This window comes from Mus caroli, unplaced genomic scaffold (assembly GCF_978045245.1).
Source record: "Mus caroli unplaced genomic scaffold, Mus_caroli_1 scaffold_12, whole genome shotgun sequence".
NCBI lineage: Eukaryota > Metazoa > Chordata > Mammalia > Rodentia > Muridae > Mus > Mus caroli.
In genome coordinates, this window is record NW_028227267.1 from 54,197,755 (window position 1) to 54,341,933 (window position 144,179).

Consider the following 144,179-nt stretch of genomic DNA (forward strand, 5'->3'; position numbering starts at 1 on the left):
CATCAAATGATGAGACAAGGATGTTCGTTCAGTCTATCAACAGATCCTCAGGAGTGCTTAACATGGACCAAGTCCCCTTCTGGAGACTTAGATGCATCGGTGAGCAGGACAAAGGTCCGTCTTGGCAGCATGACAGTCGGCCATGTTGGGAAGCATCCCGCTGAGTGTAAATGTTACAGGAAAGCTACAGCACAGTTAAGCTTGAAAGGTGGAAGAAATTGAAGTGCAGTAAGGAGACCTGTCTCTCTGCTTGCAATGAGACCCATTGGTGACACTCACATAATTGAGGGGTTCCCACTCATGCACAGAAAGCACAGGGTTAATGCTTTCATCTTTACTCTTCTCATGGCCATGGCAAAACACATGACAAACACAGCTTAAGGAGAGAAGGGTTTGTTTCAGCTCTCACTTAGACGGTACCGACCACCACGGAAGAACAGTCATGGTAGCAGGTGGTCATGTGGTATCCTCAGAGAGCAATGGACACCGGTGCTGGATTGCTTTTTCCTGTGTATGGTCGACTGCATAAGATTTAATGTTCTATCTTTCAACCTTAACTGTCCTGTAGATTTCTTGTGACGCTACACCAGCAGGATGTTCCCCAGCATGACTGAAGTGTAACGTTGCCAGTGAGCTTTGTCCGGCTCACTGATACATCCACTTAGGATGGATCTTCCCATTGCCACTGACTGAACCAACACCATCCCTCGCTGACATTTCCAGAAGCCTGCCTTCTTGGTGGTAAATCCTGCCAAGCCAACAATCAATATTGACCATCAATGTGCTTTATACCTGAAATTCTGGAAGGCAGAAATGTTATGGATTTTTTAGTATTTTCTTCTATATAAGTGTGTGTGTGTGTGTGTGTATTATCTCTCTCCCCCCTCACACACACAGTAAGATATCTTGGCACTAGTATAAACACTAAAAACATATATGTTTCATCTATCTATCTATCTATCTATCTATCTATCTATCTATCTATCTACCTGTATATTGCACAAATATCTTGCAGTTAATTTAAAAACTGCATTTAAAATAATTTTATGCAGAAAATAATGTTTCATAGGATTTTCTACTTTGACATCATACTGAGAGTCAGAAAATTTCAGATTTTGGAACACCTTGGCTTTTAGATTTTAGATTAGGGATGCTCACCGCTCTCCATCCATTAACATACTATTTACTATATAACACTGTCTTGTGTGATTATGGAGTTTGAGGAGTCTGAAGATTTGCATGGGGGCGGGGTAGTGGCTCAAGGGAGCTAATGTCACAGTTCCAGCAGGGGCTGTGAGATGGAGGCCCAGGAGGACTAGGGTTTTCAGATCTGAGTCCCAAGGCTGAGACTAGTGCCAACTCAGACTGGCAGCAGAGCTCTTCCTTTCTCAGCTTTCTGTCCTGTCTAGGCCTTCCTTCCTTCCTTCCTTCCTTCCTTCCTTCCTTCCTTCCTTCCTTCCTTCCTTCCTTCCATCGATGAAGCCCACCCACGTTAGGGAGGACAATCTGTTTTCTTCTGGGCACCAATTAAAATGTCAATCGTATCCAGAAACAGCCTTAGACACACGCAGGCCAAGGGTCTGACCAAATAGCTGGGCACTTCACGGCTCAGTCAAATTAATCGTCATAGTCATGGAGAGTGTCTTTTCAACGTGAAGCAGCTGTAAACATACTTAACATACGTAAGTGGTAAATCATTGTCTTGGCGAGACACATGTAGAGGAGCACAGAGCCTTGGGTATCTAGAAAGCGAACGTGTTGACCTAACTTGCTGTGGGCCTTATACAGAAGTACGTTTTTGTTGTCTGATGTTAATTGATTTAACACTCATTCATGATGCTGCCTCATAACTTCTGGGTATGTTGCCCATGCATACGTGCACTCACACAGTGTGTGCGCATGCTGACAATATTTCTCAAATAGATAGCCAATGTATTTTTCCAGAAGACATGCTCTTGAATGTTTAAAGTTATTTTATTTCTTAAGTTAGGCAGGTATTGAGAGAGCAGCCAAGTTGGGTAGGGACAAAGCTGGTGAAGGTGACAGTGTAGCCTCATACCAGGGCTTATTGAAGCCATTCCACCCACCTGAATCCACACTTTTCACTTTTGCTGAAAGATTGAGACTTGCCTTATAATGTTAGGATGAGCAAGAGAAGTCTCCTCATGTGGAATGATGTCACGATCAGTCTTCCTTGTCAAGTTGACTGATTTAGAATCACCATGGCTGGTGTGTCTATGAGGGTGTTTCTGGAAAGGTTCAGTTGAGTGTCGAAGACATGAATGTGAGCATCACTATCCCATAAGCTGGGTTCCAGAATGAACAAAAAGAAGAATGTGAACTGGGTAGCAGAATTCATCATTCTGTCCTGGTTGTGGCCTCAGTGTGACTGACCAGCTGCCTCATGCTCCTGCTACCGTGCCTTACCTGCTGTGAAGAACCATATCTTCAGACTGTGAGCCCAAGCAAACCCTTCCTGTCTTAAGTTGCCTTCTCCAGGTCTTTGGTCCCCAAACTAGCAGCCAGGATAATCACTAACAAATGACAGTTGCCCCAGCTCTGTGAAAAGTACAATCACTTTCTACCCTCAGACCTTTGAGCTCAATTGCAGGTTGTATTTTTTTCCCTTCTCTGAGCTCTGTGCAAAGAAAGTACTGACTAGGGAAGGGACTACGGGAAGGACTGTGTTGAGTGAAAGGCCGTTCATTGTAGTTTTGTTTAGAACAGTGAAAAGCAGTTGATAATTGAGGAGAAAACTGAGAAAATATGGCACATTTGTAGTATGGGCAACGAAATGGTCTTACAAAGAGTGAGGTATGACATCTTGGATAGAGGAGAGTCTCCAGGCTGCTATACATATATGAATAATATATATTATGATATATGATATATATGCTCAGATATGGAGGGACAGGAATATGAATGGGATTGAGATTGGGATACATGATGATCTATCTATCTATCTATCTATCTATCTATCTATCTATCTACCTATCCCAATCCCACTCACCTCCCAGTATATGTGTATGTATATGTGTAAGTGTATGTAAATGATGTATATGTATATATGATGTATATGTCTATCTATCTATCTATCTATCTATCTATCTATCTATCTATCTATCTATCTATCTCTATCATCATGTAACACAATGCCACTCATCTCCCAGTTCCTCCATATCTGCCCTCTGCCATTCCAACTTCCTCCTACCACAGAGAAAACAAAACAAAACAAACAAACAAATACATACATACACACATAAACAAACAAAACAACAAAAAAGCCAATATTTTTTTTTGTTTGTTTTTTGCCATGGACACTGTGGTGTGTCACAATGTGTCATATAGTATATATCCTTTGGCCCAAACAGGAAATGTTCACTGTAATGAGCCATTGGTCTGATTTGAGTCCTCTAGCTTTTGCTATACCATCAATACTTGATCCTCACGAAGACTCCTCTTAGATATCCTGTTGTTGGTCTGTGTCCTGGAGATCCTGCAGCTTTGGATCTGCAAAACTGGCCACTTCATGTGCTCCAGCAGATCATAGGTGGAGTAGATGTTGGGTTGGGGCAACTCAAAGGCCTGGGCCTGGGCCTAGGTGGTAGCTGAGTTGGTCAGTGTGGCAGCTCTCTAGTGCCCAAGCCATGGGGCAGCTCTTTCAAGTGTTGCATCAGGCAGAGGGTGGGGGAGGTGGGGTGAGGGGGTAGGGGAGCAGCTCTCCTGAGCTTATGCCATTGAGGGGTGGGGCCATGGAATGCTGGCTTTTAAAAACTATATGTCATTCCCCTTTCAAGAAATAGTCGTGTGTGTGTGTGTGTGTGTGTGTGTGTGTGTGTGTACATTTCTTTGTCTTAGAAAAAGACAGGAGTGAAGCCTGGCATAGGTGAAATAGTGCTTTTACGTTTTGTCCTTCTGATTGTTGGAATGTTGTACAATAAGTTTGTGTTGATTTTAGAAAGTATTTCTTGTGTGTATGTGTGTGTGTGTAATAAAGGGGAGCCTCTTTCTATTGTAAGAACTATTCTGGTTCAAGTAGCCAAGAGAAAATGGTAAATATAAATAAAAAAGCATCTGAAACATTTGTTGTGCTTTCACTATTTAATTCGCTGCATAGGCTCATGTGTTTGAACACTTGGACGAGGAGGTGGAGCCACGATGGAGGAAGTGGGCCACTGAAAACAGGCATTGAAGTTGTACAGAGTGGCCCCACTTCCTGTCTGCTCCCTGATTCTGTCCTGACAAGGTGTGGGAAAGTTAAGAGGCCCAGCCGCACACTCCCACCATCTGCTTCTATGCCTTTTCTTCCATGATGACCTATAGCCTCTCAAAGAATGAACTGAGATAAACCCTTCTCCTTTTATGTTGCTTCTTTGTTCCCTATACATTGCAGGTATTTGGTCATAGCGAAAAGAAAAAAAGTAACTAATCCAGACAAGTAACACAGGAATGGGGCCATTGCTGTGATAAACCTGGTCATGTGGTTCAGAGACCTTTGGACCCCTTTTGCCAGAGGAATGCAGAAGAGTTTGTGCTGCAAGTTTAAGTTCTAGAATGGCATAAACAGAGCCTGTGGTTACTCTGGTGGGAATTTAGAGGACGATAATGCTGAGTGAAATATGGATAATAGTTTGTGATTGTTTGAATATGTACTGTTAGGAGATGTGGCCTTGTTGGAGGAAGTGTGTCACTTGGGGGTGAGCTTTGAGATCCTTCTCCTAGCTGCCTGGAAGCCAGTCTTCTCCTGTTGGCCTTCAGAACAAGATGTAGAATTCTCAGCTCCTCCATCCTCATGCCTGTCTTGAATGTTGCTGAAGGGGGAATCCCCCTTGATGAAAACACCCAGAGAAGTATTTCTCTAGGATCAACTTCAAAGGCACACAGGGTCTTTTGCAGCTGTTCCACAGGGCTCACAAGAGTCTCAAGCTGTCAGGCAAACCTTGTTTTTCAGTCATGAAAGATGCAAGGATGAAGGGATCGTGGAGATTTGCACCAAAGTTTCAGAGAGATCTAGAAGACAATGTCTGGCAACACCAGATTTCCCCAAAAGAGGACACCACACATCATTTCTAGAAGACGGGAATGTAAAGTGTAAGTTGTGATGGAAGTTTGGAGATGCCTGGATTGCTAAGGCATTTACTAAAGAAAGCTGCAGGCTACAGAGTAGAGCTATCCCAAGAGCAAGTCTACTTCTGTTGCAACGGGAAGAAGCAGTGGATTCAGGTTATCTAACGCTGTGGAGCCCAGACGATTCCACAGATGCTTCGGATGCTGAACTTAGAACTATAGGGCTTGGTATGTGCGCTGCTGGGTTCTAGTCTTCCTTTGGCCCAGTATTTCCTTGCTAGGTCTTCATTCTTCTCTTTTGGGATAGAAATGTTTATTTTGCAACATTGTATACTTCAAGCTTATAACTAGGGTTTGCTTTTTATGTATTTATGTATTATTTATTTAACTTTAGTCAGAGATTCATGGCTAAGAAATTGCCTTGAACTTTAGAAGAGACTTTGGACTTTTTAACAGTGTTGGAACTGGTAAAAGCCATGAGAACTTTTGAAATTGGATTGAGTACAGTTTGTACTATAAGGTGCTGGTGAACCTATGGTAACTGGGAATGGAATGCTGTCCTTTGAGTGTGAAATGTCCTCTACAGAATCATGTGTTTAAACATGGGTTTCCTACAGCCCAGTGCTACTTTGTGTCCACTTTCTGGTTCAAGAATATAGCTACAATATGACCAGCCACTTAATGCTCTGTCACCAAGTCTTTCCTACCACAGTGAACTATATTTACTTGTAAACAGTGAGCGAAAATAAACACTTCCTTAAAGACATTTTGTCACATCAGAAGAAAAGTAACAAGTACATTAGAACCTATAAACTTATTTACTATTTATGCAATGTTGACTTGCTAAAGCAAAGCATTTCTCATTAGTGAGCCAGGCTTTTCTTACTGGGAAAAATCACATGTTCTGTGACTGAAAGCTCTTTATTATATTCAGCTTGTATTATGACTATGACAGACAGCAAACAGGCAGATGTAGTGCTAGAGAGGTAGCTGAGAGTTCTATATCTGGATCTGGAGGCAGCAGGAAGTGACAGTGACGTATTGGCCAGGCTTGAGCTTCTGAAACCTCAAAGCTCACCCCCAAGTAACACACCTCCTCCAACAAAGCCACACCCACTTCAACAAGACCACACTTACTCCAACAAGGCCACTCCCTATGGGCCTATGTGGCCATTTTTATTCAAACCACTACAGGGAGTAAGGGACAGTTTCTCCAAAGAGTTTCTCTGGGACTATGTCCAGGATGACGATGCTTCAGTTCAGAAAGAATTCCCTTTGCTTAGCATCAAAGTTCTTAATCTATATGACCTCATTGTCCTCTGGAGTTGGGGTTCTGGCTATGTGTTCCAAAGGTGGTGGTGAAGTAGCTGAGTGAATGGGAAGGCACCTACAGTTGACTTAAACCAATGGTCACTTGGGAAGGTAGGTTGGCCCTGTGCCAGTCTACACAGTATCTTTGAGAATGGGGTCTGGTTACCAGATAACTCAAGCTCAGCCAAATGTGCAAATCCCTGGGTTAAGATAGCAAGATTTTGCTGAAAGGACCCAAATATAGCTGTCTCTTGTGAGACTATGCAGGGGCCTAGCAAACACAGGAGTGGATGTTCACAGTCAGCTATTGGATGTATCACAGGGCTCCCAATGGAGAAGCTAGAGAAAGTACCCAAGGAGCTAAAGGGATCTGCAACCCTATTGTTGGAACAACATGATGTACTAACCAGAACCCCGGAGCTCTTGTCTCTAGCTGCATATGTATCGAAAGATGGCCTAGTCGGCCATCAATGGGAAGAGAGGCCCATTGGGCTTGCAAACTTTATATGCCCCAATATAGGGGAATGCCAGGGCCAAAAGAATGGGAATGGGTGGGTAGGGAAGTGGGGGGGGGCGCTATGGGGGACTTTTGGGATAGCATTGGAAATGTAATTGAGGAAAATATGTAATAAAAAATATTAAAAAAAAAGAAGAGAAGATAAAGCCTGCTTGCACAGTGAAACAATGACATAATTTGTATAAACATCACCCCAAACATCACTAATAAACAAAAAAATAAGGCGACACTTTCAGAGACAATGTTTCCCTGACTATTTTCTCTGGTCTGACTTAAAATTAAGTTTTGGATCAAATAAAGTCTTACCCATGCTGGTTTTTTTTCCCAAGTTAATTACCTTGCAAAAACATGCAGTATTAATTTAAATTTGATTAATATCAAGTAGACATTGTCTATAATGCCAACTAGAGAAAGTATTAGGAACCTTTTCTAGTTCTTTATAAATTATACAAGTTATTGTGAGCTGTGGTCACCCCACTGCACTGGGGAATGCTTGCATATATGTCTGCACACCATGTGTGTGCCTGATACCCACAGAAGCCAGGAGAGGTTGTTGGATCCCTTGGAACTGGAGTTAGAGATGCTTGTTAACCACCATGTGGGTACTGGGAACTGAATCTGGGCCCTCTTCAAGAGCAGACAGTTGACCATGGAGCTTTCTCTCTAGCTCTAGAATGTTCATTTTAAATAAGGATGACAAGTGGAGCTCAGTGGATAGTCAGCCTTTCTTGCCATGGGCAAATGGTTCAGGAGTAACAGCACATTTACCTGCTAGCTAGATATGGGGGTTGCCTGTGGTAGGAAGGATGGTCTTTTGGTAACTGACTTTGCAAAACTAAAAACAAAACAAAACAAAACAAAAAAACAATTACACCCGTATTAATCCCCTGTAGCTCTTGAAATGCACTGTCTTCAGTGTTTGTGTTTTTTCAGTTTCTTTCATTTTTGCATAGTGGTGAGTTGAGACAGAGTCTCATAATCTGGTCCCAGGATAGTCTTGAACTCCTGGTATTTCTCCTGCCTCAGGGTCTCAAAAGCTAGGATTATTAGTGGTTTCTTCTGTCTAAGAATTGTAATATTATTTTACAGGTGCTCTTACATTAGCTATTGTATTAGAAGCATTCAGAAGGTTAGCAAAACAGCTGCAACCTTTCTTTGTTTTGCAATTACAGAGTGGTATTCAGTTAACAGAACAACAATTATCTTTGTATAAACTGCATCAGAGACAACTGAAGATGAAAAAAACCCCCAAAAATAAAACCAAAAGAAAAAAAGAAAAACAAACAAAAACCAAACTACTGTCCCCATATATAGCTAATTTGTGCTGTGCACCAACAAGAACCTGCTTTAAATTTCCATGCCAATTTACAACCCCCAGACTGCACCAGGCAAGGTTAGTGGCTATTGAAAATATCACTAGGACAGGGCTATCTAAAGACACATTCGGTAGTGTGTTAACTATACAAAAAAAAAAAGACACTGTACAGTTCAAAGACAAATCTTACACAGCCTTACATTTCAATTTTTTCTTTAAAAGGAGTCTGTTGTGTACAGGGGGGTTAAATGCTTTATAGACAAGGGAAAAAACTGTGCTAGAACTAACTTATTCATTATCATCATCTTCTTCATCTTCCTCTTCTCCCTCCTCCTCATCTTCCTCTCCCTTCTTTTTCTTGCTCTTTTCAGCCTTGACCACACCCTTTTTCGATGCATCAGGTTTTCCTTTAGCTCTGTAGGCAGCAATATCCTTCTCGTACTTCTCCTTCAGCTTGGCAGCCTTCTTCTCACAGGGCTGCTTGTCATCTGCTGCAGTGTTGTTCCACATCTCTCCTAGTTTCTTTGCAACATCACCAATGGATAAGCCAGGATGCTTGCCTTTGATTCTGGGGCAGTACTCAGAACAGAACAAGAAGGCTGAAGGGGGCCTCTTGGGTGCATTGGGGTCCTTGAGTTTCTTTTCGGTCTCCCCTTTGGGAGGTGGATATAGATTTTCATTTATCTTTCATAGCAAGCCTTCTCAGTCTTTGCCATATCTTCAAATTTCCCCTTTTCTTTAGCAGACATGGCCTTCCACCTCTCTGAGCACTTTTTGGAGAACTCTGAGAAGTTGACAGAAGCATCCGGGTGCTGCTGCTGCTTCTTCTTCTTCTTCTTCTTCTTCTTCTTCTTCTTCTTCTTCTTCTTCTTCTTCTTCTTCTTCTTCTTCTTCTTCTTCTTCTTCTTTTCTGAGACAGGGGTTTCTCTGTGTAGCCCTGGCTGTCCTGGAACTCACTTTGTAGACCAGGCTGGCCTCGAACTCAGAAATCCACCTGCCTCTGCCTCCCAAGTGCTGGGATAAAAGGCGTGCACCACCACTTCTTGTGCTCCTCCCACGGCAGTTTGCACAAAGAATGCATATGAGGACATTTTGCCTCTCAGCTTCTTAGGATCTCCTTTGCCCGTGTTTAGTTGATTTTCCTCCTCGAGGCACAGAGTCGCCCAGTACCCGTCCGGCTCTTGCTTGCCCGGGTGCTCTCTCTCCAGTAGCTATTCCTCACCGCCCCCCCCCCCCCGCCCTCCCTACAGTAGCTATTCTTAAAGCTTGTACTGGTCTAGGAACAGGAGCAGCTTCAAAGTCAAAGCTCATATCCTCTAAATATTCCTTACGTCTATAGAGGTTGTAGCAGGTCACACGCCACATATGGTACACACACACACACGTGTGTGTGTGTGTGTATAAATAATCTGTATACATGTATATAAAGTCTATGACAAATGTCATTAATATCAGAAAGCTAAGCTCTAATGAAGTAGCATTTAGGAATGTTAAAGTGTCATTAGCAGAGAGATGAATTGTAAATGTATAGTCCAAGTTCTGAACAATTTCTCCTCGACATTGGTCAAATTAAAATGAATGCTACATGGTTTTGCTTGGTGATTAACTTGAAAAATAACATGAGTAAGACGTTGTCTGATCCAAATCTTTCTTTCAAATCAGATTAGAGAAAATAGTTATGGAGAAATTGTAGCTCTGAAATTGTAGCCTTAGCGTTTGTTTATTAATCGCACTTTACATGTCTAGTACTGTCATGTTTTATTGTTTACCTTGGAGCTGTCAAAGTCCAGGCCAGGAGATCAAGCAAGCCAAAAGTTTGAAAAGTTCTGGGTCAGCATTATCCATCTTAATTTCTCATTTGAGAATTTCATGCACGTGTTTAGAACGAATCCAGCCTCTCTTCCTTCCCTTCCAACTCTTCTGGTACTCTCCACCACCTCGGCCTAACTTGCACTTTTTTATTGTCCTACTGACCCCATTTAATGATGCCTGTGTGTTTATGGGTATAAGGTCATTCACTGGAGCATGAGACACCTACTAGGGGCACCTCCCTAGAGAAAATTGATTTTCCCCTCCACTATAGCCTTTAACTTCCAATAGCTCATCAGATACAGACGGCACATCATGAGACCTTCCCCCATTCATGCTGGAATTTTTCCTGGCTTAATTGTACGCAGGTCTTGTGCAGTCAACCATAACAGGATGAGTTTGTGTACAATGGCGTTATTATATCTGGGTCACACTCATTTGTGGAAGTCTTCTGCAAACTCTGGCTCTTAATTTTTTTTTTTTTGTCCTTCTCTTCTGAAATAATCCCTGCACCTTGAGAAGAAATAGTTACAGAAATGAATAGTTATCTTTCCCTGGGAGGAAATGGGAGGGGTAATCAACTACTCTCTGATTGGACTTAAGGTCTGCTCCAGAATACAGAGCTCATGCCCAGTACTGTTAACTAGGTCAAGAACCCATGGATGGGCAGGTAAAAGGCCCTAGAGAAGAACCTACTACTATTTTCTAATCAGGCATGATATCAAACTGACCTCTAAATACTTACCCTTATACTCATAGACTAGTACTCTTCAGAAAAGCTGTTTTTGTAGCAGATGGAGATTTACGACAGAGAATAAGAGACTGTGAAGTCCTTAGCCCTAAATGGGACAGCTGGATTCACATTTTTAACCAAAAGGGAAGGAAATTCCAGCACTAAGTCTGCAATCCTAGGCAACTGCGTTATATCAGTCTACATATAATCCTGATGCATGTCCAGGACCACGCCCTTGCCCTGGGGCTCCATTTGATGGTAACAATAAAAAAAAAACCAGTCAATAGTCTTTCCTAAGCATGCTTGGCTCTTAGTAAACAAAACCTATGTGGAACATCGTTTTATTAACACAGGTTTGTACGTTTTCCATTCACCTTAGCAGTTAACATGAAGTCCTAGTTTGCCATTTAGTTGCTTAGTATTTTGAATGTCTAAATAAAATAAAGATTTCTGTAATAATTTCAGACAACTCTAGATATTGCTCTATTTTTCCTAGATGACATATTAATTGGGATTGTGAATTTCACCAATTGATTTTTTTCCCTCGAGTGGTGAAGCTCAAATCCATAGGCATATGCATGCTAGGCAAATATTCTGCCAGGAGCTCCACACCCAGCCTAAGATTTCCGTCCTAGCGTCTTTAGTTGTAACGGTCATGAAGTGGAATCCAACTGTTGATTAGTCTTTATGGTTCTGGCAAGGAAGGACTGAGATCTCCAGGGGTTCTGAATTCTGGTGTAAAGTGTGTTATAGTTCAAGGTTCTGAAAGAAAGACTTCATGCATATGATTCCAGAGCTGGGGCCAGAAACCTTCCTGTATCAGTAATTGATCTTCTATGATAAAAATGTTAACTGATAATATATTAGTGAGTATCAGTCTATCAATCCCTTACCCATTAAACATTTAAAGGAACTGAGGGTCATGCTCTACAGTCCTGTCTGACCTGAGCTATGTAGCTCAGGCAGGCCTTGAGCTCTGCCTCTCAACTGCTGGGATTACAGGCATTTGTCACCATTCCCAGGTTAAACATTCACCCCTGATCTTCCTGGCATTTCCAACTGTCCTCGGAGTTGTGATGCTTAATTTCAGGTTCAACTTGACTGTTCCAAGATGTGCCCAGATATTTGGTCAAATATTACTCTGAGTATTTCTGAGAGAATATTTTGGATGAAATGAACATTTAGATCTACAGACTGAGTACGGTAGATTGTTTTCCTGAATGCGAGTGAGCTTTGTCCAATAAACTGAAAAGAATAAAAGGTAGCCTGGCTCACGGGTTCCCACAGTTGTCTTTTCTAGTGACCCTCTAGCATGGCTTCCTTTATTAAAAATTGAAAATAAAAGGCTGATCTGAGGTATAAGCAAATTTTCTTGCCTGGTGTGGGACTTTGGAGTGGGACTCAGACTCTTCCTGGCTCTAAGGCTTCTGGCCTTAGCCTTGATCTGGGGCCGTGGTTCTGCAGATTTTAAATTTATCAGCCTCCATGATTGTAAGCCTGTTTCTTAAAGTAAATCCTTCTCTTCATAGTTTTGGGTATCTATATATCTGTATCTATATCTATCTATATCTCCTATTGATTCTGTTCATGTAAAGAACTAATGAATGATAGCTAACAACCCCATGATGTTCATTATACCTTCAGCCTTTCTGTTATTACTTCCTTCACAGATCAAGATTTTAAGGAAGTAGATTGACACTTGTGACAGATGTCACAGTAGCATGATCCACACCAGAGTGTCTCAGGATCAGCACTACTGACATTTTAGGGAGCAAGAGCTTGTCCCATGCACTGGAGATTGTTTGCTACCACCCTTGGTCTCTATCCTCAGGATGTCCCAGTTGTGATGACCAAATGTGCCTTCTAGACAGTGGCTGAGTTTTCCTGGCAATAAAATGGCCCTGGTTAAGAATGCTGCTAAACTGCCTATGGCACAAACGAGGTCAGTTCTGTTAACTAGGAGGGGTTGTAGATAAAATAACTTTAAACAAGAAATTGACCAATAAAACCAAGGGTTGACATAGGGCATCAGTCACAAAGTATTTGGAATCCATAGTGTGAAAGTCAAGGTCTCTTTCTCCACTTTCCCTCTGCATTTGGTGTTACAGCCAATAGGATGCACAGTTTGTCTCCATCACCACCTTTTGCAACATCTTTATTATGGATTCTATCTTTCTAGAACCAGGATTAAAGCAAAAAGCCTGCTCAAATAAAAAATACTGGCCACATTTAAGGTCTTCTCTACAGATAGAAGTGCTCTTCTTGTTGTTTGGTTTTTAATGATAGAGCATCGTGTCAGGCTGACCTTAGGAAAAAAGAATGAATAAGTGTGCCCTGTTTCCTGAGAGGACCATATTCAGTGGAGTCTGAATTGAAATGAGGTATCAGGGGCTTTTACGGATGCTTTCTGACCTTCTGAATTAACAGTCTTGCTATGTAGCCCTGGTTGGTCTCCAATTCACCACACTTTTGCCTCAGTCTCAGCCTCAGCCTCCTGAGTTCTAGGCTTAGTGGTCTATGCTGTCACTTCGGATTTTAGATAAGCCAGGAAACAGGGGATAATAGAGAAGTGATATGTTGAGTGACTGTGAGGATCTATTTGATGTGTCATCCGGCAAAGCAGCAGACAGCCCCAGTGATCCAATCAAACTCAAGCTTAGATGGATGCAATTAATATGGATAACCAATTGGCTTTAAGTAACGCAGATCATTCTAGATCAGAGGTTCTTAACTTCCCTCATCTTTAATACAACTCCTCATGTTTTTGTTGCTACTTCATAACTGTAATTTTGCTACTGTTATGAATCATAATGTAAACACCTGTATTTTCCGATGGTCTTAGGTGACCCCCGTGAAATGTTCACTCAACCTCCAAAGGGGATGCAACCCACAGATTGAGAACTGCTGTTCTAGATAATTTTTTCGGGCATCACCCATTCAGTTGAAAGGTATGTTTGGTTAGTTTTACTTTATACAAAATTCCCAAGAAAAAGAGCTTCAAGTAACAAATACTTCTGTTCGGCTCATGGCGTCAGGGTTTTCAGTGCATGGTTACTGGGTTAGCTTGTTTCTGAGCCGGTGGTGAGGCAGAACCTCATGGCAGAGAGCTAGTAGCCAAGCCAAGCTGATTCTCTCACGACCAGGGAAAAGGTGAGGCTGTAACCCTGATGGAGTGGAACTCCCTTTCAAAGGCATGTCTTCAGTGACCACTTTTTCCAACTAGACTTCTGTGCTGCTTAAATAAGAATGTCCCCCACAGGCTCAGACATTTGATTGTATTGTCCCAGTTTGTAATGCTGTTTGGTGAGGCTTAGGTGGCATGGCCTTGCTGGAGGAGTTATGTCACTAGGAGTGGGCTTTGAGAGTTTAAACCTAGGGACAAACTTCCAGTTCTTTCTGCTTGCCATCCCTGGTTGAGATGTGAGATGTAAGCTCTTGGCTTCCTGCTCTCATTGCTATGCCTCTTGCTTGATTCTGTGCTTTCTTTCCACGATGGACTCTGAGCCCTCTGGAGCCTTGAGAATAAACTCCTTTTTCTATAACTCCTTGGTTAGTAGTTGTCTTGATCTTGGCATTTTGTTACAGGAAGAGAAAGCTAACAAATTCAACTTCCATAACCTGAATAGTGTCACTGGCTGAGGGACGGGCCTTCAATTTATAAACTGTTGGAGGGGTTTTCTGTATGCAAATGGTAAAAAAAAGGCTTTAAAAAGAGAATGTGTTTTTCCGAGGAAGGAGAAATTCCTCTGTGGATGGCAGGATGGGCTTCTGTCTCCAGTTGCCAATCTGCAGGCTGACCCTATGGATGCCAGGTTTACCCAGCCAGGACTTAAGCAAATCTCTCTCACTTGCCCTTCCCTTGTCCTCTACCCCTGTTAGCCCAGTAGAAGTCCTGGTACAGTCACCCTGAATATTCACAGGGACTTACAATGGGAGTGCCTTTGCCATTGTTATTGTCAGAGGCCATAATGAGGGCAGACCCTTCTCCTTTATTTTGTTTCCTTCAGGATGGCACATGGCTCTCCATAAATGATGAGTTGAATAAAATCATTGTTTGTGATCACTGCAAACAGCTCTGCAGGATATGAAACTGTCTTTCTGCTAGGAAGGGAGCGAGTTGTTAGGATAAAGGATAACACTTAGCTCCAGAAACATCATCATTACCTAGAAGAGAGGGGGCAAAACTATCAATAAATTCAGGACCCGACGTCAGCACTTTGATGTCTCTCCTGGGTTTGTATCCTGAGCTGCATCCCACACTTCAGTGGGATGTATATGGTTCTGTTTGTGCTGCATTTAAATGACTTCTCCATTTCCTTTCCTGTCATTATTTCATTATCATAAACATCTACTTTTCTATCGAAAGTAGTTTACTGTTTTGGTAAAATCAATATTTGCTTATGATAAGCTGTTTTTCACAAAGCTTTTTTTTTTTTTTTTAATTGGAACTATACATTTTATTTTATATTTATCTTTTTTTTTTTAAATCCTGGCAACAACCCATTGTACAGGAGGGGAAGTAGTTTGGGGACTGTTTCCATTTATTTAAACTTTTTGCACAGCTGGGGGAGGAGCTCAGGCTCTGAACAGATCTCCACCCCAGCCCTGCCTTCCACAGGAGCTGGCTCAGTCTGCCTGGTAGGAGGCTTTCTGAGAAATACAATCCAGCTTGCTAACCCCTTTTTACTTATGTCCCCCCATTATCTATCTCTCCCTCCTTTTCCTCATCCTCTCCCCCCCCCCCCCTTTTTAGACAGATTTTCACCATGAAGCCCAGGCTGGTCTCAAACTCTGTCCTGTCCCTGCCTCCCAAATGTTGGAATGACAGGTGTGCACCAGCAAGACTGGCTACAAGATCTTTGCTTTCTTGGTGAGAAAAAAAAAAAAAATCTATGGACTATGGAAACCCATTCCATTCCATCTTGTTTTACAGAAAAAAAAAAAAGAAAAAAGAAAAAACAAAAAATAGGAGCAAAGATTTCACTGGAGCTCCAAAATGCTTTGCCGTCATGTTTTTCTTGAACTCAGCCCGGCGACCTGTGCCTTTTTGTCCTTCCTCGGTCGACTCCAACTGACACTGCAGTCCTGTGTATGTCTTTACATTTGTTTCAGATGGCAATGATTTTTGTTGAGGAAAAGGTCACAGATTAGGGGGCTTTGGTTTGTCCACTGGCTACTGTAGTATTTGAAATCCACATAAGAAAGCACTTGAAATAAGCAGAAAAGTGACCCAGGTCATTTCATCTAAGAGCAAAATGTAAGGTGAAATGTATGAGCAAATACATACCAGTATGTGGCTGAGTCATCATTAGGAAATAGTCACGGATTAATAATGGACATCGCCTCTTGGATTGCCTAACTTTTGAGGGGAGAAATGACTCAAAATGTACACTCCTCTTCCCATGTGGACAGACTCAGAAGCACCAAGAACGTCTTGTCTCTTCATGATGTAGTCTACATATTGAAGCAAACAATATCACACTAATGTAAATAAAATGGGTGGCCCATTTAAATCCTACATGAGCAGACTTCAGCTCTGTGGAGAACAGTGGAGAAGGAAGGGTCATCACTGTTGGCATTCTAAAACCTATTCCACTTCCTTAGCCTTCAAGTGGTTTCTGTGTACTGCAAATAGCAACATCCCTGGGTTACCTATGTATAGTATAATGGGCATGGCCATATATTCTTATTTGTCTTTGAGCCCATGCTATTCAATAACTCCTAACCGAATGCCTGTAAAGGATTGATATGTACCTCTTGGGTCTGGCTAGCTCATGAAGAGACTCTATCTCCTGACTTTCTCCTTCTCCTCCTTCTCCTCCTTCTCCTCCTTCTCCTCCTTCTCCTCCTTCTCCTCCTTCTCCTCCTTCTCCTCCTTCTCCTCCTCCTCCTCCTCCTCTTCCTCCTCCTCCTCCTCCTCCTTCTCCTCCTCCTCCTCCTCCTCCTCCTCCTCCTCCTCCTCCTCCTCCTCCTCCTCCTCTCTTCTTCTTCTTCTTCTTCTTCTTCTTCTTCTTCTTCTTCTTCTTCTTCTTCTTCTTCTTCTTCTTCTTCTTCTTCTTCTTCTTCTTCTCTTCTTCTTCTTCTTCTTCTTCTTCTTCTTCTTCTTCTTCTTCTTCTTCTTCTTCTTCTTCTTCTTCTTCTTCTTCTTTTCTTCTTCTTCTTCTTCCATTGTAGTCAAGCTGGGGGACTTTGGAGGATAAATGCTCTCTAGATCTTTTTTCATGGCTACCACATATATTTTGCTGACTGCTGTAATAAAGACCAAGTGGGCCAAATATCAACTACCTTTCTCTAGCCAAAAGGGATTTGTTTAGCATTCTTAGTGGGGTGTGGTGCATTCGTGAAATCCATACCTCCCAGTAATCAGGATGTAGAGGCGGACAGTTTCAAGAAAGATTTCCAGATGACCCTTAGCTGCATAGGAAGATCCTGTGTCAAAAAAACCCAACTCAACCTAGACAACAAACTGTTGTATAGTCTCTTCTTTGAAAGGGCACCTTGGTAAAGCTGTGTAAGAGTTCTGCAACACTGAGAAGCTGGGGTAGTTGTTGAATTAGGTTTCCATGATAGCATAATTCATAGAATTAATGTGTTCTTTTTTGTTGCAATATATAACCTAGGAAAATTTGAAATGCTAATTCTGATTACCTATTTTCTCTAAGCAGCCATCCAGTACAAAGTGGTGCCAGAGGTATTGTAAATTTATCTTTATCAAAATCTAAGGTGGGATTCCACCCTGACTTTAAATCTCACTGTGGGTCCACATCCATGCATTTCTGTAAGCCAAGTGCACATGCGCTGTATTAACTGGTCTGATGAGAAAATTTCTGTTCGTTTTATGTCTTTAAATTAGAGGGTATGTAGAGCTATACCAGGCCCTTGGAGAACTTGGGAGGGCCCCCTCCCACCTCTCTGGTGCACACATGCTTAAATGACTTGGTGTCAGGGATTCTCTGCGATTTAGGTGCCTCAGTTTACCCCAGCCACAGGCAGAGCATGGAGCAAATTAATGGAGAACAAAGTACAAGACTTTAAACACCATAGTAACACTGTGAAATGCACAGTAAGCTATGGAGAACAAGAATACACAGGACATTTGGAAAAGCCAGAAGAAAGATTCTTTTTGTCATTCTGCGGACGGAACTGTGGATGGAATATTTTGAGGGCACTATGCATGTTAGGCAAGCAATCTATCATAAAGTTGTACCTCCTAGTCTCAAGATTAGTATACAGAAAGGCCAGGGGTAACACTGGTTTGCGGCTATGCATATGTTCACAGGCCAGGGATCAGAAAGCCAAGACCTACACAGAAATCTCCTGCTAGCCTACTTCTCTCACCCAGGTCCCCCCTCCTCAAAGTTTCATGGCCTCCTATGGTAGCAGCACTTCCTTCCTTCTGGTAAGCAAGTCCCTGTTTATGAGGACATTTCACATCCAGACAGAAGTGTCCTTAAGCTTTTGGACCTCATTAACAGCGCTAATATAACAGTCAGAGTTGGAGACAAATGAAGCAGATACCAATAAGATATTTCAGTGGAGCCTGAGCGGAGATTAAGCTTAAGTTGGGGAAAACTGAGAATGGAGGAAACAAGGATGAAGACTTTTCTTTGAGGCTAACTACTGGAAGAATGTACTGGGAAGGGCAAAACTGCTACTCTAACCAGCTCCAGACTCCACGGTCATTATTGAACACTGCTTAGCATTTGCTGGGGTTGAGAAGTGATGTAACTGCATCATGCAGATGGTGGGCTGTCTTTTTTATGTTTTAAACATTATTAAATATGCCTCAGCTAGAAATCATTTAATATAAGACCTAAATCTTGCAGTCCTTTCCTCTCCAGTACTTTTCAGTGTTTTTACCCCTGCAGAAAAGCAGGGCCTTAGTTTTGTTTCTGTTGCTGTGATTAAATATTCTGACAAAAGCAACTTAGCAGAGAGAGGGTTTATTTAGTTCACAGTTCCAGGTCACAGTCCATCATAGCAAAGAAGCCAGGGCAGCAGGAACATAAAGCAATTACACACACACGCACACACACACACACACACACACACACACACACACACACACACACACACAGAGAGAGAGAGAGAGAGAGAGAGAGAGAGAGGGAGTCTAGTGTAGAGAGGATGCAAACATGTCCATGCTCAATTTATAGTCTCTCTTTTGTGCAGTTTGGGACCCAAACATGGGGAACAGTGTCTCCCACTTTTAGTCTGGGCTTTCCCACAAGAATTAACCTAATCAGGACAATCCCACATGCTAATTTAATGTAGACAATCCTTCATCAAGACTCCTTCACAGGTGATTCTGGATTGTGTCAAATTGATAATGACAACCATGGCAGGTATGGAGGAGGGATGTGCTTAGCATTACTATGGTTAGGTTGGTCTGTTAATCAGTGGCATTTTGAAGGCAGGAGATGTTGGAGTTGGGTATCTCTCCTCCCAGCTTAGACAGGCTGGGGGTAAAAACAGTTTCCTCAGGATCAGGGAAAGGGAGCTCTGAGTGTATTCCAAAACGGTACTCTCTCTCTTCCAAAGCAAGTAGGAGGGATTCTTTTTCAGATCTTCACAGTGGGAACCTGAGAAAACTTCTGGAAATAAACTTGGGAAATGGGGGGAGGGTCCTCTGAGTTACAGGAAAGGGGGAGGGTCCTCTGAGAGTGATTCTTTTTTTAAACTCCCACACTTACACACACTGAACCTTCAGGAATTATAACTTGAAGTAAAGATACTCACCGGGGTCCAGGTGTGGGCTGCTACCGCTCTCTTCTGCTTTGGAAGCAGTGACTTGATGTCTGCCTGGCTCTCCAGCAATTTGCCTCATGACCTCAATTCTCTAAGTATTCAAGATGAGTTCTTGATTTTTTTTTTTTTTTAGTCTGTTCCGCTTTTTTTCTTTGTGGACAGGAGTGATGATGTCCAGGCTCACATCTCAGACTAGACATCAGACCATTATTGTTGTTATTATTATTTTAATCACTATCAGCATCATCACCATCACCACCACCATCATCATCACTATCGTCATCATCATCATCGCCATTTCTATTATAATTTAGCTCTTTTGAAAAAGGGTCTCTTGGGGCTGGAGAGATGGCTCAGTGGTTAAGAGCATGCTCTTCTGAACGTCCTGAGTTCAAATCCCAGCAACCACATGGTGGCTCACAACCCTCTGTAATGAGATCTGATGCCCTCTTCTGGTGCATCTGAGGATAGCTACAGTGTACTTACATATAATAATAAATAAATCTTTAAAAAAAAAGAAAAAGAAAAAGAAGAAGAAAAGGAAAAAGAAAAAGAAAAAGAAAAGGAAAAAGAAAAAGAAAAAGAAAAGGAAAAAGAAAAAGAAAAAGGGTCTCCTTTAGCCAGCTGGTCTTGAACTGGCTATGTTTGGCCTTGAACTTCTGACCCCCTGCCTCCACTTCCCTAGTGCTGGGATTCCAGTCATGTGCCACCATGTCCAGCAGAGGCTGTGTGCTCCCTAATCAATTACAGGCTGCTCATAGACAGGAAAATTAGTCTTCAACTTGATATACACAGTTTATTTTATTTTACCTTTCATTCTTTTGAATTTTGTTTCCTCCCCTTCAGCTACTTTGTGTGTGTGTGTGGTTGCATTTTTCAACATTCTTTTTTTAGGCATTTGAACTCTGGATTGCAATTAGAAAGGCTTTTACCATTTAGAGTGTAAAGGAAAGTCTCCATTGTTTCCTTTAGCACTTGTGACAATTAAAGTTTACACTTGAGCGCCACTTGAGCTCTGACCTCATTTCAAGTGTGAAGGAAAACTCACTTCTTCCCCCTTCCCTTCTCTCAGAACTCACTAGTTTATTTTCCTTATTAATTATCTTATATTAAATTCAACTATGTACTCAGATTTAAAAACAATGTGTAGACTATTGTTGTCCTATCTGGTTATTTATATTATAATTCTGTTTTATCTACTGGAATTTAAAGATATTTGAAATTATTGTAGGGTACTTATAGTCAGTTAATCTCTCAATTTTTCTTGGTAAAAAAATGTGTCAAGTGAATTTTCTTTTAGATTATCTTTAGCATCAATAAGAGAATTTGATACTACTTTTACTGTAATGCTGAGCTTTTTAAATTACTCTAGGAAGGATTATATATTTTCAAAATTGAGATTGTTTCTATTTAGAAATATTATTTATATCTTTTAATTTGTTCAAAAATTTTTTGTGTCTATAGGGAGACTTAAAAACCTTTCTTCATATGCTTCTTGTGCTTTCTTTCTTTCTTTCTTTCTTTTTTTCTTCTTCTTTTTTAAAGTTCTGTTTCTGGTGATCTTCTCTCTCTTGTCCTTTCCCTACCTGGGGTCTATAGAATGTATCTAACTGTGTTACATACTCAGAACCACAGGCTGTTAAGTACATGTGCTAATTATTTACTCATGAATATTTATTTGGTAAAAACACACTTGCCAGGTTACTTTTGGTTGTTTTTGAGGTAGGTTTTGCTGTATAGGACAGGGTGGCTTTGAACTTTCAATGCCCAGCCTCAGCTTCCTGAGGGCTGGATTATAGGTATGTGCTATCAAATGTTCTGCAAGAGTATGTCTCTTACAATACATGCCATTGTTGTGCCATGTTGAGGTGTATGGACTTGACTTCACCATTTGTCAGCAATGGGGTGATGGGTGTGTTACTTAGTCTTCATAAACCACAATCTTCTCATTGGAAAAATGCAACAAAATAGCATTTGCATCATGAAGTCAGTTTTGAGAGTAACCACGAAGTCAGTTTTGAGCATAAAATGGCTAAGGCACAAAAGTACTTGGAGTGTCTGCAGCTCTGGAAGCAAGCCAGGCCTCCCTGCAATGGTTCCATGCCTACCAAGTTGAAACTTTTCCATGAGGTCAGTCTGGGAACCCAAACCATTTCCCTTTCACCCAGTGCCATTAGTAGCTTGAAGGGTTGTGGGTGGGGATGGGAGAATGGAGGGAATAGAAAATGGAGGGTTGTGACCTGGTTACACAGCCATTGTTACTGGAAGGGAATGGAAGGATTCTGTGCTGATTGGTTGTGTGTGTGTGTGTGTGTGTGTGTGTGTGCACGTGCGCGAATGAGCGTGTATGTATGTACAAAGGACACACTAATTAATGAACAAAAGAAGGGCAGGTGAAGAGAATTAATGGCTGCTTCAAATGTGTGGAAGACTTATGGTCATGTTTATATATGTGTATCTAAGCCAGGGTGCACAGCAACTCATGGGGGCCCACGAAGTGGGGGGAACATTGTTTACCACAGTGAGCATAGGTAGAATGTTGGACGCCATGATACAGATCTGTGGACGCTTGGGGCATTTATTCCTTGTTATAGACTCCCAGACATCCCATTGTTTATCCCAGACTGGGTCCATGCACTAACGTGATAGCAGAAAAAACAAATGATATCCTGATAGAAAACACAGGTAAAGGGGAAAAATGAGAAATGAGAGGATTAAGGCATTGGAGGAGAGACAGCATTAGAGAATTTGGGGATTGGGATCCACTAGAATCTACTGAATACCCCATGTGCAGAAATGCACTAAGGGCTATACAAGGAGGAAGGATATGGCAAGGGCAGCTGGCTTGAGCGTCTATGCCTGCTTCATGTGCATTTTTTTTTCTTTTAAAGTCAGTCACCCAGGCAGGTGTAATGAAGCCAGTTAGTTAGTTGTACCATGTGTGTCTAGAAAGCAAAGCCACCATCTTGTTGTAAGTCATTGAAGAGTATTGGTAAAAACATCCTACAAGCTGAATGTGGGGAGTCTGTAGTTATGGTATAGCTTGAAGCAATCCTGAAGCCTTTTGCCATGGGAGCCCGTTGACTGCTTGGAAAAAAACGTTATAAGGTCAGGGAAACAGCAAGGTCATAGTTTCTATCACTGTAGGGAAAGGACCAAATGTAAGTAGCAAAGAAACCTGATGGGCAAGCAAAGAGGCAGGGAGTCAGGAAAGCAGCTTGCAGCCAGAGTTAGGGATGCAGATGAAAGGAGCTAAACTAACTGCAGTGGGAATGAGATGCTTGAAGGGCTGCCTGCAGTTTCTACCCATAAAAGTGCTGGGTCAGCTACTTTACTCTCTCCTACTGCTGCATCACTTTTAAAGGGACAGGATGCTTCAAGACTCAAAGGCGGAAATGATCTTTGCTCATAGGCTAAGAGGCTAAATTCAGACCGAAAAGACTTGGTTGGAGACAGTTGGTGGAAAAACTGCATTGGAGGAAATGTCTGCGCCCTGTTCTCCATCCTTTTACAAAGTGCCTTCCTGTCTGCATTTCATTCTCTAGATCTCTTCTACCATTAAAAAAAAAAAAATCAACCTGGCACTTTGTACCCAAAGGGTACAAAGGCAGCACCCCTGCTTAATCCAGGGCCCTTGGCGACTTGGGGTGATTAATGTGAGCTACTCTAATGGTTTATGAGAAGTGTCACTTCCTCCCAGTTTCTTGTATCTGCCACTAGGCAGTTAGCGTTACAGCCTGCTCTCAAACACCGCGGATGAGACTGCTGTAAATACCACACAGCAGGGTTCTTCTGCAGTGGAAACTTGTAAGCCAGACTCAAGAAGCCAGTGCCCGGACTCCCGATGACCCCAGACTGCGGCAAAGAGGTGTGGGAGTGGACAGAGGGGAGGGTCACCTGGCCCCACTCTTTTCCCTTGGGGCCTTGCGGGAGCACGCTTTCTAACCCCGGGGGCAGGGGAAGGTCGCTCCAGGGATGGGCACCTCCAACACCAGCGAAATCTGCAAATTCATTGCCGCCTCCGTCTTGGGGGCGAAACCCTCTGGTCGGAATAGGGCCAGTCCCAGGGCTTCGCCGCCATAGGCTGACTTCTCCCCCAGAAAAAAAAAAGCCTTTTATTTGCTTCTCTACCGCAGGGCTCTGGTCTTTGGACTTTGCTTCCCTCTTGCACGTCGTCGGGAGCTGCGCTCAAGTCTTAGCAACTTTCACCATCTTGACCCGAGAGTCTAGGACAATGTGAACAAAGAGGAGCGGGGGTGGGGGGGGGGTGGGGGGGGAGAGACCGGGCCTTCGGGCGGGCTGCGGGGACAGTGCTTGTGTTGGGGACGCCGCGCTCAGCGGATCGGGGTGCTGGCGGGTGGCTGGGCGCGGACAGCGCCACCGGCGGCCCCTGCCCCTGGCTGCCCAGGGCAGTGTGTTTCTTTGTCCCTGCATGGGGCTGGGCTCAAAGGCCGCTGGCCGCGAGCAAAAGCCCTGGCCCGGGACCAGAGCTCCGGCTTCCAAGTCACCCGCGGCAGCGAGCGAGCCCCGAGCAGCGAACAGCGCCCGTGCCCAGCCGGCCGCTCCCGTCTGGCTCTTAGGCTATGCAGAGAGCTTCGGGCCATGGAGCAACCCTGGAACTTGAGCCTTTCACTTCTTCCAGGCAAAGTAGAGCTCAAGGTGGCAAAGCCCGTCCTGAGTAGCTTTGTTTGGGGGCGAGAGAGAACTCATTGGAACCTTCTCCCTGAAGACGCACACTCAGATCTGGGGCGTGAGTCGAACTCAAGGACAGGGGCTGTTTTCAGGCGCCCTGGGTGCCCTTTGCTCCTAGCCGCGGGAACCTGGGGGGAGGCAGGACCCGAACAACTCAAAGATGCGAGCCAGAACTCCCTTAACAAACCCGAGTGTGGGCCCGCCAGTGTGTGTGTGTGTGTGTGTGTGTGTGTGTGTGTGTGTGTGTGAGAGAGAGAGAGAGAGAGAGAGAGAGAGAGAGAGAGAGAGAGAAGAATCTGACTCACACCTAACTGTCTTACCTGCAATATAGTTTGCGCGTCTGTGAGTCTGGCTGAAGAATGAAAGGGAAACTGCCCTGTCCAACCAAGCTCCCTACACCAACCCTTCCCTCCCAGTCTATTTTATAATGCGACGCAAGGTTACAGAGTCCGCGCGAAAACTGCTTTCTCAGTTCCCCTCTGACCCTGCGTCTCTAGCAAGCTAGATTTCTTGTGGCCGAACGTCTTCGGTCTGCTGCTTCCCGTCTTTGGCACCGCATCTCCGGCGTCTCTAAAGCCGGGTTTCCTAGGTTGTCCTCCCGGAGAAGTCCCGCGCTCTGCCTGCCTGTGCCCGGCCTGCGGCAGAGCGGCTCGGGCGTCAGGGCGGGCGCTAGGACCGGGCGGAGCGGGGCGGCCGCCGCGCTACCTTAAACCCGGCCCAATGCCGCCGCCTGCGCCACTCTGCGCGCCGGCGGGGGCTGCGCAGGAGGAGCGCTCCGCGGCCACGGCGCTGCGCGGCCCGCGCGGCGACACCTGTTCGCGGCAGCCCGGGCAGCACGCGAGCTCCGGGACGCGGTCCTCGCCCGCCGCTTGCCGCTCGCCTCACTGCAAGCCGCTGGACCTCCGCAGAGCCTCTGCAGCGTTCTGGATACTAGCTTTGGACGCCGAAAGTTTTTTCCCCCTTCTTTTTGTTATATTATCCTTATTTTTTGGAGGAGGGACTGGGAGGAGAGATTTGTCGCCGCCGCCAACGTGAGATTTTTTTTTTCCCCCTTGAAGGATTCATGCTGATGTCTGCAGAGTCGGTTAGAGAGTAAAAACAGCGCATGCCTTTCTGGAGTCAGGATCCGTAAATTCTGACGTAGCCCGAGCATCTTAAAAATCCCTGTAATATCGCCCAGGCACTTACGTTGCTATGGTCATTCTGATCTCTAAGCAAATGGAGAAACTACGGATTTTTTTCCCTTATTACGGTCGGATGGGATGAAGACCTTTCTGCCTGCTGAGAGTCGAGGCTCCATATGTAGCGATGCATAGCTGTGTTGATCAATGTCAGTGTGTGAGTATAAAGTGGTGGCTTCTTAGACTATCAGTGGTTTGACCTTGAACCTGTGCCAGAGAAACAGCCGATTACTTTTATTTATGCATCGGATGGATTGAAGAAAAGAACCCTTTTTCCCTCTCTGTCTGCAACTGCGGCAAGGGAGGGGAGTTGGATATACCTCGCCTAGTGTCTCCTGGTTGATACCATCATTATTGTTTATTCTTGTGCTTAAAAGCCGAGTCCTCTGATGGCTCCCTTAGGTGAAGTTGGGAGCTATTTCGGTGTGCAGGACGCGGTACCGTTCGGGAACGTACCGGTGTTGCCGGTGGACAGTCCGGTGTTGCTAAGTGACCACCTGGGTCAGTCCGAAGCAGGGGGGCTGCCCCGGGGCCCCGCAGTCACGGACTTGGATCATTTAAAGGGGATTCTCAGGCGGAGGCAGCTGTACTGCAGGACTGGATTTCATTTAGAGATCTTCCCCAACGGTACTATCCAGGGAACCAGGAAAGACCACAGCCGCTTCGGTAGGTATGCCTTTAACCCCTCACTGTCCACGCGCTGACATGCTCAGATTATTAACTACCAGAAAGGTGGTGGTTAGACGGGGATGCTCGAAGGGCTATATTCTCATATTCATAACCCCTGCCCCCCACATCTTTGAGTATCTTGCCAGCCCAGGGAGGGAAAAAGCCTCCGGAATTGCAGATCTGCGACTGGCATTTGGTGCAACTTCACACTCAGAAGGCCCTTCTTTTCTTTTTCTTCTTCTTTATTTTTTTTAAAGGAGGGTGTGTGAGTGTAAGTATGAATATAACCCAAAGCCCAAGTTTTTTCATTTGATATGTGAGGCGATAAGGTTTAAGAAGTTTCTTTTTAAACGGACCCATTTCCATGAGTTTAAAGCTTTAACCACTAAGAACTTTAAACTGCATCCAGTTTCCTGTAGGTAGCTGGTATCTTGTTCAAAATAAGTTTTTTTTTCTCCCTTCCCTCTTCCTCTAATAAGCATTCTGCCTGAATTGTAAATTAAGCGTGTTGTTTATTCCCGGTGGCTGGTCTGAAATCTCTCAGGCAAAGATTGCTGGGTGATCCGGGGGAAGCACTGAAGTCGTGTTTTAGATCCGAAACATCCGGGGCAGAAGCCCCCAGGGAAACTGACCCGAGTGGGGGCGGAAATCCCACTAGGGGTGCCGGCTCTTCCATCCATTGGTTCCCAACCTCCGCCTTTTAATTTCCACAGCGTGTAGCCTTGTGTGGGTTTCCTGAGTGGCTTTCTGGTGTGAGTGTTTGCGTGCGCTTGCAAAAGCTGCAGGCTCATTTTAAAGGGCATTCCGAAGATTTCAAGTTCCGAGCAGGGTACTTGTGACTCAGCACCGAAGGCTGCAGACTCAGGTGGGGACTCTGCCCACTTTCGTGCCTCCACACACGTGCCTGGCGGGGCACCTTCAGTGGTGCAGTGCTAAGTCAGCGAACACAGTTCTGCCTGGCGTTGGGGAGGGGGCGGGGTGTGTGGAATCTAGGTTTTCCCCTTACTTAAAAAAAGAAAAAATAAATCGACAGTTTGGGCAACCAGACTGTTGGAAGGAGTTAACTCCTGAGTGAACCCACCTGACAACACTTAGACTAGGTCGTAAAACCAAGTCCTGTGGTGATTTTTCTTCCTCATGCCTTAATGCCAGATGTTGAACGAAATCTAAACTAGGTGTTTAGCTTCATGGACTGTGGATGTTGCCTGGAGGTGAGGAGGGTCCAGGCCTGGATGAAGATTCTAGAGGCCCAGGGTTTCCCCCGTGGCTCACTATTGAGGCTGGGCTCAAAAGTGAACCCAGTCATTTTCCCCCAACTGACTTGTGTCCCCCTCGCTGCTTAAAAACAGAAAGTGTAGCTCATTGCTGCGATTATTCCTTCGAATACTAACCTAATTAACCGAACTATCTTCCCACCACCCCGTAAGTAAACGCCGCGGCTGCCTGCTTGTCGCTGGGGAAGACTAAACTTTACAGGAGTGCTTCTCTAGTTGGCCACCTTAAGGGCTGCTGCGGAGCCGGGTTTCTGGAGCAAGCCAAGCAGCGGGAGGCCGGTGGCGGCGGGGATCGAGTGTCCTAGGGTCCAGGGCAGCCCGCTTGATGCCCGGGCAGCCCGCTTGATGCCCGGGGCAGCTGGAGCCGGGTCCTCCCGCGCTCCGGGCCGGCAGGTGCGGGCTCAGCCCCCAGCCCCGCGTCCGCTCGCTCCGCGCGGTCCTAAGAGCGCTCGGGTTCTAACTCCCTTTCCACGGTTCTCCTGTGCGCCCCTCCGTACTGCGGGGACCGCTGGGGTTCAGGGGAGGGAGGACAGGGACCGACGCCCTTCTTGCCGCGTGTCGGGTGTCCGACTTTCCTTTTTTGCCCCTGTCCAGTCCCCTTGCTTTCTCTTTGTGTGTGAGTGCGGGTCTGGTGGCGCTGACAGCCGCCGCCCGAGGAAGCGCGGTGGTGGTGTGCGGTGTGGGAACCGCCGGAGGTGCGCACCGCAGCCGGAGAGTTGGTGGCGGGGACCGAGGACAGACTGGAGGTTGGAACTGAGCTTTGCGGTTTCACGCAGGGTCCCCCCCCCCCTTCTTTCTGAAGCGTGCAGCAGGGTTTGGGAGAGTCCTAGGGCTCCGCTGGGTCTGGGAGGTGGGTCGAGGGCCCCTGGCCAGGCGAGGCCACAGTAGCAGGGGTGGGGGTGGGGGTGACAAAGGGCCTCGCAGGCGGTGCAGGGGGTGGCATGCTATTGTTAACCACTAGCCTAGGGAAGGCATCCGGATCTAGTCTTACAAGAGCAGAAGGCCGGCTGCAAGTCGGACCGCAGGGCTGCAGGGGCGCTGCGACCAGCCAAAGCCACCTTTATTGTGTGCATTTCCCGGTCCCAACCCGGGGTGCTTCAGAACTGGGCCCAGGTCACTGGATAGCCCTCACACTCCGGACCCCTCCACGTACCTTCGCCCCCACCTCCCAGCTTTTCTTTCTTTCTTTTTAAAAATGCAGTAGTCACCTTTAAGATAGGACGTTTGCCACGCGCACTTGATACATCAGATACTGAGTATCTGTGCTAGGATGCAAGGGCGGGGAGCGCGCGCGTTCAGGGGTCAGCGGACAAGGACTGCAGGTACCGCCCGCCGCAGAACCCAGATTATCAAACAAAAAGCCCCAATCTCCTCACCCCGCCCCGATCCTAGAGGTTGGAGAATGTGTCGCCAAGGAAGTGACATCTCTACTTTCTGGTTCCGCACAGTGTGTGTGTGTGTGTGTGTGTGTGGGGGGGTGTTGGTAGGAGGGAAGCGGAAGCCCCGGCCCATGCTGGGGACCCCCAGTGCAAGTATAGCAGGTCGGCCCGGTGTCTGCCGCGGGGGGAAGGGCGCGCCTGGTTCTTGGCGGTGCCACTCACCCTCGTTCGGATGGAGCTGAGTGGGCGGCTGTGCGCAGTGGGGGTGGGGAAGGAGGGTTATTTAAGTCTTTCATCCGGTTGCAGTGAGAAGCGGGCCCCCGGGGTGACAGCAGTGCCGCGGTCTCCCGCTGCTGCTTCTGCGGCAGGTCCCAATATTAGCAACCTCTGCAGCGCCGTGCGTGTGCCGGGAGCCTCCGCGCCCTGCCTCCTCAGCCCCGCCCGCAGGGAGTTGCGGCGGCGCTAGGACCCGGCGGCGCGGAGCCGGGAGGGGCGGAGGGGCTGCGGGGCGCACCTGGCGCCCGCGCCACAGCCGCTTCACCTTCCACCCCCTCCCCGCAGCCAAGGCCTCCGCGCCTCCTTGGCTCCTCCCGGGGGACTTCGACTTCTCCCTGGGTTTTAGAGTAGCTGTAGGTGGGGTGGGTTTACACCTCGATTAAAATAGAAGGTGCGTTTTCTACCTGAAAAGGAACGGCAGAAGGAAACGTGCTGGGCCAATACTTTCTGCCGCCCCCGAGCCGCCGCAGGTGACTGCCGCTGCTGGCAAGCTCGGCGGGGCAAGGCTGCGGCCCGGCCGGGGACGTGGGGGTGCAGGAATCTCAGCGCTGCTGGGGCTGCAGCCGGGCCGGGGAGTTGAAGGTGGGACCTTGAGGAGCCCTTTGTTTTTCCTTGGGGGTGATGGGAGCTGGGAGGAGGGGACCATGGGGTCCTGTCTCTGAGTGATGGTCTGGGAAGCAAGTGTGAGTTTTTCACTTGGAAGGGCTTTCTGGCCTTGCTAGCTGTTAACACAATGAACAAAAAATAAAGTAGGCAGTGCAGAGTAATGAAAAAAGTGAACGCTGGGCCTGTGGAAGCTGAAGCAGGCCTACCTCCTGGCCTCGGGGTGGTGACTCAAGAGGCATTAGAACCTTAGATTGACACTACTGCTGGTAAGCCATTTGAGGGGCAGGACCTGGCCTGTTAAAGGAGTAGGGTGTCAGATGCTGGTGGTACTAGGTGGGAGAAAGATACTGGCCTGATTAAAAAAAAATAATAACAAAACAAAGTTAAACCTTACTTTCAGGGTTTTGCAGAAAAAGACAAAATTCAACTCTTTGTGCCTTGGCTTTTCAGTACTGTACAGAGAAAAGCCTTCATAATTCAGAGCTGCCTTTAAACTTACTGCAGAAAACTTGGATATCCATTCAACTGCCACTTCCTAAGGGAACCTAGTTTTGTTCAAGCTGGTTCAGGGATTCCTAGACCCCCTGAAGCCCCAGGTGGCTAGTGTGCATGATCAGGAAGCTGTGGAAGAGAGGGGCTTAACCATCCTTCTATCCTCTTTTGAAACAGGGTCTTAAGTAGCACAGGCTAGCCCCAAACTATTAATCCACTTCTCCACAGCTCCCAGATGCTGGGATTACAGGCCAATATTACCATGTCCAGTTTCACCTTTCTCTTTTTGACAGCCTCATGCGGTATTTCTCTGTAAAATCTGGACCGTTTCTTTTCTTCTCCCCATTTTTTTCTCACTTCCTCCTCAAGTCTCTTCACTCTCCTGTTTCTTCTTCAACATAGTCACCAGAGTAACCCTGATGCCCAGGCTAGCCTGGAATTGTTGAGCTAAGCTCCTTCTGCCTTAGTTTGTGGAGTTGCTGGACCACTGGCTACTCCACTGTGCTGTTGCATATTAATCTTTGATAATTGCATATATTTATACAATGAATTTTGAGCACATCTACCTCTTATTTCCCTCTTTCGACTTGCCCCGGATGCTTTCCACAGGTCCTGTAACTTCATGGTGGGGGCTGTGGCTGCTGCTTCCTTTTTCTCTTTCTGAGTCTCGTTAGTCACACACACACACACACACTTGGAGATGGGGCTATCTAATGAAGCCTGGGCAACCTATCAGCAGCCACACCCTCAAAGAAAACGGGCTCTTCCTCCATTAGCACTGTCAACTGGCCAAGTCCCCACAGGTGTGGGAGGTTATAAAGCCTTTCTGTCACCCATGCTGGGGCATTGACTGGCTTGATCCTGTGCAAGCCTTGGGCATGTAACCTAGTTGTTCCTGAGTGTGACGGCCATGTTTTGTCTCACAGTGCACCTCGCAGTCTTCTGCTCTTATATTTTTTTTCTACCCTCTCTTTCCAGGTGTTCTCTGAACGTTGGAGAGGGTGGCGGTGATATAGATGTCCCTCCCCTTTAGGGATGAGCATCCGTAGTCACTTATTCTAAGCAATTTAATTAGGAGTCTCTGCGTTACCAGTTTCCCATTGCAAAAAAAGAAGCGTTGGTTAGAAACCAAAGTGAGAGGAAGCGTAGATCTTCGAGTACAGACATGAATATTTAAAAGGCAACTTGACAACAGGATAGTTTAGCAAAATCACCACAGCAGATTCTACCCCAGGGCCTGTGAGATTGCCAGTCACAGGCTTTTGACTAGGTTTACGGTATCAGGTATGAATTCTCTCCTGTGAATCATGCCTTAAGTCCAAGCAGAGAGAAGTTGGTTATTCCTATAATGGTTATACCACTATTGTGCTCGTGGGCACATCTTACCTGGCAGGTCTGTAGTAGTGTAGCATAGAGGGCGATACCATTGATAATTCTTCTCCAGTGGTCTGTATGACCCCTTTTATCATCATGAAAACTAGCCAGTAGAATAGAAGTTTCCTGGTTGGTTTGAGGTTGAATTCTCTATGTCCTGTAGCCAAATTGTGACAGTAAGGTTCTATGATCTCGTTATGGTGGTCAACGAAGCCAACAATACTGGCTTTATATGTTTTTGTTGTTTGATCTAAAGAGGCCATGGGTTAGAGCTTCTGTCTGTCAGCTCTCCTATTTCCTATGGCTGGCTTTAGAGATGAGGCATAGCATAAGTGGATTCTAGGAGGGTGGACTAACGTGTGGTTAATGACACAGGGGTTAATGAGACTGGGAGGAGGGAGACCTAATCTGGGACTGTTCCAGATGAAGTGTGTGACCAGTGATCATTTGCCTTATCAGCCTCTACGATACCCTGAGTGGTCCTTATAGAAATGGTTCTCTATGGAGGAAGAGAAAGGATCTGCAATCCAGTTATCATTCCCTACCGTGGCCTTTCTGAGCCTATATCATCTAGGTTGTGTGTGCTCGGAGAGAGAGGCCCAAATGTTGGTTTTAGGCCAACCCATTATTCTCCTTTTCCTCTTTCCTCCTCCTCCTCCTCCTCCTCCTTCTTCTTCTTTCTTCTTCTTCTTTCTTCTTCTTCTTCTTTCTTCTTCTTCTTCTTCTTCTTCTTCTTCTTCTTCTTCTTCTTCTTCTTCTTCTTCTTCTTCTTCTTCTTCTTCTTCTTTCTTCTTCTTCTTTCTTCTTCTTCTTCTCTCCTTAATGTTTCAAGAAACATCCCATCTCTATAGAAGAGTCTCCCAGGTTGTCATTGATCTAGTACTGTCTATATTGGTTACTCAGCTTTGCACAGGTCAACAGATTAGTGTAAGGAGTGCTCTGACCTCAAGGCAGTTGGAGGCACTTGCTTGGCACCAGCTGAGGACTTGACCTGCTGGAGCACCGAACTGTAGATTTCACTGTGGACAAGGTGGTACCAGGAATGATAACGATTCCAGTCTGGATGGGGTGGGGTCTGGTTACCCTGTTACCAGGTCTCCCTGACCTTACCACACTGGTGTTTTCTGGGTGTGGGAGAAGGACCATGACTCACACATTTTGGTGTTCTGCTTGCCCTTGAGTTATGGGGGTGACCTCATAAAAATCTGGACTGTTTTTTTTTCCTACTCTAAAGGAACTTCAGGGATATGGATAATGGTTTGAGGTGACAAAATATTTCCACCTGGGGTCACTGGGTCCTGCTTCTTGCTGGGACACCTCCCCAGACCCATTTCAGTTTTTTTTTAAATGATACTCCCCTGGCTTGCTCATCTGTAACTGAACAAACCACTGACCTTGTGTCCACTTGTTCCTTGCACATCTGCCTCCCACTGTGTGAGCTACACTGGCACCATAGCTCTGTCCATTGTTCTTCCCATTACAGCAGCCCCTTCCCCTGTTAGCTTTGTGTCTGAAAATGTTAAATGGAATATTGCAGAAATAATTCAAAAGTTTAAACACCTTTTACTACACTATCCGATACTGGTTCTATTTTTTATTAGTTATTATTAACCCTCTAGGGGGGCTAGTTTTAAATTAAAATTTGTCATGAGTGTATATGTACAGGATAAAACTGTATAAATAGGGTTTGGGGTGCTTTGGCCTCAGGCATGCAAGGAATGTCTCTCCACAGATAGTGAAGGACTACCACTGAGCAGGAGGCAGGGCCTCCACTACATATCTCTCTCATATTTTTATATTTAATAAGCAGCATGATGGTTGGTTAATATAGTCCCTCAGTAATAGGTCACTGTCTAAAAAAGTGAAAGCATATGTAGTTTAGCCATTTTATCAATAACTAGAAAAAGTGATAAAATATTAATATTTTCACCCCCATATTTTATAACAATAGTCTCAGAAGTTAAGTGTATAAAAATGGCAAGAAATTACAGATACAAACCCTCAAAAGTTAGAGCCAACTGTGCAGTGTGCATGATATCCAAGGAAACAGGCCTTACAGTCTGATTGACTTGAGGAAATCTCAATTGTCCTTTTGTACTATGGGGCTGAAGACATTGCAGTGCCCAGGACTGAAGAAGACAAGACTTCTCATGCTTACATATTCTGGCAGTTACACGCCACTTACTGAAGTCATTTCTACTATTCTTGCTATTCTTCAGACCAGCCAGTGAGGTGGTTTTTGTGAAATCATATTCTCTGTTGGATCTGACTGAGCTGTTGATGGGATATTAGTTCTCAGAGTTGCCTTGTGTGTAGAAGAGACAGATCATCGTCTGGCCTCTCAGAGGACAGGAGTGGCTTTTAGTTTTATGGTTAACCCTTTCCTCATTGACCTGGTAAATTAAATTGCACAGACCTCAGAGTGGGTGAAATGTTTCCTGTATTTCATTTTATAGTGAAAGTAGGCATGAAGTAAGTCCTTATGCTAATCTCCGGATTTGTATGACCTTGGTTAGGGTGTACTTTTGTGGGGGGTACCAAGAAGAGAGTCTTGTATAAGTGGTCCTTAATAACGATAAAGTGTTCCAATTTTGATTATTTTGAGCCATAAGGGTTAGAAATGATATGATGAAATAAAATGACTGCATCATAATTAAAGTATATCTTCTTTCCAATAAAGCTCAAGGAGATGTTGCGTCTTCAGTCTTCCCATTTGCCTTGTGAAGGAGAGAAGGCTAGTCACACTCTGACTTGTGTCTGGTGGGTGGATGGTCTGTAAAAGTTACAGGTTAGGACTTGACGTGTAAGGAGTGATTTTGCTCTGTTATCACAATCTCATGTTCTGTTAGAATAAGTTTCTGCATGTGAGCAGATTTTTTTTTGTAAGCGTAACATAAGGATCTTGTAACATTTTGTGCATCTACAAGAACGAGTGATACTATGTGTACAAGAACGAGTGATACTATGTGTACAAGAACGAGTGATACTATGTGTACAAGAACGAGTGATACTATGTGTACAAGAACGAGTGATACTATGTGTACAAGAACGAGTGATACTATGTGTACAAGAACGAGTGATACTATGTGTACAAGAACGAGTGATACTATGTGTACAAGAACGAGTGATACTATGTGTACAGGAGTGAGTGATTACCTTTCAATTAAGTCTCCTGCTAACTAAACTTTTTACTTGATTACATTAATGGAGTCAGAGTCTTCATTTGATAGCAGTCCAGTCTAATCCATGAGAGTTGGAAAATTAATTGTTTTTTGTTCATCTAAATGCTTTTTTCATTAGTCACAGAGACTTACTTTAGCACACACATAATATATATTATATATCATATGTAATGTGCATACATTAATATATTACATTACATAGATCATTACATAGCTCGTATATACATTGGTTTCACCAGACTTAACATTTAGAATATTTATATAATTATTCTAAAAATGTAAACATATATTAACATATATATTAATTATATATTACATATAAATATATATGTATATAATTTATACTGTTACCATAGCCTTTTTTTTCTCATTTTTCTACACTCTTAGAAGTAAGTAGACTTTCTCAATGACTGAAGATATTTTCAAAATAAAAGGTATAAAATATTTGCTATGCACGGACACAAGATCTACACAAAGTGTAGTACTTTAATTTATAACCAGAGTGGGATCATGGCCAAGCACAGAGATGATTAGCAGCATCTGTGTATCCTGGGGGTGATTATCTTAAAGCAACAGTAGACTCAGGGAGACTGTAGCTGCTGTTGTATGGCCATAACATTCTGGATTGATGCCCAGCTTAGGTGTTGCTATTTTTAGTAAGGTAAGAAAGGCAAAAGAAGGAAGTGAAAGGGACCATTATATTGATCTGCTTTGGGGATAGAGTATTCTGTACCTATTTTAATCGGAGCATCTTTCTTTCTTTTGTGAACCAGTATTTTTCCCTCCATAATATTAGGGTGTTTTAATTGTTTAACTCTTCTTTGAAGTTTAGACAAGAACAGAAAAAGAATCACTACCCTGCTCAAGCAGAGACATTTGAGGTGTGTGTTTGTTACTTTATAATTTTCAAATGTAGCTTGTAAGGTTATTCAGTTGAGAGCTAGATCATTTTCCACATAAGCTGGGGAAGGCTTTAATTAGCACCTCACACTATTATTTTTAGACACATAGAATTATTCTCTGAATAGAATTTAAAAAAATTATTTGTGCATATGTACATATACATGTACATGCTCACATACACACTTATGTATACAATATATAGATTGTGAATGTGTTTATTTCTCACAGGCCCAGAGAACAGTAACTACATACTCAAAGTACCCATATATAAATACTTAATTTTACATATATAAAAAATGGAAATATGTCATTTCCCTTTCAAGTATTCTCTTAGCTCATTAGGATATATGCATTGGTTTCATCAGACTTGTCCTTTAGAATGTTTATATAGTTATTCTAAGAAATTTAAACTGTGTCAGTTACTATGTAAAATATGTCCCACGATGATAATTTAGTGTCTGACTATGATAAGATAGAGTTTAGCTGGAACTTCAGTGTTTTAAGGCAGAAGTTGTGCGTGAGGTGCTCCAGGTCGGAAGCTGGGCCGTTTCCTGACTGAAGCCCCTGGGAATGCTGAGGCTCTAGGGAGACGCTCTGGGCTCTAACTCTCCTGTCTGCTGTTTATCTTACAGGCATTCTGGAATTTATCAGTATAGCAGTGGGCCTGGTCAGCATTCGCGGTGTGGACAGTGGACTCTACCTCGGCATGAACGAGAAGGGGGAGCTGTATGGATCAGTAAGTAGCCACAGCCACTTCCATAACTCCCATGCCCCGCCTTGGATTTGAGCTGCTGTTTTGCTAGGTTGAATAAGAGTCAGAAGGGAAACTGAGTCTGGAAGACCAATGAGAGTTTTAGCTTCCTGCGGCTTGCTGTTTCATTACAAAATTCTGTATCTTCACTAGATCAAATTTGCCAGGAAAATGCTTTATTTATGTGCCAGGCCATCTTCATTATCAAGTAAATAAAAATTCACAAGTGTGAAAAACCCGTCTTCTTGTATTGAATGGGAGTTATTTTTGAAATGAATTGAAATGATCCCCAAGCTTTGCCAAGCATTGTAATTAAAACTAGAAATAGGCCGTGCAGTGAGAGTCTAAACCCTTTCTCTGAACAACACAAGATTTTCATTATGCAGGAGAGATGGAGGTGGGAATTATTGTCAGAGAGTCTTGTGTGTGAATAAGGGTCCAGCAGCACTGTAATTGCTCGCCAGCATTGTGAGCTGCCGTTTCCCCATTCTCACTTTCTATCCGTACGAGCTTGGTAGGTCCTCATGGTGATAGAGGATTTGTTACAACCTGCCAGTGGTTGGGAATTGGGCCTGGTCCTGGGGAGAGGCTGTGAGTGACACCAAGTCCCTGGTTCTGCTCTGCTAAGCGGTTGTCGATTTAGTTCTGTGCATCTCCCTAGTTCTCACAACTAGGAGCGTATCACATGCATGCATGGAACACAGTAGGGACGTATCACATGCATGCATGCATGGAACACAGTAGGGGTTCAGTATTTTTGCTGAACATATGAGTGTGGTGACTGGGTCATTAGTTACTGTTCAGAACACTGCTCATCAGTAAAGTTTGAACAAAAAAAAACCTTAAGGTTTACATTATTGTGTACATTAAGGTGTACTTGTCGGTGGTCAGGTGATCATTTAATCCAAGTTACTTAAACTATAAAAACTTGGATTAGTGCTTACAAAAGTTGGAATTTAGAGGATGCTCAGACGAGGAAACGTTCTGAAGTTCTCAGCTAATAGTTTGAAAGACAGTGTGGTCCTAGACATACCTCTTTATTAGCCACACCCTAGTTTTGTTTTTAGATTTTTTTAAAGAAGCTTTTTGGTATAAATGTTTTGTCTGCATGTGTGCATGTATGCCATGTTCGTGCAGTGACTTCAGAGGCCAGAAGAGGGCATCAGATTTCCCTGGAGCTGGAGTCACAGATGGTTGTGAACCCCCTTGTGGGTTCTGAGAGCAGAACCAGCATGAGCCATCTCTCCAGCCCCCATATCCTGTTTTTTAAAATATGTACACACACACATAGTGCAAACTCTTACCCCAACATTCAAATGGCAAAATTATAACTTGAATATATTACACATTTAAAAGTTTTTAAAATTAATTTTTTAGTATAGAGAAGAATGCACCATTATTATATTTTTATACACGTGTTACACTTTGCTTGTGTCCCCCCTTCCTTACTCTTCCTTGTTTCTCCTTTTCCTTCCCATTTCCTCTCTTTCCTCATGGAGTTCTTCTGCTTTCATGTCATGCACATGCATGTGTAAAATAAATACTGCTGCATGCGATATTTTCTGTGTCTCTATCCTTTTAGACTTCTTCCATTTCTCTCTCTCTCTCTCTCTCTCTCTCTCACACACACACACATATGCACATGCACAAAATATACACATACATACTCTATGTCCTGTGACCTTTGTCTAAGTTTGGCTTATTTAGTTTAACATGATTTCCAAGCCCATCTATGTTCCTATAAATTTGTTTAGCTATAAATTCTTCTTTATGGCTAAATAAAACTCCACTGGGAACTTGTGCCACGTTTGCTTTGTCCATGCACGTGTTGATGAAGCTGGTTCCATGTTTCAGATGCTGAGAACGCACACTGTTTTCAGTGTCATAGAATGTAATTTTTCTACTTTGGAAGAATTTTCCACTATAGGTTACTTGGTTTAGATATTTGAATACTTTTTAGAAGTGCTTCTTGAAAAAGAGGATAAATGTTTGTTGGGTATAGAATTTAATTTAGCTTTATAAATCCAGGTCTTGGCATATGTAAAACTACTTATTTTCTAAGTGAGTTTGCTGGTACTTTTTAAGCTCAAAGATAGATAGATAAGAGGTAGATATTAAGTATTTTAAAACAAACATTTACAGAACAGTGTTGTCTATTTGACATGGTCTTATCTTTTTCCATTTTGGATATGTAAGTGGATTTAATTAATTCAGTCCCAGTTGAATACAATACAAGGCATTTTTTTTTTTGTAGGTAGAACAGAAATACTGCCCTTTAGTGAATTGAATGGACAATAGGATTTTTATTTTTTATTGTTATTTATCTTTTAGAGACATGGTCTCATTCTGTAGCTCATGGTAGCCTTGGACTCATGACAATCCTTCTACATCATCTTCCCTAGCACTGAGATTATAGGCATGTAGTACAACCCCTGGCAGGGACCGTGTTATCACAACGGTCCCCAAGCTTTCCTGAGTATACATTCCTACCTGAAAAAGGTGGTTTTTCTAACGACTATCATATCAGGATATGAATGTTAAGTTGTCTTAGGTTATATGTAGAAAATATAGTTCATATATATGCTAACTTAAAATATGCGTAAGAGTCCGTGTTTCCGCAGATGTAGTGACTGCATGAACTCATGCCTAGGCTGTTTCATTTGTTCCCTGCTCTAAGGGTTGCCTTGTATGCCCCTCTGGAATGTTCTCCCAAGCTGACCAACGACTAGACTGTCAGATGTTGTGGCCAGCATGGTTCACACTCTGAGGTTTGCTGGCTGACAAGGAAAGCATACCTAACTCCATGTCCAGCAGTGTCATCTGCAGGATTTTGCTCTGGCTTGAGTTTTTCTCCCAAGTGGATGCTTTCATTGGCTCCTGGCACTTTGGGAAGTGGAGCCTAAACTGTTTCAGCTGTCAGTCCCAGCTGTGTCCTCTAGGGCTTTTGAGCACAAACAGCATGGGATAAGAAGCAGATTTGTAGGATTTGAGGTAGCACATACCTATAATCCTGACACTGAGAAGGATGAGGCAGGAGGATTGCTGCAAGCTGGAGGTCAATCTGGGCCACATAGACAGGTCATGTTGCTTGAGTTGTGAGCTCTCAGATGTTCCTGCCAGATACCTTGGGTCCAGCATCATGGACTGTAACTCTTCAGAGCCATACGCCTAATTAAATACTTTCTTTTATTTAAAACAAACAAACAAACAAATTCCCCAAACATATAACCAAAAACCAAACCAAATCAAACCAATCCCAAGCACTAGCTGGGTGTGATGGCACAGGCCTTTAATTCGAGCACTAGGGTTATAAGTTTGAGACAACCTGGTCTACTCTTCCAGGCTAGCCAGTGCTACACAGTGAGACCCTGTGCCAAAAACAACAACAAGAACCCCAACCCAAAACTAAACAAATAAAATAGTAGACTCTGCCCACCTTCCCCATGGCCACAGTCAGTTGACAGTCCCAGTTATAAACTCTAGTGAGGGAGAGCTAGGGACGTGTAGCATCTGTTTCCTGGATCAAGTGTCTTTGGGATGGAGATCCCTGTTAGGACAGAGTGCTATCAGACGCACACGTGTACGTTGTGATCTCTCTGTGGAAGCATGGTTTCAGATGTTCTCCTGCCCCAGAGCCTCCAAGCACCAATGCCTTCTCCACAGTGATGTCAGAAATGCCTTCTGCACCTTCATCCTAGGGTCACTTAACTGAGTTCTCTTCAGCACTTGCCTGGAAGGAAGCACATGCTGCCCACCCTGTCTGTGCAGCAGCCAGCGCTTCTCACGGAGCTTGTTGCCTGGGTCTGCATCGTTGGTGTTATGTTTTGTATTTGTTTCTGCATGTCATTCGAATCTATTCGCTGTTCCCCAAATGTCATGAAGTCTGACTTGTGCATACGGGCAAGGTAGTGCCTGTCTGGAATACCTTTGTCTTGCCTTCTCTATTTGATGAAATAGCACTCTTTAATTAAGGTCCAGTGGAAGTATTACTTGTTCTGCAGAGCCTCCCTCAATCCCAGCTGGGGTTCTGCTTATTCTGGTTAGCATGTTTTATTTGTCCTGGGAGCTGCTTTTTACAACTCCATTGTTATGCAGGCAACAGTGTAATTTGTAGGACAGTTCAGCGAGTTTCCCACAGTGGATCCAAAGGGCGTGGCCACCCCGCAGTTTACTTCCTAATGTTACCTAATGTGTAGCAGTGACCCTTGAGGTGGGAGGAGCTCAGTAAAAGCTTCTCTGGGTGAAATGAATAGCATGGTAGTTGATTTCCATCTCTTCTACAAGCTGTGCAGATCAAGACCTGGATGCATCTCCGCCTGTATGGTGTGAGTGTACTCAGGATTCTAGTTGTAGGAGGAACCTCTCCTCTCCCTCATTCCCATGCCTAATTGGGCCTTGCCCAGGTTGTCCCTGGGGTGTAGAGCCCAAAGGGGATGCAGCTGTGGCTGGAGCAGAGATAGCGGCAGAGGCAGGGCCAAGCTCCCATTCTGCCTCTGCTCCTGCAGGCACCTGCTCTCGTTTGCCTCTTCTAAGATGAAGCACAGGAGGCTGATACCTCGGCTGAGGTCTGCACTCTAGATGGACCTCCAGAACCCAGAGGCTGTATTTCCCAGGCCTTCTCTGATATCTTGCCTCTGATCTCTTTCCCCTACCTGACACAAAATGGTGGTGCAAGATCTTTTCGCCTCCACTGGGCAGAGCTGGGAGGAAAGCTCCCGGGGCAGCAGGCTCTCCCCTTTGCTGTGTACCTCATGTGGGAGATTTGGAGAGTAGGGTGGAGAACTCTGCTCCCTTTGGGCCCTTTCATGGTTTCCATTAGGTTTTGTGGTTATTCTGACCCCTGTGGCCATGGGAAGTGACCAAAATAGCTTATTCAGAGTGCCATGAGATGACAGGAAGAAGAGAAACAGGTGATGATGTTGTTACTAAGCACCCTTACCTGTGTGAGGTGACACACAGGCCAGTTACTAAAATGAAGATTTGTTAGAAAGCTTCAGAAAGATGGGTATCATCCTGAAAGAAAGTAAATAGTTTTGGGGAAACAGGAGTCACTTTTGTTAAACAGATTACTGTGACATGTAGTGATGTATTTTTGTAGTTGGGAGTTAGCTGTGTGTTCTCTCTCTCTCTCTCTCTCTCTCTCTCTCTCTCTCCCTTCCCCCCTCTAGTTTTGAGTACATCCTAGGGCTAGATTAAAGGAGACAGAAGTGAATGGGTGAGGCTTCTTAGACAAATAGAGAAGATGCTATTGTGACAACATAGAAGCCAGAAAAACTGTGTTGCTAATGAGTCACACGTAAATTAAAAGGAGAATTTGAATAATTCTTACTCTGGATATGGTCTGGATATTGTACTCAAGTCCCAATTTATGTGTGCCCTTTTCATTCATGTCTTTCATAGACATCCATATCAACTTGGTGTCTGACCCTCTGATACAGTGCACGACTATGGGGCAGCTCTCAAAACTCTGGCAGGAGAAACATCTTTGTGAATAGTTGGGTGTGATGTAAGATTTGCTGTAACTGAAGAATGCTTAAATGTCTTGGAGCCACAGAGGAGTGTTTAAAGAAGTACTTGGGAAATGTGTATTGTAGCATTTAAAGTGGATTTTGAGGGATAGCTAGAAGTCTCAACAAAGCGTGGAAAGACAGGTTAGGGCGTATAACACTTAAGCTTTCTAAAGATCCGAAAATCCTGTCTGGTTGAAATTTAGAGAGAACATTAGATTACATGCATGTGCATGCATGTGTCTCCACATGACTCGACAACTAGGGGTGCTAGTTTGCATTTGTCACCTTTATTCATTTCAAAGAGACTAGAGCTATGGCGCAGATTGTTACTGTTAGAGGTTTAATCTAAGTTATCCGATTATTATCAAGGCGCTTTAAAACATCAAGAATAACTGATTATAACAAGCAACTATTAAAAAGAATGCTTTGAAAAAAAAAGAGTCTGCTTCAAGAAGGCTGGTGGCATTTGATCCTCCTGTTTAGAAAAAGGCAGCACTCACTAAATTAACCTGGAGTGTGTCGAGTGCAGCCGTGAGCCAGGGGACAGCACCAGACTGAGAAATGCTGGCAATTCTGGCTTATATCTGGCCTCACATTTCATTCTTATTGGTCTTTTCCTAGATAAAGATTTTGAAGCCAGAGTCTCTCTATAAGTACTCTGTTTCCCAGAGGCTCAGCCACACACAGTGTGTGCAGTTGGCATGTGGTGAATGTTCACTGACCCAATTTCTCAGCCTGCTTCAGCCTCATACACAGAAGCCCAGTGTGCTGGGGCGTCAGGCTGTGGGGCTGTGAGCTTATAATATCCAGTCTTTCCATGGCTGCCATCTCGTTCAAGTACCAAATAAAAACAATACAGAACCTACATGATTGGCTCTGAGGCCCAGAGCTCAGCAGGTGCCGGAAGGTCTTGAGGCCTCCTTCAGCATCCTCACTCAGGTGCTTGGTCAGACAGATGTTGGTTGTATTTCCAGGGATACAGTTGGACCCGATTCTTTGAATCTATATAATCTATAGCCAAGGCACAATGGGTTCCAATTGTAGTTCCAATGAACATAAATGTCCTTTTAATTGAATACAGTCGTGGGACAGAGGGCTTGTTGATTCTGAGTGGAGACATATGGGCCAGATGATTTTTGCATGATGTCTCCATGTTGTAGGGTCAGTGTAGGTAACCCCACAGCCACATTTTTTTCCCCAGAACTGAGGAACAGATCAATCGCTTTAAAAAGGAACAACAAGAAGAAAACATAAAACCCACGAAGCCCATTGTTATGTGTCGGGGATTTGTTTCCAGGGCATCCACAGAGAGTGCTGTCTGTAGATGCTTAGTTCTGCTTATGTAACGTAGTGTGGTGCCTGCAGCGAACCTGTGCACACGCTCCTGTAGGCTTTCAGTCATTTTCAGATAGCTTATTTTACATGATACAATGTATACAACTACAATTGTCCATAATATTTAGTACAGCACAAAATTCTATGGAGATGATATTTGTATTGTGGTTAGTGAAGAATGACAAGAAAAAAATGTTTGTACAGATACAGGCTTAACAAAATCGATCTGTGGTTACTTGATCATAGGTGTGGACTCAGGAGTACTGAGGAATGACTCTATCTCAGATCCTGAGAAACCCATCTTGACTTTATTTTTACTATGTGCACATACAACTATGAAACTAGGGTATGATTCCCTTACACTTACACTTCTTTGACAGTGGAAATCCAAGGCATCTTTATGTTAATACAGATCTATAAGAACAATAGGCCACAAATTGATGTGGTGGTGTAGTGTCTGGATGATGTCACTTCAGTGATGTCTTCTCACTATGATGATGTAGGTCCTTGTCAGCCCTGGTTCAGCTTTGCTTACGGTCAGCTGGCCTGCTCGTTCACTTGAGGTTATGGAGATGGAGTTGTCTTGATCCTCCCCATTTGAGTTATTGTGAGACCCAGTGACCTTCTCTAGTGTTCACTTGTTAGAATCTATATAGTGGACCAAGGACTAAGTAGGTCTTTCTCTTTTCCTATTTATCCTGTCATGGAAAGCAGCACCATTTAGTACCGAAGGTCATTTTGGACTCAAATACGTTTTCTATCCCTTTCATGGGGGATTGGTTACGGGATCCTCCTTGGATGCCAGAATCTTTGGATGTTCAGGCCTTTTATATAAAATGGCATAGTGTTTGCACAGGAACCTACATACATTTTCACTTTAAGCCATTTCTAGGTGATCTGTAATAAATACTACAATGTAAATACTATGGGAATAGTTGTACTATTATTGTTTTAGGGAAATGTCTGTACATGGTTAGTACACAGAAGTTTTTTTTCCCTGCATGTTTTTGTTCTGTGGTTGGTTGAACATACAGAAGCAGGACCCACCGGCATGGAAGGAGGACTGTCTGTGTCCGTGAGTGCTGTGAGGTTAGCTCAGGATCCTGAGATGTTTGTTCCCTTTATCTTTTGCTCCTTCATTTTCACTGAATTCCTTCTAGAGCTTGCTTCTTGAGGTCTTCCCGTTCCTATGTGGCTGCAGATATGAAAGGCTGGCCAGAGGAAAGGGGCGTGGCATGCTGGACTGTCTCTCTACCTTGACCCTTGCTCTACGGGGCAGCTTGTGAACAAGCAGGACAGCATTGTGCATTCGTGGAGCAGTATAGCTTAGCAAATGGCAGGGTGCCACTCATTGAATTTACCAATTCGTTTTTCTGGTGGCTCACTTCAAATTCCTTTGATGGGAGATGTTTAGACATGTTCCATTCAGAACCTTGAAAAGATACAGTTCACAGGAAGGAAATGGAGAGGAGCATTTGTTGAATGGTCAACAAATATCAGACATGCTCTGGGAATGGGTGGTTTTTCAGCCAATGGTTTGAGTAGTAAAGCCTTATCTTACGGTTCATAAACACGTGGGCAGTTTTCAGGAAATTTAGTAATAATTCTGATTAAGGGCATTTCTTTGGAGGATCATCTTAGTTCTCAGTGTTCTTATGTCAAAGACGAGGAGTGAGATTTTAATGAATTGCTAACTTAAGACCACACAAGATAGCAAGTGACAGGTAGAGTAAGTCAGGGAATCTCATTTCACATATATATATGTGTTAGGAGTTCATGGGGATGTATCTCAGTTGGTATGATTATTGCTAGATATATATAATAAAGGCTAGATAAGTACAAGGTTCAACCCTAGCACTCTAAAAAGGAGGTGTGGTAGTACCTGCCTGTAATCCCAGCATGTAGAAGGAGGCTAAACAGAGTTAAAGGTTGGCTTGGGTTAAATGATACACCCTGTTAAAAATATGGCCATTTGTGTGTGTGTGTGTGTGTGTGTGTGTGTGTGTGTGTGAGAATAAATACTATTGTATTTAGAGTTAGCCACATGGCAGAGACTGTAGTAGCTCTTCCACAGATGGGATTTTGAAGGAATGTTTTTCTACTATCTGTCCTGACTCATGTGTTTCTTTTGTGGCAAGACTCCTGGTCTTTAGGTACTAAGAAATCATCTTTGGCTCTTGTGTACCGGGGTTTAGTTCTAGTTAGATTGACACCATTGAGCAGGGTAGAGTAGCCACTTTGACTGAGGCTCACTCAGGACATGTTGGGTTGCGGCTGAGTTGGTGCACCTGACCTGGAGGTTTCTCATGTGTTGTGAGGATTTCAGTTTGTTTGTTAATTCCTGTCTGTGGTACTGGAGGTGGAATGCAGGCTTCGCCCATACTAGGCACATGCTCTGCCACCAAGTCACATCCCAGAGGGGAGAGATTTAATCTCAAGTTGCTTCTGAAAGGCTGGATCCAGGGGATATAGTAGGGAAAGGTTTGTCTTCCTCAGGTCAGGAGCCCTCCCAGGGACAGGAGCCCTTCCCTACCTGCCCTGCCTCCTGCCTCCTGCCTCCACCTACCTTCTATTTCACTGCTGTTTCCTGTTCTATATCGATCCTGTCCTCAAAGTTCCTCTGCTCCATTTCCTGTCAGATGCTGGTTAGGGAAGGCTCGAGAGAATGGTTTTGGGAAGTAGTTTTGATAAACCTGTCACTGCCTAAACCCAAGATCTGGGAAGTCAATTGCTTGGTTAATTTAGTATCCCAAGTTACTCCTGATATTTAAAACAAAGGCTTGAATGTAGTTGGCACCTAATAAGTATTATGTGAATGTATTTCCAGTGAGATTCCAAATCTGTTTCCCTTTTTCTTTTTGTTTATAGCAGTTTTATTTGTAATTTTCTATACTTAGGAACAACTAAGATATACTTTAGCAGATAAATATATAAATAAGCTTTGGTATGACCTAAGAATACTCCGGTACATCTAGATAATGCAATATTATTCAGTAATGAAAACAGATAAGCTTTTAAACTGTGAAAAGATATGCAGGAAACGTAGAGTGAATACATTCTTTCTCTTTCCTGTCCCTTCCCTCTCCCTACCTGTCTGCACTTCCTCCCTTTCTTCCTAGAATTTAATTTCTCAGTAACCATTCGGAACTAAAAGAGTTGATGTTTTGGAGTTCCTGACTATTTATTTGAATGCAAGAATTTCTTTCTGGGTAGAGAGTGCTAGGGAACTTTATAGTGGTTGCATTTGTAAGTGAGTTTTGATTAAAAGAATGCATTTGACGACAACCCCTAGGATTCAAAATGAACTGGTTTCTGAGTAGCTTCTGTACACAGTTGAAACACACAGTAGGTCTACATGCTGGCTGTTTCATTCCTGTGCTTTGCTGTCTAACTCCTGTTTCCCCCCAGTCTTGGTGTATACAGGGGAAGTGCAGTTTGTGTGTGAGTTGGGGTGCATGGCCGGATGGCAGTGGTAGAGACACAAGCCTGTGTCCATGTTCTCTTGCTCCTCCCACCCCGTGTTCCTTCTAAATCCAGACACTGCTTGTCAGTGCCATCTCAGTACTACTCCTCGTCAGAAACAAACTACCTTCAGGTGGAGCCTGCTGATATCGCTCTGGAATCACAGAACATCCTTCTTCGTTTTAGATGCAATGGGATAGCGTGGTTCCAAATAAGGGCTCAGTCTTACTCTCTTGCACAGTGAATACATTCTTAATCATCAGTACCCATTTCTCACCGTGTTTGCACAGTGTGTGTTCATCTGTTCCTTCTCCTATTCACGGACTCACTAACTCACTCGCTCACTCGCTCTTTTGCCCGCTCTTCCATTCACACACTTCTGTTTCCTCACACACCTTCACTCTTATGCGAAGCTCGGCCACACTCATCTGGATCCACTTTCTCACTTCTGGTTACTTCTGGTTTTCTTTCAAATCTCAGTGAACATTGATCACCCATCACAGCTGATTTGAGCCAGGCACTTCAGTGGAATTTGCATAATTGCTAAATTTTGCTTATAACCCTCAAATCTACATTTGTCTCATTTTCATGCTTATTTACAGATCTGTGCTGAGAAGAGGGGAAAGCAGTGGCTCTTCTCCACACTTATTCCCAGCTGAGGTCAAAGGTCAAGCCTGGCTTTCTTGTCTGGGCCTCTCCCCAGGGCATCTGTTTAGTGTTGTGAATTTTTTATTCTGTGCCATTTGTTGATAATTTTGCCCCATAAAATGTCCTTAGCAAGTGCTGAGGGGCTGCCTAGGGCTAATAAAAGCCCCAACGGGTGTGTATGATATGTTCTGTGAAGCAAACTTGTTTTTAGAGAGGCTTTCTTGATGTTTGATTTTGGTGACGTTGCTGTGGGTCAGATGGTCATGAATCTGCAATGTATATTAAGTAAGTGCCTTTAAACAGAAGCACACATAGAATGTATTGACAGATTAACCAAAATGCTGTTGCTGGAAGCTTGTGGGAACCTCACCCTGTGTTTTCCCCAGAAGCACCAGTTCAAGGCTCCAGTAGACCTTACTGATGTTAACTCCCATGGGTAGTGAGCATTGGACAGATGTACAATTGTGGCCATGTTTGCACTTCATTGTGTGGGTCATAGGAAGAACCTATAGCTTTGTTCAGGAATCAGACATGGAAAGCAAGAATTACATGGGTGGAGAGATGGCTCAGCTGGTAAAGGCACTTGCTGCCAAGCCTTGCAGGCTGAATTTGATCTCTGGAACCCCATGGTAGAAGGAGAGAACCGATTCCCATGAGTTGTTCTCTGACTGCCACATCTTTGCGGTGGCACATGTGTGCCCTCAGGCTCACAAAATAACTAAACAAAACTGCAATAAAAACAAAAAGAATCATGATTCGGTATAATAAATGTTCTCATACAATTAAAAAGCAAAGCTCTGGGGATTTTGCAGGAGGAGCTTGAGGCAGAGGAGTGTGAGGAGACAGGCAGGTGTTCCTGGCAGAGAGGAGTGTGAGGAGACAGGCAGGTGTTCCTGGCAGAGAGGACTGTGAGGAGACAGGCAGGTGTTCCTGGCAGAGAGAGGCTGCGGGCGCTTGGAATCACTGGCTGCTGGCTGTGCTCTTTCTGCTTACCTCAGCTGATGCCAGAGGCTTCCATGTTGACACTTGGAGGGTCTTCCTGTCAGCATCATAGCTACTTGAAGGAGGTTACCTCTCTATTTCCTTGGGGTCCATCTAGGAGATGCCTTAAAGCCTCAGGAAAAACTGGCTCCACTAGAGTCAAGTCAGAGCCATTGCCCTGGGGTGGCCTCTGAAGTGCAGGGCCATGTGTCCATGCTGTGCCTCTTTTGTCAGCTTGTTGGCCTGGTGTGCCTCAGAGGCACTGAGACACTAACTGAGAAAAAAGACTTGCCTTCTCCACACCCCTGCTGCAGAGGACTTCCCCAGCTTCACAAGGCTATGGCTTTAAGTGGGAGGGACACACTCAGAGCTGTCATCTTTTTTCTTTCTATAAATGCTTAAAATCCAGACAGCAGTTGACTTTCTCTTAATCTGTTTTCTAAAAATTACTCATTAAAATATCCATTGACGTTTGTGTCTCCTTTAGAAGAAGTCCTGGAAACCCAATTCAAAGAACAGACTGGCCAAGGTCACTGGAAGGCTGTCTCTTTCCTGGTGGTGCATAATGTGATTGGCTCACACAGTGGCTGTAGCCTGCTTGGCTGCCTTGTGGCACTGGCCACCGGAAGGAAGCTCCCTTTCTTTCCATTCTCTCCTTCTTGTCTCCCACTCTCTTCCTTGCTTCCTGTGCCCTCAGTTCTTTCATTTTCTACACAAGTTACAGTGTTTCAGATCCTGTTCCCACTATTGTATCCTTTCCCCACACAAGTTACAATGTTTCAGGTACTGTGTTCTGGTTATGTTAAGTTGCGTTGTACCCCCTTTTTCTTTCTACCTTTCAAACTGGTTTCCGTTTGCTGGGCTTTATGGGAGGTTCTGGTCTGTGCTTTCATTATGAGCATTTAGAACATGGACAGTAAGCATGGAGGAGTGGAAGCCTTAGGCTTGGAGTCTTAGTCCTGCTGTTCACCAGTTTTGCAAATATAGGTCGTGTTCTGTCATTCATTCATTCATTCATTCACATACTCTGATAGTTTCATGCAAACATATAACATATTTGATCATACTTACCCCAGCATCCTCTCTCGATCCCCTTTCACTCTGCTAAACCCTTTCTTCTTCCTAACAAGTCTCCTCCTTACTCCCGTATTTAATGTGGCCCCTGAATTTAATAGGGTTATCTGTATGGGCATGAATGGGAGGTTATTTACTGGAGCATAGCCTCTTCCTAGTGGCTACATCACTGGGAAAAATGACTCCCACTGCCCTAGCAACCATCAACTGTTGGTCAGTGTTCTTAACTTCCTGAGCTGAGGCTAGAGCAAGGGCTGATGACAGTCACTATAGCGCAATGCTATGCCCATGGGAGGAGACAGTGCCTGTGATGTGACCAGCTTAGCACTGGCTATGCTACTGCTCAGCTTACCCTTGTTCCCTAGTGTTCCTCAAGAACCCATGTGACAGAGCTGTGTCTGTGCCCTCTGTGGCATCTTACTGCATGAGAGACATGATACCTTGTGTTCTCGCAAGTTGAGTTCTAAGGTTAAGACTCATGACTTAGTAAAATTATACTTAATATGAGCCATAACACCAATGTTTAAAGATCTTTAAAAAAAAGCAATGTTTAAAGAGTAATGTTAAATAGTTTATTAATGTGTGTGTATATGTACACACACAAACACATATACCAGGGTTTGGCATCTGGTGTCTTCTTTTATTTCCATCTTAGTTTTTTAGACAGGATTTCTCATTGAGTTTGGATCTCACTGATATGGCAAGCCTCAGGGCTTTCCAGGGCGTGGCTTACAGGCATGTGTCATGCCTGGCTCTTCCTTGGGTCCTGGGGAGTCACTCAGGCCCTCATGCTTGCATGGCTAGTACGCTTATCAACTGAATCATTTCCCCTGCCAATAGTTTATTCTCAGATGTAGGTAGTATTATTTTACTTACTTAAATGAATTTCTTTCATTAGGTATTTCATTTACTTTGTTATTTTCTTTGCCATGGTTATTAGTATTTACACATTGGTGAATTCACTGGGTTCTCACAGTACCCAGAATAATTACCAAAATCAAATACTTTCTAACATTTATTTTAAAATGATTTATTTATTTCCTTGAGACTGGTTGGCTTCAAATGCATGACAATCTTCTTGACTCTCAAGTGCTGGAATGGTAGGTATGAACTACCTTGCTCAGCACAGCACATTTAAAAAAAGCCCCTATGGAATCTTAGCAGTGGGAGTCGGGGTATCTCTGACTCTTTTGTCTGCTCTTGGGACCCTTTTCTTCCTATTGGGTTGCCCCGCCCATCCTTGATATGAGAGTTTGTGCCTAGTCTTACTGCATCTTGTTATGCCATGTTCAATTGATTTCCCTGGAGACATGCTCTTTACTGAATGGGTAAGGAAGAGGAGTGGATCTGGGGGTAGGGGAGGTGGTGGTGAACTTGGAAAGATGGAGAGAGGGGAAACTGCAATTGGAATGTATTGTACGAGAGAGGAAGAAACAAAGAGGAGGAAGAGGAGAAGGAGGAGGAGAAAGAAGAAGAAAATAGGCTGAGCAAGCCACGAGGAACAAGCCAGTGAGCAGCATTCCTTTATGGCCTCTGCACCAGTTCCTGTCTCTGGGTTCCAGTCCTGCCTGACTCCAGTGCTGAACTGTAATATGAAAGTGTAAGAGAATAACTTCCTCACCCCCACAGTATGTGTTTGGGGTCTTAGAATAACAGGGTGACTAGTTAGTCATGGTAGTCCCAGTTAGATCTGGAAGTAAGTTCATTTATACAGTAGAAGGCAGAGGGGTCCCACGAGAATTTGACACAGTCCTGCAAGTGTGGAGAAAAGGACGGTCATTTAAATGCCACAAAATGAGGCTGGGTAGAAGGAGTTGGTTCTAGAGGAGTCTGGACTAAGTGTCTGTGGAAACCAGGAGTTGGGCATCCCAGGAGCTGGAAGAGTACCAGGGACAGACTCCCTTCCCTTCCAGTCTGAAGAGGACTGTTTGTGGGTATGGGTGGGATGGGGTGCCAGACGCAGCCAAGCTCCAGTTAGAGGTGTTTCAAAAATCCAGGAGTCCCATGGAGCTACCACAGAATGGCCAGGGTCCCTAGCATCATCAGCTCTCATTGGTGGTGTCCTTTCTTTGCCTTGTACCCACACCACATGTCTACATATTGCTAACCATTTACACTCTCCTGGGTTTAAGTTCTCTTAGGCAAGTGTTCACTGGTCAGGGAAACAGCTCCACTAGGACCTCTGTTCCTTGAAGCCAGTGTAGGGAAGAAGACAGACAATGGAAGGGGAGTCTGAGGGATGTGGAGAACCCCAGAACAAAGTGGCTGCCCCTTCTCTGCCTTTGGCTCATCTCTGGAAGTATCAGCCCTGTCCTCCAGATAGCTTGCAGCCTGCACTTCTGGGCTGCTGCCCCTCCCCTCAAACAGGCACCGAGGCAGCCACCACATTCTATTTGGTTTCTTTGTCTATTTTCCAGCCCCTTGGAAGTTTCTCTTCGTTTCCTATTCAATATGTCCCTGCAGTTATCACGAATAGCATTCTGATGTTCCTAAGACTCAATCATAGTCTTGGGTCTCTCAGGGCTGGGTGCAGTGCAGTGGGTATGGAACTTAACATCTACCATTCTGAGAAGCACTGGCTTCTATCCCTAATACTGGGATTGCGGGTCCTGATAGAAAAAGGACTTTTGAAATCTCTTTGTACAATGTCCCTGTTTTACAGAGAAATAAATCATAGCCTTGTTGGTCAGCTTCAGGAGTGTATGTTTCTGGGAAGCACATGCCTCTCCTGGGGAAATTCTGTGTATTTTTTAGGTCTTCAGAATTTATCTTTGGGCTTACATTGTCATTGGCTCCACTGATCTTCCAAGCCATTTTCTTTATTTCTGCTAACCGTATGCTGGATTCAAATTGCTTTGTTTATCTTGGAAAGCCTCATCATTTTTCACGTTTGGACTCCACCTCCCAGCAAACTATCTGATGATTATCACAGACACTAAGTAGTCGGTGGACTCCTCTGTGTTTGTCTGGTGTCCTCCTTGACTCCCTCTTTCCCTTACTTACCTCTCAGCTGCTTAGCTTTGTTTTTCTTCATTGTCCTTCATTGGCCCTCCAAGGGCATCTTGTCTTCAGTTCCCACCAAAGAACATTTCATTGATGTATTTATAGCGTTTACGCATCTTTTGTGTGTGTTTTAAATGGTCATTGGACGATACATTGGACAATACATTGGATTGACTCATACCAGGTGTAGTCCTCAGTGAAAAATGTGTCCTATGATTTATTTTCCAACTTAGACCTTAAAGGAAATTCGATCAACTTTTTCTATGGGTGTGTTTGTAGGAGAATTGGATTCACATCAGCTGTGCGTTAGCACTTGCCCAAATGCCACTGAAAGCAAAAAGCAAACTTTGTAAATTCGTATTCTGTTCTGTGCGGAGCAAGGATTTCTCTGTGGGAATACCTCTTTGAAAATATGCAGGAAGTTTATGAGTTGTGTGATTGGCTAAAACAAAGATTTACTTCTGTAAGCAGCTCCTGAGGAAGGCCCCCCAAACACTCTTGCTCGTCCTACTTGGCAGAGCAGATCTGTCCTTGGCAGCTTAGTTATTACCACATGGCGAGCAAGCGCGACACATGGAAGATGTGTGTATGTGTGTGTGTTTGTGTGTGTATGCACATTCAGTCTCTCTGCATACATGTTTCTGTGTGTGCTTGTATCCAGATTCAGACGAGGTCCTTGATCACTTCCTAAATCCTGAAGTAACTTGATTCTGAGGAGGTGATTTTTGTCTTAGTTTCTTAAAATTACACTTTTAATTTTTTTCATAAAATATATTTTGATGATATTCTTTCCCTTCCCCCAGATCCTTCAGACATCCTTACCTCTTTCTCTCTTAACTCCTCCTAGAAAAACAAAGGAAGCAAAGCAAAACAAAACTCTACAAGATAAAACAAACCCACCAAACCATAGCAAAGGAAAAAGAGAATAAAGCCCTCAAAAATCATGGAGTCTGTCTTGTGTTGAAAAACTACTCATGGACATGGAGCCTGTCCTGGGGTGTGGGGCCTGCCCTGGGGTGTGGTTTCTATACCCAGTGTCAACTCCATTGGAGGAAAGGGTTGCCCTCTTCCAGCAGGTACCAATGGCAGAGAGTTTCTTGGTGAGGGTGGGACTTTGTGCCTGATTCTCTGGAAAGTTTTAATCTGGAAAGGACAAACTTTTGTTTCCTTTTTCTGTCTTTTTTCTTTTAGGTATGGGAAGAATGCAGAGGTTATAGTCATTATTAATTCCATATATATTTTATAGAATTAAAATACATGAAGACATTTAAAGTTATATTTAAATTTATTACTTAATTAAACATTAACTAATTAAATGTGTTGAGATGAGAATCTCACTGTATTATCTAAGCAGACCTAGAATCACTGGGCATAAGCTATACCTTCACCTTGGTTTCTCAAGTAACTGTCATAGATGTAAAACCACCAGATAAAAATTTATTCTGGGCTTAAATTTATATGTTAATCAATACATAAGAATATAAAAAGTGCACATATTTAGAGGGTATGTGAATACATTGTATACTAATTTATTTCATTTTCATGTTATTGATGTTAAACCCAGGGCTTTGTGCATGCTAATAAGTAGGCATCCCCCAGTCTGGTGTGTGCTATTTAAATCAGGTTAAACACATTTATCTCAAACATGTACCATTTCTTCTGGTGAAGTACCAAGATCTTTCCCTTTTGCTTTTTGAAGTATACAGTGTACTCTTATTACCTCCTGACCGCCCTCGTGCAGCTTTCCTCTTGCATATCTGTGACTTTTACTGATTGGTCAGCCATCTCCTCACTCCTCTCCTTCCCCATATATTCCTGATATATTTTGATAAGGCAAAAAGAAAACTTGCCTGTTCATATTGACCTGGATGCAACCAACTCCATTGTTCCCATAATTCCAGAGGTAATGAAGATGGTCAAGACTATGAAATGCAGGCAGATCTATGCAGAATGGTGGGGAATTTACTGAGGTTTTGAGAAACAGGATTTAAGGTGAGGTATGTCATGGGCACATGGGGGTTGGATCTGAATCAGAGCATCTGACAATATCAGAGAAGGTGCCCTCCCACTCCGTTTCTATCTAGTTGGGGACTTCTCCCAGGAGAGAGCAGTTAAAAGACCTGGCTTCTTATTAATGGTCCTTTAGTCATTATATTTAATCGCCCTGGTCCTGGCAACAGCTCCCATTAAGGCTTTACTGCTGTATTATTAATGAGAAAGAGTCATTGTGGTTAAGGGAGGTTTAAATACCTCGACTGTAACAAACATTAGATATGAGAATGAATGACTACAGCAGAGTCATTAGCTCCGGAAACGTTCAGGAGCTTTGCAATTAAGTCATTGTCATGCAGTCTCCCTGCTCCAGCCTAGCAGCCGGCTGTTTAAGTGACCCAGAAGTGGAATGGAGTAATTTACATAGTGTGGTTAAGGCCCTGCCATACATTCATGTGGAAATCATGTTTTAAAATAGCATAAGTCTCTATATTTGCAACAAGAAACATTGTTCTGTTTTAAATGTTGTAATATCTTTAATTTCTTTTTCTTTTTTTCTTTTTTAAAAGGGGCATAGACTCAAATTGAGCATAATAATGCCTGTGTGAGTTACCTATTTCCACGCTGTCTTAACATTTTAAGTTAGTGTCTAGATGAGTCTGTGTCCTAAAGTGTGCTTGGGCGTCCTCTGGGCTGTACTGAAATTTCACGATATTATCTCATACTCTGCTTTTGACAGGAATGGTAAAGGTTTTGAAGTTTTAATTTCAGTTTTCCCCATTGCTCAGAATTTGATGACATGAAATGAAAAGAGGTTTCCATAGCTGCTAACATTCACCAGATTTTGTTCCAAAGCATGGACTTTAGTAGACTTTTGAATTAAATCCACATTCTCCACCCAAGTCTAGTGATAAAATCCAATAGTTCAAAGATAGGTATGCCATAAACAGCTATAGTTAAATAATCTAAAAAAAATTTAAAACATGGAAATACAATAAAACAAGAATTGATCACTTTATAGTGGAATACTCTATAAACTGTCTGCATTGGAAACATGTGGTGAGTTCTAAAACATCTGTGTTCTATAATTCTAAAAAGTGTACAGTTTGAAGGCTCGCACTCCCCTTCTGCACACATGTAAAATGACAGGTTAAGACATTTTCCCCTAGTTTTCCAATTTGCATTTATCTATTTTTAATTAAAGATACTTTTTTTGGAATAAAAATACATAACTTAAAACATTTGTCTCAGCTAAGTAGTTATAAAGACATGACCTGTCAATCTTGTCAGTCTGCCTAAACCAGAGATCGCACATCGGCCTGATCCCCAGGGGAAGGGAGAGATCATCTGAGATATGTACGTGGTGTAGGGAAGCTGTTTGATTTTTCAATGAAAGTCTTAATTTTGATTGAAGGCTGCTTCTCAGAGTGCTATGGCAGGTGCACGGTTGGTTTAACAGTTCAGTGTCTGTGTGACCTCCCTCACTTACCTGAAGTTGCTGAATCCTCTGCTGTATGACCACTGGGCTGGCCACCAGGAAAATGTCTGAGGGGTTAGGCTGTTTTAAAAGTTGAACAAACACCGTGTTATCTGGGTTTCCCAGGAAGTCTTATGTAATATGAACAGTGCTAAATGCCTGGGAGAGAGAAAGCCATACAATTGAACTGTGCAAATGTTAGTTCCACTTCTTTGCTTTCTATACTTTTTTAAGGAATTTTTCATAGTTTTAAAATGTGTGATGAGAATCTTCTGGCCATGTAGAAATTTGTTCATGCTGCTCTCTGCTTCATTTTGCTCTCCTCTTCTTTCACCTGCAAAACTAACAGTGTGTGAGTTTAACATTATACATTGTGGGAGAGACAGAAGGAAACGCAGGGGACTCCATTCTTGAACACAGCTGCTGCAGCTAGCTCTTGCCTCAGGTGACAGCCCTAGTGGTTGGTGGCCCTTGGAAATGGCACCCCATGTCCCACATGAACAAAGTTCTAGGAACCCCAAGATCATCAGTGTGAGATGAGAAGCAGAAACAGTCAGGTCCCAAGGGAGGGTGGCTTCAAGTGGGGCTTCTGGAAATGTCCTGCACCCTTGCCTTCGCCATCGCAAGGCAGGAGGCCATGGTCCTGATGACGATGCATCAGCTCACCTTCGGGCTTACTGCCTACACAGGGAACTGGAAATGACACGTGCTCCATTTAATTCCACTTGCTTCATTTCTGAGAGGTTCTGATGTTCACAGAACATCAAGGACACCATTGCTACTGAGGGCTTCCTAGAACTTAGCCCTATTCTCTGATGGTATCTTTGTTATCACACTCTCTCAGGGTCCTTACTATAGGCAGAACATTCACAATAAGTGTTGGACAAGAGTTTCTGGAGTATTTGTAGAGTTGTAGAGTTGAACATTCCTAATGAAATACCGGAAACACTCTGACATAGGAAATTTCATGAAGGATGACACCGTGTCCCCAAAATTCAGACACTAGACACATTTTGGATTTTCTGTTTAGAGTTGCCTTACCTGGCCTAACCTTTTAAAGATAAGGCTGTTGAGACTTGGGAAGGGACATAAACGGTTGTCAGAGCCTCCTCAGTGAGCAAGTGAGGGGTGAAGTTGAGGAGACTCTCCCAGAGTGTGACCCATCTCTCCCAGGCTCTCCCAGTTGATGTTCCTGTGGCCTGTCTCTGACGTAAGAAAGGCCTCCATGCAGCTGTGTCCCTACGGACAGATCGAGCAGGAACTGCTCCTAAAATATGGCTCCCAACAAGGAGAAATTATTCTGTATTTCCTAAAAAAGACTTACTTTGCAGTATTTGTTGGTCCATTTCCAGTGGAGAGATAAAACCCCTAATCTGAATCCATACTTCCCGCCCCCCGCCCCATTTTTCCTACCCCTGAAGTCTTAGCATCTAGTTCTATTTTTTATTCCATTTCATCAATGAAAAAAATTGTTTAGAACATTTCCTGAATTTCCTTTTAGCCAGGAATTAACTTGCTTGGGAGGGGATGGCTGTACAGATGGAAGTAAACTGTGAAATACCGATTGCTTGCTTGAATGCACTCCTCTGTCGTTTGTCTCAAGGACTCTGATGAAGGAACATGTGTGGGGGATAGTCAGGCTCAGGCCGGCTTCTCAGTGCAGAGGTGGCTGCACTTGTCCTGAAGCCCCTTCTAGATTTACAGGTGACAGGAGTGGAACACTGCTCTTTGCTGTGCATCCCAGGCCCCTGCAAGGCTGAGCTTCCTCAAGTTGCATCAGTAGGAGCAGCCCATGTGTGTGGGAGGTGCTATGGATGAGGCTTCCTTCCTCCCATCTGCTTTGTCCCTGTGAACCCGGTATGAACAGGCTGACCCTTTTCTTTTACTTTCCCTTGTTTCAACCTATAGAACACAATTTTGTCTGATGAAGTGATACTTGGTTAAAAATCTCCCGGTGGGTGGGGGAGGTAGGGGAGGAAGGGGAGCGGAGGGGGGTGCTTAGCAGTAGAATACTTGCCTGGAATGTACAAGGCCCGAATTTGATTCCAAACACCCCAAAACCCAAATAACCAAACCAAAATAACACCAAAAACCTTGCTGATGCTTTTCAGCCACTTGGAAGAATACTGATGAGGAAGCCGGTAAGAGCTATTGGAGGATGTCTTAGGCCTTTGGGTTAAGATAGAGACCAGGCACCAGTAAGATGGCTCAGTGGGCCACTTGCTACCAAGACTGGCCACCTGAGTTCAGTCTCCAGGCCCTTGAACACACATGGTGGAAGGTGAGAATGCAGGTTGTTTTCTTATCTATACACATGGACCACAGTGTGAGCTCCCTGCCCCCAAGAAATGTAAATGAAGAACCACAAAGAGAGGAGGCACAGCAGGCCTTGTGTGGAACTGTTGGCTAATTCTGTAAAGTTCTGTCCTTTTCCATTCTGCCCTCATGGCTTTCTACCAATGGGAGAAGAAGATGGGTCTCTCCATTTGGTTTTTACCAAACTTAGTCTATTAAGTCATATGCTTAATATATGGATATAAAAGGGCATCAGTATTTTGGTGATATGTAAAGTGTGCTGTGTGCCCTCAAGTTCTGAATGACAGGGACAGAAGACTATTAAATGACCCTATCTGTTTTCGATGACGGTTGTCCCTCAGAATCTGTAGGGAATTAGTTCTAGGATACCCTTGACATACCCAAATATGCTCATGCTCAGGTCTCCTACATAAAACGCCATCGCATTGCACACACACTACACATTCCTTCCTGCAGGTCATCTTTGCATAATGCTCTAGGAGCATCTATAGTAACACGTTTGGTCCTCATGTAAATGATACTCCAAATAACTTCAGTCTGCCATTAGTTGGATGTGTGTCCACAGAGCCTGTGGGTCTGATTTGTTTATTTATTTATTTATTTTTACTTGTTCAAGGTGTCAAGTGGACAAGAGCGGAGCCATAATTTTAAAAGTCACCTTTGCCTGTTTGTAATGCTGGAAACAAAAACCACACCTCTAGAGCTCAAGCTTTGTTCCTGCTCATCTTGTGCCTCTGCTCAGCATTGACCTTGGCCTCCTGTCTGGCCTTGTTTGTGTTTCAGAGCTGGTTCTGAAGACATCCTTGTGATGACAGTTTTGACCAAGAGGATATTCACAGGGTACTTTGAGGGCATGAGGCGATTGTAGCTACACACTTTCATGAATGCTTCATCTTTGGCCTCTTGGTGATTTTCTTCTTGCCTATATTTGTCAATTTGGTGAGCGTGACAGTCAGGTCCAGCTACCAGAGCATGGCTATCAGGAGAGTCTGAGGTGTCACCATCATTGTTCGCCACAGTAGTGTTGCGTCTGGAGCAGAGTCTAGCCAGCATCATGTTCCCTGATTTCATGAACTTTCCCATCTGGACAGCAACCAGCATGTGCCCAGCAGAAAGGATTCAAGAGCTCTCTTAGTGTTTCGTTTTAAAATAGCTAGCTAGAAAGATATTGATTTTAAAGGTTTCAACTGAGCAGTAATAAAACCAGAGGTAGAAAGTTGTCTTTCTTCCCTTCACCCGGAGTAGCCTCAGTCGCACACCTCTGCCCAGAGTGTATTTGTGGAGTGGCATGTACTGGGTATGTCATTTCTCGCCGTGGCTGTGTGATCTCCATACTGTGAGGGTGGAAGGGACTGCACTTTTCATGGAGCTCAGGGAGAGGAAGGGAGGACATTTAAGAAGACAGAGATTTTCTTGCAGTGGGAATGTATAATTGAGACTCATTTTCCCCTTGCCATCTCTGAAATAAGGGGGTGCTTCTATTTAATTCAGGAATCAGTCAGTGGGCTAGAAGATTTGTTTTTATTTTACTGTGTTTGGAAATATTCCCTCAGTCAAGACAGAAAGCATTATGGCTCTCTCTTCTGACTCACAGGATGTACGTGTGCAGATCCAACTCTCTGTGGATTGCAAACCCTCAACACACACATTTACTGTTGTCATTATTCCCTAAACCAGGGCTTTAAACCTTCCCCACTCATGAATGCTTGTGTGTGTGTGTGTGCACACGCGCGTGCATGCGCACACACATTACGTACACAAATCAAACACTTGCTAATAATACATCACAAAGAAAATTTAAAATAGTTCTCTTGCCTTTATGTAAAGATGAAATCAGTTTGCATGCTAGTGAAGTGGGTATGCTCATTTACATTGACACTGACTTAAACCTTGGTGGAATATTTGATGCACATATATAGACCACTTTCAGTGCTTTCCAGAGGTGATCAAGATTCTGATTCTATAAGCATCAGTGCTAAGTACATTGCTTAACATAAATACCGTACAAAATGTCAAAAGAATGTTTAGATCATTTTAGAAATTTTTGGAAATTCTATTCTAATCTCAACCCAAAATATATTTTTTAATAAAACAGATGTCAACAACTCAGGTTTTATGAAACTCAAATAAATAATTTTTAAAATCGAACATTCTAACATAATACGTTCCGAAGGTGTTCTAATTTGAAAAACTTACATGTTAAAGTGGAAAATATTAAAGTTTTTGTTTCTCATAATTAATTGGTTTTGTTTTTACAAGAGTAGAAAAGGTTTTTCTGCGTGGTGAAAACATTACAGTTCATTGGATTTAAGAGTCTCCAGTCTGAGGCAAGGTGCTTCAGGTGATGCTGGGTGGCCCTGTGTGGCTGACAGCATGATGTGCTGTTCAGAGCAAGGGTGTAGTGAGGTCCTGTGACATCATGTGGGAACATGCTACCAGAAGCACCTCATCTTCACTTTGAATTTGAGTTTGAATTAGTTTTGGTTGTTGCCCATTTGGAGACCTTTACAGTTATTAATTCTCTTTGTGACCTGCACATTCAGTTGCATGATCCTATATGGGACCACATCGCACGGTTTAGGAAGCTATGTCCTCAATGCCACTACACAGTTACTCATGTTGTATTTGTCTGTATTAGGTATCATTAGTTATCTAGAGGTCGTTTAGAGCCTGTGGGAGGATGTGATAGGTTCTGTGTAAGCACACTACTTTTATGTAAGGGGACTTGAGCATCCACAGATTTTGTGGGATGTCTGGAAGCCAATCCTTTGGGTATACCAAGGTGCAATGGACATCTTAAAGCGTGCACTGAGAGTGGCCTGCTTTAGAATTCTCCCAGGAATTGGATTTTGCTTGTTTGTTCGTTTGTTTGATTGATTTCCAAGACAGGGTTTCTCTGTGTATCCCTGGTTGTCCTTGAACTTACTCTGTAGAGCAAGCTGGATTTGAACTCAGAGATCCTTTGGCCTATGCCCACCGAGTGCTAGCATTATAGGTGTGCACTGCCACTACTGGGTCTCCCAGGGATTTAAGAAGATCTCTATTTTGTAAAATTTGAGGTCAGAATTTTAAAGGGAAGAGGTTAAAGACATGCCTCAGGCAAGTACATGCATACTGAAGCTTGAGTTGAAGGCTTTAGAATGTAATCCATGCCACGGAATGTTTCAAGGTGTCACTCAGTGTTAACACTACAGATGTTGCAAGTCCTGTATAAAAATCTGTTAACAATGAGATGCTTCTTAGAGCGTCCACTTGGGCAAATGCCTCCCAGAGGGGGTCACCATCCAAATGGTGGACCAGTTGTCCTTTGGGTATAGTGACTAGCATGTGGGAGACACTCAGTAAGAAGTATTTAGTCCTTGCCAGCAAATTGTTTTTTATGTTAAATTTTGTATTCATCAAGGTGGTGCCTTTTTCTTGATTTTATCCTTGACATTTCCACTTTGTCTAGCTAGATCACGGAAAAACTAATGAATATTACCAAAAAAAAATTCAATATTTTTTCTTATCCCTCAAATTGTTTAGAATCTTTTGTGTTTTAACTATCTTAAATAAGAAATTCAAATGTCATTAACTTGATAGAATTAAACAGTTTTTGCAAAGTACATTGAAGTAGTTAAAGATGGATTTTTGTTTTCCTTCTTGGTGGTGGGTAAATATATAAAATTTATTTGATAGTGAAAGTGCAGAAGCCAGTGTGAATCCTCAGAGCTTCCATTCTGACAGTACACATAACTATAAGGAGGGTCAATGAATCATGAAGTTTTTGGTTATTGTTAATTTCCATGTGTGACTTTTTTTTGCTTGCAACTTTTAAAAAAAATAATAAAGTTTAAAGTAAAAAAAAAGATTTTATTAGGCTTATATGGCTCAAACATCCTTGATTTGGAATTCTGAACTGTGAAATGTCCCCATATTTAAACATTTTTTTTTTCAGCAGTAACATGATGTCACAAGTGGAAAACTCCATATTATAGGCATTTTAATGAAAACATATGATGCAAGATTACCTGCAGGCTATTTGTAGATGATATATTTGAAACATAAGTGAACTTTGTGTTTAGATATGGGTCCCATATCCTACATATCTTACTATGCAAGGCAAATGTTCCAAAATTTGAAAAAAGCAGTTTAAGACTATTCTGGTCCAAAGATTTTTGAGTAATGGGGATTCAACTTGTGTATAATAATGGAGAATATTGCTTTTTAATGAGGCAGCTACATTTTGCAATGTTATTTATTTGCTTTCCCTTTATTTTTTACAGGAAAAACTAACACAGGAATGTGTGTTCAGAGAACAGTTTGAAGAGAACTGGTACAACACTTACTCTTCCAACCTCTATAAACATGTGGACACCGGAAGGAGATACTATGTTGCATTAAATAAGGATGGGACTCCAAGAGAAGGGACCAGGACTAAACGGCACCAGAAATTTACACATTTTTTACCTAGACCAGTGGACCCTGACAAAGTACCTGAACTATATAAGGATATTCTAAGCCAAAGCTGACAAAGACAGTGTCTTCACTTGAGCCCTTAAAACATAACCACTATAAATGCTTTCATGCGGTGGGTTCTTATTGATTAGCAGTGCCGTCACCTCAGCTCCACTGTTGCCAAACTTTGTCGCATGCATATGAATGATGGAAGCTTGGATGAGGACTTGCCAATTTGCTCTGCACTTACTGGCTGGTCCTCCTGGAGGGCTGCCTAGGGCCACTTGCTTGATTTATTGCAAAAGCAGGGGAGAGAGGCTATGGGAGAGGGTATGAGTGCATGAGTGAGTGGAGGGGACTGCAGCGCGCCACGAGGACAATGGCCTGATGCATGCTGGGAAATAGACACGCTTTTACATTTTTGATCAGTTGAACTTCATTCTATATCAGCACAGCTGCCATACTTCAACTCATCAGGATTTTTGGCTGGTGGCCTGCTCAAGGGAACACTGCCTTTCCACAGGCGTGGAGAGAGCAGTCTCACTTAAAAAGACTATCAGTTCATTCTCGCTGGTATCATAGCCCAGTGAATTTAAAGCAAAGACCTCTTAGTTTAAAAGAAAAAAAAAGAAAGAAAAAAGAAAAGAAAAAGAAAAAAACAAGGAAAAAAAGAAAAAAAAAAGAAAAAAGGTTAAATTTATTTATAGAAATTCCAAAGGCAACATTTTATTTATTTTATATATTTATTTATTATATAGAGTTTATTTTTAATGAAATATGTACAGGCCAGATAGGCATTTTGGAAGCTTTAGGCTCTGTAGGCATTAAATGGCAGTCTGCTATGAACCTGTGGTAACTTCATGCAAGTAGGTATACGAGAAATTCTAATGGCCCTAATGTACTAAAGGCGACAATCTATTTTGTGCCCATATTATTGTAAACTTCTGCACATCGCTCATGACACTGAGGAGTCACTCTTCAGACTGCTTGTTTCATAGCTTATCCCAGAGGATTAAAGATAAACTGGGTTTCAACCCTTCATTTCGTGTCTGTAATTTTCCTCTCTCGTAATTCAGTCTCTCAGTGTAACTGGGCGGTTGGAACATATGAGGGTTGGTGTATGTCTTACTTGTTTTAATCTATTGCAGAGTGTACCAAAGCTAAGCAATGACTATGCGTTTTAAATTTCAGCCCACTTCTGTGACAACAGGGCTAACATCAAACATGGCACTGATTAAAAATTCCCAAGGGAGAGGAAAAGCCATTTACGTAGCTCCTCCTCCTCTTCCTCCTCTTCGACTTCCTCAGCCTCCTTCTCTTCTTTTCTTTTCTTTTCTTTTCTTTTCTTTTCTTTTCTTTTCTTTTCTTTTCTTTTCTTTTCTTTGCTTTGCTTTGCTTTGCTTTGCTTTGCTTTGCTTTGCTTTTCTTTGCTTTTCTTTGCTTTTCTCTTTTCTTTGTTTTCTTTTCCTGAGGCAAAAATTAGATGACTGGGATCATTCTTGTAAACATTTTATTTGTGTCTTGGCTATCAAATATGAAATTCTACATGGACCCTAGGGCTCACTATAACATTTTTAATGGAGATGGCATTTGGTGTGAACTGTCATAATCACATGGGGTTAGTACCCTTCAAGTTAAACTGGCAACATGAAACTAATAAATCTTCATCAGTAACGACATTAGAGGGGTTACTGTACCCGCTGCCTCTGCTTCATCTCCGAATTGGACTCCAGCAGTTCTCAGAGAAGTGGGTACTAAATAGAACACTGTTTACAACCCTTTTATAACATTATATGCTGAAAAGCCCAAGAATACACATACTTATTTGATAGCCAAAATCCTTCCATTGGGTAAGGGAGACCATTTCTCTCTCACTATATACTAAGGTGAAAAGAGCCAAGTTCTTGAAGCAATAAAGAAATCTATAACACATTCTCACTTTCTAGCTCGTTGACGTGGGGAAATTGAAAGTGACAGCTAAAAAAATATGTTTGAGTTTGTGCAGCTAATTTTAAGATGCAATATTCTGGCTTCATTTTGCTTGGATGCACATTCTCGATGGGAAGCGAAAGTGTTGTCACTGGCAAGGGATAGCTGTTGTGGTCTAGAAATGCCTGCCTTCCTGTCCTGAGCAAATCCATGTAGCCATCTTATGGTCCAAGCTGGAGCGTGTGACGATCTTCCGTGCTGATGAGCATTAGGGAGGAACTTGTATTTGGAACTGAGAGATGTCACAGAGAGAGGAGCCAGACGCGCTGTGGATCAGTCAATAGGATAAAGATCAGGATGCACTCCGAATGTGTGCTCTTTGGGTCCTCCTCCCGCTTTCTAAACAGGAGCCGCGGTAAATTTTGAGCAGTGTTTTTGTTTGTTATTTAACACTTTGCTGCTAAAATGTACACATACTCAGATTTCCATTTATCCAAAAGCACTTATTTTATTTTGCTGCAAAAGATTCAACATTTGGCCATAGGAAAGAATTAGGTTGGTAGGATGTCATAGCTGTAATATCTGAAGAAATTGATTTTAGGAGACAGCCAATAATAATCATAAAGTAGCAGGTGTTCCAGAAAATCAGCCCAGAAGAATAAAAAAGAACTGTGCAGAAAAAAATTTCATATATTCCCAGAAAATGCTACTTTAATGTCTCTTTTTGGACTTTGTTTTGGTACTTTTTTTTTTTTCCTTTCTGAAAAGCAAAATGTTGTCTGCTTTTGGTAACCAGTACAATAAACTGTAATGGTCTGTAAATAAATAAATATTGATGTATGCTATTTATGTAAATAGGCATTCTGGGAGGGAAGATGGCTCAGGGTTTCTGTGTATCACCCTGGGAAGTGGATGGATTCTTTCCAGCTCTCGGGTTTGCATCAGGTTCAGTTCCTGCTATAAGAGGCACAAAGCCTGTTGGATGGCAGCCCCACGCCACTGTGGGCTGGGTGATTCCAGCTCAGAAGCAGATGCTCAGATAGCCAAACCACTCTCTCGTTGGTGCCAACACTGGCATCCTGGTCAAAGTCTTAGCCAGGGTGGACTGAACCACCTTCCCATCTGTCATGCAAATGTCCCCAAGCAGTGTTGAAGGACATGCCAGGTCAGTGTTGGAACCTGCCCTGCCAGGTCCTGTTTTGTAGATTAAAAAAAAAAAAAAGGCTTCAGTCGGTGGTGTTTTCCCTATTTCATCTCATTAACACCGAAATATTGTGTCACTTACTTGATAATCTGTAATTGAATGTAAATACATACAGGATTATGTACGTTGTGTAAATACATAATTACAGACTTTGGAAAACTGGTAGTTTTTACTCGATGTCCATTTTGGAGGTGCTTCAGACTCTTTGCCTGTGTGAACCAGCGGAATGTAAAACGCAGCCTCTGCCTTTATAGCTTACCCATGCAGTGAAAATGGATTGAAGGGCTGGGGGAGCACAGAGGGCCTGGAGGAACAACATTCACTTATTTCCTCCTCCTCCTGTGAGCATTCGATGAAACAGCCAGGAATCTTCTGGGATGAAGATTGATGAACTTGGAGAGAGCACAGGCAGTGTGTTTGCACAGGTTTTTTTTTTTTTTTTTTTTTTCTTTTTGTGGACAGACGAATGGGCAACGGTGACTGTCCAAGCTCAGAGTCTGTTTGCTGCATCAGTTGACCTTGAAATGTGCCAAATTTAGATGCACAGTCTGTGGTCACGTGCACGCAAGAGCAATGAAGTGATGGTGGTGGGGGCAAGGTGCCAGCTGAATTCAAAGGATGTGTGAGCCACCAAGGCCCCCTCCAGTGTGTGTGTGCCTGTGTGGTCTACACATCTGCAGAGTGGAATGGGGGAAAATTATAACTACACACTGTCCTTCTTTAGGGCACAACCCAAAATCCAGTGATTCAGGCTTATAGAAAATGGACCCTGATCATGGAAGTTTGGTTAGAAATGTCTGAACAGAATCCCAGAACCAAGATTTACACCCCTCCCCCGACTTAACAAACAAAACAACAAACCTTCTAGTATGCTTCTGTGCTTGCCCTTAGGACTTTAGAAAAGTGTTTGACAATGCAACCTAATCCCATTAGAATAGGAGCTTCAGAAATTGAAAAAAAAAAAAAGATTCTGCCATACTTTTCCTTGGGAAGAACGTGTCAGTAAGTGCCTGAAGAGATATCACCCACAATCATGGCTCTCAGGTCAGACAAATGTTGGAGAGGCTTCTTGGCTGTGTTGGTTAACAGTAAGGACATTCTAAGGAGTCCCTTTGCTCTTCTTCAGTGTCTCAGCTTGTATTATGAACAGAATTCTTAAAATTTAATTAAAATTAGGAGTAACTTATATCTGAATATCTGAATAGGGATATCTGAAAAGCCAAGGGCAAGAAGAGGTTGGAGTTGGCCTTTGTCCCCTGTATTCCCCTGACATCTTTTTAAATACGTTTGTGATTTTGGTTGGTTCCCATTGCTGTGTGTGGACTTAGGCAGAAGATAAATGGGCAGTAGGAGCTGAGGCACTGAAACACTAGGTTGTATAAAGAGAGGAGCTAGAACCCAGGGGCTGCTAGTCTTCTCACACAGGGAAGGACAAGCTTTATTGATAATGCTCCTGTCTTAACTTGCAGACACCTATTCTTTGAACATTTATGTAGGCTTTTTTCATAACCATTTTTCTGGGATGTTGCAAAACATTGTGTAGGCTCCACCTGGCCACTGCTTCTGGCTTCTAGCCCAGACATATGCACAGGGCTGAGAATGAGAGCCTTGTGTGAGCTCTACTGCTTACTACTAGGGGCTTTTCCTAGTTTGTGAGGCTAGTAGCACTGCTCTTTCAGAGGCAGGCAATATTCCAAATGTTCCTGGACTGTAGAGCCGACAAACTTTCTCCGTCCATTTTTTCCCTTCCAATTCCCCCCCCCCCCCCATCCACTCCCATCTCTCCATCCTGTGGAGGGGGTACCACTGATAAAGAGAAAAATCACTGGTGGCACCACAGAGACTAAATCAGAAGACACCACAATGGAGTGTGGTGTGAATCCCGGGATGAGCAGGATTCAGGACCATGAACTGTAAAGTGCACATGATACAGACTAAGGCTCCTGAGATGGTAAGGTCAAAGATGAAATGTGAGGGTTGAGTGGGAGGTACTGTATTTTCATTTGTGTCTTGTGTCACAGAGGTCTGTTAGGATTATGGGCTGGCTGCATCTTTTTCTGATATCACAGTGGCTTAGCTGGAGAATCTCACTGGGTTTCATCTACCTTGTAGAAGGACTATGCTATCCTCAAGATGAAGAGAGCCCTGGCCTTGGCATCTGACCACCCCTGTCTCTGGGACTTACCTGGTTTCTATCCAGACAAAGGTAGTTCCTCCAACCATACTGATGACTACTCTCTTAAAATTTCCCATTGCATCAGCTTAATAGCATAGGAAGAATACAGCAATAGACATTCTTAAAAGAAGAGGTGAAAATACAAAGCAATCTTTCAGCCACTCAGTTCTTTCTTTAAATATGCATTGGATAATAGTTGCATGACATAAGGAGCACTGGGGATGAAAGAGATAAAAACAAGCTGGGTGTCACAGCTGGGTTGTACCTGTGATTCCAGTGTCCTTGAGGTGGAAACAGGAAGATTTTAGTGAGTTAGAGTCCAGCCTGGGCTAAGCAGTGAATTCCAGGATAGGATTGGCTATATCATGAGACCTTGTCTCAAAAAAACAAAAAACAAAAAACAAAAAACTCAAACTAAAAACCAAACCCACAACATAACTATTCAAAACAAACAAACAAACAAACAAACAAACAAAACAAAACAATAAGCAGATACAAAGTCAGAGCCTCAAGGGACAGTGAGATCACTCAGTGGGTAGAGAACCGCACTACCAAGCCTGACATCCTGAGTTTGATCCCTGGAACCCACATGATGGAAGGATAGAACCAACTTCCACTGCTTGTCATCTATCTTCCAGAAGTATGCTGTTGCACATGTATGATCACACATATCCATATATACACAGATACACAAACAGATAAATGTAATTAAGAAAACCCCCAAGGGCTAAAAAAAACTGGCTAGTGGTTAAGAGCCCTTGCTTCTCTTGAGAGGACTCAAGTTAGGTTCCCGTGCCATTGTTGGGTGGTTCACAACTATCTGTAACTATAGGTCCAGGAGATATTACATGTCTTTGGCCTCTGCAGACAATTGCACACGTGCTGCATATGCATGTGCACATGTGTGCATGTGTACATGTGTGTATGCAGGCACACACACACATGCACACACATGCACACGCGCGTGACAGAGTCACAGAGAGCCAGAGCCAGATACAGAGACATGCATATAAATAAAAATGAAAATTAAACGGAATCCACCCCCCCCCAACAATAAAGGAGCCAAGCATAGCATTCTAAGCAGATCCATAGATGCTCAGGTGGATTCTGTTTCATGATTAGACACGTGGTGCCCACTTAGGCCATGACGAGATTGGGTTGTCCACATACTCAGGCTCAATAACATCAGTTCCTTTCTGAAGCTCACTCTCCTTCGACGATGTATTTCATTTATATTGACACAAGGCAACCCAGGAGCAGCCCCGTCTAAGCCCTGCTGCTTCAGTCGTGACGTTTGAAGAGGCTGCCTTCGAATGGAAAGATCCAGAATGTTGGGAAGATGGGTTCCTTCATAGAGAGGAGTTCCTTTAGCAATTAGCAGACCATCCTGTTCCCTACTCTTCCCTCCTTGGGAGTCCCAAAGGGAGAAGGCAATGGACTTCCAGAAACTTCTGATGTATAGATTTGTGATGCTCTCTGAGGATGTCAGAGACCCACAACTTGTGGAACTTAAATGGCAAAGCTTGAGCAGGCCTCAGCTCACCAGATCATAAATGGGTAGACACATGACTCTAATACTGGAGACATAAAATTGCACAGCCTGGTTTTAGGAACAAAACCACTCATTGTCTTCTCCAGAGTTTCAAACCTGTGGTTAATCAACTTCTTGAATTTTCTTCCGCAGTTAAAGGTATACCATGGATTCTTACACCCTTGGGGCTCTCTTCCCTGTATCCCACCTTGAAAGGGCAACCATGTTTAGGTGTCTATTACAGAGTAAGCAGAATGGACCTAGAATGGACGTAGTGGGGTGGATGGTTTCTGCAATTTCCAGGAGAGTTTTTATGATCTTGAATTTGGCTGAAGAAATGAAAGTTAACTGAATCAGAGCCATGGTCAAGGAAGGGCAAGAAAAAAACCTTCTGTGTCTTTCGTGACGGACTTGGTTCTGTGACTGTGACATGCAGGTGCGTAGCACTTGTGAAACCACACACCATGCCAGCATCTGAAGTGTCATCCAAAGATGGACGAGGGCTATGGTGACCCTTTGGGAAGTGGATACACAATTAGAAGCCAGACCACTGCTGATGATTTGCTTCAAAGACAGAACTTCAGATTTTGTGCAATATGCCTAAGCAAACCCTTCCGGTTTCCTTCGCTCATTTCCCACACAAGCAGGCTGAAGTCTACTGTTCTCATCTTTTTTCCTTATTGCAGATATAAAGTACTTATTTTCACCATTATCGATTTGTTGAGTTGGAAAATTTTATCTGCCCAGTTACCTGTTGAAATACATGGATAAAGGTACCTGTAGGTACAGTCTGTAGGTACAGTCTAATATCAAATTCAAGTGGGTAAGTGGCTTGAAATGACCAACACATTTTTTTTTTCATTTGTGTCCTAAGAAGCTGGCCTCAACAAGCCATATTATATATATATATATATATATATATATATATATATATATACATATATATATATTATATATATATAATATGATATAATATATAATTTTAATAACAATATATATATTCAAAAATAAGAATCTCAGTTTATAAGAAAATTAAAACATAAAATATGGGGTGACTCAGAGGCTCAGTGGATAAGGGTGCTTGCCCCAAAAGCCTGGTGACCTGAGTTTGATCTCTACAGCCCATGTGTCATAGTTATTTCGTTATTACTATGATAAAACACCATAACCAAGGTGACTTATAAAATAAAGTGTTTAATTGGGAGGTTAGAGTCCATGAGGGCAGAGCAAAGGCTCTGGAAGCAGAACAGCTGAGAGATCACATCATGATCTACACAAAGGAGGCAGAGAGCACAGCACACCGAGGATGGCAGAAGTCGTTTGAAACCTCAAATATCATCCCCAGTGACACACCTCCTCCATCAGGACCACACCTCCTAATCCTTCCCAAACAGTTCCACCAACTGGGGACCAAGCATTCAATTATGAACTTCAAACCACCATACCTTGTAAAGGTGGAGGGAGAGAACCAACTATGCAGGGTTTTCTTCTGACCTTACATATGCACATATGTACAGTGGCACCCCCACTCCCTCCATCTCTCCCTCTCTCTCTCTCTGTCCCCTATGTCCCTCATGCACATTAATAATAAATAAATAAATAAATAAATAAATAGCAAACAGCATTTATTGAAGCTTTGATAATAAAAATATTTTTTTGTAGTTGTGAATTACATTTGAGACACTCACCAATAATTAACTCTTACTTTTTAGCTTATTATCCAACATGTATATTATATTCAGTGTATAGCTTATATTTGAGTAAAAATTAAGGAAAGGAAAGTTTTTGCTAAAATTTATTATTTTGTTCAGCAAGAAACACACACACACATACACACACAAATACCATCTCTCACAATATTCTCACATACATATACACACAAACTCACCACACATACATACTGAAGATATACACGCATATACACACACATGCACGCATACACGCTTATTTTACACTCTAGAATTATGAAAGTAGAGAAAGTTATCAAATTTATTTTCAGTGCAATGTTAACACGCACTCATGCACTTGGCTTGTGCCAACATTCGAAGGAACGTGGCATGAACTAACGGTCACGGTGTTTCTCCTCTCTTTCATGCTAAATACAACTTCTCTCCTGGGCAAAGGCCTGGCCAGGAATGTGGTGTAAAGTCCAGCAATCCCATTAAAGCAACTGTTCTGAATGGTGGTCTTGGCCATTGGGGATTTTATTGGGTTGCCATTCATTGTGTGCTATTGTTTCTAGAGGAACACCTTCACGGTTCAACTTTGAGTTGTAATACTTCTCTGAGAAAGGAGATGTAAGATGAAGTCAACATGGTACCCTTTACCTTTTTGGAATTTGTAATGATTAGCTCCATATTTTTAGTTCAGAACAGCAGTTAAGTTTCAGAATTCCTGTGTGACTGTTTTTATCCCAGAAACATGTGACAGCTTGTCATGAGGCTGTCTTATTCGGGAACCACACCCAATGGCTCTTAGCATACTCAAAGGACTATATTGGGAAACATGTGACAAATGTCTGGCAATTTATAAATATGTTTGATTAGTTACTGCTGTCTAGAAAGGGACGAGGCACTGATTAGTGTATGAATATTAGAAAAGTATCTGAGGATTGAGACAGAACTGCTATCCAGGAATAGTTCCCGTTCCTCCCAGACAGGCTGGAAAACTTCAAAAGCTCGGAGCACCAGGTGGAGAGAGGTCACGCCTCAGCTGTGGGGAGTCATCAGCCCGAGACTAAGATCTGCTGCAGTCTCACCTAAGATATTTTTGAAGCAATACTAAAAAAGATCAAACTATTTTGAAGTCACTTATATTCATCTTCAAACAAAGCTCAATAATATTTATAGAGATTAAAAAAAACTCACAGCACCCAGGAGGCACACAAAAACATGCAGTCTGGCAACCAGTAAAAAGCCACCAGCCATTCAAAGAGATAAGAAAATACTAACTACAGGGAAGAACAGACACAAACATCAGTAGTCAATCCAGCCTGACTTACAACTACAAAGACATACATTAAAATAAGCAGAAAAAAAGCATAAAACAGGTACAACTGTATTTCACATTTCCAAAATATCAGAGATAGAAAAAGTACAGAAAAAGATGCAAATTAAATTGTGTGCGTGTATGTGTATGCATGTGCATCATGTGTGTGTGTGTGATATGCATGTTCTACTAGAAGGGATTACTGGCAATTTAGATAAAATATAAGAAAGCAGAATATTCTCAAAATTCTAACAATAGATGATGTAAAATGAAAGACAGAGAAAAGGAATTTCTCTAGAACTGAACAGGATTCAACAAGTGGTATCAACTTCAACTGGATCGATGTATAAGTAATTTGGGCCCCCAGGAAAGGAAAGGAAAGAATAGAGAGAGGGAGGTGGAGGGATGAGGGGAGGAGGGAGGAGAACTGAGAAGGAGAGGGAGGGGGAAGGAGAGATTGAACAAGTCAGAAAGCACTTTCCAGAGTATTTAGATGGAGAGGGACCTTAGAAAACTGCAGCACGAAGATCCTGTATGAGGCCCGGCTAGGCCACATGGCGAGATTGTCTCAAAATACATTTTGGAATTTGATAAAAAAATATAAACATACTAAAATGCCCAAGGAACCTCAAGTATATGGAACATGAAAGATTCCAACAAAGCCTAAAATAATCAAAAGGTTTGCAACCAACTAAGAGAAAAATATTAAAAGCAGCCAACCAGTGTAAGAACGACAGCAGAGTCACCTGGAACAATGCAGGGAGGAGGGTGGCAGAGGAGGGACCAAGGATTAGGGTCATACGTCCAGCAAAGCTGAATCTACAAAACAAGTGTGAAGACTATTTTCTAACTTCCCAAATCTGAATTTATCATCATTTGACTTAACTTTGCAAGAAATGTTGCAACTGGTAATTATTAATTGGTAATATTCATTGGTAATTATTATTTTTTGTTTTGTTTTGTTTTTCGAGACAGGGTTTCTATGTGTAGCCCTGGCTGTCCTGGAACTCACTCTGTAGACCAGGCTAGCCTTGAACTTAGAAATCCACCTGCCTCTGCCTCCCAAGTGCTGGGATTAAAGGCATGCACCTCCACTGTCTGGCTTCACTGGTAATTATTAATATTAAAATATCATAAATCTTAAAAATCCCTCAGGTGTAAGAAAAAGCATACCACATGGAAATACTGATTTGGTAAAAAGAGTGAAAGGCACGAGGAATGTTAGCTACATGAGTAAATAAAACTTTTATAAGATATTTTCCTAGATAACTTATTAAACTTATCATTTAAACAAAAATAATAAGAATGTGTAACTTATTGTATATTCAAAACTAAATGTATAGCCACAAGGGCACAGAACAAGGAGGGGAGAATTGGTCACACATGTTATTGTAAGATTCTCATAGGACAGGTGGTGTTGTATAACACAGGAACTTTGAGAGGTGTGGTGTCACCCCATATCAGGGACGAAAACAGCAAAACAGTCATAGTCCGACCATATCCTTATTTCTATCCATACAAATAATCATTCCAAATACAAATAGTGGAGAGTGTCATATTGGATCTACAAATCTGCAGCCACATGCTGTCAACAAGAAGCAACATTCCACACAAACACAGTTTCCCAGTCAAAAGATGAGAAACACGTTAGCATCATCAAAAGAGAGCAGCTGCAGCTATATTAACACAAAACATGGTTGATACATCAGTGAAAGATTTTTACCAGGGATAAAGAAGGTGACTCGTGATGATAAATGATAAGTGGTTTCATTTAGCATATTCAACAATCTAAAATGTACACCTAATAAGCCCAGCTTTCACCTATGTGAGTTGAGTGTGATTAAAACTTCAAGAACAAAATAAGTAGATCTTAAGATTCTGTAGCTTTTCAGTAACTGCTAGAACATGTAGCGTAACAAACCACTAAGAATATAGAAAGCTTGCACATCACTGTTAGAGGCATCACCCACCCTAGCATTTCTATGGCATTCCATCAAGCAAAGGCAAAAGATTTGCCAACATATTGTGAACCATAACACATCTTGCAATAGATGTAAAGGGATTCAGGTCTTGACAATAGAATTCAACTATCAGAAAGGTAGATGGGTAATTCCTGTATACTGATTAGGAAAATAAGAAAGAAGACAGAGGTTACAAATACAAAATAAAGCCAGGCTGATGAGTTGATGCAGGAAGGAAGGAACTAAGGACAGTTGGTGCCAGGGTATCATTCAGCACGTTCAACAAATTAGATAAATGGAGAATTCTTCAAAACCCACAAACTACCAAATACTGAAGCTCATCGGAAAAGAAATATGTAACATTAATAGCTGTATTTTATTACAGAGTTAAATTTTAATTAAAACAATACCCCCAAGGGTTTGGCGAGATGGCTCCATGGTTAAGATTGGCATTGGCTGATCTTTCAGAGGACCCAGGTTCACTTCCCAGCACCCACATGGTAACTTACAACTGTCTGTAAGTCCAGTTCCAGGGAATCCAGCTTCCTCACACTGACATACATGCAGGTAAAACACCAATGTACATAAAATAAAAATAAATAAATCATTAAAAAAAAAAGAGCTGCCCTCCCCTGACCCCCATCTGCTGTGTTGTAGCCTCAAACCAGACCAATGACTCATTGCAATGGACATTGGCAAGTAAAGCTGTTTGGGCAAAAGGGTCACTGTGTGACCCACTGTGACGCACTGGCTTCCATAGCGAAGTGTTTGTTTATTTCATTTTATTTATTGATTTTTATTTTTTGTTTTCTTTTGAGGGGGAGGTTTCAAGGGTGGAGGGCAGGTATTAAGGTAGACAAATGGAATTGGGGTACATGATGTGAAGTTCACAAATAATAAACAGAAAGAAGAATTGCCCCAAACTCCTTTAAGTTTAGAAGGCAACAGTGGTAATGTGTGCTAACATTTAAGGAAAAGAAATGATTGGCTGGGGAAGATGCTCAGTGATTCAGAGAACTGTCTGCTCTCTCAGATGATCCATTCCCAGCACGCATACAACAGCTGTAACGCCATCCAGTTCCAGATCTGACACCATTTTCTGGCTTCCTTGGGTGTCAGGCATGCACATGGTTTATAGACATACATCCAGGCATAACAATTAAAAAAAAACCTATTCACATAAAATAAAATACGAGTAAAACATAAAAATAAATGTTATTTTAAGATAAACTCAGGAAGTTGAAGAGATTTTTAAAAAAAATTATGTGAAACACTGTAAAATCAGAAATCTATGTTCCACCATAGCTCACACTCGAAGATACATAGATTCTGTATGTGATTTTAGCAAGTTAAATCCAACAGTATTTATAAAGGAGAAAATATATTCAAATGAAGTTTATCTTGAGAATGAACCATTGACTTAATGAAAAGCCAATAATATTTGCTTTGTAAACAAAGCAAAAGTATGTGTATACTGTAGTATCATCATTATGAAATGCAAGAAAAAGCATTTGATACAATCCAACTAATTTCTGATGAAACACCCATGAATTAGGAAGAGAAAGAAACTTCTGTAACTTGAGAAAGGGCTTAAGTGAGCAGCCTGTGGCAAAGTCACACTGAGGGGGAAATGCTGAGTACACAGACCAAACCTCAGGAATAAGACAAAGTAGCCACTCTCAAGCTCTGCTTCACTGGAGACTCCCCGCATCCAGTCTGCTGGGGAAGGGACACCGATAAAGGCGACTTTGCCGAAAGTGTGAAGGAGAGCTATCCTAGCGTATGACTACAGAGAATGTAACTATAGTAACAAAACCCAGTGAGTTCATGAAGGCTGCAGGGTGCAAAGGCAATGTGCCAAAACGTGGAGTTAAGACTTTTACATCTTAGCGCAAATTGACAGAAAGAAGATCATTTAGAAAGAGGAAAAATAGGATTGCTTAGGGACGAAAGTGGCTAAAGATTCAAGACCAATATGCTGCACATATGTCAGTCTTAGAGGTAGCTATAATATTAACTTCCCACAAACCAAGATCCAAGGCAATCCCAAGCATGTTCAGCCTATTCCACTTCATCCCATCTCATCCCATCTACTCATCTTCCACCCACCACACCCCACCCTATCTCACCCCATCCCACCCTACCCCACCCCACTCCCTCTCATCCCACTCTTCCCCATCCCACCCCACCCCACCACACCCCATCCCACCCACTCCATCCCACCCCACCCACCCTACCCCATCCCACCTACCCCACCACATCCCATCCCATCCCACCCCACTTTATCCCATCCCACACGATCCCATCCAACTCTCTTCCACCCCACACCATTCCATCTCATCTCATCCCACCCCTCCCTACCCCATGCCACCCTACCTCAATCCACCCCACCCACCCACCCCACCCATCCTAGCCCATCCCACCCTATCTACTCTATTCCATTCCACCTCATCTCCTCTTTCACCCATTCCACCCCATCCCCTCATCTCCCACCCCATCCTATCCCATCTCATCTCCTCCTCTTCCACTCATCCTACCTCATCTCCTTTTCTACCCATTCTACCCCACTCTTTCTTTCCCCAACCCACCTCATCTTCTCTCCTCCCCTCCCCTCTCTTCCATCCAACTTATCTTATCCTATCCCCTCCCATCCAACCCTTCTAGACCCTTCCTCTACATCCCTATCTCAATCTGTAGAGCTTAAAAAGACTGATTCTCAGCCATCAAGAAGACTCAGTAGGCAAAGGCTTGCCCAATAGCTTGAGTTTGATCCCAGCACTGGCATGGTGAATGTGAGAACCGATTCTAGAAAGTTGTCCTCTGACATCCATAGAAATGTCGATACATGAATGCATCCCTCCCCCAAAGTAAAAATAAATAAATAAATAAATAAATAAATAAAATTCTGATTCTTGAATTCATATGGAAATGCAGGAGATCTAGAAAAGCCTAAAACAACAACAAAAGTCAGGCAAAGAAAAACCAACTCCAAACACGTAGATATGGATTCTGATAAAGGCGTATGTGCGGAGTGGGTGCAAACCTCTCTGAACTCAAGGAAACAAACAACTTGGCTAAAACCTGGTGTTTTAGTTAGGGTTTTATTCCTGTGAAGAGACATCATGACCAAGGCAACTTGTATAAAGATAAATATTTAATTAGGACTTGTTTATGGTTTTAGAAGTTTAGTCCATTATCATCATAGCAGGAAGCATTGCAGCATCCAGGCAGACATGGTGCTGGAGAAGCTGAGAGTTCTACATCTCTATCTGAAGATAGCAGACCAGAACTATCTTCAGCAGGCAACCAGGAGTAGGGTCTCTTCCCCAGTCAGCCAGGAGGAGGCTCTCTTCCATCCTGGGCAGAGCCTGAGCTGTAGGCTCTCACCTACAGACACTTCCTCCAACAAGACCACACCTACTCCAACAAGACTATATTTGCTAATAGTGCCACTTCTCCTGGGCTAAGCATATTTAAACCACCACACCTGGGAAGGAAGTTTGAACAGATGCGTCTCCAAAGAACATTCAAGGGTCCTGAGGCATTGAAAATGTGCCCAGTCTCACTAGGGGATATAATTAAGCCAAAGTCAGAAAACCAGCTAAAACTTAAAACCTTGACTGTATGAAGTGTGAGGGACAAGACACTGATACACAGCTGTTGGGAATATAGAACATATAACTTCTGTAAACATCTGGCAGAGTCTTAAGACTCCCAACTGATTTAGCCACACTTCTACATATGTACCTAATATCATCCAAAGCCCATGACATACAAAGATGTGGCTTTATTTGTAGTAGGTAGAAGATGTAAGAACTGAGGGTATACTTATTGTAAAAAAAGAAAAAAAAGAACGTTGGTATACTTGGACAATGTGACACTGCTGGACAAAGATGATGCTTTAGAGTCTAAAGTTTAGACAACTGTGGTCAAGAAAGAAGCCAGATTAAAAAAAAAAAAAGTGGACACTGACTGTTTTGGAAGCCAATACAGACTTCTCAAAAGATCAGTAGTTACCTCAGGGCAAGCAGAATAGACATGAGAAAGGACTACCCAATGGGAGAGGGAAGCTGGCTGCTGATGTATGTTTGAATCTTGATTTATCAGGCGAATAATATATCATGTCCATCGAGTTACATACCCATGTGCAGTTTATTGATCGCTAGCTAGCTCTTGCCCTGCAAACAAATAAGAAAATATGGTATAAAACGATTAAAACAAAAAGAAAACAGAAGCCAGCCAAAATCGCTTATCTGAAGTCATCAGGTGGATGAGATAATGGGTGCTTATAAGATCCAATAGAAATGAGCTCAGTTTTCTAACAACTGCAACCTAATGTTTTCTGTCAAGGAATTTCCCTAAAGTTTGCTAAGTAGAAGTGGAAGGGTGGAGTCAGAGGAAGGGACCCAGTATTAAGATGTGCACCTCAGAGAGCCATGAAGATGAAGATGAGTGGGGCCAAGGGAGAGGCTTTTGCGACAGCCTCTCTCCCAGATTCCAGTCCACTCTTCCTTTTGGAAAACTGTTAACATTGTGATTTAAATGTCAACGTGCCCCATCGGCTCGTGTTTGAACATTCGCTCCATAATTTGTGTTTTGGACAGCCGTGGAACCTCTCAGAGGTGGATTCTCACTGGTGGAAGTCAGTCAGTAGGGGTGGGCTTTTCAGCCTGGCCTCACTTCCCGTCCCCAAGGTTGCTTCCTGTTCTACTAAGAAGGGAGTAGGTGTGGGATCTCACCCAGCTTCACGCTTCGTGACTTCCCATTCACACTGTACAGTATCTTTTTATTTATTATATGCAAGTAGCTAACTCCAGACACACCAGAGGTGGGCATCTGATCTCATTACGGGTGGTTGTGAACCACCATGTGGTTGCTGGGATTTGAACTCAGAAGAGGAATCCGTGCTCTTAACCGCTGAGCCATCTCTCCAGCCCTGTACCGTATCTTTTTAAAAAGTGAAGCCAAGTAAGCCCTTTCTCCACGGAGTTGCTTCTTGTTTGCTATTTGGTCATGACAACAAGAAAACTAACACGGTGCTTTCACGGGATAAAGTGGCTTGGCGTACAGGAAGGGCTAACGGATGTGTGGAAGCAGGAGAAAAATCAAACGAGAAAAGAAACCACCCATGAAACACCAAGTAGGGCATCTCTCTGAAGTGCTTTGTAATAGTTCCATATTTTTAGTTCAGGACAGCAGTTACGTTTCAAAATGCCCAGCTAGCTGTTTTTATCTCAGAAACACGTGACAGTCAGGAGGCTAAATCGGGAACCACACCCCATGGTTCTGAGCATACTCAAGGAACTATATTAAGGGCCGTGTAACAAGTGTAGGAACAAATTATAAACCGTTCAATCAGTTACTTAGGCATTAAGCATTTGAAGCAAATGCAAGAATTCAGACACTTGCTGTGTAGGTGATGAGGGATAGGTGACACGGCGACTCGGACTGGGACTTCAGGACTGGAGGTCTTTGTATTTAAGATATGATTTAAAGTACAAAACACTCGTCAAACAAGTTATGTGCAAAAGTGAGGCGGTCCGATCAAAGCTCAGGTTTGCTTCTACACCTGGGAGTATAGATCTTATTTGAAAGGTGGTAAATGGATTGTGTTTTTCGGTGCCACGCAGTATGCAGTGTTGTACTTAATAGCAACTGGAGACCTCCCTCAGCCTTTATTAATTACCTGTACAGATGTGTTGGAGCTACTTAAAAATATCTGAGCCCATTAAGATATAAGAATCATTTGTGTTGGTGTTAATCTGGGTAGCGAATATCCATTTGCCTTTGGGATGCTGACTGGTGAAGATCCATGGGGTACCAGCGTTTAAGAATAGTTCTTGTAATAAAATGTCATCTATGCTCATTTGCTAAGCATCCTTTCTCCACCAGGTGCTTTAGCACATCATTTAAAGAGCAGGTATGTTGAGGACCCGGTGCTCAGTCCAATGGTTGGCTGCAAGCATCTGCCTCTGTTAGGCGCTGGTAGAGCCTCTCAGGAGACAGCTATATCAGGCTCCTGACAGCAACCAAAGAGTACACATGGAGCGACACATAGCTCCAGCTGCATATGTAGCAGAGGATGGCCTTGTCTGGCATCAATGGGAGGAGAGGCCCTTGGTCCTGTGAAGGTTCAACGCCCCAGTGTAGGGGAATGTCAGGGTTGGGAGGTGGGTGGGTGGATGGGGGAAACACCCTCATAGGTGTAGGGGGAGGAGGTATGGGTAAGAGGGTTTCCAGGTGGGAAACCAGGAAAGGGGATAACATTTGAAATGTAAATAAAGAAAATATCCAATAAAAGAAAAGGAAAAAAAAAAAGAAAGAAAAAAGCAGGTGTGTAATCAGGTCACCTAGATTTGAATCTCAGCTTCTCTGTTTCTTCTAATTTTGAGGCTGGGGATGAAATTACCTCCCTCAATATCTTATCTTGCTATCTTCTTTCCTTAGTTCTGTAGGGGTTGCTTTTCAGATCAGGTAAATGAAGATTTTGCATTTTGAAGAGCACCTGGCCTGTCATTACCACACATCAGATGGTCGTTATCCTTCTACACCTGACATCCGAGTCCTCAAAGTGTCTTGAGAGGGAGGAGTGCGATTTCCTCCGTTCTGTAGAAAATAAACTAGCTGGTTCATACAACATCTGGCTTGGCCTCGGTTTCCAGAGCTGGCCCCAGCTTTTCTCTTTTATGAGGTATCACAATATCAGAGGCATGCTACCCACTAAGCCTCCTCCACAGGGAAAGCGCAGGGAAAGTCCCATCTAGCAATTTACCTGGATCAAAATGAGTCTCTGGGTGCCACTCCTGATTGCTCTGGTAGTCAAATATAGAATACAGGGTGCCATTTGTAAGTTGCATCCTCTCTCAGGGTGGACACAGTATTGTTAGCCTGCATCCCATTCCAGATAGGAGATGCAGTGACCTAGTCTCAGTCTTCTTTACTTTTTTTTCTTCCTCTGGAACATCTCTGTCATGACAACAGAGTCACCAGCTATGTTGTCCAGGATGGCTGGCCTTGAGTTCACAGAAATCTTGCTGGCCCTGCCTCCCCAGTGTTGGGATTAAAGACTTGCAATACTATAACTAGTTCTTTTAATTGTAAAAAAAAAGAATTCAGAAAAGAGGAATGACTCAATTTAGTTTAATTTACACTGGAACGAGAGACAGTTCCTTTGGAAGCCCAACTATCCAATCTACATTGGTTTTGTTCTAGTAACATGCTCTCCTCTCCCTTGTGGTCACAATTCTAAATATTCTCTATTCCCTTTCTTATTTATTTCTTATTCCTTCCTCTATACAGAGAAGGTATGCTCAGGTAGATAGTTCAGGACTCCCAAGGACACTCCCACCTGTTAAAATTGTCACTGAACTCCCCAAGGGAAGACCACAGGCTGTCAATGAATGGACAGCCTTTCCCTTATCCATCTTAGGTAGCCAGGCCATGGAGCACAGACTGCCTTTGAGACTCTTCTTCGACCATGCAGTTAAGCCCAGGGTCACAAGGGCTGCAAAGACAATAGAAATAGTAGAAGGAGGATCCTTAAGTGAGTATCTAAGGGAGCCCACATGTGGGAGAGCATCCAGCACAGCTGCTCTGGTCTCAGAGGAGAGAGAAATAAACAGTGATATAGACAGAGTTCTGAAATCGGGAGCAGAATGTGATTGTCAGGGGCTTAGGGTAGAGTGATGGAAAAGATGTCATGGAAGGATCTAAAATTCAGTTATAATGAAGAATGAGTTCTAGAGCTCTCTAGAAGGTCATTGTAGTTGCTGATATATTGCATACTTGAAAATTCCAGATGAGAAGGTAAGGGTTCTTGTCACAGAACAACCAAGGCCATGCATATGTTAAGAAGCTTGATTTAACTGTTCTACAGTGTATACATAGTTCAAAATAACATGTTTTATAGCGCATATGTATAATATTTATTTGTCAATTAAAAATAAATAAAGGGGCAGGGATAATGGCTAAGTTGTTAAAAACGCCTGCTGCACAAGTAGGAAGACCTGAGATCAAATCCCCAGCACCAATGTAAAAACTGCATGTCTAGAGTGTCTGTATCCCTAGTTCTCTTTCTGGAAGATGGGAGGCACAGCAGAAAGATGTGTGCGTGAGAAAGAGAGAGAGAGAGAGAGAGAGACAGAGACAGAGACAGAGACAGAGACAGACAGAGATATCTTCAAACGAAGTAGAAGACAAAGTCTAATACCAAAGGTTGTCTGCCAACCTCCACATGTGTACTGTGGCATGCCCACACCCATATTCACATACACAAATGCTCTCTTATACACACACACACACACACACACACACACACAGGGAGAGAGAGACACACAGACACACACCATTCTCATATAAACAAGTAAATGAGTAAATACATTTGCCCTATAAATATTAATATTGAGACTGTACTATTGTGTTCCTTTTATTCCATCTTAGTCCTTTTCTTGTTTGAGAAGGAAGAGTAGGATCTGCAGCCTAGATCCCATGACCTCCCACCACACCACTTAATGAAGTCCAAGTCCACACATAATCACATGTAGCCTCGAAGCTTTATGTGGACTTGTGCCGGTGAGTTTTTGTCAACTTGACACAAGCTCAGATCATCTTGGGAGAGCAAATCTCAGTCAAGCAAATGCCTCCATGGGGTGGAAGTGTCCTGCAGGCAGGTCTTCAAAGCAGGGTTTTTTTTTTTTTTTTTTGTTACTAAGGATTGATGTGGGAGGGCCAAGCATTCTTTCAGTCTCTGCTTCAATTCTTGCCTTAAGCTCCTGCCCCAGCTTCCCTTGAAAACAGACTGAGATGCAGAGTGTAAACCAACAAGCTCTTTTTTCCCAAGCTGGTTTTGGTCAGTGTTTTATCAAGTATCAGTAGGTTCTTTTCACTTTATTATTCATTTGCTTCTGGTATTGGGGATTAAATTTAGGACCTTGCATATTCTAGGAAAGTGCTTTACTACTGAACTACATCCCAGCATATTTTGCCCTCTTTAAATGAGTAACAAAATCTCTAGTCAAAATGTAGACCCTGAACAGGGTTGTGGGTCAGACTCCCTGGGCAGTACAATTTTGCTTTACAGAAAATGACTTTAGGGGATTGTTTGGTAGCTCAGTTGGAGTTTTCATGCTGAGCTTGTACCAAGTTCTGGGTTTGATCTCTATCACAGTATATACTGAGTGAGTGCCTGCAGTGCCAGTACCCGAGAGCTGGAGGAAGGAAGAACCTCAGGGGTTCAAGTTTATCCTTAGCTACACTGGGAGTTTCAAGTCAGCATAAGAAACCTGTTTTCAGTAAACCAAACCAAACCAAACCCAACAACAACAACAACAATGACCTATTTTCATTGGTAAAACTGAATGTTTCCTTAGAGCTAGCTGGCTAGAGATTCTTTGCTGGCTTTCTGTTCTTCTGGCTTCCCGTCTTTGTGAGACTTGGTGGCCATGTCTACATTTCAGAAATGACCTTTTCAATTACTTTAGAGATTATTCAGAGAGTAAAGCACCAAGTACTGAAACTACAAGGCCTGGAAGGGCATTTGGATGCAGGATTTCATCACTACGTCTTCCTACTCTTAAGGAAGGGCCAGATCAGATCACATGACTTCTCACCAAACCGAGATGTCCATGTTAACATGTAATCACAATAATTGAAACAAAACCCAAAACTTCCCAACTTAAAGAACCAAAGCCAACAGTGGAGTCCTCTTTCCTTCTGGAATGAGATGCTCCAGTTGCTGTCATGCTGTCTCTCTGACTTGTCTCCTTGGAATTAAGGGAAGATGGGAATGAGTGTCAAGTGGTCTGGAGGTGAGGCCTTCTTATTCCAATCCTGCTGGGTGGAAGAACCCAGCTTTGCAGATGATCACCCAGCACAGGGCAGACAGGTAGACGTATCCATGGGTCTTAGTGTCCTTTCTGTTACTGTGCTAAACTGTCACTACCAAAGGCAACTTGGGGAGGAAAAGGTTTAATTGCCATATAGGTGTTCACCATCCGGGAAGACAAGGCAGGAGCTCGAGGCACAGACTGCAATTGAGGCTATAGAGAAAAGCTGCTTATTGAGTTTGCTCTTTTATGTACACAGCAGGATTTGTCTGTGATGGGACAATGCATATTGGCCTTAGCCCTTCCTCATCACTCATTAATAATGAAAAAATGACCCCACAGGCTTACCTGAGGGTCAGTCTGATGGAGGCAATTTAGCTTGTGTCAAGTAGACAAAAAGCCAGCCAGCATGGCAGCCAGCGAGAACAGAGTCAAGAGCCTCTTTCTTTTGTCACTTGCCTCTGTGGTGTGTGTGGCAGACTTTGTCTAGGAGTTGAAAAGCTTGAGTGGTTTTTCTTTGTTTGTTTTTGTTTTTGTTTTTGTTTCTGCTTGCCCAGTGGGAAGACATTCTGAATTACTCCTCTTTCCCATCCCCTCCTCTTCCTATGCGGAAGATCCACCTAAAAATTTTAATTATCGCTATCCTTGCCAAGCACTTTCTGGGAGCTGTGTGACTTACAGTCACTACAGGATAGCTTGAGCTAGAGGTTGCATTGACACTTGGAGCTATAACAATATATCAATGCCAGTCTCTGAAGGTGCTCACCTTGTGGGAGTGTCAGCTGGGTGGTGGCAGGTTTCTAGAGAAACCCAGCAAGTCTGGGTCACCTCATCCCTCCAGCTCCCCCCGCCCCAGTCACTGGATTGTACTGATTTGTCCCCAGATTAAATTTTGAACTATGTCTTTTTCTCTCTTCCCCCGCCACACCACACTGCTGAGCCCCCTTCTTGTTAGCACTGGGCCCCCATTCATCCTTCCTGGAGCCACCAGGGCAGCAAGAGACTGCAGGGGGCCTGCTGTATCTGTATTTGGAATGTTCTAGACTTTAGTAGAGTGACATGCTGTGTATTCTGTATTTTAAGTAGTGCTCCCAGCAGGGTTTGAGGTAACAGAAAATTGATCACAGTGGGTAGATAAAGGCAATCGCCTCACCCTTCAGATTGACGAATCTAAATTAGGCATAAGCTCTAGATTTAGGTTCAGATCCCGTCTGGTTTTCTTTACAAATGACTTAGGAATCAGCTTTTCTCATTTTGGATTTTTTTTTTTTAAATTCCTAATTGTGCACCTTTGGTTAAGCTTCAGCAGGCCTGTTTTGGATACTTGGCTTTAGGGAATTATAATTTATATTTGATTTATTTTTTTGTGGTACTGGGGGGTGGAGCCAGGGCCTTACATGCTACATAAGTGCTCTGTCCCCAGCTTGTACCCCACCTCCCTTCTTTCTCTTTCTTTTGAGACAGAATCTCACTAAGTTGCCCAAGCTGGCTTGGAACTCAGTCTGGTGCTCAGACAGACCTTGAATTTAAGACCTTCTTGCCTTGGCATCCAGAGTAGCTGGGGTCACAGGCCTGCTGCGTCACAGCCTTTGCCTGTCTTTGGAAATGCTCTGGTCCCCTGGCCTTGCAGAGAAAATTCTAATATGACTGACTTACCATCGGTCACAGCCTGTGTATCTTCTTCAGCCAGCATTTGTCTGTCTTCCTGTATCCCCTGAAGTACCAGTGGGTCCCCAAACATTTTCTGATGTTTCTTCCATTTATAAGTGAGACCATGTCATACTTGTCTTTCTGTGTCACTTTGTTTAGCATCATGACCTTCAGGACCATGCATGTGGCCACAGGTAGTATGACTCCTTTTTAAGAAAAGGCCATCTAGTGCTTCATTGAACTGACCCCCCCTCTATATCCATATATATATATATACATATATATATATATACACATATATATTCATATCCATTAAGTGTTAAGCACATTTCATAGAGGAATGGAAATAATAGAAATATTAGTGTACACTAAGCTGGGCGTAGTAAGGTGTAGATACAGTCATAAACTGGCTAGCATCTCCCATGTAGTGGCCCTTCCAACCTCCAATTCTATGAGCTAATCTATACCAATGTTTCTATCAGATCTTTGTTGCTTTAAGATGATCAGTACAGGGCTGGAGAGATGGCTCAGTGGATAAAGTACCCACAACACAAATGTGAGGACCTGAGTCGAGATGTTTAGCTGCCACATAGAAAGCCATGTTTGGTGGAACTTCGCTGGTGGGGTGGAGACTGGTTTCTACATGTGCACTCATGTACATGAGCACATAGTGCAGACATGTATATGACACATACCACAACATACAACACACACATATATAATCAAGGGGAGTATCTTAGTGGTTAAAAGAGCTTGCTGCTTTTTCAGAGGACATGAGTTCAATTCTCAGAGTGTGGTAGCTTACAAGCACCTGTAACTCCAGCTGCAGGGAATCCAATACCCTCCACAGATCTCCATAGAGACTGTACTCACATGCACATAGCCCCCTCCAAACACAATTCAAAATAAAATAAATCTTAAAAATAACACTCAATACGACACACCACCCTTACAGTAGATACCTAATTCCATTCTGTTTCTTTGAAAGTGGTCCGTTTATTCAGTGACTCTTTCACCTTACATTCACAGGGCCATAGCTGTGTGTGGGCATCACGCTGGGGCTGGAGTCAACATCGAGAAGATGGATGCACTTCAATCCCCCACACTTGGACCAACAGGAAAGCTTCTGTACGCTGGGGTGATAGATGTGCAGAGACTAGACAGAAATGCATGTGAGTTAGAAAAACGGGATCATCTTGCTGAGTCAGAACATCGACTTTTGGAATCCTTAGTTTCTGAGTCTCTTCGCGTGCTAGATGAAAAGCCCAATGACGTCACTTCGCCTTCTCTTCCCTGCTCTCCATCTTCCCCTCTTGATTGTGTCTCCATGGACTGTGTGGAATAACTCCTCTTGGCTGTTTACCCGCACACCGTTTAAGCTTCTAGTATTCTCTCGCAGCTTCTCGACAGCCCCCAGACGTGCTGCGCAGTGTTAGCTCTTTAATCTTTTCTAGTAAATTGAGTTTCCCAGCCTCTCATCATTTTTATTACTCTTCTCCGAACTTCCTTCAGCCTTTCGACATCTTTACGTATTGAGGTGCCCAGAATTTAATGTGATTTTCCAGGTGAGGTTTGAGAAAGGCTGTTAAAGGCGCCTCACCTCCGTGCTCTGCTGATGAAGCCTTTGGGACCACAGCCCGGAACTGCATTAGCCGAGCTGCTGCTGCCGTATCAGCTTTACTAACTTGTATCTCATATTCTTCTCACCGTCACGGTGCCAGCTCTTTCACAGCCTGAGTGTTTTGCTTCATAGAGAGTGATGGGCATAGCACTTTTTACAGTGAGCTTTCTTGATTTTTTTTTTTTTTGAGTCAGCCTTTAGCATCAAAACTGAGGAAGGAAAAAACTTTAAGGACAGATACTAACAGAAAGAAGCTATTCAGTTATTCAGCTTTTCCTCACTGTAATAAATATCCCAAGCCACTGATGTAAAGAGAAGAAAGGTTTGCTCTGGCTCACAGTTTAAGGTGTTTCTATCCATGAGTGGCTGGCTGGAAAGGAGGAGAAGAAAGAGGAAGAGGACAAATTGGAAACCTGATGCTCCACTATGTTCATAGCAGCCTTATCTATAATAGCCAGAAGCTGGAAAGAACCCAGATGTCCCTCAACAGAGGAATGGAACAGAAAGTGTTTACATTTACACAATGGAGTACTACTCAGCTATTAAAAACAATGAATTTATGAAATTCTTGGACAAATGGATGTATCTGGAGGATATCATCCTTAGTGAGATAACCCAATCACAAAAGAAGTGATTAGATATGCACTCACTGATAAGTGGATATTAGTCCAGAAACTTAGAATACCCAAAATACAATTTGCAAAACACAAGAAAATCAAGAAGAGGGAAGACCAATGGGTAGATATTTCATTCCTCCTTAGAATAGGGAACAAAATACCCATGAAAGGAGTTACAGAGACAAAGTCTGGAGCTAAGATGAAAGGATAGACTATCCAGAGACTACCCCATGTGGGGATTCATCCCATAATCAGCCACCAAACACAGACACTATTGCACATGTCAGCAAGATTTTGCTGAAGGGATCCTGGTATAGCTGTCTCATATGAGGCTATGCCTGGGCCTAGCAAACACAGAAGTGAATGCTCACAGTCATCTATTGGATAGAACAAAGGGCCCCCAATGGAGAAGCTAGAGAAAGCACACAAGGAGCTGAAGGGGTCTGCAACCCTATAGGTGGAACAACAATATGAACTAACCAATACCCCCAGAGCTCATGTCTCTAGCTGCATATGTAGCAGAAGATGGCCTAGTTGGCCATCACTGGGAAGAGAGGCCCCTTGGTATTGCAAACTTTATTTGCCCCAGTACAGGGTAATGCCAGGGTCAAGAAGTGGGAGTTGGTGAGTAGGGGATCAGGGTGGGGGAGGGTATAGGGAACTTTCTGGATAGCATTTGAAATGTATATAAAGAAAATATCTAATAAAAGAAAAGAATTAAAAAAAAAAAAAAAAGAACAAGAAGCTTGGCCAGCCAGAGACAGCATGCAAACACCTGAGGAGTTGAAAGGTCAGGTTTCCTGCTAATGAGCCTGCACCTGATGGACACTCATCAACTCTAGCAGCCAAATCACTCTGTGACACCTTGCTGCTTGCATCCTCTTTAAAAATCAGTGTTTAGACAGAGTAATTCAAATAGTTACCCTTGATGTTCATATGTCCGCCTTGATCAAATATCCACAGGGAATGCAGTGCAATGGGAGATTCAAATGGTAGACTACTTTGTGTAGACAGGGCCTCTTCTGAGAATTGATGTTAGTGCTTTGAAACCATCACTGTACTGAACCAACATTGCTGGGTCTCCTCGCCTTCTGCTCAGGGGTACTTTGTCCATTATTTTGTGTAGCAGCATGACAAAATGCAAAAGATGCCATTGAAATTGTACAGGGCCCAAACCCAGGCATGGGCACCTCTTAGTTTTGTAAATTATGCAAGTCTTTTGATCTATTTGATTCTAATTTTTATCCTTAAATGAGAGTTTCTGCCAGGGAGTTCTTATAATATGTAAATGAGTATACTCTCCCACAGTGCTTAAAATTTAAGGAGATTATCTAAAAATTCAATTAAAAATTTTATATTATTTATTTATTTTTTATGTGTGTGTAGCTGTGTGTCCCTCATGAGTTTATGCATACAACATGTGTGTAGGTACCTACAGAGAGACCTCCTGGACATGGAGCAGCAGGTGTCTGCTAGCTGCCTGATATGGATGTTGGAAACCGAACCCAGGTCCTTTGCAAAAACATTAAGTGCTCTCTACTGATGAAATACTTTCCTAGTCGCTTAAACTTAAAAAACCATATATGTATGTATGTATGTATGTATGTGTATAGGTGCACATGTCATGGCACATGTGTGGAGATCAGAGAATAACTTGTAGGAATCATTCTCTTCTTTCAGCATGTGGGTCCCTTGGATTAAACTCAGGTCAGCAGGCTTGGTAGGAATGTACCCACTGAGCTACCTCACTGACCTCAGGTTTGAGTTTTTACTTTAATGTACATCTGCCTCTTACTTTCCTTTGCAATTCTTATATTAACTAGTCTGATAAACAACTCATGTATCAGAAAACATTCTCAAGTTATTGGCTATGTTCTGAGAAGACTATATGCTAGCTACCATCACACTGTCTCTACCATTATCATTACTACCGGTGCTGTCACCATCACCTTCTCTACCACCGTTACCACCTTCACCACCATCACGATCACCATCACCATCAGCAGCAGAAGGACTTCCCAGGCACTCATTGTGCATCAGGTTCTATGTTGAAAATGTTGCAGACTCACTATTATTTATTCTTCACAATTATCCTAAAAAGTATGTGGAGGGAATCTTTCGTGTACTGCATGTAAGCATCACCTGTCAATAAAAGCTGATGACCTATTAGTTGGGGCAGGAAATCGGAGGTGGGAGTTTCAGCAGGGAGAGGAATTCTGGGGTAGAGTGAGGCACAGGAAGGGATTTCCCCCTCCAACAGTGAAGGAGATGGTAGCATGAACCTGAGGAGAGGTAACTAGTCATGTGGCAGGACTGAGAATAGAAGAAATGTGTTAACTAAGTGACAAGGTAGTGTGAACCAGCCAAAGCGCCAGGTCTAGTCGTTTATTCATAAATAATTGAGCCTCAGAGTATTTCAGGAACTGGTGCATGGGTGGAAAAGCCCACGGTTACAAAAGTAGGTGAGTTCTTAACTCTGGTGTTGAAAATGAGAATGCTGATGCTTAGGGAGGTTAAATACTGATCCAAGGTCATAGAGATATAAAAGGTAAAAAGAAACACAAGTCACAGTTCTGCTTATTATGATCTGCTGGGAAGCAAAAGTGCGGACAAACCCAGCAACCTTTATAAAACACAACACACTGAGCTGGAACTCCGCAGACATTGTGAACCAGGACTTGACGAAGGTCAGCGTGTGTGTGTGCACATGCGCATGCACAGACACACTTAGATTTCCTACATTTCTAAGGAATCTACACATTTCCAAGTTCCCATGGTCTGGTTGGTTTGATTCTGTGGACTTGACAGGAGCCAGGGTCATCTGAGAAGAGGGAACTTCAGTGGAGAAATATCTCCATCAGGTTGACCTGTAGACATTTTCTTGCTTGTTGGTTGGTTTGCTGTGAGTGGTGCCATGCCTGGGCAGGTGGTCATGGATTGTATAAGGAAGCAAACTGAAGGAGACACTGGAGCAAAAGGGCTCTAGTGTCAGGGTAATCTGTGGTCTGGCAGCAGCAGGAGCCAGGGGCCTTTTTAGGCAATGTGACTCTTTCCCAGTGTTTTGATCCCTTCACTTTTCAATACCCCTTTCTATGTGTTCTGCACAGATGTTCAAGACAGAAGACCTCATTGGTCTGGTTTTATTGTGCTGTTTTTACTCAATCAGAGCATTTGAGCCTGGTAACTTATCAGAAGCTAGCCAGCCTGGTGACTGTTGGCCTGGGTTAGGAGTCCACTCTTGTCTAGTCCTGCCAAAGGATCTGGCTATGTTGAACTTGATCACATATACAGAATGTATACAGTGCCCAGGGTGGGGGTAGGGGGTCATAAAAGTTTCCATTGCAGGGGACTCTGAGTGTAGTAGGGTGTGACAGGCATATGGCTAACAGTGGGGGAAGAAGAGGCAGTGGAATGACCTTGATGAGCTTGGGCTGAGGTAAGCTTCTATTAGCAGATTCAAAGAAGGGGAATGGTGAGAATGAAGGATCGCTATATATCTAATCTGTCCATCCATCCACCTATCCACCCATCCATCCATCCATTCATCCATCCACCCACCCATCTAACTACTCATCTACCCATCCATCCCCTGCCCTTCTATCCACCTATCTATCATCCATCCACATATCCAGCCATGCACCCATCCATCCACCCATTCATTGATCCATCCATCCACCCGTCTACCCATCCATCCATCCACCTACCCATCACCCAGCCATCAGTCTATCATCCATCCACCCATCTACCCATCCACCCATGCATCTATCCATCCATCTATCCACCCATCCATCCACCTATCCACTCACCCATTTATCCATCCATCCCCCACCCATCTACCCATCCATCTATCCATCCAGTCACCCATCCATCCATCTATCCACCCATCTATCCATCCATCCATCCACCCACACATCATCCAGCCATCAGTCTATCTATCCTTCCATCTATCTTAATCTCAGATCAAAGATCTTCCAAGTAAGGAAGTAATGTTTTACCAAAAGCACTGGGAGTTTAGAAGAGAGCAATTAGGAATTTTGGAATATAACAACCATGTAAGAAACAATGCAAAATAGCCATGTGAGAAGAATTGGTATGGTGTGGGGTGAATCAGTTTGGCAGAGATAAGGCTGAAGTAAGAGATTCTGTGTCAGCTATCTTTCTGTCTCTATGACAAAATATCTGAGGTGATCAGCTTATAGGAGGGAAAGACTGATTTTGGGTTAGGTTTCAGGGATTCAGGCCATGGTGAATTGGCCTACCATTTTTGTGGTGAGGCAAGACACTATAGCAAGAGGTCTTGGTGGAGCAAAGTTACTTACCTAAGGTAGCCAGGAATCAAAGAGACAGAAGAGCTGTGCCCTAAAGTTCCCTCAAGGAGACACAGCCAGTAACCACACTTACTCTCACTAGGTCTGCTAAGACTCAGCACATGTCCTCTGGGCAATACCTGTCACATGGCAGGGACACCTGTCTAAGCCATGGAAGGTTTCTATCAGGAATTCATTACATTCCTCTGGGTGTATGACCAGGAAACAGGAAAACAAGGCGCCTTTCACCTTAGCTTCTTATCCTTAGGTGCCTTTAAAGATTTTAGCCCTTTCCCAGACTTAGGCAATTAATAGGCTCACATGACATTCTGTTTATTAGATACTCACATGGTCCAGTTTGAACAATAACAAAAGACCCATTTGAATGAACTCAAGGCTGTGAATGAGTCACAAGTTGTTTTAAAAATAGTTAATTTGTTCATTGAATTCACCTGCTTGCTAAATGTCCCAACTAAATTCCCTAGGTCTAGCAATCATGCTTCTGGCTATGTTTGTTACCTTTTCTTTCTAAGAATTGCACCCTCCATTGTTGCAGAAACTACTTCAATTTCCTTTTCAAGACAGAATCTGGGTACATGGTCCCAGCCAGGCTGGAGTTCACTATGTTGTCCAGGCTGCTCTGATATTTGTGATCTGTCTTAGATTTTCAGGTGATGGTATTTTACATGTGTGCACAATTACTTTATTCTTTAATTTGGATGTGCTCTTACGTGCTGCTTCCTGACCACCATCAAGTTAATTACCCAATATTCCTTGGTCTTTACAGAAACCATGTTGTGTTGAGCCTCTAAGAGTGGCTCGTTATCTTTTCTTCATGAAAACATTTAAGAGTCTTTTTAAGCTTCCTTAAGCCTTTTAAAGCTTTGCTAAGTGACTAGCAAACCATGAACAGTGGTATAGAGAGCTCAAGAGGAACAGGTGTTGGGAGCCAACTCTTAGCAGAAAGTGGCTATCATCTCTGCAGCCATCTCAGGCTATTTACTTACAGGTTGGTACTTTTCCACCCTGACGAGAGACTTGTTTTCCTAGCATGATGTTTTTGCAAGCAGCCCACCAAAGTTGAACATACTCTGATAACAACCCGTTTTTCTCAAACACATCCTGGACTTGTGCTTAAGTGTCTCCAGCTGCACTCCCCAGCTTGTGCTTATATACCCATAGTTGCCTTTCAATAAATGAGACTTGATTAGACAAACTGTCTTGTCTCCATTCTTTGAGTCTCTTGCCCCTCCATTCCCACTCTCTCCCTTGTAGACTCTGTTGACAGACCCGTGGACCGGGTCAAACAGGAATTATTCAGTTTTCTACTGGATTTTCAGCACAATACCATATTCCATAAAAATCCAGGATGCCAGTTATTGGAAGATAATTTACTGTGCTATGGAATAAAATGAAGATGAAACATCCAGCTAGTTAGCTAAGACACACAGAAATGTTTGCAGGATACTTGCTCATTTAGAGTGGAAATGTGGAAAATAGGGGCTGGAGAGATGGCTCAGCAGTTAAGAATACTTTCTGCTTTTGAAGAAGACCTGCAAAAGACCTGCATCCATTTTCCAGTGCTCACTTGGTAATTCACAACCATCTATAACTCCAGTTCTGTGGGATTTGATACCCACCCTCACACCCCCACCCCCTGCCACCCTTGACTTCTACAGGCATCACACATGCAGATAGTGGCAGACAGTACATTTCTACATGCAGGCAAAACACTCATACACATAAAAATATAAAATAAAAAACCTAAACAATTTAAATATGGAAACTAGTATGCTTTTGAGTTGATGGATTATAACTGATTTTGAGAATCTTTGAATGAGTTTTAAAACAGGAAATAAAGTACGGGACAACCTCAGTTTGGGCCACAGCGCTCTCTAATGCTGACTTGAATAAGACCTAAGTCTGTTGCTAATCGATCCCTACCCCTAACCAACTCCTACCCTCTCCACTACTGCCCTATCTGAGCGGCCACTGAGCTCTTTTAATATTACAGTAGAAGCTGCTTGTGCATCGGAAGAGCTGCTTACTCAGCTGCCTCTGCATGTCCCAGAGCTGTTATTCTCACCTGCCCTGGCTCTTGTAACTTCCCCATGTTTTGTGTCCTTGCCAGGCCCCGCCTTCTTCTAGCTTTTCACAATAAAGTTATATAACTTTATAAAGTTAATATCTAATTGCATCATTTTTCTTTGGTCATTCCCTTATGCTCCCTGGTATGTATTATTGTGATGATTAAATTTTACTGTCATTGTGATTAGTATGAAAAGTACTTAGGGCATTGTGGAGACACTACTTTGGGTAAGTCTATAAAAACTTTCCCAGGGGGGATTAACTAAGAAGATAAGCCCTACCCTTAAAGTGGGTGGCACACTCCCATAGGTCAAGTCCCAACTAACTGAAAAGGGAGAGATGAGAGTGTCAGGTGAGCTCCAGCATCCTGTCTGTCTGTTCATTCACCAAGGTGTGAGTAGGCAGCCTCTCACCATTGTGGAGAGGAGCTGAGCCCAGCACCAAGCCTTCCCCCATGCTCTTGGCTCTTCTGAATTGTGACACCATGTAAGCCTTTTATAAGACCTTCCTTCCTGAAGTTGCTTCTTGTCATACTGGCCACAGTGAGGAGAAAAACTAAAGAATACAGCTATGTTTTTCCTTTGCTTGACAAATACCCTGTTCTTATGTCACCTCCTCTATGACATTCTCTGTGACACCAGAGGCAGACTTGTGTGGCTGTGTTATTTTGTTCCATAAATCCTCACTGTGGACATAACTCTCCATGGGTCATGGCAGGTGGAGATGAATCCTAGGGTCAGCATGGAAATAGATGAGGTTGAAATGGTCTAGTTCTTGGTCTGACAGGTAGAATCTTGCTGATTGGGAACCAAAATTTATGTTCACTACGAGCCTCAGGTGTGAGCAGATGTTCCTACGGTTCTAACATCTGGAACTGGAAGGTTGGAATAAAAACAAGTGCCTGGCTGGAAGAGCGATGTCATAGATGCCCTCAGTTTGTTCTTTCTGGATGCTTCCTAGGATTCTCTTCATGTCTGGGTTGATTCAGGGGTTGTCAAAAATCTAGCTGATGGGCTGAATCTGTGGTTATGTGTTTTTGCAAATAAAGTTTTATTAGAACACAGCCATGCTCATTAGCTTACTTTTTTCTTTCTCACTGCTGCTTTTGATGTGGGGCAGGACGGCAGAGACTGAATGGCCTGCAAAGCCGAAGTGCACTTACTATCTAGACCTTTGTGGAAAAGGTTTGCTGAGCCCAGACCTAAGCATTAGAAGGATGCTTAAACAGTCACATTTCACCTACATCAAAACAAGAAGTAATATTGAATAATATTTTGTTTTAAAAAGGTAGCATTAAAAAGAGAAAAGAAAAATAGAAAAATAAGCCCAAGGTTCAAGTCAAGGTCTTTGTCTGAATTTGCTTTTTGAAGGTGCGTGGAAGAATGCTCTCTGTGTCTGTGGTGACAGTGGGGTCAGTGGTTGAGATCAGAGGCTTCTAGAAGAGAGAGGGAAATTGGCCTTGGATGCTTCAGAGGAGGCTTGTTTTTTAACCTCTGGAAACCAACGCTTCCCCCTTCTTCCCTTTCTATTCAGCCAGGAGGCTGCATAATCCTCCCTCCTTCCTGCATGTCCATTATCACCCTCAGCACTGACCTGGGTTTAGAATGTTCTAGATGTACAGCGGGGAGCCAGAGGTCATGTGAGAAACCTCTGTGTACAGAGATGGAGTAGACATCCAGCCCAAACTGCTTAAGAGCCACAGGGTCTAGGGGAACATATGTCACTTGGGCAGACACTCAGAAGTGATAATCTGGCAGGCTCAATCTGAGTAGTCTGGGGCCCGGATATGGTCCATCTTCTCTCTCAGTGCCTTTCACTACCATTTCTATTCAGATGTCATCCCAGAGGTCATAGATAAGGAGAAGTAATGGAGGTTTTCAGGTAAGCAGCTCTTGGGTACCAAGACCAGCCCTTGGATAATCTCAGAGCATGGCTTGCACTCAACAGGACCATATAGCACGCAATCCTGGACTCTTAGCCAAGATACTTTTCATGTCATCCAGATAAGATTTCAAAAGAAAAATCTGGGAAGAGGCATGGATTTTAGAGTACAGCAGAGGTACATCCAAGTCAAGAGTTGTGAGCTGTGTGAATGATGACTACACAGCCAAACAAACCCATCGGCCAAGTGGGTAACGCCAAGGCTGTTCTTGTTAGGAGTAGCCTGGGCAAAAGTGAGGCAGGGGAAAGCCATGGGCAAGTTGTAGAGGGTTGATGACTGCTTGATTCCTAGGATCTGAGAATGACATGGGTTGAAGCAATGACAGGGAGGAAGGAGCTAGTACATCAAACCCTAGCCCACAGATCTACTCGAATCCTGCACACAGTGTCTCCAACCTATCCCAAGACCCAAAAGGACATCCTCTGTGTACAAGCCTCAGCCACTTTATTTTCTACAGGTGATTTTTCTCACTTCAATTAAGCAAATGCCATCATATATAACCATAGTGCTTGAGAGGCACAACGTTGATGATGTGGGGACATAGGATGCTGTATGTGCATATGAACCTGTGTTGATAGAGATCATACAAGTATCTGCGGGAACAGACAATATGATTGGGGAGGAGAGTAAGGAAGGAGAGAGAGAGGGAAGGGTAGGAGGTAGGGAGAGGAGTGATCTTCTATACTATTAATGGGGATAGAGGAAGATTTCCTAAAACTGGAATGTAGAATTTTACACCATAGGTCTTGGAAGAGAGGAATATGATTTCAGTGTGAGAATATACCCAGATTTAGCATGAGAACACACACACACACACACACACACACACACACACACACACACACACACAGAGAGAGAGAGAGAGAGAGAGAGAGAGAGAGAGAGAGAGAGAGAGAGAGAAGCAGAGCGAGCTTGGAGGACAACATTTAGCTCGAGTAACGGATAAGACGTGGTTAGGATCCGGAAACAGATAGATTCTATGGGGTTGATTAGTGTGGTTAAGGTTTAGCTAAGTGGTAGAAAACTCAAAGCAACTAGGACTTAAGATAGAAATTTTCCAAGCCTGATAGGCCAAGGGCTGGAAGGGAATTGTCTGGGATCCAGGTTCCTTCGACTTTGTTATTCCAGGGCAGGCCTTCAGTTGATGGTCCAAGACTGTAAAGCTCCATCACGATGTCGAATTTTAACCATCAACTTGACTGCACCAAGAGATTCTGAAGAGCTGATAAAACTATTTCTAGGTGGGTCTGTGAGGGTGCCTCTGAATGGGATTAGGATTTGATCAGTGGACTGATACAAACCTAGTCTCAGGAAAGTGTGTACGTATCATCCAGTCTGTTGAGGGTCCGGACAGAATGAAGAGGCAGAGGGAGGAAGAATTCCCTTCCTCTTTTTGAATCAAGACATTTATCTTTACATGATTTCCTGGACTTGGGGTGGGATTCATACCATTGGCTTTCTTGTTTTTCCTGCCCTTCGGACTTGAACCAAATTACATCAACAAATTTTCTGGTCTCCAGCTTGCAGAGAGCATGTTGTGGAACTTTTTTGACTTCCATAATTATATGAGCCAGTTCTCATAATGAACCATGTCTATCTACATATGAATTCTTTGTTTCTGTTCCTTCTGGAGAACCCTGACCAATGCAGCTGCAGTCTAGTCATTAAGGTGGAGAAGGGACAAAAAACGACAAGAGCACAGTGTCTCATGCTTATAATCCCAGCACTTGGACAGCAAAGGTGGGGGGAATTTTCTGCAAGTTTGAGGCAAACCTAAGCTACACTGTATATTCTATCTGTCTCAAAAAACATTCCAATAGGGGGAAAAATGGACAAAAATAGAGGAAATAAAGGGTGTATATGACATGCCTCTCAGGGAAGATTTGTGGAAGTTCTCACATAAAAATTCTCACAATCAACTGAACTGAGTAGAAGGTAGACACCCAGGCATACTTAGCTTCAAGAGACACAGGGAATGAACTTTGTCTTTAAATGTCCATGTTTTCAGCAAATCATTGGAGATTCTATTACCACAGAAGGAAAGAGTATATAGAATATGCTTGGGAATAGTGGGCAAAGCCCATATCCGATTACAATGACCTTAGATGCCAGTTTCAGAAGGAGATACACTCAACTTTTGGACTTATAGAAAGCTTTGAAGATTCTGAGTAAGGGACTTATGAGGAAAGAAATATTTTTCAGAAGATTAATTGGTCCGTAGTAGAATTACCATTGGGAGAAAGATTGGGATAGCACAGGACTACTGTAACAAAGAGGTGGAACAGCTTAGAGGAGACAGAACAGGGGCTCTAGAGTCAGGACACATTGCAATGGCACGTAGCAGAGCTGTTAGGTTGAGAGCAAACCCAGAAAGGATGCAGAGCTTTTACACCCAGGTGCGTGGTGAATATGACTGGTCATATTTAATAACAGACCCCATTACAAAGAATAAAGATTAAGCTGGGCTTGAAGGTATTAGCTTTGAAGCTCCAGAAAGACTTTTATAGATTATACAGTGGTAGTTAAAGTTGTGAATCCAGAAAGAAAAGCTAGTTAGTTGCCCATGGGCCACATTTGGCTATTAGGTATCTTTAGCATGGGGTGGACTTGGACAATGTCTGATTAAAATATTCATACTATATAGGTTTTATATCTTTGACATCTGTGGGTTGAATGTGAAATGTTTCCAAGAGGCTCAGCTTAGTCCCCAGCTGGTAGTGCTGTTTGGGAAGGCTCTGGAACCTTTGGAAGGAGGAGCCTGGATGGAGAAAGCTAGGGAAGACTTTCGGGGCATATAGCCCCACCCACTTCCTGTTCTGTCTCTGCTTCTGTACTGCCAAGGCAAGGTGACAACTGCTTCATGCTCTTGCTACCACACCTTCCCCACCATGATGGTGTGATGTCTCCCCAGAACAGAGGTTCTCAACCTGTGGATCATGACCCCTTTCAGGGGGTGTCATATGACCCTTTCACAGGGTTGCATCTCAGATATCCTGCATACCGGATATTTACATTATGATTCATAACAGTAGCAAAATGACAGTTATGAAGAAGCAGTGAAAGTAATCTTACGGTTGGGCCTCACCTCAACCTGAGGAATAGTATTAAAGCATTGAAGCATTAAGAAGGCTGAGCACCACTACTCTAGGGGTAAGCACAAATAAACCCTTTCTCCTTTAAGTTGCTTTGTCAGGATATTTTAATTACACTAAGAGAAGTGAAATTAACACAATAATCAAGAGCTCTCATCTGCACCAATGAGTGCTTTCAGTGACAATGGGTACATAGATAAGCCAATACAGAGCTTATTTGCTGAACGAAATTTCATCTCAATTACATTCTCTATATGACCCTGCTTGGGTTCAGGATGACAGCCATTCCTTCATCCTTTGGTTCACAGGGCTTTGTTTAGCCTTGGCCACATCATGACAAATTTCCAAATTCTATTGGGCATCCGAAGAGCGCACATCTCAAAGGCCACTCAACACATTAGCTTATGAATGTTGAAAGTGTCACCACCTTATCAAGACAGGGTTGTTTTGATGTTTGTGGAGAGCCTCTCTGTCAGGCCCAGATGAGAAAGAAACTGTGTAAAGGATTGTCAGAAATTTGTACTTTCAGTTCTTTTGTGAAATATGAAATTTAGGAATCATTGGACTCATAATCTTATATGGATAATACCAGTGTGGAGTTGTGAGCAATGTCCCCACCACTTCTCCCTGGTTTAGCCCAGTCTAGCTATTGCATTGCCTGCTTCTCATTTTAGGAACGGAAATGGCGTTAGGACCTTAGATACGGACTTGGGAACCATTGGTTCAAGAATGGAGAATTGACGACAAGGAAATGAATGAGACTTTTTAGTGGGGTTGGGGAGATAATTTAAGGAAGAGAAGAAGAGGTGTAAGAATGTTGGCAGGTGACACAGTTCTTTCTCAGAACTGCACACTGTATATATAATGTAGACTTGGAGGAAGACCTATAGCAGGATTGTACCATAGAAGCAAGTGAATAAACAGAAAAAAAAAAAAAAAAGGTTTCAAGTATGTAAAGCAGCCAGTGGGAAGTTACTGCAAAAAGGAGGGAAAGAAATCCTGGCTAAAGGCCACTAACTTTTGAAGCAAGGAAGTCTTAATGGCGTTTCAGTAGAGCTGTGCTGGCAGAGGTCAAGTGGAAACTCTGCCTTGATGTTTCCAGAAACCTGAGTTCATCTGGATGAAGACACTGGGACATAGCTAACCCCTGGGCTAGCCTGTGGCAGGCCTTGCTATAAGCTCCCCTCTCTGCACAGAAGAGAGAAGCCTGTTTGCCAGGGAGAAGTGCCTCCTGATTCCCTGTGAAATGCTTGAATTATTGTCTTTTTACAGCTGGAGATGCTGACTCTTACAGAGGTTGGGGATTCACTCAGGGTCATGCAGTAGCCACACGGAGGAGGTAGCCTCTGCCATTTGTTCTTCTCACACACCAGCTGGCTCAACACCCTCGTCTAGAGACAAGGCTCCTCTTTGCTCCCCATCACTTCAGATCTCGGCATAGCTGTGTACAAATCACACCTTCAGTCAGCAAATTCCTTTCTCATCACTTTTTTTTTTAAGCCCTCTTCTACTTGACAGCCTCATCTTGTTCTCAGTGTGCTCCGGCTCAGTGAAAAGACACTAAGGTTTTAAGGCAAAAATAACTTGCTGTGACTCTGTGTTACTCAACATGAAAGGTCTTTGCTTTGTCTATCACAGTAACATCTTCCCAAGCTCATTTTTATTTTTGGAAATGTGTGCCACGAACGCAATTCACATTATTGCCGTGAAAAAAGAGACTGTTTTGTGGGAATGGGATCAATTAGCAGCTTGGATTAATTTCAATCTGATCCTTGAACACAGGTCAGATGTTCAACTGAGGGAAGACAAAGGGAGATGCATAACCTCTACTCCCAGCATGCTTAGCTCAGTCCATATAGGAATAAATGGTGCTCCCAATAGTGAACCGTCAGGATGGCTCACCCCAGCCCCCATCTGCCCTGCGTCCTACCAGGCTTTGGGGAGAAATGAATATTCTCAGATCCCCCATTTATATCCATTACTCTTGTCCTTTTGGAGACACATCAGCACTGGTCATCAAAATAACTAATGTGGCTTGGGCACTCACAATATTCTAGGTACCAAGTTAAGTACTTTGTTGTGCACTTTCTTGATGTCTTTTCATAGCAGGTCTTCTTGGGACCAAGCGTTAGTCTGTTTTGTGTTGTATCAGAACGCCCAAGGCTGGGTACTTTATAACAAAAGATGTTCATATGGATCATAGTTCTGGGGATTTAAGGATGTGACAGCTATGTCTATGAGCTCCAGTAAGGATTTCAGGGCAGATGACATCACAGCGCTGTGAGGGTGGGCAGAAGAGACATCAGGTGTTTTTGTTTTTTTTTTTTTTTTGTTTATTTTTTTTTTATTTTTATTTTTTTACAGCAGCCTGCTGGCTTGTGACTTAACTCACTTCTTGGTGTGGCAGGGACCACTTTCTACAAGGTCCCAACTATTAAAACTTTAATGGCCTCACCACCACCATACTGGAGACCAAGCTTTCGCTTTGGGGGACACAAACTACATCTGAACCACAGCAGATTCTTATCCTCCCTGTCTCTCAGATGTGGCTGGCACCATTGGGGGGATTTTCCCCAATGTCACATAGCCTCTAAGAGATTCAAGCTGTGGTCATTATTTCTCATGCCACACACTGTATCCTCTGTGGAATCCACTGCTCAGTGAAGAGCCAGAATCAGCTGGTATAATTATCCTTCCAAGGTAACACACTGCTCTCTGCCTGAGTCATGTGACCCAAGAACTGGTCAGGTAGCCTGGCTTGCTCTTTTCTGGGGAGGGTCCCCTTCCTTTCCATTTCCAAAACATCTCAGATCATACCTGGATACTTATTTCTGACCCCCAGAACAAGGATCCATATAAGGCAAGGTCATCCTTTGAGTTCTATCTTGTTTGTTTTAAAGTTTTGCCAAGGAGTAACCCCATCCCCCCAAAACTTCTTCCCTTCTGTGTTTTAGTGATTTTGCCATAGAAAAGAACAAAATGACACACAAAACACTCACAAACCGAGAGCACCTTGAAAGAACCCCCAGCACGCGCGTGCGTAGCAGTCTCCTTCATCTTTTTTAATTCTAGGGATGCTTTGTCAGGTTGGATGGGGCCCAGCTTGCCTCTAACTCCTAAATGCAGATGGCTTCCCCTTTGGGAGGTAGCAGTGTTCACTAATGGACCCCTCGTGTTAACAGGAAACATAAGGTGGGGATGGGCCGGTATTTTAACAAGGTATTTATCACAGTGATTGTGCCCAGGGGTTTCTCATAGCGATTGCTTCATCAATTTTCGTCATCTTTCTTCCTCTGATTTCTGTGGTTCCCCGAAAGGGCATTGTTCAGCAGTACATTAATGTGAATGCTAAATATAGCTGGAAAGAGCCCAGTCCCGATGCTCCACTGCCCACTGGCAGGCAGGCATCTGCCAGTCAGTAACCTACTTTTATTCCAGTCTTTCTTGCTAGAATATATCATGCCATTGCTGCTATTTATATCCGGAAACCATTCTGAAAGTTGTTAGCGATCCTTCCTGGGGCAGCCAGCGCCCTGCCCTCCTCAAAGTCGCTGGAGTGTAAAACCATGGCGGGCATTCTTCCCCTCGGCTCCTGGCCGCACTAGGTGACCTTGAGCCTCACCATCCTTCCTTTGAAAACAAAACACCAACTTGGAATTTTAATTAAAAGGCAGCGAATGGGCGATCAAGCTCCGTGCCTTGGCTGAACTGCCGTTGACTGCAGTGTGGATTTGAGGTCAGCATTGTGAAGCCTGTAAGAGTAACTTATCGGGGAAATCACATCAGCAGAGTTCAGTTCTGGACTTCACTTGGAGCCAAAGGCTCAGATGAGGGACCTTTTAATTTAATTTAATTTATTTTGGTCGCATAAAACGGGCTCAGTCAGAAGCACAGGAGATTCTATTAGGGAAACCCCCTCTGTCATCCCAAAATGAAGGAGCGTGAGCGAGCCATACAGAGAATACCCCTTTTCGTCCAGCCATGTGGAACTTATTGGTTTAATGTCACAACATGAGTCGCCCAGTGGTGATGACATACGGAATGGCTCTTTGGTTCAGGGTGGCTTTTGGAGCACTAGCGGTTCTGCTTTAGAACTGGCCCATAAAATGAATTAAGTCTGCTTTAAGTGGGTTGTTTTGCATTGAAAAAGTTATTTAAAGCCTTTTAAAAATAGCATTATCGGGTTTACGTTACTTTGTGAGGAGGCTCACACTCTGTTTATTGCAGAGACCTCCTGATTTCAACATTAAAAAACTCTTCATAAAGGGACTCCCCTCTCCAGATCTTCAGACACTGACCACCTTGCATGGCTCTGGTGACAAGCCACTGGAAGTCCATTCTTCCCATGGTCTGTCAGCAACAGTTTTCTCGATGGCGGATTGGTTGGTGGTTAAAAAGAGCCAGTCCCTACAAGGTACTATTATCTTGGGAATGTGAACCTATGTTTTGAGTCTTATCGAAGACATTGATGACTATAGAAGTCCTATGGAATAAAAGTATCTAGGATCTTGGTGATTGAGAGGACTCACGGAACTCCATCACCTTCTGCTTCTTTCACCAGGACACAGGGAAGGTCGCATGTCAGGCACTCTGTGGGCCTCCTCCATTGGTCCAGAGTAGGTGTTATCACCTCTGTCTTACAAAGTGTCAGATCCCACACCTGAGGCACACTACCATGCACCAGAAGATGTAGACTTGTCTTGGGCCATGCCTTCTCGTCTTGACTTAATTTCCTTTGGAACTCTTGTCTCATTCACTGTTAGTAACAGAGGACTGAGTTCCCATTCATCCCTCAAGCCTATATGGCTGGATGTGATGAGACAGGATGCTACGATTCCTCTGTTGTTGACAGCATCATGTTCCCAATAACCTGTGGTTTAACACATTTGCCAGACTCCATTGCAGAGTATGTGGGTGTTTGATAGCCTCTATGGTGGGTCCCAGAGATGGAGAGGGTGGGGAAAGGACTTCTGAAATGTATTCCAGTTCTTAAGCAAGTGGGTGATATGATTCTTCTGCAGGAGAGGCCTGGCTAGGAAGATTTGTTGATTGCTGTGGTATCTGATGTCTCATCAGAATTGACTGGAAACTATTCAGGGTTTAATAATGGTTTCAAAAGTTCCCAAAAGTGCCCACACTGAAAATTCCCTATCTACAATTAGAAGTGGGAATGTGTGTGCGAGTAGAGGTCTGAGATGTTTTGGCTTTCTCGTGTTGCCCAGTTCCCTGCTGATGGGTACCTGTTTGTGACTTGATTCTCCAGGTAGGTTTGTCCTCTTCATGCTATGCATTTGTGCGATGGTGTGTGCTCCCCACAGGCCTACTCTCCTGCAGTGTGGCTGATGAGGGGCTAAGATTCTGATCTGCAGATCCATGCCCCTGTCAGCATTGAGAATCAGCATCTGAAATTCCCTGGCTGGGTGACACATGCCATTCCAAAGAAAATTGGGGAGGTCGAGGACAGCTTCAAGGGCACTTGAAATTCAGCAGGTTCTATGATGGGCTTCAGGGAGACTTGCCAGGCAGAGATGTGGGGAGGACCCTTGCAGCTGAGGCCACTCTGGAGCAAGATTGGGGCAGGGTGACAAGCAGAGCCAGGTGCTGGAGGGAACAGCTGCAGCTGTGCCGTGGAGAGTGGTATTTATATGTGTACCATGTGGAAAGCATTGTGGCTGGACCCTGGGGTTTGTCAGCCACATCTCCCTCCTTCTCACACACCATGCAGGCAACACCTCAGAATGCAAGGGCAGTGATGCACATGTGGACATCTGTTGCTTTGATATTGCTTCAGAATCTGTGAACCTCCGTGTTCCTCTGAAAGCTCACTCCACCCTGTGCAGTCCCCAGGAGCTCTGCCACAAACACTCAGGTTTCAGCCATCTCAGCTAGCCGTCAGTCTCCAGCTCCAGGGCTTTGTAGTGCCCCTCCAAATCAGCACCCTTATTCTCTTGAAACTTCTTTTGTCTCTTCCTGTGTCCACTTTGATTTGCGCTCCTCCCTCTAAGAGTTTTCCACAGTGGAAGTCACTGCCTTGGACATAAGGTCTTGCCCTCTGGCTTGAGGGTTGTGAGGAATATGGATACTGGTTTGGTTTGGCCCTGATTATTCTGTTTTTTTTTCCCTCATTACATTAAAAACAAAAGTGCGTGTGTGTGTTTTGCTGTCTGCATGTGTGTATGTGCATATGCACATGTGCACATGTGGAGACCAGAGGTCTAGACTGAGTGTCTTCTAGCTCTCTCTACCTTATGGTTTGAAACAGAGATGCTTACTAAATCTGGAGCTTGCCATTTTGGTTAGACTGGCTGGCCAGCAAGATGCTTGCATCTACCACTCTCTGTGCCCAGCACTGGGTACAGATGCAGACATCTGGCTTGGGTTCAGGTCTCCTTATTTGCACAGCAACTTCTTTACAACTTAGCCAACTCTCCAGGGCCCTGTCAACGTGTCTCTAATCAGGCCTTAACTCTCACCTTGTCCCTAGCCTGTCCACAGCTCTGAAGTTCACCAGTGGCCAATATCCTTGCTGCTATACCTGAGGTCTATCTCTGCCTGTCTCATTCACAGGCCAGCTCCTGGCTAGTTTTTGGGTTTCCGTTCCAGCATCCTGTCTGTCTCTTTCTAGATGAGTTGCTTGCCTTTCCCCAGAGCTCCTCCCTAGTATTGTGATGCCTTAGTATACCTTAGTATAGTATGCCTTAGGGTACCATCGCCTTGTACATGTCACACTGTGTAATGCTACCACTGTGTGCCCTGTGCATTCTGCATGTGGATGACCACACAGGAAGTGCACGCGAGCACACACACACACACACACACACACACACACACACACACACATGTACACACCACAGTTCTCAGTGGACTGATGATAATTTGTCCTGTGCACATTTGCAGGGATCATGACTGACTTGATCCATACTTGGTCTCAACAGCACTGTCTGGGGATCAAGCGATGATGCAAGGCAGGAACATGCACCAGGTGCAATGGGTGCAGTGGGTGCCTATATCTGGTGCCAGCAAAGAATGCCCACAGCACCCATGCCCTCCTCCCAATTCCTAGGGCCAAATATACACACACACACTGGCTGGCTGCACACATGCACACACGCGCGCGCGCGCGCACACACACACACACACACACACACACTGTAGAATTCCTTTGTAAGTCTCTAAGGGGAACAGAACACACATGCTTAGTCTGTGCATGCACTGCCTAGGCTGTACCCTGGGCACCGAGTCCCTGATGACTGACTCTGCATCTGATTAAGCTTGGCATGGAGTGTGCAGGTCCGGCTGCAGCACATAGGTCTGTGGACAGCCTTGTTTCTATCAGGGAGTGTTATTTTGAGCAGTCATCAAGAGGGAAATAAACATCTGGGCTGTTGTGTAACCCAGCTTTCCCCTCACCCCCACTGAAAGTGGGTCACTGCCGTGTGGGTGGAGAGTAGCTCAGGTGACGTGGGAGAAACTCAGGATTTCAGCCCCCCTAGCAGGGCTCTGATCCCAGATGCCACACAGGTCTTTGGGAGGCCTTGGCCCTTTGTCTGACAGTCAGTTTTGATTTTTATGATTGATGACGCAGTGAGTCAACAGAGTAATAACACAGCCGAGCGGGTGGACATGGGGCCGAGGGGGCCGTCTCTCCTTTCATTCTGTATAAATTGCACAAATGCCTGACCCGTGCGATTTTAAACAAGCAGGAAACAAGCCCCTGGCCCCTGGCTGTTGCTTCAGATCTCGACAGTCGTTTTCCTTTGCCACCCAGCCTTTTCTTTTCCACCCAATGTCTATGGTGATTGGATTCTGTTGATCTGAGCAGAGGGAGGAGAAACTAGAAGACCAAGGATGGGATGCTAACCTTTTCAATCTTGAGGATTATACTCAGAGCCTTTGAGTTGGGCAGTTACTCTAGCCATTTTATTTTATTTTATTTTATTTTATTTTATTTTATTTTATTTTATTTTATTTTATGTTTTGAGTTGTTAAAAAGCAAAGGGCAACACTGTCATTTTTAAAACTGTTTGAAGAGGCTGGGGTGCTGCTCAGTGGATAGCATGCTTGCTAGATGCAGGTAGCCCTGGGTTTGCTTTTGAATTGCGTAAGCCAGGCATGGTGATACATGCCTGTAATCTCAATACTTGGAAGGTAGAGGCAGAACAGTCAAGAGTTCAAGATTGCCTTGGCTACATATTAGTTTGAGGTCGGTTTGGACTATATGAGACTCTGTCTCAAAAAACATCTGAAAGACCCCATCTTCGACTGTGCCTTCCTGCCTCGCTTAATTTCTTCTGGTACACTGATGGAGCAGACTTGTCTGTCAGCAGCTGAGAGCTAGGCATTCTCTTATGAATACATGGGACATGAAAAGCTAGGACCCATGCATTTCTTTCTTTTTTAAAAAGTTAATTTATTTCTTATTCATTTCACATCCTGATCATATCCACATCATCAAAAGTCCCCCTTTCTCCTCTCCTCCCACTCCCACCCTTAAAAGTCCCTTCCTCCACACTCCCTCCCTTTCTTCTCAGAGAAGGGAAAGGCCCCACCCCCGTGGGTACCACCCCACCCTGGGATATCTATTCTCATCAGGATTAGTCAATCCTTGCCCACCGAGGCTCAACTATGAAGTTCAGGTAGGGGGAAGGGGATCCATTCCATCTGCTGTTGACAGGATCAGGCTCCCAGTAACATTCAGAACATAGCCTGGCTTCTGCTAGACTCTATTGTAATGTGGATGGGCATCCTCCAGCCTCTATAATGAGTCCCAGAGATAGTGTCTTAGTTAGGGTTTGACTGCTCTGCTGTGAACAGACACCATGACCAAGGCAACTCTAATAAGGACAACATGTAATTGGGGCTGGCTTACAGGTTCAGAGGTTCAGTCTATTATCATCAAGGTGGGGGCATGGCAGCATCCAGGAAGGCATGGTGCAGGAGGAGCTAAGAGTTCTATATCTTCATTTGAAGGCTGCTAGAAGACTGACTCCCACATGGTTAGGAGGAGGGTCTCATTGCTCACTCCCACAGTGACGCACTTCCTCCAACAAGACCACACCTATTCCAACAAGGCCATACCTCCTAATAGTGCCACTCCCTGGGCCAAGCGTATACAAACCATCACAAAGCGGGAGGAGGGGTGGGGGCTGTAGGGCTTCCTCTGTAGTTGTTGAGAAAGAGCAAAATGAAGCCTGGGGTATAGGATTTGCAGGAGTGAGAGCCGTTTCATCATGATTGATCCGAAACTACTTAGGGCTGAAGAGGGGCACCAGACCCTCCTCCTAACCATGTGGGAGTCAGTCTTCTAGCAGCCTTCAAATGAAGATATAGAACTCTTAGCTTTTTCATATGGCCTGTAATAAAACTTTTCAATAAAGAATGATTTTAAATGGACAACAAAGAGTAAAATGAACATATATACATATGCCAAAGTTGTGGAGTGTGCCTGTTCCTCCCCACTCCCCTGCCTCAGGCCTCTGAGGAATAATTCTCGTGATGTGAACTATGAACAAAGACTTCCTCTCCAAACTCACAAGACCCAGGCCATTTTTACTTGAATTGCTTAAGTCAGAAGGAGGCTTTGACTTAGCAGTTCCTGAGGTATGCTGCTGGCTGGGGGCCTGGGAGTCACATTCAGTGAGGTTGTTTGAACAAAGTGGTGGACAGGGTTATAAGAATAACTTACATGTCTCCCGTGTTGACTCTGTGACAAGGGATTTCTTCCTAGTGTCTGGTCAGATTCCACCAGATAGGTGCTGCTATTGTATCCATAATGTCAAAGAGGACACACTTTGGGCATCGCTTAGAGCAACTTGATGAGTGGCAGAGCCAGGATTTGAAGAAGATAACCTGGCTCCAGTGTAGGCTAAACCATGCGTTTTTTGAAAATGTTATTATGTCCACAAGTGACCAGTGCTTACTCTGTGCCACAAGTGTGGCCTGGGACTAAAGCAGGTAAATTTCCATTGTGACAAAAAATATCATCTACCTCTGGTTTAGATTCAGGTTGGAAAGACTAGCTGTTTGTTGTTTTTGGGATGTTGCCTCCAGAGAAACAAGCCACACAGCTTTCTGGAAAGCCAGATGTGCAGGTACACACAGTGGAATACAAAGACAGTCTGGATTGCTCAGAATTTCATAATGATTTACCAGCCCCAGCACTTTCTCTGCTATATTAGACAAGATAGCACTAAAATCCAATGTGTCAGGTATTGGGGACATGCAAGTTCCCAGAGCAGTGATTATGTTTCAAGTGTCATCTGCCACAAAACTTACTTGGGGATGGTTGTGAGTTGAACTGCGTGACAGAACAAATCAATCAACTTAAAAGGAGTAAAAGCAACATCAGTCTATGGTCACTTGTCCCTGTCACCTAGGGCCTGTTGTGGCACAGTTAATGATGGTCAAGGAATCTGTTCACCTCATGGTAATATAGAATCAAGACGAAGGTGCTGGGGTCTTAATATTACCTTAATACCGTGTGTGCCCCAGTGACCTAATGTCCTTCCACCAGGGCCCTCCTCATAAGTATTCTACCACCTCCTAATGGTGCTTCTGCTTGGTGCACAGACAGTGCAACACTGGGGTCTGGGAGGGGATTACTGTTTAAACATCCTTCTCTGGGCAAGAAGAAAACAATATCTACCCCTTCTTTTAAGGTCCCAGTGACAGACCGAGGTTCTCCGAAGTTCACCTAGGGGATAAACCAATCAGTTTACTAGACTTAACTACAGAACAATGGGAGAGTTATTAGACTTAACTACTATGAGCATTAGCCCAGGTAACCTTAAAGCAGCCTCAATAGAAAGGCCTGTGAAATTAGGACAGAATTGCATACAACTGGCTGGGGTTTGTAGTTGGGGATACTCAGTTGAGGGTTCTGTGACCCTTACTGCTTGCTCCTTCCATGAAGGAAAGTAAAGAGTCAATAGGCCCAGCTATGATGAGCTTTTATGAACAGGTCCATAAGAATTCCCTAAAGATGGTGAAAATTTGGCTCAAGGATATTCCTGTACTACAAGAAAGATTGTCAACTTGATGGGATTTAGAATCACCTAGGATATGGGACTCTTTGAATGTCTTTGGGAATGTCTCCAGAGAAGTTTAATTATGGTAGAAAGACCCACCCTGAATATGGGCTGCACCATCCCAAGGGCTGGGCCCTGGACTAGATGAAAAGGAGAAAGAGCTGAGTCTCAGCATCCATATCTCTCAGCTTCTTCTCTGAAGATGCAAGGTGACCAGCTGCCTCGCACTCCCACCTACTGTGATGGACTGTACTCTCAGGCCATGAGCCGAAATTAACCCCCTGGTTAGTTGTTGTCATCAGGTATTTTGTCACAGCAACAAGAAGAGTAACACAGGGGAATACAATCTAACTCATGACAGTCCTAGTCACCCACATGCTCTGTGGGACTTCAACCCACAGCACTTATGAATGTAACCTACCAGGGTTTTGTACTTACACCACAATTATGTGACTGTGGAGGAGGCTGGGACCTAGTCCAGAGACTAGTATCCTTAAAAGGAGAGGAACCTTTGGACATGTTTCTCTGATGAAGACAAGTTGGCACACAGTATTTAGGCACACCATAGACATGTGACCACCACCAGAAGGGAGGCAATGATGGGTCCTCCCTTGAACCTTTGGAGAGAATAAGTCCAGTGGACATCTGGATTCCAGAGCTTTACCTTCTCGGACTATCCAACAGAAACCTTTTTCATGTAAAGTCAATTTGTGTGTGATTATTTGGTTCAGCAGTCCTTGGAAGTGCTAGGTGTGTTGACACCAGCTTGTTTACAAGGCACATTCTTGGGCTCCAAGTACTTGGGTTCTGAACCATGGGGAGGGAACTCATGCAAGCATGTTGTAGATAAAATAAATGACAGGAAACACTAATATGGAGCCTTGGTAGGTGGGCTCCATCCAGGCCACATCTATCATGCAGACCAGACAGTGGCAGAATCTATTTGTCTGGAGAAAAACCATCCTTCTTTGTCAGAGCAGACAACTCAGCTGAACTGTAAGAGATGGTGTCCTGAGATGATGTTTGTGGTAAAGGCCCTGGCTCTCTTGCACACTTGTCTGGTATTCTGACTCACACCCATTTTACCTTATCACTTCTATTAGCACTCTAATGTTGATCCAATGATTACGGGAGGAGCTGTCTGGAACGAAGAGAGTACAACCTAATGGAGTTAGAAATACGTAACCTTCCAGTTGGTAGGTTGGTCTGTGCAACTCTGGGCCCCTCTGAAGCCAGAGAGGTCTATCCAAGTCAAAGTTTGACAGCATTGCTTGTTTAACCCCACTCCATGTGCCTCTGTCTTTAGTGTGGCTGGAGAACATAAGTCATGCCCTTTAATGTCTCCATCACTGGTCTCCTCAATTGATAATCACTCTGGAGAAGATGCTCTACTCTGTCACTGTTAAGTAAATTTTTTTTGTTGACTTTGATCCTTTGTCTATGTGAACAGGCTCCTTCTCCTCACCCACCAGTGTGCTTCTACTTGATATATTTTTACTTGCTTCTTATATTCCTTTAACCCACCTATCATTCATCCACCCATGCATCAGTCATGCACCCACTCACCCATCTATCTGTCTACTCCCCTACCCATATATATTCGTTTTCCATCCACCAAATCCATGTGTTTCTGTTTACAACATCCAATATATCTTCAAATAAAAGTTATGGCCAGTGTATTCCACTGATAGGAGTCACCCAGGAGGCACTTAGGATATCCAGGAGAAAACCCAATTTCTTTCTTTACATGTTGTTGCAAGAGCAGGTCGGTCCCATATTACCATGTTCCTATGACATGCTTGCATGTGCCTCTATTCTCGTGCTCTGCCTCAGGTGACCTTCTTGTACATATTTTATGTTAAATGTTTGTTTTTCCTTTGTCTGAGCCCATGATCCTAGACTCTGCACAGTTGCCTTGTTTTGATTTAGGTCTCTGTGCAGAGTCTACATCCGCAGTGAAGCCCTCATCTCACGAAACCTCAAGCAGTATCCAACTTTTATCTAAGACTACGCTTTGATGCAACTGGATTGGCTTTTCTTTGTTGCACTAGCACAGAATAAAAGGATTGCTTTATTACTAATGCTCTAAGTGCTTTATCTGTTTTGCCTTCCAAACCTCAAGGCTGGAAGAGAAGCTCTGTGTGTGAGAGAGAGGTGCTTGTCTGTCTTCTTCATTTAGCAAATAAGTGCTCAACGCTTGCATCTATTCAGCAAAACCTTCTAGAATCTGCCCGCATGTTGGCTAAGTGCTGGATCTGTATTGTCTCATAGCTCATAGTCTAGTGGGCAAGACCTTCCCCATCCTGTGCAGGGATAAGTACACTGTAAGTGTGAGAATGGAGGTGTGCACTAAGTATAACAGGAACTTAAGGAAGTCTGGTTTCCTTGCACATGGGAATCAGGAAGAGTGTGAAGTAGTGAAGGCACTCTCATTTCTTAAAAGGTAAGGGTGCTTACCTGGCAGTCATAGAGGACATTGGCAACATAGAGAGAGCCTCCACCTCCTAATGTGATGTCGTGAGATGTAATGAGTTCCCAGCAGCTCTCCTCTTACCTTTGAGGACTTCTGCTTCCTCCTGAATCCCAGCCCTCATTTTGGATTCCCCAAGGGACAGCTACATGATTCCACTGTACTATTTCAGAACTTTGCTCTTTAGTTCTCTGGGATAGTTTCCAAATTGTCATCTTTGACCTTGACATTTCTTCCGGAGAGTTATTCCACTATCTCAACAAATTAATCTCCTTTACCTGAATATTTTCTTTTTTTCCTCTTTTTTTTTCATTTTTTATTAGGTATTTTCCTCATTTACATCTCCAATGCTATCCCAAAAGTCCCCCATACCCACCCCCCACCTGAATATTTTCTAAAATTCAGTATTTCCAAAACCAAATCAGTGTTCTGCCAACCCCCAAACTGATTTTTTTCTGCCCTCATTTTTTCTTTGTCCACTGAGGTTGGTGTTTGGCATAACCTTGGTTCCTCTAGCATACTCAAGTGTAATAGCCTTTAATATGGAAGTTCTCAGAGACTGTCCCTGTGGTGTCCTCTACGTCCCACCTTATTATACATTAGCCTGGGCTTCTTCACCATTCTTTGTGGCTTTTCTCTATTGACTTTATAAAGATTTATTTATTTATTTGTATGTATGTGAGCCTACATGAGGTTATGTGCACCACATTCATATCCAGTGCCCAGGGAAGGCACTGGATCCCCTGAAACTGGAGTTATTGGTGGTTGTGGGCTGCCATGTGGGTGCTGGGAATTTATGCCAGGTCTTCTGCAAGAACAGCAAGTGCTCTAACTGCTGAGCCATGCTTTTCAGCCACTCTACCAACTTATATTTTCCCCTTTTCTTTCCTTTCTTTTCTGATCTGCCCTTCACATTTGGTCAAAGCTACTTAAAAAAAAATACTAAAACAGAAAATATTTCTTTTTAAAGAGATGTCAGGTTCCCATTGGTCACCAAAGTTCAAATTTTCTCCTGATGTGCCAGGCCTCTCAACAACAAATTCTTACCCATTCTTCCATTCAGCCTGGCATGTGGTGACTTGTCCGGGGGCGATCACTTATCTCTGTCAGTACACAGGGTACTTTTATCTCTTAATGGTCCATCTGCTTCGAACATTCTTTTCGTTTTCTGGTAAACCCTACTGAGCTTTCAAGACTCAATTTACATACCACTAGACACATTCACTGATATTACTGGTTAACTCACTTCTTTCCTTCTCTGTTTGTCTTAGAATCTTCCCACCTCTCATCCCTTTGAGCCTCATGCTGTGCACATTTCATGTAACCACACACAGTTGTATGTTCTTTAGTACATCAATTTTGTCATATTTGAGGGTCATTCTTGTGTGTGTGTAAGGTTTGTATCTTGCATATTCCTCTTTTGCTTGAGGAGTTTCTTTGTGTGTGTGAGTGTTTATATGTGTACAGGTGCCTGTGAATGTGTGTGTATGCACATGTATGGAGATTAGAGGATAACCTTCAACATCATTCTTCAGGTGCTGTCCAGATTGTGTTTTGAGACAGGGTCTCCCACTGGCTAGAGCGCTCCAGGAAGGCTGGATCAGCTGGACAACAAACCTCAGTTATCCATATACTTGTATGAATACATATATATCCAAGGCTCAACAATAAATGTATCCATATGTATGTATATATCCATCCATATATATGTATACATTCATATATACATTCATATATATATTCATATATATGTATGTGTATGTGTATGTATATATATATATATATATATATATATATATATATATATATGTAAATATCTCCTTCCTAGGGCTGGAATCAAAAGTCACATCACTTTGCTTGTTTTGTTTTAAAGGTGGATTCTGGGGATCACACTCAGGTACTCATGTCTGCAAAGCAAACACTTTACCATGTGAGCTATCTCCCAAGACCTAAGAAATTTCTGTACTGAGTCTTGTAGTTTAGGTCTGTACTGGGTTTCTCAGTTTGTTTGAAAAGTCTTTGGAAAGCTATTTGAATATAGAATTCTAGATTGTCTAGAATTTTGCTTTAACAAGTTGCCTCACTATCTTGTGGATTCCGTTGAAGATCTACAGTCCTTCTCCCTGCTCTCCGGATGTGACTGATGTATTTTTCTGGCCGTTTCACTGGTTTCGCCTCACTTGCTCTGGTGCAGCTTTCCTCTGAATTTCACTTTGTTGGGCCTTGCTGAGCATCTTGGCTGTGTGGACTCACGCTCTTCACCACGCCCGGCTCAGCCTTTACTTCTTAACATTTTGTTTTTCTGTTCTCTTTCTGCACGTCTGTGGAATAAATCTTTAGAGCTTCTCTATAGCTTGTTAACAGATTCCTACAATATTTTAAAAGTTCTTTTTCTTTGTGTCTTTCACATTGGGTTACTTATTTACTTATTTCTTGTCTCTCTCAGTTCATCAACTTTCCCCTTGTCAGACACACCGCAAAGCCAGTAGGCCTCTCACAGAACATAGTGCACGTCTAGACTTTACTTAGCATTTAAAAAATATTTCCCAGTTGTATGTTTTACCTTCCCCCCCCTAGTGTGTTGATGACAGAGAATACAGCTAAGTTAGTGTTTTCATGTCCTTATCTGCTAATTATATTCTTCCACATTTATGTTGATTGTGTATTGAGTTCTTTTTTCCTTTTACAGTTCTGTGGTGTCAAGGATATTACTACTCTTACACAACAGATCTACAGAACTTTTTTACTTCTTATGAAACTGAAACTCCATACTTATTAAATAACTACTTCTCATCCTCTAACAACTGCTTCGATTCCTTGGGAACCACCACCCTACCTCCTGCTAATTGATTCAATAGGTCCTTTCTAGATGAACCATATAGCATTTGCCTTTTGTATCTGGTTTATAAGAGTTACTGTGCTATACTGTATTCAAGTATTCACCTATGTAGTTGCATGTCACAGGATTCTCTTCTATTTTAAGGCTCAACAATATTCCACTGCATATATTTTTCATTATCCATCAATGAACATTTGTACTGTCCCCTCACCTTGGTGCTTTGAATACTACTACTATGAAATGGGCATGCAATGTGCCCAGTAAATTTTGATGAAATGTCAGACATTGTGAGAAAGAAGACAGCAGATATACATATTTGACACCTGTGGCATGACACAAGGTCACCTCCAAAACAATTAGAGGTTCAAAGGCAAAGGATGTTAGATGTACTGTCACTGTGTGCTTGGCTCTTTCCTTGGAGGTCAAAGCTCAAATTCATGAGACTTTTCAGATGATTTTGGCTTAAAGAAGGAGATAAAATCAGAGATACTAAGAATGAACCTCTCACATGAATGCCAGCCAAATCTCCCTTCTATGGACTGTGGTTTTCAAGGTCCCCATCCCTGAATGAACCTGCGGTAGGGAGGATGCCTGGGAGCACCATGAAGCATCTCAGTCTTTTTGGGCAAGTAAGCACAATGAGCAGGCATACCTGGCTCTGCACATGTTACCACTAAACAGACAAGAAAATACTGTGCAAAGCAGGTGTATCCCGGATGGGTTAACACACCAAACAGTAAGGGAGATAGCCCACATTGTATTTAAATGTATTGTGAGGCAGGGAGAATTTGAGATTGAGTTAATGATAGACATATAGTAATGTCATCAAACAGACAGGCTGGTATTAACATAGGCAGGAGAAGTATGTACCACATCCTCTGTGAGTCTCGTTTTCAGAGGTCTAATATCAAAATCCTCAAGTCCCAGCGGGACCCAGATTACAATGTAACTGCAGTGGTAAGAAGGCCAAAAGGAAAGCACACGTGTGTTGCAGGGGTTGGGTAAAGGCTAACAGCTGGATTTTGTCTACAATTGCAAAGCTCGTAAGTAGAAATATATGGAATTTATTTAGAGATGTGGAAGAAAATATGAAATTAACCAGCTACGAGACCGCCAAGAGTCTCCCTGTAGGGGCTGAGAATGGACGGGGAAGACTGTTCTGATTGCTTGTCTCAATGGACCTAAGTGACTGACAGGATAACATTGACAAATTTAAACAAAACAAACAGGCAATTTCCTAATAGGAAGTGTTTTATTAGTTAAGAAAGGGAATCAACAGAACAGTCAATCTGCTCAACTTGGTGTGGAAACACGGGGAGTTCTAGTGGGATCCTCGAGGAAGATTGTGCTGGTCCTCGTTCCTCTTCTCTCCTAGCCGGGTCTGTTCTGCAATGTGCCTATGATGCTTGGGCTTTGCTCCAGGATCTTTTAGATCAGTGGTTCTCAACCTGTGCTGTGATCCTTTAATACAGTTCCTCATGCTGGGATGACACCAGCCATCACACTATTTTCATTTCTACTCCATAACTGTAATTTCGCTACTGTTATGAATTGTAATGCAAATAGTTAATATGTAGGATATCTGATATGTGACCCCTGTGAGAGGGTTGTTTGGCCTCCAAAAGGGTTGCTACCTACAGGTTGAGGACCACTGTTCTAGATGATGGACCAGCTGCCTGGTTTTGGGACTTGGGTACTTTATTGCTTTTCAACAGTCTACTATTCCTAACTTGCTCTGGGTGTTATCCTTTAGCTTCCTCTTGATATGTAGACTGGGGGTGACCGGTAAAGTCACAGCCTTCCTGAGTTGACTCTGCAGGACATCAAAGGACTTTGCAAATCTTTACATGTGAATATTTTGGGCTGAGTGTGCCCCATGAGGTCATTATGCCTGAGCCCCATAGACCTCGGGACTGGTCTGTGTTTCTTAGAGCTAACTCCCACCTGTTTATTCCACAGTGTAGCCCAGACTCTAACCTCACTGCAAAAAACAGTTTCCTGATTTCCCGATATTGTCATAGCCTATGGCTCATAGGGATAATGAGCTACAAGATCTGAAACTCAACTTGTGTTCTCATCTGTGTTGGCAGCAATGGTGAGAGTGACTTTCTGTTCCAAAGTCCCTGTCCTAGGAGTGTGTGGGGAAGGAAGTAACTGCTCTCAATGGATGCTTGCCCCAGGTGCTGAGGCTGCTTCCAGCTTTCAAGGCTATGTATGTCATTGATGAAAATTTCTTAGTTTATCATCAAAATCAATTTAAAAGCCCCTTAAAACTTTACCTTCCAAACACACTAAGGTTTATCTCTATGATTAAGACTTGTGCTGAGGTTTGAATAATGAACATACCCCACAGACTCATGCATTTTTACACCTGGTCCCCAGTTGGTGATAATTGGAGAGGTTATCAACTTTAAGGAGGTGCTGCCTGGCTGAAGGAAGTACATCACTAGGAGTGACCTTTGAGCTTTTATAGTCCGGTTTCACTTCCTGTTCTCACTCTTTGCTTCCTGTGTGCAGACAAAATGTGATCAGCCAGTTTCCTGCTGTTGCCAAACCTTCCCTACCACTTGCCATGCCTTTCATTGTTGTGCCAGACTGTGTCGTTCTGACACCATAAGCCAACATAAACTCTTTCTTCTTTATGTTTGTCAGGGAATTTTATCACGGCAACTGAAAAGTAGCTAATAAACCTCTCCTGTTGTTTACATCTATAATTGGCAATGTGAACCTGGGAGAGCAGGGTCTAAAAAGGAGGCAGACTAAAGTCTCACGCAACAGGCAATTTTATTCAGAGCACTAGACAATTTGTACTCTGAGGGCTAAGAGGAGTCACCCGAGTAAAGTGTGCAGTTACAAGGACAAGCTGCACATGGCAAAACATTTTCCCGTAGAGCCTTATGAGTAACAACAGCTGAAGTAAACTCACTCTCTCTTACCCACTACACTTGGGAGGGGCACAAACGCCTCCCAAAGGACAATTCTATGTACGAAAGAAACTAAGGTTACATGACTCTTGTCTTATTTTCTTGGAATTTTCTTCACAAGCACTCAGAATTCTCACATACTTATGTTCTTGGACTGTGTTTCAACATCTACTCCCCTTTAACTTTTTTATTAGAAGGATGTTCAGAGTGATTCTCATTTGAGCCATGGTAGATAAATCTAGTTGCCATTTTATGGCCGAGTATCCTATAAGCAGGCAAATTATAAACATAATAATTTTAGAACAGTGAAAGCATTGTGTGTAATATTCTGTCACCAAGAAGAGAGATCCAGACGATATCCAGTATTGTTAGTTACATTATTATATCGACCAGAAAAATGTAGAGAATAGCTTAAAAAGAGACCCTTAGGATTATTGATTCTAGTATCTTTGAGAATATAAGCCCATATTTGCCTTTAATGGGAATAAAATGTTTTGATATCCTATGCACATAGGAAGTGATTTAAATCCCAAGGAAAAATTAAAGTTCTTCCTATGAATGAGTGAGTCTTTTACAGTCTCAAGGTCAAATTATAAACACAGAGTCATTAGTAAAAAGTCATTAGTAAAAGTCTCCCTCAGTGCATAGGGCCTTAACTTGGCCCCAGGAAGGCAGACTTGAATTCTGATGATATGGTGATGCACTCTTTTTATCTGAAGGTTTGCTATCTTTTTTTTTCCACTTCCCATCCTCCACCAGTGTCCCCGAGGGCCCAGGGCTGGGTGAGTAGCAGAGGAATCCAAAATGTTTCTGTGGATCCATCTGCAATAGCAGATGCATACCACACCCCTTCCCAATTTTCTTCTGGGGAAGTAAAAAAAAAATATAGGGCAGATTAATGTATCAGCTTGCTTATTTCCTTCTGCAATAAAACCCGGGAGGTTAGAGCATGCACAAGTATGGGTCTACTGCTAGAAGTAATCCTACAGCACAAGAAGAATCTGAAATGGATTTATGAATGCACCACAGTAGATGAATCAGAACAGCCAGTTCTGCCTGTTGGTCTGATGGGGAAAAAAAGAAGTATTAGTAGATTGGTTAATATCTGGACCATGAATTCCCCCCCCCTCACCCTTACATAGTTAGGTGAGCCATCAATAAAAGTACTATCTGCTTGTGGAATGGGAGAAGGTTGGACAATATTTGTAATCACAAATTCAGTCGGTATGAAAAGTCCCATAGCTTGCCAGCTAGGTAATGATTCCAAATCCTTTCACAGAAATCTACAAATCAGATTTGAAAAATCCATACAGTCCTGTAACATTCTTAAAAACTGATTGCTAGTTAAGGGTAAAGTATTACAGCAAGGGTCAAATCAATATAATTGTTGACATTGTACCCTCTCCTGATTTACTTATTGAGCAAGAAGAGTAAGGTAAGCAGTTAGTATTTTATGGTTCTCATGGTGTAAAGAAATCCGTTTCAGAGATTTATCCTCTTGTGCTGTGATATCTGTAGGAGACAATTTAGTGGGAGAATTGAGTAAGTTTAGAGGCAGCGAAAGATCCACTCAACACACAAATGCCTCCCCTAGTCTGACTCAAATAGCGAGAGAGATTTTTCTTACCTCTAAGATAATCCGTGAGAACTGCCCAGTATCACCTCTCCTTCTAGAGTTTTAAATACATTGGTTAGTTCATAATCAGGTAATCATTTTGATTTTGCTGAAATTGCACTAGAAATACCAAATGCAACTCGTGAGGCCAGGGAGAAACTGGAAAACGCATCCTCCCTTCCCCCTACCTTGCCTAGGCTGTAAACTTCGGATTTTCCTAAGGCTCTCCTAAATCCTTCTCAGAAGCAGAGAGAATTCAGTATTGGGTTGATCTTCAAATTTCTCACACCTTGTTTCAGGGTCACTTTCAGGCAATGGAGGAGGCACACCTGAAGGAGGTTCCAGTAAGGATTGCTGGGCGAGTGAGTGGTCGCTGGCAGTTGTAGGCGGTGCTGATTTTACTTTCAATTTTGCTTGAACAGGGAAAAAACTCCTTTTTCTTTTGTCTCTCTTATTAATTTTAAGGTTTGATCACCCAGTTTATATTCATTTAAGCAATTGGCTATTTCTTCTTCGTGATTAATATCTTCCTTAAACATTTTAATAATGGTTTGAATGAATGCCCAAGTGACCCAAAATTGAACAGGAATCCTTTCCCTTTGTTATATTGCCTCTACAATATTCTTTCAGATGGTGCCCTAGATTTTATCTAAATTTCCTTTTCTGGAAGTCAGGGATTATACTTGTGCTCCTCTTCTCTGTCAAAAAGAAAAAGGGATGCACAAGCTCAGCATCCGGCAAAGCCTTCCCTGGTTTCTGCCCCACCATTCTTGCTCTCCTCCTTCCCTGAGGGTCCACACTCTTAGCTCACAGCCAACCTTCAGGTCCCTGATTCATGGAGCCAGTTGTTCGCCACTCTAGAGGTGGTGGACCCTGGGAGAACGAAGCCTATAACAAGGAAGACTAAAGTCTCATGCAACAGCCAAGTTTATTCAGAGCGTCAGCCCGTATATGGATGCTAAGAAGAGTCACCCAGGTAAAGTGTGCAGTCACGAGGACAAGATGCACATGTGCAAGAACATGCTTTTCCATAGAAGCAGATGAATAACAACAGGCGAAGTAAAGTCACTCCTATCCATGACACCTGGGAGGAGCATAAAGACATTCCGAGAACAATTCTGTGATTTGAAGAATCTACGGTCACAAAGACTTGTTTTCTTGACGTTGTCTCACAACCATGCAGAATTCTCACCCGACTCCATTCCTGGACTGTTTCCATACCTTATGGCATTGACGTTACCCTCAGGTTGTCTCAAAAATGTTAGCATGCTTCTTTGTCCAGTGTGATGATAAAATCCTTGAGAGTAGGCAGGTAGTTATTTCTCATTTTGATTTGCTTTTGCACAGAGTTCTTTTTATTATTATTTTTCCATGTCTATTCCCATTAGGAATGTCTTAGGAAGAGTGGCCACTTGAAAATAGACTTCCATTTTTATTAAAAAGTTAAGAAGGGCTGGGGTAGGCCTCAATGGCCAAGCACTTCACAGCATGCGAGAGGCCATGGGTTGGATTCTCGCCATTAAGAAAATAGTCTAGAAAATAACGATACCGTTGACTTCCAGTCTGCTGAATTTCCAATCCTGACGCTTACTTAAAGGTTCAAGGTGAGAGCTTTATTACCTATCAACCCTCATTGCTGTTTAACATTTAACAGCATCAGACATTGGAGTTTGTCTTGTGCAAGACAGAAACACGGAGAGGTATCTTATTTGCTTACGCCTTCCATCCGAGTGGTAAAAATGATAGCTCAGGTTTGGAACTCAGAAGTGGAAGTGCCGAGAGGATGGATTATGTTCCTGCTTTGATATAGGTTGAAATCTAACCACTGTTGAGAGTAAAATAGCTTTGGTCTTTATGATTTACCGGGTAAATATTAGCTCACCTTATCAGCTCAAAGGACTTTATTGCTCTTGTCTGTTTCAGAGTAAACACTACTGTCACCAAACACCCGCAGCCACTATCAAAAGCCAATAATTATTTAATAGTTGTTAATAATTATTTAATAGTTGTTGTGTGCTTCTTTGTAAAGGCTGAGCATCCTTTATCTGAAAGGTTTGGGTCTAGGAGTGTTTTGCTTTTAGATTTATTTTTCAAATGTTTGGAATATTTGCACACATATACTGAGATATCTTGGGGGTAGAGCTCAAGTCCGAACGCCAAATATTTTATGTATGCCCTTCTACACATAGCTCATAGATAGTTGGGTATTCTAGTTTAATTTTGTGTAGGAAAAAAAGGTCTTGGTATGGAACTTTCTGCTTGTACACACACACACTTGTGTCTGCTGCCCGCGTGAGGGGTGCTCTACATGCTTTTTCATATTCCTAAAAGGGTGCTGACTTTCCTAAAGGCTGGAGATTAGTTATGCCCAAACTGGCACTTATTATTTTTCTCTTTATTTTCAAGTGCTAAAAAAAAATAATTCAATGTTTCAACAACATTAATTCATCTTGCCTGCTCACCTTCCCATGAGGTAGATACTTATTCTACAGACTCTCCATTCTGTAGGGGAGGAAGTGTTAAGTAATTAGGAAACTCCTAGATACATGGTAGGGTTCTGACCTACGAGCTCTAGCTCCAGAACCAGAACTGTTTGTTGGTTTGTTTGTTAATTTTGGGACAAGCTCGTCCCTACGGCTGCTGGCCTCAAGCTCACTATGTAGTAGAGGCTGATCTTGAACTCCGGATACTCGTTCTTTCCATTTTCCAAGTGCAGGGATTACAGTCCCACCTCATCACACACAGCACAGGATCTGTCCTCTTAGCCAGAAGGCTGAGCTCCCTCTCAGGAATCTGCGCTGTTGAAGGGTTAACTCAAACTGAGGAAGGAAATGGAGAAAACATTCCCCTCCTTCCTAGCCTCAGATCAGGGTCAGGATCTACGTAGAGAGTCATACTGTGTGCAACAGGGACACTCATGGAATTTAGCTTACGCGAAACAGGTATTTGATTCCAGCCTTTTGCAAAGTTCCAACAAGATCTATACTTGTTTGTTGTAGGGTTAGTCCTGGCAAAGCCCCCTGAGAGGGCTAAATGAGAACTTAGAGGTTGCAGTAATGCTCTAATTGAATGGGCTTAACTTAATAGAGTCTTTCTTCAGTGCCTTCTATCTCTTTATCTCTCTCTGGTTGAGTGAGGATTAGAAATTGGACTAATATGAGAAAAACAGAAGTCTGTGAAGTGTCCTATCTGATGCTGGCAGCATCCTGCTCTGAATGAGGTTACACTGATTGCATAACTAATAGAGAGAGGCTTTTGGATAGAAGGGAGTTAAAGAAACCCGACTTTTAGGAAACTGGAATTCATTTCAAATTTAGAAATAGTCTGGGAGGTGTGTGATTGATTATATTTTGTCACTGAACACCTCAGAAATACAATGTCAAAACTTAAGCTCTAAGAAGGATATGCATTTTTTTTCTGCACGTGTCTGAATTAGTTACTGGTAGAGAGACTCAGTACATGTGAAAAATACCAAATACAGGGCAATTTTGAGATTATTGTGTGATTTAACTATGTGGATTATATATTTGTAAATAGGAAAGACTAAGTGCTTACATTTTCTAACCTCAGATACCCTCCCTTACCCATGAGTCAGACAACTGTTTATCATCCTGTTTAGTAAATGCATTTGAGCTGGAGAACCACCCAACACATTTAGGATGGAATGAATCACATCAACAGTTTAGTGAAAAGTCCAAGTGTATTGTATTTTAGGCTTTTGGATATGGGAGCAGAGACCAAAGAGTCAGATTCTAATCACAAGAGCAGGACCTGGTCCAAGCATCCGTGCCAGAGTAAGCAGGACCAGGGGCAGCAAGATTACCCCTTAAGATCTCACCAACAAGAAGCATTTAGAAAATTAACCTGGGTTTTTCCCTTTGTGGTAGGTGCAAGGGATTGGCTATTTTCTCAAGACTCACTCATTGCATTGATTTTATGGAGGATTCTAGAGCTTCTCCCTAGGTTACCTCATCTGACTTAGCAATATGACCAGGGGCCAAAGACTTAAAAGGGAAGCCATGGACTGCTTTGTTTGGGGTTTTGTGCTCTTTAGGCCCAATGTGGATGAATACTTCTTATTTATTGACCCAGTAAGGAAGAGGGCATCTTTCCTTTAGGCAACATTTGATGCCATAATACATATAGATATGATTTGAGTATGTTCCTCAAAGTTCTTGTGTTGGAAATTACCAATGGGGTAATATGGAGAAGAGATGGGACTTTAAAGAAGAGAAGCCTAGGGGGAGGTGGTTAGGCGCGTGCATGTGCGTGCGTGTGCGTGTGCGTGTGCGTGTGCGTGTGCGTGTGCGTGTGCGTGTGCGTGTGTGTGTGTGTGTGTGTGTGTGTGTGTGATACATTATAAGAAAAGATTATGGGGCTGGTGAGTTGGCTCAGTGGATAAGAGCACCCGACTGCTCTTCCGAAGGTCCAGAGTTCAAATCCCAGCAACCACATGGTGGCTCACAACCATCCGCTACAAGATCTGGCGCCCTCTTCTGGAGTGTCTGAAGACAGCTACAGTGTACTTACATATAATAAATAAATAAATCTTTAAAAAAAAAAGAAAAGATTATGCAGTGCTGTGGATTTTTATAAAATCAGTGAGCCAACGCTCAAACCTCTCTGCCTTCCTATCTTTTGTGATTTATTCTGTATGGGGTCAGTTCCCTTTCTGATTTTCTGCCATGTGGTGGCACAGCCAGAGAGGCTGTTACCAGGGGTACTACCTGATTTTGTATTTTGACCTTTTAAAAATTGTAAGCTAAGTCAGTCTTCTTTCAAAATAAAGTACATGGCTTTGGGAGTTTTGTTATAGCAACAAAGGACATGCTAAGACTGGCAGCCACTATCTAATATCCCTCCTGATCTTGGAAGTCTCTGGGGTGACTTCCATTTTCCTGGGTGATCTATATATACATTGTATAAAGCCAGTGTGAAGTGAAGGGCTTGGCACTTGGAACCAGGGAAACTGTCACTATCACTATCACTTGTCACCTGTGTGGTTTGGGACAAGTTGCTCTGTCTGGGCATCCTTTTCTTCAGCTGTAACTGTACTCTGTGCTGTGAGAGGAAGGATTAGCCAGTGTGTGGGAGGGACCCAGTGGTTTGTGACACTTAGTGGGCATTGACTGCCTTTCCCTCTGCTCACCCATAATTCCCCGGTACCTGATAGTGGCCCTCTGTTCTCCAGTCAAGACTCCAGTGGAGTTCAGCAATGCAGGAAGTGGTGGGCAGGACTTGTACTCTCATCGAGATGATGGGCGGCCAAAACAAGTACCAGGGACCACTCTCCAGAGCCAGCGCCAGGGCTTTTCTGTCCTTCCCAGATTGCCCAAGTTAACTTTTAACTTAATCCTCTTTCTCTGAGAAAACAGCTGTGCGAAAGATTAGAAGCATATTTTAAAATCTAATGCAAGAATCCCCAACCAAAAATTCCAAATCTGAAATCATCCCAAATCTAAAAATTATAAATGCTGACATGACACCACAGCAGGAAAGTGATATGCCTGGAGATGTTCTTGCATGCACAAAATTATTCAAACAATTGTTTAACAATACCTTTAGGCTGTAAGTATAATATGCATATGAAATATAAATGAAATTCATGTTTAGACTCAGGTCCTTATCCCAGTGTTTTGAAAATATTGTAAAATTGATAAACAACAACACCCTGATGTGAAACACTTCCGGTCCCAAGGACCATGACTAAGGCATACACAATATGGAATGGATGGAAGTAAAAACAGGGAGGGTCTGTAGCTTTCTCACATTCTACACAGGAACAGCATGGCAGCAAGGAGTCCAGTTACTGCACAGGTGACAGTTCTCCAGGGGATCCAGATGGGGCCAAGTTTGTCTACAAGGCTTGGTCACTCAACAGGGACTGTTGGAAGGAAAGACCAAGAGGGTAAGCATCTGCCATTCAGTGTCCATTGGCCAGTGTCCATTCAGTGAGCCTTGGCACAGTAGGAAATGCTCAGTACCGGAAAAACACCCTGTGGCTCTAAACACTGCAGGACTCTAAAGCGCTGCACACTGGGCTTCACGGATGAGCTCCAGCAAAGTCAGAAGGTGGCAGAGATAGGATGCAAATGTGATTGTCCTTAGCAGGCAGGTGCAGCAGTGTCTCTTGCCACAGGAGGCGCTGGATGGCAGTAGTGTGAATGCCAGTATGAGAAAGGGGTAGGTTTTTGGTGTAGACTTCACTATCCTCTATACAGGCCAGCTGTGTCACAAAGCTAGATACCTCTTAACATTTTCTTCCTTCCTTTCTTCCTTTCTTCCTTTTTTCCTTCCTTTCTTCCCTCCTTCCTTCCTTCCTTCCTTCCTCCCTTCCTTCCTTCCTTCCTTCCTTCCTTCCTTTCTTTCTTTCTTCCTTTCTTTCATTTTTTATTAAATATTTTCTTTATTTACATTTCAAATGTTATCCTCTTTCCTGGTTTCCCCTCCGAAAACCCCCTATCCCACTCCCTCTACCCCTGCTCACCAACCCACCCATTCACGCTTCCCTGTCTTGGGATTCCCCTACACTGGGGCATCTAGTTCTCAGGACCAAGAGCCTCTCCTCCCATTGATGTCCAACAAGTCCATTCTCTGCTACATATGTAGCTGGAGCCATAGGTCTCTCCATGTGTACTCTTCTGTAACTGTGGGAGTGGCAGGATTCTCCATGGGCTCTCCAGTCCTTATAGGAGGTGTCTGGGGATCAGGAATTGGAGCAAACAAAGGGGTAGATGCTATAGGTTGCCGAGGAAGACTAAGGACTTCCTGAAAGAGAATGAATTTGAAAAATAAATTGGGAGGTCCTGGACTCGTCGGTGCCAGAAAAAGCTTGAGGATTGTTGAGTGGCCATCTTGAGACCCAGATTGTGCTGGGGTAGCCCTGGAAGCCCAGGTTGCACCTGTAAGGGAATGCTCATGTTCATGCTGATTCACAACTGTGACGGCGGTAGACTGTGATGGCTCACATGAACACATTGCGTAAGAACAAAGAAAAATGAGCAGAGGAAGAGGGAGAGGCAAGGATGGTGGACTTAGTTGAGGAAATACAAGACAAGCTTCAGAGCAGCAAAGTGGCTTAGACCTGGGGGCAGAGGCAAAGGCAGCTCTCTGAAGCCAGGGGAGATGGAGGGGGTAAGAAATGGATGTGACTGGGACTTCTGGGAGCAGGCAGGACAGGCTGGATGTTCAGATGTCCATCACATTGCACAGGGCAGGCTGAGCTGGGAAGTGATATGTGGTGGTGGAGTGTGCAAGTGTCTTCATACAGAAGGTGTTGACTGATCTCTCAAGGACATATCATCTTCATATTCCCAAATGTCTTGGTTTCTCCTCAAGTTGTGCTGGAGAGCAGGGAAGGGAGGAGGAGGGAGGTGAAGGGAGGGGAGGGAGAGGAGGAGGTAGAGGAAGAGGAAGAGGAGGAGGGAGAAGGAGGAGAAGGGAGAGGAGGAGGAGAAGGAGAAGGAGGACACAGGAATAGAGAAGGAGCAGCCAAACAGACCTCGGAAAGAGATGCTTAGCAACCTTGACCATCAGATAAGCCAGGTTACAAATTTACATCCTTTTCCTCCTTCAATTACTTTGTTATTTGCTCCTGACTTTTACCCTTAGCCCATTGATATCTTTTTGGATGTAGTGAGGGATTTTTTTCTAGACTTTACACCAAGCTTGCGAAACCCCCTTTAAAAAAAAAAGAGTCTTTTATCCCCCTTTATAAATGTGGAAACAAAGAGGCACACCTAGATAAACAGAGGAGTAGAATTCTGTGACCGAGGGGCCTTCAAACAGTCTCACAAAGCAGTTTTCTCAATGAATATGTTACGTATTAAAGCCTCACACTCAACATGAATAAAAAGGATCGAAAGATGATGGCGACATTTCAGGAGTCACAGCCCCTGTAGATAACACAGCAGACTCTAAAAGGCAATTTTAAACACAGGAGGGAAGAAAATCATGAAAGGATATTTGAAAAGGAACACAGATTGCAATGGCTCAAACCAGGCACAGTTTAGTTCCTTTAAGTCACATATCCTACTGCATGCTAGCCGAGGCCAGCAAAAGTTGGGGAGGGCACCATGGGCCCCTGGCCATTAACTCTGTTTCTTAAGTCATATTTTTGTCATTTCCACAAGCCATTCTTCCAAGTGAGTGGAAACAATCACCTCTGAGAGCATAGCTTCAACAACTGTCTCATGATTATCTTTCTTTTCCATGTTATGTCACCAGATGTCATGATACCCAAAGCCCAGACCCTCAGGAGATATTCCCTTTCCCCTTCCCCGGAGGTAGACTTTCAGGGGAAAATGCTTGTCTCAGGGATGCTCGATTACTCATAGAGGAACAGCTAAAGACTCGAATCACCGCAGGAGACTTGCTCCCTCTTCTACCTTTTATATTCAACACAACTCAGTCCATTGATTGTGAATGTCTATAGGGGCTTCTGTGTGTGGTACCAAACAACCAAGGCTGGATAGCAAACTTGTGCAAACAGATTCCCCGAGGACTCTTGAGGTGGGGTGGATGCCACTGTGACGACCTGAACTACAACTCTGAACACAGCTTGGGCAAACGGGTGTTTATGCCAAGGCACAGGATGGACTCAGGTTTCAAATAGAGTAGGAGCAAACACTAGGGGTATAAGGAGATCCCGGGTAGCCAGCCTGATAGGATTCTTGCTAGAGATAGGCCTGGGGTATCCCCTGAGGAATGGGAGATGAGGGACAAGGTCAGTTGGATAACGAGGCGGATGTGGTTTTGTGACAGCAGGGTTCTGGTTAAGGTAAACTTAGCAGGGTCCTTGCAAAAACCAGATTCTACAAGGAAGTACATGGAGGGCCTTGCTGGGAAGGGTTCAGGGGCCTGACTAAAGCTGAGGTAAGCAGCAAGCCCCAGGCAGGTGCAGAGGAATGCTACGGCTGCAGAACAAGGCAGTCTTTCAGGTTCCTCTGAATGGAGGAATGGCCACGGGTGTGCTGTCCCTTACCACATGCCTCCATCCAACAGATAAACTGCCCTCTGCTCAGAAAGACCTGCTGCCTTCTGAGAAGTCATTTGAGCAAGGTTTCCTTGTTCTCTGGGAACCACAGCTAGCTGCTGACCAGAGGCAAGCAGCAGGTAAATGTTTCCTTCTGGAACCTTTGTGGAATCAGCCTGGCACATCTCTATGCTTTTCATAAGTTAATTGCTAACTTCCAAGGGGGAAAGAAATACATTTCTTACTTTCAGGTCTCTTATCAAACGTGCTGAGTGCCGCTTGGTTAAGCAGTAACTCTTGCTATGCAAGTAAACAGAATTCCCCACCCTCCTTTGCTTGCTCTTTCACACATGAGAATGGGGAGAAAATAATCCCAGCTATTAATAACACACTGAGCTGGAAAGTGGCTCAGTTCCTTTAAGACACCTTGAGTGTATGAATTGCCACAGAGGGCAGGATGCTTACAGGGTCTCGTGCTTTAGCCGAAAATGCTTATGGGAAAGCAGCTTTATGGACCGCGGGGGCTTTCTAGGACCTGTGGCCCCGAGGCACAGGTGGTCTGCTCCTCCAGTAGGACCCTTGCGCTAATAGTGCAATTGGTCCTGATTTTGATTTCTCAGTTTTACATTAGTAAGCGTCTTGGTACTTCAGGAGTCAGAAGTGGTTTGGGGATTGGGTTGAGGTGTGAGGTTTGGATGGTATCCAAGGCTTCCCTAAGTCCACAGAGGGTCGAGGGATGCTGCTGCTTACCCAGGCAGGCATGAGAACTGGGCCACCTATGATCTAGATGTTCCTAGAAAAGCTTCCCCTGCCCCCATCCCTTCTGATTGAGAAACAGGCCTCTCTGCTGGAAGATCTACCTCAGAGCCTGGAATGTTGACCAAGAGATTTCTGTGTGTTGTTAGACCTTGGTCTCTAAAGCACTTCTTTTAAAATGCAGGCATTCTGCTTAAAACAAGAATGTATTAACATACCAGCACTAAGACCACATGCCTTGAATTAATGAGTTCACCAAATACAAGTCAGTTAGGGACCTAAAGGCCCGGGGGCCTTCTGGAGAACTTTCCCTGTCTCAAGAAGTGTCACCATCACCCTAGGCCTGGCCCTGACTAAAGACCCTTCCTGGTGCCAAGTCAGGATTGTGTGAAGACTTTCAGGAACCCAAACACTGGAAGGATGGAGCTGATGCTCCCCGACCTTCACTATGAACAATTTCAAGCAATTATGAATCATAATGTGAACAAAACCAAGGCTCAACTAAGTGCTGGTGCTCCCCACAAGGAGAAGTCATCACTTGCAGTTTGTGCAGAAAAATATGTGAACTTTTTCAAATTTTTAAAATTCCTGTTGATTAAGGTCCTGAATGTTCACAAATTCTGCCCCCTGGGTAATTGGGAAAAGCTTTTCATTAATGCACAAAGTGCGTGTGTGTGTGTGTGTGTGTGTGTGTGTGTGTGTGTGTGCGTGCGCATGTGTGAATGTATGTGTATATGTGTTTACCATCTTACTTTTGTTTTGCTGTGGTAAAGCACCATGGCAGCTCATCAAAGAAGGTGTTTAACTTGGTTTATGGTTTCAGAGGGTTAGAGTCCATGATGGCAGAGCTGAGGGACAGCTGAGAGCTTGCATCTTGATCCACAACTCTAAGACAAAGACAAAGAGGGCGCTGATCAGGCACGAGTCCCGTACACCTCAAATCCCACCCTGATGCCACACTTCCCCTCCCCAACAAGACTACAACTCTTAATCCTTCCTTAGCATTTCCCCCAATTGGGGACCAAATAATCAAACATGCGAGCCTCTGGGAGCCATTCGCACTCAAACCACCACATTTCACTCCCTGGCCCCCATAGGCTTTTGGCCATATCCTAATGCAGAGTGTATCAAGCACAAGGCCCCAGAGTGTTTCAGTCCTAATAGAGTTTAAAAGTCCAAAGTCTCTTCTGAGACCCAAGGCAATCTCTTAATTGTAACACCCTGAAAAGCCAAAAGGTAAGTAACATACTTCCAACATACAATGGCAAAGAATATGCATTAGTGCTCCAAAAGGGAGGGAGAAGGGCACAGTGGGGGAAATACTGGACCAAAGGAAGACAGAAACCCAGCAGGGCAAGCTCCAAATCCTGAGGCTCCATGCTTGCTGCCAAAGGGCTTAGATGAATCTTTCCTTCTGGCTTTGCTGACTGATAACACACTTATGTCTCCTGGCTGATCCCATTCCCTGTGTGGACCTCTCTTTGACAGACCTCCCATGGCGGTGGCTCCTCTAACGTCTTGGGGACTCCAGTGAAATCCAGGCTTCACCTTCATAACTTTGTGAACTGACTCCTCAGAGCCTCCATGCAGGGGGCTAAAGCCAGAATGACACAGGCCCTACAAAGTCTGACTGCTAACTGAGGACAAACCCTAGTACCTTTGAATCACATTTGTAGCAGCTTTGATTTGTTGTTGCTTTTTCAGGGTAGAAAATTTGTTAGGCTTTTTATTTTCACAAGTTGGAGGGTATTATGGATGGGGCCTTGCCCCAAGGGAACCACTCCTTTTGATTAAGATCTCTTTAATCTTTTCATATCTTTCAGCACAATTCCCTGCTTCAGACTATGCTTTCTGCTTATTTTTGACCTATTTGTTCTTTTTCATTTCAGAAGTGCCTAAGAATGATCACTAATAACCATGTGACAGAGTCAATCAATATAGACTGTCTTGAAACTTCCTCCCCCAAGGAAATTATTATTCTACAATTTAGTCTTAGACAAATTATTGGACAAGAGCAAAAACCAGCCACATTCTTTGTCAAAAATATCCTAGGAATGTCCCATAGCCTAGTTTCTAATTTTGTTTGCCTTTGAGACTCCTTGAGCTTCATACTCAGTGTAGTTCTTAGGACTATTTTCTTCCAAGATCCTACTAGGATGATCCCTCTCACAGTGTTCAACCGCTGTCCTAGTCCAAAGTCTCCAACTCTTCCACATTTCACCAAAACCCAGTGTGGTCAGTCCTGTCACAACAATAGCCCACTCCCTAATGCCAACTTCTGACTCAGTTACTTTTCTACTACTATGATTAAAGTGCCCTAATCAAGGTAATGTATAAAAGAATATGTTTATTTGGGCTTATAGTTTCAGAGGACTAGAGTGAAGGAATAGTCAAGAGTTCTGACTTAATCCACAAGTAGGAGGTAGAGTCAACTGGGAATGGTGTGATCTTTTAAAACCTCAAAGCCCAGCCCTATAGACAAACCTTCTCCAACAAGGCCACACACACCTCCAATTCTTCAACAGTTCTACCAACTGGGGACCAAGTATTGAAACATATGAGCCTATGGGAGGCATTCTTATTCAAAATACCTGTGGTAGCACTGTTTGGTGGTGTGGCCTTGTTGCAGTAGGTGTGGCTTTGTTGGAGGAAATATGTCACTGTGGGGTGGGCTTTGATGTCCAAGATGCTCAAGGTAGGCCTAGTGTGGCAGTCTTTTCCTGCTGCATATTGATCCAGAGGCTGAACTCTATGTTCCTTTTTCCATCACCATGTTTGCTTGTCTTGCTTCCCACCATGACAATAATGAGCTAAAACTCTGAAACTGTAAGCCAGCCCCAAATGAAATAGTTTCCTTTATAAGAGTTTCTGTGGTCATGGTGTCTCTTCACAGCAATGAAACCCAAGCAAAGACAGTATCCCACCACCTCTCAGTTAGGCTCTTGCTCTCTCTGTGTGGTCATTTCTTTTCCCTCCATGATCTTCACCTACCTGCTCACTGTAGCTGCTCTTTCTCCCTTACCTGTATCTCCTCCTCACCAGGAAGCCAGAGCCACCACACTCTGCTCCTGGTTTGAACTCTGGATGCTGTCCCAAAACCTACTCTCTGAATGAGACAAGAATGCTAGGGCTCAGCCACACTGCCTTCTGTAGCCCATCCTTTCCCATTCAGTATTGCCTATACAATTCTAGAAAATGACATTCTGCCTACACTTTGCATAGTCTGGTCCATGTGCCCAGAGCAGCATTTTCTGGTCCTTTCTATCTGCAGCTTCATCTCCTGGTGTTTCATTTATCCATGATCAAATAGTTTGAAAATATTAAATGGTAAAATTTAGAAATAAACAATGCATTGCATGTGTGTGTGTTCTAGTTTGAGTATACACAGTGTGCTTACACATGTATGGATGTCCTAGGCCAGATGTCATCATCAGGTGTCTTAAGATCTTCCTGTCTCCACCTCTCCAGTACTGTGCATATGGACTATTGTGTAGCAGTTTCCTCTAAGATTAAAACATTCAATTTTGGAGGAAAGCTGGTTAAAAAATGGGATGGTATAGATGAGAGAGAACAACAAGCTGTTCTAAGGGAGTAAAACATACATCCTTCAAGGAAGCTTCTTAAGCCCAGGAAGTAAACAATTCAAAATAGATCCCAGAAGTCCCTAAAACTGATCAGATACACTATACCCCTCCCTCCTCAAGCATACATAAAGCTGGAGGGACTGTTAAAGGATGCTCTGCCTGGAAGTAGAGACCAGCTGAGCATCCTCGAAGAAGCAGATATGAGTAGAGCTGCCTAGAAAAGACCAGCCCAGCTGCCTGGGGGAGGCTTGGAAAGGACACTCCCCAACCATGTTGAGCTGCCTTCAGGCTATGCAGTGTGCTCTAGGTTTCCTGCTGTTGAGAGCTGCCAATCATGCTAGGGGTGGGGTTTGGTGATGCAACTGTCTTTGAGCCATTTCTGCTCCTGTAATAATCTCTCACCAATATTCCTGTAAGTAACTTCAGTAAAGGTCACTGGTTCACCAGGTTGGACTTTGGTAGCATCCTTCATTTGGTCTATTTTCAGTTCCCCATCTAAGATGAGTTGACATTAGATCATATCTCTCCAGGAAGTGTCACACAATGACATGCTACTATACCCACCTTTTAGTTTGACTTCTGAGGATCAAATTCAGGTACTCACGCTTGAGTGGCAATTTATTCGTTGAGCCATTCACCTAGCCCCTGAATTTACTACACTGATTATTTCAATGTATTGGTTTCTCACTTTGTCTGATTTATAAACTATGCTTCACAAAGATGTATAGAAAGGAGAACTCATAAAGAGGATTCAAAACAATGTTTCAGACCACTCAGAGTGTATGGGCAGACCCTTTGGATAAGAGGGTTACTATGATTTGGTTATTTCTTTGCTTGGTTTTCTTCTACATATCATAGACAATAAGAGTTCTCTAAGGCTGCATTCTTGTTTGGTTCATTGTTGAACTCTCAACTTATAATAATAGGAAGGCAAGAAATTGTGGTGAAGTCAATGAGAATCACCTGGGAAGATTTAGAAAGAGTCATATTTGGTACTGTTGGCTGTTTCCAGCATCTGTGGGATGCCTGTGGGAAGTGTTTGACTGGTCCTTACTCCTTTGGCTCTGAGACATTCCTCCAAGGAGAAAGTCCTTCTTTCAAGTTTTTTCCTCCCTGGGGAAAACCCCTATCACCCACCACCCAAAACATCCCCTGTCTAGACTTCTATACCACAGACCATCTGTCTGTAGTCCTACTGAACCTGTGAATCTAGTATCACAAAGATACACAACAGACACATGGTAGGTCTTGTTAGCCTTGTTTCCTCAGAGCCAGCACAAGACCAACCCACTCTATAGTCAATGCTGAGGGACTATGCACTGATCCGTTGATGCATTTCTAATATATTGAGTTTAGAGAACAGAACTAGGAAGCAGGTCTTGGAGTCTGAGTGAAGGGCTCAAAGTAGCAGCATGCATTCTCTGGTTCTGAGCTGGAAATACGTGACTGTCTCCAAGAATTGAGACATAAAATATAATCATAGTAGTCACTATTTAGGGGTGCAGTCACCTGTCATGTGCTTTGTCTAAAGGGTTTCATGGTTCTCCAAAACTCACAGAAGAGACCTGGTGGCAAGTGCAGGAAGGATGAGCACAGCCCTGCTCCCTCTGCAGGGATGTGTGTGGGTGAAGGCAGAAATGGGTCCAGACCAAGACAGGCTAAGGCTATTTTGATCCATGCTAAATGGCTGGGATAGGATGGGAGCTGTGTTTAAGGCCCTAACAAGTGCTTGTAATGTGATCACCCAGCTGCACGTGCTTGGTTCCAACATATACTTTAAAGGTTTGATTTGTGCTGGTGGTAAGATGCCTTCGGGAGCATGTGTAGTTAGTGGATTATGCAAGACGCAGTAAGCAGGAAACGTGACGTCAAGAGTTATTAGGATGATATGAGTCTGTGTGGTTTGACTCCTTGGCCTATTTTTTTCCTTAGAGATTAAGAAATTAATTCATTGGTTTATTGCTTAAATATTTACTCAGTAGGAGGCAAGATGTTGTTTGGACTCTGGGTGAGGAAAAAAACAGAACCAAACAACAAAACATAAAACCCAAACAAACCAAAAGAAAGGTACCTAATGATTTTAGTTTAGCAGGGAGAGGGGACACCAGGTACCTTGGCGGGTTCAGAGTAGGAGGAGCTCAGCACTGTTTCCTAGCCCCCCCCCCCCCCCGCCCCCATACTAGAAAGGGGCGAGGTCTGAGGGGGAAGGTTGTTTTTTTGTTTTTTGTTTTTGTTTTTTGTTTTTTTGGTTTTTTCGAGACAGGGTTTCTCTGTATAGCCCTGGCTGTCCTGGAACTCACTTTGTAGACCAGGCTGGCCTCGAACTCAGAAATCCACCTGCCTCTGCCTCCCGAGTGCTGGGATTAAAGGCGTGCGCCACCACGCCTGGCTTGTTTTTTTTTTTTTTTTTTTTTTTTTTTTTTTTTTTTTGCTGTGGGAATTTGAAAAGGCCGTGCAGTGACTCAACAGCTTCCTAGATGTGGTTGTAATGCCCAAGTATTTGTCATCATTGACATGTTTATTTCAGAGCAGGTGAAACAGTAGCCGCCAGAAGCCAGGAAGGTAGGGTGGGGCAAAGGTGGGGTGGGGTTGGGTCATGGGGTGCAGCTGGGTTGGAGGAATCTCTTACTGTGTTCTGTTTCTCAGCAGGATCACTGGAGTTGCAACAAGGAGCTACTTCTCAAAATGCTATCAGAAAATGCGGCTTGAGACATGGCTCAGCAGCTAAGAGGCCTGGCTGCTCTTCCACAGGACCCAGGATCTAGTCTCAGTACCCACACGGTACTCACAGTCATTTGTAGCTCCAATCCCAGGAGAACTGATGCCTAAGTCTGGCCTCTGACGATTCTGCACATGCATGATGCACAGGCATACATGCAGGCAAAATCGTCTATACACGTAAAATAAAAGGAAACAGACAAACAGATAAGGATTGCTTGCAGGCAGAAAAGACTTTGAGTGCTCCTCCAGTCCCACCCCTGAGATAGATGTGTCTGGAGTGAAAGATTCATCCTCTGGTCTAATCTTTGCACACTGTATACAGGTACTGAACTACCACAGCACATTCTGTGAGCCTGCATCCTTACCACAGATTGTTAAAATAAAAGCACAGATATGATAACGTGTTTAACCTAAAGCTGTATGCCCCACGAATATTTGATGACTTGGTTCACCTCACGTGCAGCATGTGATGACAGAGGCAGATAGCCCAGTGTCTGCCACAGTGTATGGGACGGGTCTGAGACTGAATAGGACTAATTCTTCTCATTTATGTCATTCCAAAAATGCATTGTATATCTTTACAGCAAAGTCTGGGGGAGTATGAGAACAAAAGCATCCTTTAGTGAGTAAAAAACAAACAACTGTGAAGAGCTAGCCACTGTACACCTTTGTTCTGAACACTCTGGAGACAGAGCCACGTGGATCTCTGTGAATTTAAATCTAGCCTGGTCTACATAGTGAGTTCCAGACCAGCCAGAGCTACAATCGTGAGACCCTGTCTCAGGCAAGCAAGCAAGCAAGCAAGCAAGCAAGCAAGCAAGCAAGCAAGCAAACAAAAAAGCATCCTTCTTCAGGGGTTAGCTGGATGAGTTTACCTAATACCCTCTGCCATATACTCCCCAACCCCTCACATCTAGTACAGGTCCCACAACCAGTGCCTGTTCATAGTCTGGCCACCCCTGCCTGAACCATTACCAAACTCTAGGCTTTTCCAGGACCTGCCCTGCCTGACTCCAACCTATAAGACCCTCTGATGCATAACCAACCTCTCCACCTGGGCATACCATTCAAACCCTTCTCCAGGGTCTAGGTGGGTGAGTCTGCCTGATCCTACCCCTCCAAGCACCTTCCACAACCCACATATCTTCACCCTTAATTCCACCTGTGCTATCACCAACCTGGGCCAACCCAACCTGCATATCCTCTCTTTTACTCCAATCTGTTCTTTCCATATCAGACTTAGAATTAGCAAAATGAGTCTACATATCTAGATCTTATGACAAAGGTATAAACAATATGAATGATCAGTGGTACACCCTTGCCCAGTCTTCCTATTTCTATTCCTGGACAAGCATAAACTTCATCAAAGGATTCAAAGAGTTTAAAGAAGACTTAAAGAAGCAGTTCAAGAAAATTAAGTCACACGAATGCCAAGAAAATACAAATATAAGGCTGATAGGATATAAGAATGGCCCAGGACGTAAATCAGAATCCAACCAAAAGGTATATACATATATGAGGACCCAGGCTGAATTGGAGATAGAATTGAAAAACTCAATGGTCCAATTAAAAACTCAAAGGGGAGCCTGGTTATTGGATTGAATAAAACAGAAGATGGAATATCAGGATTTGAAGAAAAAGTGAAGAATTTATACAAAATCATCACCACCACCACCATCATCATCAACAACAACAACAACATCATCATCATCATCATCAACAACAACAACCAAAATCACAGGTAAAGGAGACACACAGGAGCTACGGCACACCATGACAATACCAAACATTCAAATTATAGAAATAGCTGAGGGAGAAGAACTATCCCAGGCTAATGGCATAGATAGCCAGACCTTCAACAAGCTCATAGAAGAAGCGTTTCTCAAACTAGGAAAGTTACACGCAGACAGATACAAGAATTACACAGAACACCAAATAGATCAGACTATTAAAGAAATCCCCATATTGTATCACAGCTAAAGTATCGACTATAAAGAGCAAAGAGAGTGAAAGCTGCAAGAGAAAACGCACAGGTCACATGCAAAGGAAAACACGTCTGAATGACAGCTATTCTCAATTGAAAGCCAGAGAGCGGGAAGCGATGCACTCCAAAAGACCACAATGAGCAGCTTAGACTAAGATAGTCAGCAAAACTATCTGCCATAGATGAAGGAGGAAGAAAAACTCTCCACGATATAAACAGACTAAAAATTTTTATATCCAGCTAGCTTAACCTCGAGAAAACACAGGAAGCAATATTTCAGGTTGAAGAGAGGAACAAGCGTGGCAGAGAGACCATGGGAAGAAACACAGAACCGTAATTACTGAAAGACAAAGTACTAAGAATGCAAACAGCAACATAAAACCAAAACATCACTACCGTGACTGCAATAAGCACACACCTTCCAACAATAACTTTAAATACCAGCTGCCTCTATTCTCTGATCAAGAGAGACAGGCTGACTGGCTGGATCAAGAAACTAAATCCATCTATCTGTTGTCTGTACCAAATACACCTTAACTTTAGAGATAGGTATGACCTTAGAGTAAAAGGATGGACGGAAGTGCTCCAGTCAAATGGGACCAGGAAGCAAGGTGTCACTATTCTAATATCTGACAAACTAGAGTTTGAACTAAAGCTAATCAGAGGACAAAAAGAGGGACATTCATATTAGTCAGAGGAACAGTTAACCTAAGAAGGTATTACTATCCTAAACATATATGTGCCAAATTCTGGTGTACCTAGTTTCATGGAAATTATACTACTGGAATCAAATTAACATCATTCTATTAGCAGTAGGTGATTTCAGTACCCAACTCTCTCGAATAAACGTGTCATCTGGATGGGGAAAAAAAAAAGCAGAGAAACGTCAGAATGAAATGACATCATACATTAAATGGATTTAGGAGATCTACAGGATATTCTATCTGAACACCAAAGAACATACTATATGCAGCAGTGTGTGGGAGTTTCTGTCAATAGCTATATTCTGGAACACAAAACAAGTCTATACAAATACAGAAAGGTTTGAAGAACTCCATGTATCCTATGGGACCATGTAGTTGTTTGAATGAGAATGTCTCATAGGTTCATATGTTTGAATACTTGGTTCCCAGTTGGTGGGACTGTTTGGGAAGGATTAGGAGGTGTGGCCTTTCAGGAGGAGGTGTGTCCCTGGGGGTGGGCTTTGAGGTTTAGAAAGTCCACATTGTTCCCAGTGTCTCTGCTTTCTCAGGATGTGAACTCTGCTACTGCTTCAGCACCAGGCTACTGCTTCTGTTACCTGCCTGCTGCCAGGCTCCCCCACCATGATGGTCATAGGCTCTAAACCTCTGAAACTGTCAGTCCTTTATAAATCCTTCTATAAGCTGCCTTAATCATGGTTGTCTTATCACAGCAATAGAAAAGTAACTAAGACAGACACTAACTCAATAAAACTTAAAATCGACGACAAACAAAACTCTGGTAAATACACAAACCATGGATATTAAACAACTCATTGTCGAATGATCAGGGGATCAAAGAAGAAATCCAGAAAGATAAGAAAAATCCTGGAGCTAAATGAGAATGAAAACAAAACACAAGAAAACCCAGGAGACACATTGAGAGCAGTTAACTGCAGAAACCTGGGAGTTCAAAGCAACCATGGTGAGGGCTGGCTGGGGAAATGCGAAAAACATGGGGGCTTTAATTAGGGAGAAGGAGGAGAGGGATAAACTCAGGAAGTGGGATGAGGGTAAAATAACAATAAAGATGACCAAAAAGGTCATATGGAGGCAGACTACTGTCTTTTGTGGTGGTTTGAGTAGCTTTGGTCCCCACAGATTCACAGGTTTGAATGGTTGTCCATAAGGGGTGACACTATTAGAAGGTGTGGCCTTACTGGAGGAGGTGTGGCCTTGTTGGAGGAAGCATGTCACTGTGGAGGTGGGCTTTAAGGTCTCCTATGCTCAGGCACTGTCCAGGGTGGAGGACAGTCCCGTTGTGCTGCCTAAGGATCAAGATGTAGAACGCTCAGCTCCTCCAGCACTGTGCCTGCCGCACACTGCCATGCTCTTTATCAGACTGAACCACTGAACCTGTAAGTTAGCCCCAACTAAATGTTTGCCTTTATAAAAGCTATCTTGGGCATTGTGTCTGTTCACAGTAGTAAAACCCTAACTCAGACATCTATCTACCTAAAATACCTATAATATATGTACATCTGTTTATACATACACATATGTAGTTTAAATGAAACTTCCCATCTGTGAAGACAGTACTTTCCCCAAGACTCATAGACTAACAAAGGCTCCAACATCAGGCATGTGGAGCACCACTTCGGGTTGTGGGTCAGTGTTGTTCAAGAGATGCTTCAGACCTTTCATTTCCACACAGACTATTGATTTCTATTGTTCCTGGTTTCCTCCCAGAGGTGAAAGGTAAGTCTCTATTGATGAGGACACCATGTTCTTCAGACACAGAGCTCAGAGGTCCTGAGCTGGATCGGAACCAAAAGCCTCATCTCTGAGGACTAGTTTTCATGATACCAGAAGGACCCAGACAAGCTTCTAAAGGGGGAAGCACCCAACAGTTCTACCTAGCTGTGATGCCTGTGAACCACAACAAAGACCAGCATGGCACAATAACCATAATGGGGCTATAGTGGCTCACATACCTTGGGGATAACCAGAAACTCTCTAATTGGACTTAGGGCTCCCTCAACAAGAGGGAAATCATATCTGGTGCTGGAAACCTAGCCAATTACCCAGGGCAGAACTTACAACTGTCAGTTCACTAAATCACCACAATCCCTAATTATACTCTAAATATTTGTCCTTATACCCACAGGTAAGTATAGGTCTTACCCTTAATTAAGGAAACTTCCCTCTGCAACAGAAGGAGACCATTACAGAAAACTACAATTGATCAAAATGCAGTGTTGTGGATTCTGGCGCCAACTGATGACTCTAGATTACAACTTCCGCACCCAAGGTTCGGGGATTATTTTGGAAGAGCTGGGGGAACAGGAAGTTTTCTGTGAGACTGTGTCTCCTAGAAATGACATAGGAACACCCATGAAGTATTCCAACAAAGCTGTCTTAAGAAGAGAACACGAATAGACAATGCTGAGACAGAAGAAGGAAAGCTCAGGTGACCTCAATCCCAGACAATGAACTCTACAGACAACTAAGGAGAGCCAAGGGCCAGAGAAACCGTCTTCCTCAAGAAGATCTCACCAATTAGCTACCCAATAGCAAATGGTCAACCCTGAAAACATATACATAGAAATAATATTATGTAGACCGAGCAGCTTGCATTTATGTATTTAGGAACACACACATATGTAACAGCAATTAAAGTAAAAGAGGTTATAAATTTGAAAGAGAGCAAAGGGGTTACTCAGGAAGGGTTGGAGGGAGGAAAGGGGAAATGCAATTCTAGGATAATCGTCTCAAAAAATAAAAGTATTTATAAAAATGAACCCCATCCCACCCATGGACATATGGGTAGGGAATTTTACATGTAGATCTAATGTAAATGATGTCTTATTTTAGAGGAAGTAAAAAAATATTAGTTTTAGTTTTTATGCAATGAACATGTAGCCATGTCTGAGAGGCTTCTAATTAATCCTCTTCCACCAAAAGCCTCCGCTGATCTGTTTCCTTGCCTAAACTGGGAGAAGATTTTTTTTTTTTTAAGAAAACATTTCTCTGTGTAGCCTAGATGGTCCTGGAACTGCTCTGTAGACCAGGCTGGCCTTGAACTCACAGAAATCTGCCTGCCTCTGCCTCTGCCTCCCAAGTTCTGGGACTCGTGTCCAGCACCTTTAATCCCAGCATTCCTGAGGTCGAGGCAGGTGGATGTCTGTGAGTTTAAGGCCAGTCTGGTATACAAAGGAATTACCAGGACAGTTAGGGCTTCACAAAGAAACCCTGTCTTGAGAAAAACAAACAAACAAACAAACAAACAAACAAACCAACGAACCATCAAAAAACCCAGCATGTGCCACCACCACCCTGTATGGAAGAAGACTTTTTAAAAACTAAAGTGGCATAGGATATAATTTTTGAAACATAACGTTTGTAATTAAAACCCCCTTTTCCATATAGAGTACAAATTTTTCTTCTCAAATCACCTTGCTGCTGAGGCACGGGCGTTGCCATCCCTCTTCATCCCTTAACCTCAGCATGTGGCAGTGCAGCCTTCTCATGAGATTTCACTTACTTCACCAATTCTCCCCAAATTATTTTTCCTGCAGTATACTTAAATAACCTGTTGCTAAGCATGGTGGCTGATGGGGTTGCAGTGAGGATGAGAGCCTGGGCTAGCTGCAGGTGCACGTGAGTGTGGATGTTGGAAGGCTTGCAGAGAGAGTATCTGTGAGTAACGCGGAAGGCATGTGTAGAGACCTCGGAATATTTATGTGGTTAGCAGAGCTTCGGCCCCATGCGAGCAGGTGCTCCCCGTACTGTGCTACGCAGCTGTGAGCCGGACACCGCGATTACTCAGGACTTCTGGGAAGGCAGGTGTGGCTGCCCCTGGCTGATAACAACGTTCTTGTCCTCCAGTAAGGCAAAAGTCTCATAGGGAGAGCCCATGTGGGATAGTCCACACAGGTTAACAAATGTGGAGGCGAAAGCGCTGTGGTCAAAGAAATGTCCAACTATAGCTGGGCTTCAAATCTTTCCATTTTGGACAGCACCTCGGATTTTAGGAGGATGGTAGCTGGCACAAGCCCAGTCACACCTGCACTATGAGATTTATTTGAAAATAAGAGAGACAAAGCAGAAAACAGTTTCTTTGGATTTGCTAAGTATCCTACAACCAATTACAAGCTCCAAAGAAAACTTGAAAAAGATCTGTCCAGTGAATCTGTATTGCCCGCCCCTCCCCCGGCCCCCAAGAGGTTGCTAGCAGTACACTGGCTATAGCTCTCAATTTCTCAGTATTTTGTCTTTTGTAGTTTGACTCTTGAATACTTCCCAAAGGCTCATGTGCTAAGGGCTCTGTCTTCAGGGTGGCACTACTGAAAGGAGGTGGAGTCTTTGGGAAATGAGCCCAGAAGCATTTCTTCAGTACTGCTTCCTTCCCAGAAATGGATACATTCAATCTAGTTCAAACTGAGAGGCATCTGGCTTGACTTCTTTTAAAGTGTCAAGGGCACATGTGACCAGAAAAAGTAGAGGCCTTGTTCCATATTAGAGGAGATCAAAGAGACATGTCAGCTAGAGGCAAGCTGTGATCTGGGGTTAAATGCTGAGCCAGAGGTAAGGAGGATACATAGGACATGATTAAGACAAATTGTGAGCTCTGGACATGGACGGTGGATAAGTAACCACACTGAGTAAGAGCCAGTTTCTCTGACTTTTTAATTGATCATGATAATGTTCTGTTTAGTTGGTTTCACTTTGCTTTTAATAGTATTGTATTTATTGTTCGTAGTGCCTGTTTTCATAAGGACACTCTTATACAGGTATATATATAATGTGCTTTGGCTCCCCCACCTTAGTGTCCCCCTTTTCCCTGTTTCTCCTTGACAGTCCCTCTATCCCCCACACAGTTTTATTGTGTCTTTCTGTTACACACACACACACACACACACACACACATATATACACACACACACACACACACACACATGTGATTTTATGTTCTATATAAAATTGAAGAGCCACAAATGAACGAAAAGACCCAATATTTGTCTTTCTGAGTCTGGCTTAATTTGCTTAATATGGTATTTTTCAGTTACACAACTTTCCTGCAAATGACATAATTTTGTCCTTCATTATGACCGAATAAAGTCTTGTCATTGGAAAAATATATGCTGAAGGATTTTAGGAT

The 144,179-nt window shown here is 43.3% G+C and overlaps 1 protein-coding gene across 8 annotated transcripts; it reads left to right on the forward strand.

Annotated features, from left to right (window-relative positions):
- The first annotated feature begins 6,459 nt into the window (after positions 1 to 6,459).
- Positions 6,460 to 65,198, forward strand: Fgf9 (fibroblast growth factor 9). Of its 8 annotated transcripts, none has more exons than XM_085828690.1 (3): positions 6,460 to 6,489; positions 36,161 to 36,264; positions 62,343 to 65,198. In XM_085828690.1, exons 1-3 carry the CDS (start codon positions 6,474 to 6,476, stop codon positions 62,586 to 62,588), a joined length of 366 nt encoding a protein of 121 aa, XP_085684816.1. In that variant the 5' UTR covers positions 6,460 to 6,473; the 3' UTR covers positions 62,589 to 65,198. The 8 variants fall into 8 exon arrangements, with proteins under 8 accessions (XP_085684816.1, XP_085684814.1, XP_021037723.1 ...); XM_085828688.1 differs by lacking the exon at positions 6,460 to 6,489 and adding an exon at positions 23,871 to 24,250; XM_021182064.3 differs by lacking the exon at positions 6,460 to 6,489 and adding an exon at positions 24,487 to 26,039.
- Positions 65,199 to 144,179: the final 78,981 nt, after the last annotated feature.

Coding starts and splice junctions, on each gene's coding strand:
- Fgf9 (XM_021182064.3), top strand. CDS start 25,763: ATGGCTCCCTTAGGTGAAGTTGGGAGCTATTTCGGTGTGCAGGACGCG. Junction 26,040..36,160: donor GAAAGACCACAGCCGCTTCG/GTAGGTATGCCT, acceptor TTTATCTTACAG/GCATTCTGGAATTTATCAGT. Junction 36,265..62,342: donor AGGGGGAGCTGTATGGATCA/GTAAGTAGCCAC, acceptor TATTTTTTACAG/GAAAAACTAACACAGGAATG.